The sequence below is a fragment of the Grampus griseus genome (genome assembly GCF_964374135.1).
Source record: "Grampus griseus genome assembly, chromosome: 17".
Taxonomy (NCBI): Eukaryota; Metazoa; Chordata; class Mammalia; order Artiodactyla; family Delphinidae; genus Grampus; species Grampus griseus.
The window spans coordinates 77583776-77727954 of NC_139011.1; the positions used below are offsets into that span (position 1 = coordinate 77583776).

At 41.8% G+C, this 144179-nt stretch overlaps 1 pseudogene across 1 annotated transcript; it reads right to left on the reverse strand.

Moving 5' to 3' along the window:
* Positions 1 to 19421: 19421 nt before the first annotated feature.
* On the reverse strand, positions 19422 to 113080 carry LOC309835284 (lipoxygenase homology domain-containing protein 1-like; annotated as a pseudogene). The gene is made up of 10 exons: positions 113041 to 113080; positions 102636 to 102792; positions 99329 to 99482; positions 89553 to 89611; positions 89190 to 89234; positions 76496 to 76659; positions 39922 to 40139; positions 27758 to 27913; positions 24162 to 24241; positions 19422 to 19591 (listed from the first exon to the last, which is right to left on the reverse strand). The product of its transcript is annotated as a lipoxygenase homology domain-containing protein 1-like (transcript).
* Positions 113081 to 144179: the final 31099 nt, after the last annotated feature.

Below are 144179 nucleotides of genomic sequence, written 5' to 3' on the forward strand. Positions count from 1 at the left end.
TAATAGCAGTTTTATTAATAATAGTCTCAAACTGAAAACAAATCAATCTTGCAAAATAAAGACTGTTGCCCACCATCCAGTTCCACAAGAATCAAGCCATTAGCCACTGCAGTCGGTGACCCTCAACACACCCTGCAAGGAATTCAGGGTGAGGCACCTTGTGCTCTGGGAAAACAGACAGACCAGGTCCTTAGATAGTTAGAAATATTTCAGGAGAAATTTTTTATGAACCTAGATTCTTGCATCTTCCCATACTTAGAAAAGCACTAAAACCATTAAGTAAGCTATCTGTTCCCTCTGACTAGCAGCAACCTTCTACTCAGAGGCATGTATACTTTGACCAAAATCATATACATACTGACCTCGCCCACGCTCCCACCTTTTCGGAGCAGATCCTCAGAGCTATCTAAGAGGGTATCTCCCGGGCTGCAGTCCTCAGTAAATCCCCAAATAAAACGGAAACTTACAGCTCCCATGCTGTGCGGTTTTTTTTTCTGTAGACCCTCCAGTAAAAGACTAGGCAGTTGGGTCTGTGTCCCACGGGATGCCACGTGCCTCTGGGCAGTGGAGTGGTCAAGAGCTCGGGCTCTGGAGGCAAAGGCCTGGCTTTGAGACTCAGGTTTGTGACTGCCCGAGGTAGTACCTCCTCCCTCCGCCTCAGTGCCCAGGTCTTTCCTGTAGGCATCAGTACATGTCTCTCGGATTACGTACTAACTGAGACAATTCAGGGAATACAGGGCCTGGTGAACAATAACTTAAATGCCAAGAAGTGACTGAGTCCACCCCAATTTATAAAGAACAAGTGACCACTTCCACATCTGCTATTTGAGTCTATGATTAATAAAAAGTTCAGGCTGACGGAGCCTGTGTCACTTCTGGTTGAGAATCCTGCATCTCTACAAAGGGCTTCTCAACCCCAAGCCCTGTAGTCAGAGCTCTGCCTGCCTGGGTGTCGCCTCCTGAGAGCTCAGCGCCTGACACAGGTGGAACTTTTTCTGTCTCTTTGAACAGCCAGGCTTCAAAGAATTTAGAGCAAAAGCTATTTTAGGCACTTTGGTTAAATCGACAGGGCTGCTCCTTTCCTTAAACTACCTGTGACATGTTACATAGATTCCTGCTTAGGTTCCACAACTCTGCTATTTCCTGAACTTTGTAACGTTGGGAAGACTGGTTCTTCACAACTATTCTGCATTCAGGAAATTTGGCAGGGTGTTTAAAGCCAAAAGGAACCCAGTCCACCCAACATGGCCCGCCTTAAAGGTCCCCACTGCCTGCGTAGTGAAAAAGATACAACAGTGGTAAATCAGAAATTCCCCAGGCTGCACAATTTCCAAACCTCAGAAACACAAATGTAAATGTGGATACGTTGTCAAAGGCAAGATTTATGAAGAGGATAAATGATGGGACAGCCTCAGTCTCACCACCATGAAGCAGTGGGATTCCTAATTCAACAGCTGCCCAGGGGATTCCCGAGTGGTCCAGTGGTTAGGATTTGGTGCTCTCACTGCCCAGGGCCCAGGTTCAATGCCTGATATGGGAACTGAGATCCCGTGAGCTGCACGTCATGGCCAAAAGAAGTTGCCAAATGCCAACACAAGGACCAGCAACCACCAGATGGCGTGAGAGTCACTCTGGGCGCCTCTTGTACTCAAACAAGTGAACCAACAAAAAATGCTCTGGACCCCACCCTCCCGAAAGTCCGGTGCACGAAGTCCGCGGGGGGCCCAGGGGTCTGCATTTTAAATAATGTCCCCAGCTTGTTCTGATGTACACTGACATTTGGGAATAATACCCTGAACAGAGTCAGACGGAAGAAAACTCTTACTTTGGGCTTCCTTGCAGACTTTTAAAAAATGTATTCAGAGACAGAAGATGTGATTGCAAATGCATTTTAAAATCTCTTCACAAGCAGGCCCTGACCACCTGCACTTAGAAACTACAAAGAGAAACTAAAAGATGATCTTCATGTATTAAATGTATTAAATCAAAACAAAAAAATACCCTGTGGTTAGAAACCAGAACTTCTGGGTTTCAAGAGGTGGCGTCGGGCAGAGAATTTTATTCCTTAGCATTTCCTTTTCCTTGCATTGGAATGGAAATAAAAGCAAAGAGAATGTGTCCGAAATCTAAATAAAACCTACACCACAAACTCAAGCGCTAATTGAGAGACTGAATAAGCAGACCGCAGGCAGACTGACAATGACGTAAAACTCACACGTCTGCTGCCACCAGCCCAGTCAGTAGCAATGGCCCCAGATGGCCAGCACTTGATCAATAACTGCTAGCTTCCCTGGCTTCTGTCCCTTCTCACAACTTAGGATCCACCAGCAAAAGCCAAATATACACCCCAAGCACTGCCAGGGAATGCGGCTTCCACCCAGGCCCTCCAGCAGCCTCCAGTCGGGGCCACCTGAAACCTTCCCTTCCTTCCACTCTCAAGCTTTCCACTTCTCATCAGGCCCTTGAGTCTCTGCCCAGGGCAAGTGAGCGGGGTGGAGCTTCTTGCTACAGCAAGCTCTGAGCAAACAGCCTTTGCGCTTCTCATTAGGATGGTCTCTGTTTATGTGCGCATCATCATCAAAGTAACATAAAATAACAAGCAAAACCCATTACTCCCACTGTTCAAGAGCTCCGTTCCACAGGGATATCTCTGCCAGCGGCTACTCACTACAGCCTGAAGTTAAAGAAGTAGGGGCTGGGGTGGGAGTGGCAGAGCAATTGTCCTGCTGTGAGAGAGGGCTGGAAGCAGGAAAGATCTCCAGGCAGACAGGACAGGAAGGGCGGATGAAAGCTGCCTGAGGAAAGAACTTGAACTTGCTAGAACACTTGGGCTGCAGACGAGATGGACTGACACTGATGACTTCAGTGGTTATGGGAGTGTATTTGAAGGACCGGCTCTGATACCGAGCAGGACCTTGGGGGGCTCCTGGACACAAAAGCCTTTCTGTGTCCCCTGTTTCTCGATTACAGGAAATAGGCTTCATTCAGCCTCCATGATCTTCCCTGAGGTCCAAGGAGGAGGTTCAAATAGATGCTAATCAGGGAAGAGAGGGGACGCGGAGACAAGGGAGGAGCAGTCAGGAAACAATGGTGCAGCCTGGGAGCAGGGTCCCGGGCCCCCCTCGAGGGATACACACAGTACCTTTGAGCCGTTTTGCAGATACTGAAACCCACACCAGGTGGGAGAAGTTAACGGTTAACAGTATGCTGCCCACAAGCGCGTAGACCCCGGACTCTCTGGAACCAGAAGCTTGATGATGCCGGCTCCGATTACCTCACCTCCAACCAATCAGAAGAACGTCCACGAGCTGACCACGCCCTCTTTGACCCATGCCTATAAAACTCCTCACGACCCCCTCCAGGTTGGGAGACACAGTTTTGAGGGCACTAGCCCGCTGTGGCCCTCTTTGCCTGGCAAGACAATAAAGCTATTCTTTTCTACTTCACCCAAAACTCTGTCTCCAAGATTTAATTCAGTGTCAGGGTACAAAGGCCAGATTCAGCTTCAGCTCCTGGGTGGGGAACCAGCCAGGGGGCTGAGGGAGGGACCCAGGCAGCTCCCTGGACCAAGGGCAGAAGTCCCGGGGCCCCTTGCTGGCTCGGGATGAAATGCCAACATTTTTTGGTCTCTGCCATTCACAACTCAAAGTCCGAGTATTAGCTTTGCTTGGGTCACAAGTCCGTCTCTAGCTGAGGAATGGACAGAGGAACAAGGAACACAGTCCTTAGGAAAAGCTGATTTCTCAAAAGGAAAGTGGGGTGTTCTTAGAAATGGAAGATGGGTGCTGGGCGGCCCAAACACAGTAAGTACTAAGGAAGGGCTCCTGGAATTTAACTTAACACGTCTCCCTTCAGTCTGCTAAACTCCAAAAAAGGGGTGGGGGGAGGGACATTTTTACGTGCTGGGCAATCTACTGACAATTTCAGTGTGCCTGAAACCTTCAGGCGACTGTGTCATGCTTCACTTTGACCTCTCCTCAACGACCACCAGCTTTATTGTTAAAATTTAAAAAGCCAGTAATCACTAAGCAGATTAGCAGTGAAATAAACTAGAGAGTCACGAAAGTTAGGACAATGGGCGGATCGGTGGTAAAATAACTTTGGGGACAGAAAATTTACAAAAATAAACCCTTTTGAGCTCACCTTGAGTCTTTTCTTCTCCACAGGGTATTCGCTGTCATATTACTAACACGAGTGTAATTTCAAGGAGTGGGATTGCATTTTCATGGATTCTATTAGCCGAATGTCTCAGGAAAGATAGCACATTAAGCTTCATCACCAATTTTAAAGCATTTCCGAACATTCTGAGGAAATCATCGCGCACTCTGACCCACAACTTCTGGGACTGTCACTTCAGGATACATTTTTAGTTGCACTAACTGACAATGACATGTGGCAAAACAAGAGACTTCTCAGATCTATTTTTCTAAGAGTATCTTACTGGGCGAAAACAGAATCACAATAACTGTTGGGGAAAAAAAACAAGATGAATTTCTTAAATTATTTCCATTTTCTCAGCCTCCCAACTATCCCCATTATTCCTTAAGTATATATTTAATTTCCATTAGGGAAACATAACAGTTTTTTGTGCCTGCACTGATCCAGGGGGAGGATACAAGATAAATAAGATGAAAATTCCTGCTCTCCAGGAATTCACTGTCCAGTGGGGGCAGTGGACTGCTGTGTTCAAAGTGGTCTTCTCTCCTTTACTCTTCTCCCTTCCCTCTCCCAAGCAGGAGTCAGGGAAGGCAAATCTCTGACCCTAGAATCCTGGGGAGAAAGGCTGGGGCTCCTCCAGGAATGTATCCCTTACATATGCAGGTAACTAAGATAGCCCCCATTTACTTTCAATCATTCATTCAATTATTCATCTATTCTTAATTTTTTCAACAGACTACAAATTCAGCGATTCAAATCAAGTGGCATGACAAGACTCATTCCCACCTCCATCTTCCACATTCCTCAACCCCATCTCTGCCCTGCCACTGGTAACCTCTTTTTAAAACTTTTAACTAATCTCTTGGATGTCTGGAAGAAGCAAATTCATAGAGACTGAAAACAGGGTAGAGATTACCAGGAGCTCGGGGGAGAGGGAGATGGGGAGATAATTATTTAATGGGTACAGAGTTTCTGTTTGGAATGATGAAGCAGTTCTGGAAATGGATAGTGGTGATGGTTGGACAACATTGTGAATGTTCTTAATGCCACGGAATTGTACACCTAAAAATGGTATCACCTCACACCAGTTAGAATGGGCATCATCAGAAAATCTACAAGCAACAAATGTTGGAGAGGGTGTGGAGAAAAGGGAACCCCCTTGCACTCTTGGTGGGAATGGAAATTGATACAGCCACTATGGAGAACAGTATGGAGGTTCCTTAAAAAACTAAAAATAGAATTACCATATGATTCAGCAGTCCCACCACTGGGCATATACCCAGAGAAAACCATAATTCAAAAAGACGCATGCACCCCAGTGTTCATTGCAGCACTATTTACAATAGCCAGGTCATGGAAGCAACCTAAGTGTCCATCGACAGCTGAATGGATAAAGAAGATGTGGCTCATATATACAATGGAATATTACTCAGCCATAAAAAGGAATGAAATTGGGTCATTTGTAGAGACGTGGATAGATCTAGAGACTGTCATACAGAGTGAAGTAAGTCAGAAAGAGAAAAACAAGTATCGTATATTAACGCATATATGTGGAACCTAGAAAAATGGTACAGATGAACTGGCTTGCAGGGCAGAAATAGAGACACAGATGTAGAGAACAAATATATGGACACCAAGGGGGGAAAGTCGGGGTGGGGGTGGTGGGGGTGGTGGTGGTGGGATGAATTGGGAGATTGGGATTGACATGTATACACTGATGTGTATAAAATGGATGACTAATAAAGACCTTCTGTATAAGAAAATAAATAAAATTAAATTTAAAAAAAACCAAAACAGTTCAACCCATATATAGGATTAAACATTATATACAAAATGTTTTACCTGCTTTTGGAATTTATATAGCGTTATATTCGTATATTTGTATTTCTTTCTTATTTTGCCCAACATCGTGTTTATGAAATTCATCTGTGTCATCGACGTGTCTGTAGTTCATTCACTTTTGTTGCTGCTTTATGGCCCAACCCATGCTCCATATTTGTGATGGTCCATGGATATCTGAAGAAAGTTGCATTTGGCATGTGTCGGATGCAGTGTTTTATATTTGTCTATTAGGTCCTTTGTTAATCATGTTATTTAAATCTTCAATGTCTTTTTTTTCTTTTTGCTATTTATTCTCTCAATTACCAAGAGAATAAGTATGTGTTAAAATCTCCCAATGTTATTATATATCCATCTACTCTTATTTGTGCTTATGTTTACTTCTGCTATATTATTAGTGACATATTAATTTAAAATTATAATCTCTTCCTGGTATATTAAACCTTTTAATCTCACAAACACACGTTTGCAAATTTTATCCTGTTTTTTTCCTTTCGGTGGTTACACTAGAAATTCAAACATACGTATTTAATCTAATACCTTTATCCTCCTAGATAAAGCAAGGGCTTTGAAAAGAGTGCTTTACTTCCCCCTCCCAACTTATAGACTTACATGGTATTTCTTGTTTCCTATTTTAATTCTATCTCATTTTATTTTAACCCAGTACTATCACATGCCTGCAGTCTATGTTATTTTAGGTCTTCCTACTTATTTGCCACTTTCTCTGATCATCATTTCTCTGAAGTCTCAGTCTTTCCATCTGCAATCACTTTCCTTCTACCTGAAGCACCTGTTTTAGAATTTCCCTTAGTGAAGGTCTAGTGGCAAACTCTTAGAATTTTTGTGCGTGTATCTTTTGTGCTAGAGAATATCTTCATTTTGGCCTCACTCCCCCTGGCTGGAGAATTCTAGGTCCTCCTCACAACTTTTCAGAATTCCCAAGCTGTCCCTCCATTCTCTGGCCACTTTGTTGCTCCTGAAACACCGTCTGCGACTCTACGTCCTGTTTCTTTGAAAGTAAAGTAACTTTCCTCTCAGGCTGCTTGTTCATTGTTCTGCACGGTTTGGGTATCAGGCAGTATATACCGCGTTGGCGCTAAGATGTGGGTTTCCTTTCACATATCCTGTTTAAGATTCATTGGGCTGTTGGAAATGGTATCTTTCAACTTTTCTGGAAACTTCCCCACCATTATCTCTTCAAATATTGTCCTCTAACATTCTTTGTGTTTTCTCTAGGAATTTGATTAGATGTAATAGAACTTACCATTTTATTCTCAAAGCCTCTTCACCTCTCATTCACACATATCTTCTCTTTAGTCTTTCTCTGCTACATTCTCGAAAATTCTTGTTAACTTCCGTTAACAAATTCTCTTTTTAACTGAGCTTCATTTGCTGTTAAACCCACACACCTAGATTTAAATTGTAATCATTCCATTTTAAAATTTCTACAAACACTATTTAGTTGGTTTTTTCAGTATGCTAGATTAATTTTACAGTTTTCCACTTAAACAGATATTTTCACACCAGTTGCTTTTTTTTTTTCAAATGTACTATAGATGTTTTTATACTCTGTGGACAACTCTAATATCCGAAGCCTTTGCGGTTCTATGTCTCCTAATACTCGTCAGTGCTTCTTTCTTGTAATTCAGAGCTGAGCTTTGATTTTACCGGGCACCGTCCATTTTCCTTAGCAAATTATTTGTGGGGATTCCTTGAGGCTTAATGAGAGGAGCATTCCCTACCCAATCTTCCTCCGCACAGCTTCTGCCTGATCTCAGCCCTCCCCTTCCCCACTAGGCTCCACACAGATGCCTGCTCCAGCTGTTAGGAATACAAAATGCAGCTTCTTTACTTCCCGGGAGGGTATGTACCCTTCAGAAGTGGGCTTACGTTCGCACTTTCTAGGATCTGCCACTGCTTGGTCCCTCAAGTGTCTGTTTCAGCTGTTTTTGACAGACCATGTCATGTATCTGGGAGCCTGCAGATTCCCACTGCCTCACACAGTCACTGAAATTGAGATTGTACATTTCAGTCCCTTTGTTAATTTGAGTAAGAACAGAGGGGAAAGATTCTTTTCTCTGCCATCATCATGTTCATATTGGGAACAAAGTCCTGTCTGTCATCCGTGAAAGCCAAAATGTATAAGGGTTTGTGCTGATGGAGGAGAAGGGAGAGGGTTTTTAGAAGCAACAGGGTAAGGAGAAGAGATTTTTCTCTACCAGGAGGAAACAGGTCCGCAGTCCCCAGAGCGGTGGGATCCCTACTGGATTTGTCATCTTCGTGTAAGGAGAGATCCCGAGGGGGGGCAAACTTCCCAGGAGAGGCTGCATAGCAGCCTGGAAAGGAGGGGCCCAAGGCACTCAGGGTACCAGCCTTGCCAAAACTCCTGGCATTTTGAAAGTGGCCCGGAAGCAGAGCGAACCTGCTTCAGCAGAGACAATGAGAGACGGGGGAGGAGGACCGTTTTCCTTCCTTTCCAAACAGAGCATCAGCCTGTCAGATTCTCCTTGGGAAAGAGGACGTGCCACGACTATGCTTAAGAAGAAATTGTCTACCAGGCTGCGGGATGGAGACGTAGAGCCAGACATTAAGTCGGAGTATAGAAGATAAAAAGTGTAATATCTGCCACAGTTTTGAGTATATAAACTAAGATCCACGCCCACTATGGAAATGACAGCTGCCACTAGAGAGGAAGCACAGTGATATGGAAACACAGAGGATGGGGTGACATAACTCTGACTGGAGCTGAGCACTTCAAGCTTGGTCTCAGAACGTGAAAGCCCATTTTCCAGGCAACGAGGGGAGGACCTTCCACGCACACAAAACCACACGGGGACAGAGCTAGAGAACGGTGTGTTTGCAACATTCCAAGCCACTGGCATGCCTGAGCGTGCAAAGACTAATGTTGACCTCATGATCACGACTTTGCATATTTATACACTTCGTAATCAGTTTAATTGGCTCTCTCTCCAGTTGCTGTCACCGAGGCGTGGAAACAGCCCAGGGAAGCTGCTGTTACCTTCCCAGAGCTTCAGACCCCCTGTGGTAGAGAATGAAGGTTAATTTCTGAACTTGAGAGCCTTTGTTTCCTATATTCCATTCCACTGCCTGAAGGAACTGAAATGAACCTCCATTTTCCAAAACATCAGCATGAGGAGGGTCTACTTTGCAGAGGTTCTTTGCCTCTAAAAGTAATTGGAAATGTGAACTATTCAGAAGTATTACAGGCCCTCATAACTGTAGGATAAGCCTAACTCTGGTGGGCTTTCTAGAAAGCCCCTCCTCCCTATTAAAGAGCGATCAGCTTAGCTCTCCAAGGCACTGCACTGCCTAAAGCCACAGAGAAGTTGTATCATCCTTTGGTACAACAAATGCATCACTGGTATTTACCCACGCCTGCTTGCGCAGTGCATGTATGAGAACCCTGCAGAACCAGCAGGACACCAGCAACATCATTGCGCCATGACTGTAGCTTGCTGGTGAAGATAGAGGATTCAGCTCCTCAGATGAAAGTCTCTTCACACCCTCTTGACTTTGCCCCAGACGCAAGCCAACAGGAGAAGCCGCCAGGGCTGTGCTAGGCAATCATGGCGCTCCGTGAAACAAGCCACATTGTGTTTTTAGCCCTTGTTTTTGCACTTGTCTCCCAGCCCCAGCGTTTCCCAGGGACACACATGGCAGTTTCTGGATTAGGAGTTAACATGATTCTCTCCACAAGAAAAGGACACTTCTTTCCACTTGACCTTATACAGCAGAAACTAACACAACAATGGAAAGTAATTATAGTCCAATAAAGATGTTTACAAAAATAAAAATAAAGTATATGGGAGGATGTGGGTAGGTTATATGCAAATACAACGTCATTCTGTGTAAGGAACTTGAGCACCCATGGATTTTTAGTTTCTGCAGGGGGTCCTGGATCCCATCCCCTGTGGATACTGGGAGACAACTGTAATGATATGCATCTCTTCCCAACAGTGAGATTGAAATCAACCACAGTGGGAGTAGTTCCACCACAGAAATTGGCAAATGCAAATCAGGTCTTGATTTATTGTTTTGTTGATTGTCTAGACATAAAGTGATATAGAAAATGTTAATAATGGTGACCAAACTTAAAAGTGTACTGTGTCTATAGCCATTACAATGGGAATAGCACCAGAACTTGAGGAAATATTTTTTCTGGATTCAAAAATTATCTTATTTAACTTTTCTTGCATAATTGGTGAATGAGTGAAGTCCCAATATATGTCTTCATTGTTTCATTTTTGTTTTATTAATTAAAATGAAAATATTCATCTTAAAAAAACAAGAATCTATTTGCCTTCTGGGCTTCCCTGGTGGCACAGTGGTTAAGAATCCACCTTCCAGTTCAGGGGACAAGGGTTCGAGCCCTGGTCCAGGAAGATCCCACATGCCACGGAGCAACTCTGTGCACCACAACTACTGAGCCCAGGAGCCACAACTACTGAAGCCCACATGCCTAGAGTCCGTGCTCCACAACAGGAGAAGCCACCGCAATGAGAAGCTCACGCACCGCAACGAAAAGTAGCCCCTGCTCGCCGCAGCTAGAGAAAGCCTGCGCGCAGCAATGAAGACGAACACAACCAAAACTAAATAAATAAAATAAATTTATATAAAAAAAGTATCTATTTGCCTTCTTTGTACCACATTCTCTGTTCATTTTTGCCTTCTCAGCAAACCCAGAAATAAATATGGCTTCTCTGCACTTTATCCAGTTTTCAGGGTACAGTCGATATATATGGGGGTTAGACTGAGACAGATGGTGCCAGAATCTGCTACAATAAACAAATAAAGAAGAATCAACACTAAATGGGTGAGATCAGTGTTTACACCACCTCCTCCCCCAGGAGAGGACGGTGACTCTGCCGCCGGATAGAAGTGGGAAGCGTCCGGCTCCCGTCTGTGTGGTGGGAGTAAAGGGGCGGGACTACATTCACAGTTGAAATATATCGTTGCAGGAAAGTTTGTAAACGCAGAGGAGTTGAGTGTGATTGTTTGTGAGTACGAATTCCATAAATACACGAGCTGAACCAGGTATAATTTAATACTCTAATCTCTTAAAAGGTGCGCTCAATCGCAGGGCAGGGACGATTCGTGCATTTAATAGACTCAGAGTTCTTACCATGAGTCAGGCCGCGTGCCAGGACAAGACACGCAGAGGAGTATAGAAGGGTCCCGACTCCAAAGGGCTCAGGATCCAGCAGGAGGGGTGCCACCTGTGTGCAGCCACGCTTTACTCACTGGGTCCCCCACTAGCACAGAAGTCCCCCGGCGGGCGGGGAGAACCACTGAGCTGTTTGCCATTTACCCCGGTGCCTGACTCTGTGTCTGGGACACAGGAGACACTTAACAAACTTCTGCTTAATACACGGGTGTGTTTCCTCAGTACCCGCCTTGTGCGAGGCACCATGCAGCAGCAACAGCAGAGGCTAGAGGCGGTCCACCAGGGTCTCCTACAGCCAGCGTGAGACATACTGGCTGTGCTAACCCTTAACACGGTCTGCTTGCCACTTTAGGGAAAAAACCGTTTTAAACTTCAAATCACTGACGCTCTACTATCGATGTGTGTTCAAACTCAGATGTGAAATGTACCATTTCTAAGGACTAGGTTAGTCCTTAGTCATGGAGCAGTGAAAGGTAAACCGTGATAACAACAGCTTCTATCTGTTGAAACATTATCTGTGGATCACTGTATGTCAGACCCACCGGTTGTTTATAATTGTAGGTAGCATATATCTAAACTACGATTTTTTTTTTTTTTTTCCTGTACTTAGGCCTCTCACTGTTGTGGCCTCTCCTGTTGCGGAGCACAGGCTCCAGAAGCGCAGGCTCAGCGGCCACGGCTCACGGACCCAGCCGCTCCGCGGCATGTGAGATCCTCCCGGACCGGGGCACGAACCCGCGTCCCCCGCATCGGCAGGCAGACCCTCAACCACTGCGCCACCAGGGAAGCCCTAAACTACGATTTCTGTTAGACATAGATTCATTTAATATGTTTTAGGGAAAGAATGTAATGACATCAGTGATTGCATGGATATTATGAATGTGGTTTAAAATGAGGCAAAGCTCCCTCCACCCTCAAATAACCTAATTTAAAGACAGCTTAAAGAAAAAAAATGTTGAGTATAAATGGTCCAGGTGGTACCTGCATGTGACAAGGACAGGAAGGTCACGTGCAGGATCAGCTGGGTGATCTCCTGGGACACCTGAACACACACGGAGCGATGCGGGCTCTGGAGCGGAACCGCCGGGTGCAGGTTCTGCTCTCCTATTTATTTCACCCGATGAGCGTGGGCAAGCCTCTCCCAGTCTCTGCTTCCTCACCGGCCGAATGTGGAGGATGAGAGCATCCACCTCGCGGTGGCAGCATCGAGATTCCAACCCAGGTCTCTGACGTCAAAGCCATGGCGCTCCTCGCTGAGCCACTGAACGGGTTGGAAGAAGCACCGAGCTGACAAGATGCGAGGCTCGCTGAGAAAACTGACCGGCGGATGGAAGACGTGTGCCCTGCAGGAAGCCCAGCTGCTCACCGCTGCAGCCGCAGCGACCAGCTCCCAAGAGACCGAGTGGACGAGGGTGGGTGTGAAGTGCAGAGGGAATGGTAACCAATCAACTGTTTTCTTTTCACATTGTACTCTGTACATCACCACCAACACTAAGAGAGACAAACTGCTCTCCAAGAATACGACTTCCACTTTAAAGTTAACATAGGTTGTATAAAAGCCTCTTACTGCCATCAAGCATTATGTACCCCTTCAGTGACTTTCCACTAAGGCCACCTAAACATTCCAGCAAACCCAGCAGGTGTCAGGTTTTCTGGAAGAGGAAGTGGGAAGAAGAGGAAACAATTTGTGCCCCGCACAAGGCAGGTACTGAGGAAACACACCCGTGTATTAAGCAGAAGTTTGTTAAGTGTCTCCTGTGTCCCAGACACAGAGTCAGGCACCGGGGTAAATGGCAAACAGCTCAGTGGTTCTCCCCGCCCGCCGAGGGACTTCTGCGGGCTGATCTCCGTCCATCACTGGCTGGTACTTCTCCCAAAAGCAATGAATGCGTCCGACACAAGCGACGCTGCCGGGGATTCGCCCCAGCACGAGGAAAGGGCGGACACACTGTGACCATCAGGTAAATAGCCTGTTGAAGGCACAGCGGAACACCCAGGTGGGCCCTCTCAGGAGGCCGGGATCCAGTCCCTCCTGCCCCGCAGCTGCCTTCCGCGAGCAGCTCCCACTCAGCCCTGCCATCATCCTGGTACGGGTACAACCACTTGCCAGGGGAGGGGGAAGGTAAGTAACATGAGGGAGGATGTAAAGAAGGCACATGGCTTAGAACGGAAAATAAAATACAGAAGCGGTTTAAGGAGGCCTTCAGGGAGAAGCTCAGAAATTTTTAAAAGCATTTAAGATTTCAAGCCACACCAAACGTTCTCTAGGAGGACAACTGCAGTGAAACTGTCCTGCACTCAAGCTGAAGGTTACATTGAGTCATCCTTTCATGTTAGTTTTCAGAAACATCCTATGGTAACATTACAAATATTCTAATATATCTTAAAGTCAGTAAAACTTTCCCATTTGCAGTTTCCACAGTGGAAGCCTTTGTACCTCTCCTTTCACGTGATTGGTAGGTGTATACAGTGGCTAAACCCTCAGACTCTAGAACAGGACTCTTCAAGAGAAATATAACAAGAGTCATGTATGTAATAAAAGGAAAAAGGTGAAATTAATTTTAATATTTTCATTTTAATAAATTCAGAAGATGATCATTTCAACATGTAATCAATATAAAAATTACTAAGATATATTATTGTGATGGTCTGAATATTTTTGTCTCCCCCCAATTTTTATGTTGTTATCCTTTGGGAGGTGTTTAAATTCTGGAGGGTGGAGCCCTTTTGGATGGGATTAGTGCCTTTGAGCAAGGCTCCAGAGAGCTCCCTTCTCCTTCCTCTGGGAGGACACAGCAAGAAGTTGGCAGTTTGCAGCACAGCTTGGAAGAGGGCCTTCATCAGAACCTGACAATGCTGGCACCCTGATCTTGGACTTCCAGCCTCCAGAAGTGTTAGAAATAAATTTCCGTTGTTTATAAGCCACTAGACTATAGTTTTTGTTACAGCAGCCTGAATGGCTTTATACAATTACATTCTTATTTATTCCACATCTTTGACAGCTGGTATGGACCTTACACCTACATCACACCTTGATTTGGAATAGGCATAGCTCAAGAGGTCAACAGACACCTAGCTCCCGTGTGGGGCAGTGCAATTCTAGATTTACATGTATCTTGACCGGAACCCTGACTCTACCAATCATATTTAAGTAAGAAACTTGACCTCTGTGTCTCAGCTTCCTCATCTGTGGAATACAGTTATCACAGAGCCCGTGCAGAAGTCGTCTGTGAGGATCAGATGAGATTGTGTGTAGTCTTGCTTCACCGGGGAGCCTATTCCAGGGTCAGAGAGCAGTAAGCGCCAGCTGGGGACACGCCTCTGATTTTCTCCCAGCCACACAGAAGGAGAGGCGTAAACAAATCTTAGTGGGTCCAACAGCAGAGTAGACTCCCTCTTATTTTAACTCTACAATAAAGTTCTAAATAACTTCTTTCTCAGGTACTTTTTCTTTTCTTATTAGTAGAAGGGGACTTGAGTTTAAATGGCTAAGTTATGCTGAGGAAACTAGTGAAACCTGTCTTCTATTTTTTTTTGGCTGTGCCGCGTGGCTTGCGGGATCTTAGTTCCCGGACCAGGGATTGAACCGGGGGCTCTGGCAGTGAAAGCTCTGAATCCTAACCACTGGACCACCAGGGAATTCCCAAAACCTGTCTTCTAAACTCTCTACAACCTCAGTAAATTTTCTGACAAATCAGTAATCAAATTACTGAACTCAGTCATTTTTGCAGGGATCTTCCTTAGTGGATAATTCAAAAAATCATGGTGATAAAATGCAAACAGTAGGTTTGATAGACACTAACTTAAAATTCCACAGAGTGTCCAAGGGACCAGGAGGCCCTGCACTGACTGGCTTGTCTGTGATTTGCGCAGGGCATTTAATCTCCTTAGGCGTCAGTTTTCCCATCTGTCAAGCAAGGCAGGAGACTAAATGTTAAATACGGTTCTTCCACCTCTAATGGGGTAGCAAGAAAATTCCCCTTTTATTACTTATGTAACCCTGGGCCTTCAAGGAGAATGAGCTAGGCAAACTCTGCCAATACTGCTAGAGTTCAGTTAATGATAACAGTGCAATGATATGCCGTGTGTAGTATTTCATATGATCTAGTATAACACAGTAAAACATGTGACTACTTTCATTTGTATCATTCCGTTCTTTACAAATACAGTTTCCTTGTTTGTAGTTATTCCAAAATGTTGACAGACCCTGGAGAAATAAGTGACTTCCGTCTTGACTTCTACTCGTCTGCATTTGCCAATAACATTGATTTTAGCTCTGAAGAGAATATGACTATTAGCACCTGCTCTGCATGACTCTTGATCTTTTAAATGTGACACATTTATAAGAGCAATAAGCTTTTATTTACTCTTTAGGTTATTCCATGTTTACCATTGTATTAAAAGCAATAAAAATATGCTGGATAATATTAAGCATAGCTTCATATGATACCAAATATCTAGATGTGATATAGAACCAAATGTGGTGTATAAGCTGCCCAATATAGTAGCTACTAACCATCTGCAGCTATCGAGCCCTAGAACTGTATCTTGTTCTACCCAGGAACTGAATTTTTATTTGATTTGATTTTCATTAATTTACATGTATTAGTCACATGTAGCAATTGCTACTGTATCGGACTGTACAGATCTAGATTTTTAAAAATGAAAGTTAACTATTTGGAGAGTTCTGAATACTTGACATATAATTTAGAAATAAAAGTTTCTACCTCCTTTGCATGTATGGCATTGTATCTAAAGATTTATTTAATCTAAAATTGCTTCTATTGCAATAACATTTGTCATTGTGGAGCTTCTAATCACTGCAAGACACTTTTTCAGGTAATTTATGTATATTGTGTGAAATCCTCAAACAACTTTGCAAAATAGGTGTCATTATTGCTATTTTACATAAGAATAAACAGAGGCTCCCAGAGCTAGTCTGTGAAAGAGCTGTAATTCAAAGCCAGTTCTGAAAAACTTCAATTTTTCCCCATTAAGAAATAAAGAGTTCTTGCAAAAACTAAAACTATAAGGTCTCTTCCTACAACTTGAAGGTTATAAAATGGCAGTAACTCCTATGAGGCACATACATTTCAAATGGATGTGTAGTAAGAAAACAAGCAGAAGACCAGAGGAGTGTTATACATCTTGTTCATACAAGTAAGAATGCAACTCCATATAAAGTTTCAAAAGTATGGATATTTCCCAGAATCGGAACTATTGTAAGGTAAAACCCACTCAGTCAACCGAAGTGCTTCCCCACGTGTCCGAAAGAGTGTCCTCTTCAGGAGTCAGCGATGACCAAACACCTGCTGAACTCAGAGCATGCATCCCTCCTCCCCTACCTCATCAACAAGTGGAAGCTCCTTGAAGACAGGGGCGCTTCATTTTTTATCCCTAGATATCCAGGACTTGGCATGGTGCCTGACACCTAGGAGGCATGCAGTTTGTGCTTGAGTCAACGGATGAATAAATGAATAAACACAATGCAATGCATGTGTTCTCTAGATTCAGGGAACATGTAATCACCTAGACATCCACCTTGGCACTTGGGCTCTCACACATGTCTCTATCATGGCCCTTAGGTCATGAACGTTTGTTTTCACGTGGGCGTCTACTGAGTCCTTGCAGTCAGGGACCATATTACTTTATCCCTGAATCTCCTTAGCTACTCCACTTCTTACCATGGTTCATGGTAAATTACTATTTGTACCATGACTGAATGAATGAACCAACATATTCTACAGATTAATAACAACAGGAAATTCGTTATATGATTTCTATTTATAGCGCACTTTGTTTCAAGATGTTGTTCATAACAACCCTATAAAGTAGGTAGGTCTAAGTTAATCATTCTTAGCATAAAGAGTCTGAAACTGAGGACCAGAGAGTTTAAGTGATACTCCTATGAATGGTCAATGAATTCCAGAGCTGCCCTTGCAACTGAATTCTCTTAACCTATATTATATCTACACCATATTAGAATAATGCTTTAGAGTTCACAGTTCATACATACACCGTCATTTGATTTTAAATGCTTCAGATGAACCAGGAGGAACAGGTATTATTCCCACTTTAAATACGAGGAAATTGAACCTCAGAGACATTGACAGCAATACCCACGTTTGCAGATCTAGCGGGAAACAGAGCACCTGTTTGAGAAACAGAATCAAAAACCTGTTTTCTAAGACCTAATTCAGCGTCCTTTCCATTTCAGCATGCTTATTCCAGAAAAGAAAAATACTAAATGTTACAACATTTAGTAATTACTAGTGTGGATAAAGAACGGCTTCCTGGAGAGAGAAGGCCTTCAGCTCGGGTTTTAAAGGAGGGGAGGAGGTGGCCAGACGGATGGAGGGGGCAGGCTGGTGACACAGCTGGAAGAAATGGGCAGTGACACCACACCTGTTGCACGGGAACAGCACTTCTTGATTGCCATCTTCCTTTTCAGATTTAACAATAATCCTCTCAAGAAACCAACTGTTTACCTGTGTAAGCTGACAAAGGAGATCGCTTTGACTCTTAGCACAAAATATACTAGTACTGTGATTTTATTCATAGAATTTCCTAATTTCCTGTTAAAATACACTTGTCAGGCAATTTGCATACAAAACTATGCACATCCAAGTTATAGCAGCAGAGAGATGCAAGCCTCAGTGAGCTACCTGATTACTCAGAGCAGGGGAAGCAGAAGAAGAGAGAGGGTTCTCTGCCAGGGGCACAAACTCTCTGTTACATTCTTTACAAAGTATTTAAAAGCCAAACACAGCAAATTAACTCACCTAAATGCATTTCAGTACGTTATTTAGAGAAGACTGATATGTTTAAATAAGAATGTAAAATCACAATCATCATTCTTAATGGTAAAAACTTAGAAGTTATCACTGATTATTGCATTTGTCAATGCAATTAAATGAAGGGAAAAAAAGAAAAAAGGAAGGAAAGAAGGAAGAAAGGAGAATGAAAAGTAATTTGTTGGAAAAGAAGAAACAGAACAGTCGTTATTCATGGATAATGTGACTTTCTAAATTTAAAACCCCACGAAGTTACAGAAAATAGTGGAATCAATAGAGATGAGGAAAATGGTTAGATATACAATAAATATATAAAAACCCATGACATTTCTATTGACCAGAAAGGAACAGGCAAGAAGCGTAATAAAAACTTAAGAACGTAGGGTAGGGCTTCCCTGCTGGCGCAGTGGTTGAGAGTCCACCTGCCGATGCAGGGGACACGGGTTCGTGCCCCGGTCCGGGAAGATCCCACATGCTGCGGAGTGGCTGGGCCCGTGAGCCATGGCCGCTGAGCCTGCGCGTCCGGAGCCTGTGCTCCGCAACGGGAGAGGCCACAGCAGTGAGAGGCCCGCGTACCGCAAAGAAAACAGAATGTAGGGTAAATCTAAAGACAGATGTAGTATAGTTTGTAGAAAGATTACCTAAATTTCAGGAGTGACAGTAAAGAAGACATAAACAAATAGAGATATATATATTCATGAGTATAAAGAAATTAGAGATGTCACGTCCAAAACGTCAATGTAATTACATCAAATTCACCATAGGGTTTTACAAGAAAGTTGACAAGTGCATGGTAAGATGTACGTGGATGAGCACAGCCCAAGACTGTCTCAGGCACTCCGGGACTACAGTAAGGTAGGAGAGTCATCCTACCAGGTATCAAAATGTATTATAAATCTATACTAAGTAAGACAACACAGAATTGGTGCTGGCATAGATAAACTGACTGATGGAATAGAAAAAAGGACTTGGAATTGACCTACACGTTTACACAAGCTGCTCTGAGCAACAGGGCAGAACCATGAAAAGACCACATGCTGAGACCATGCGTGATATCAGAAGACATCAAAGGCTCTTACTGTTAGTTATAAATGTATAAGATGAAAAAACTCAGCACCATATTTAGAACACTGTAATTTAATACAGTGTAGTTTAACACATTAGAAACATTGAGAATTAAAAGGTGTACGTCTTTGTTTAAACAAACAAACCTTATCAAGAGGAATTTGGTGCTTGCCTTCTCAGCATACAGCTCACCGTAAAGAGTAGGCATCAGTTTTCTGCTTTAGCAAATTGGCCACCTGCTTTCTGAGGTTCCCTCAGCTTCATTTTATCCTCTGTGATTTCATCCCATAAAATATCGCCAAGAGTTCCTTTAATGTGACGTTTTTTACCAACATCACCTTCTCTGGGACGTGTTCATCCTTCTGTCACAACCACTTTCCTCATTTACGGTCACAAGTTCCTTTCACTAAATTCTGCTGGCTATTATCTAAAGTCTCACAAATAGTGACAGCGTCAACATTCCCACAGTCGGATGTTGCTTCTGTAACTCCATTTATGTCTGATTTGAGCTTCACTTCCAGCATTATCCCTTTCTTTGATGTGCTTTCGTCTTTGAATTACACATTTTTGTGAAGTGTCAGTTGAGTCTGTCACTGGGAGACAAGGAGTCAATACAGCTACAACTACAACTACGTGCTTCGCTGTCTGTGCATGAACCGTGTGACAGACGGGCAGTGACGCGTCACTGTCAGACCCTGAGAGAAACGCAGTGATTGGTCGCTGCTCAGGACGTGCATCTGGGACTTAGGTGGTGATTCGTGGGCTGAAGAGCTAGCAGTAAAATTTGGACTTTATGCAGTTACCATGATCAAACCGTGGTAACTGAAGTTTGAAGCATGTTGTCGGGGGATTTCCATTATTTAACTAAATCATTGTAACTGGAATTAGTGCAGACAGAAGCCGTGCAAAGTAAAGACTGCCTGTATGTGATGGAGGTGGGCAGACTTTGTCGAGCCCTCAGGAAAAGATGGAACCTGTGATAAGCAGTGGGTACCAGTGGCTATACACACGGAAAAGAGGGAAAGTGGATTCTAGCCTCCTGTCAGACACGGAAATCAACTACAGTTGGAGTAGATATCTAAATCTTAGAGAGACGAGGCTTTATATATATATATATATATATATATATATATATATATATATATAAATGTACGTATGAACATACATACTTATATGAATATCTATCTACCCATATCTACATCCATCTATCTATCTATGTATCTATCTATATGGAATATCTTAGGGGTAGAGAAAGGACTTCCTTAAGATATGAAATGTGCTGATCATTAGAAAAAATACCATATTGTTAAATTCAACCCCATTAAAATTAAGAATTTCAGTTCATCCAAATATACCACCAACCAGACAAGACACTGCAGGGGTAACTGCTCGCTGTGCCGCCACTCCTTCTTCAACCCCTGCAAGGCTCCAGCCCACATTTCCCAGGAGTCTCTGCAGTTATCGATAACAGGATGACTAGTTTCTCAGTAATGACATGTGACCAGGAGTAGTGTGGGCAGTTGCCACTTCACTTGCCTAAAAGACACTGTTGCCGGGGACTTGCGCTCTTTCCCACGTGCCGTGACCAGCTCTGACCACTCAGAGGAGACTGACGCGGAGCTGGTGGTACACTAACAAGCTGAGGGGACCCTGGCCCCTGAGGCCTGGCAGGGAAGCAGAGTCCTCACAACTGCTCACGCTGGGACTGTTACCTGAGTGTGAAATAAACTTCTATCTTTTTAAAACCACTTTTTGAGTACTTTTTCTCAGAGGACCTTTGCCTTTACCCTAAATCTTATAGACAAGAACATGCATTTCCACCGAAGACGACATTCAACAGACAAAAAAAAACGAAAGAATGCTCACTCTTCTTAGAAATCAGGGCAATGCGAAGGGAGACCACGACGCGATACCATCTTAGACCATCTAATAAAGGCGGAAATTAAGTGTACTAGGTGTTTATGAGAATACGATGTCATACAAATCCATACACACGCTAGGTAACAGTAAAACAGTACAATCCCTCTTGAAAATGCCAGGTTATCCTATAAAGCTGAACAGGGTCCTACGCTTTGATCCTGCGGTTGGCGTCTATGGATTTACCCTAGAGCAGGGCTTCTCAGCCTCAGCACCACTGACATTTGGGGCCTGATAATTCTTGGCTGTGGGACCGTCCTGTGCACTGTAGGATGTCTAGCAGCTTCCCAGGCCTCTGCCCACCAGATGCTGATAGCACTCCGTCCCCAGTGTGACAACAAAAAACAACCTTCAGACATTGCCAAGTGTCCCTGGGGGATGCCACATCACCCCCGTTTGGGAACCTCCTCCCTAGGGAACTCTGGCTTCTATGCAGTTGGGGACACATATGAGAATATTCACTCCAGTGTGTATGTAACAGTTCAACTGGAGACAGCACAATTATCCATTAACAAGAGATGGATACATTAATTATGTACAAGAATTTCTCACAATTCACAATTTTTACAAAGCACAAAAACTATCAAAATTATTTTTAGGGATACCTACATAATTAGTAAAGACTTTTTTTTTTAAGCAACGATTAAAAAAATCAAGAAATGATAAAAGAAAATTTAGGATGACGGCTTTGGGGGACAGAACAGGAGAGGTGAGTACAGGTACAGCAATGTTCTAGGCTCAGATTGGGTGATGGTTTATCTCAGACTTTATATATAATACAGATTTTGAAAAGGAAAAGAAAGAAGCACATAGCCTAGATATTCTATCATGGTAATTTTTTTTCTTTTAGTGAAAAGAGTGTGCAGAATGTAGGAAGGAAAGTTTAGTCAAAGAATTTTAAAATCATGTTATAGTAATTGCTTTCAGCTTTCCTCACCTGACCCCATCAGTCAGAAGAGCCCATAAAAATCCTCAAGTGTCTCACCAAAGCCAGCCCTCACTCCTGGCCTACCTGTCATTTTTCATCTTTTCCCGGGAATCTTTGCGTTCTTCTGGACAAGGCAGGTCCCCTGGCCACTCTAAGGGTCACTTTCAGACGAGGTGCTATACTTTACCTGCTTATTTCTTATGTGTCTGCCCCGACCCAGCCCGGACGGTGAGGGCAGAGACCACCTGCACCCTGTCCATATTTGAATGCCCAGCCTCTGACAAGTTCCGGCAACAAAGTAGGAGCTCAGCAAAGAACTCTTACATCAGAAAGCAGAGCTTTTTGAACCAATGGTCTGAGACCGTGTGACTCAGAATCCCCTAAGATGCTTGCAAAAAGAAAAAAAAAAAGCTTATTTCTGATGACTCAGTCCCTACTAAATCAGAATCTCTGCGGTGGGCCCAGGAGTCTAGTTTGTTTGTTGTAAGGTACCCAAATAATTCCTATTCTGACGGTTTACAAAGTATACTGTAAACATAGGGCTCTTTACTGAAGTTTTCTATTTATTCTATTTGAGGTGAGATACCCACAGATACAACTGTATCCGAGCTAAAAGAATAACGTTGTTAGCAGCTTCTCCTTTTAAAATGGGAAGTTAAAAAAGGGTCCTGAGAGTTTAGCTGAAGTCTTTCCATACCTGCACAGGTTTTTAATCAGTGTTCCACTGGAAAGAAAATCAATATTTAGAAGTTTGTTGGTTCCTCCATCTAAAGCTTTTTTCTATATGAGTAATTTAGCTTCTTAAATATATTTCAAATCACAATGTTCCTTTAATTTTCCCTTGGCCATTTTTATTCTTTGTATCAACCAACCGTGGTAATAACACCTGACCCTTCAAAACCCCGCCCCTTCGTGTAACTTTCCTCTTCTTCCTCTCATCCAGAAAAGGTCCTGTTCTCACAGCAACTCCACGGTACCTCCTGCAGTCTTTGGGGTTAGATCTTCCAACACTGTTGGCTTCCCTCATCACCAAGAGGAGTCTCAAAATAATTTTTTAAACCTAGAGCCTGGTTAAGCCAGGGATTTCTGCTAACGGCCCTGTTCCGACCCATCTACAGCTGCTCTGCAAATCCAGACCTTGTTTGTCGGGGGACTTAGGATAAAAACAGGAAATGGTGCAAGTTTCCATCCCTCGTGGAGATCAGGCAGAGGCCACGCCTCTCTGCGGGGATGCCATGTATGGGGGGCGGCAAAGCGTGTCTTTCTTCCCTCTATTCAATTCCTTATTTCTGCTTCTTTCTAATAATTTCCTTCATGTGATCTTCATCTCCTTTATCACGTGTCTGTTTTCTTTCTATACACTTGACCTTCCCTTTTCTTCTTCCTTTCTCCTCGGTTTGGCCCAAAATACACACACTTCTTTCTTGCAAAAGTCATTTTAAGCTCTCCTCATTCCTTTTGAAGAGCTTTACTCAAAATCATTTCACTGATTTAAATCCATTCATTCAATACATTGTCATTCATTAAATTTCTACACTATTAAGCACTAAATTAGGCACTGGGAGAACAGAGATGAATACCATATAATACCAGACCTCAAAACATTCAAAATCTAGTAGAAGGAGAAAAGGCGTCTGGAAATAAATGTAATAAACGGTTTAGGTACCATGATATGAGTTAAAATATGTAGTTGCATTTTAGCAATAAATAATGCAGATTCCAGAGTCAAATAAATTTAAGTTTGAATTCAATAGCTCTAAGGGAGATAAAGACGATATTAATAAAGATAAAGAAGATATTAATGAGGTAGAGTTGACAAGACCTAGCTAACAGTTGTGGAACAGGTAGAAGACAGGGAGAGAATGGGATAATCAAGGATGATTCCTAAGTTTCTAGTTTGTTGCAGGGCGTGAAGGACAGGAGCCAGGGGAAACGCACCTGCAGGGAAACATGATAGATGCAATTTTGAAAACTGCCTAGTGGGTCTGGAGATTTTAAACACACACACACACACACACAGACACACACACACACACACACACACACACAATAAAGCTTCTGTATTCCTAGGAAATGTCTTCATAATAACATAGCAGTGAGCTTTTAAAGTCATGTAATAAGTCTAATCCAACAAAACTTCATCTAGCCATAATTTCTTAAAATTATTTTCTCATCTCAATTTTCCATGAGTTATACATTCATCTTTCCTTTCATCCACCTTTTATGTTACTTTTAATTAATCTGAAGAACAAACTTCTTACTAAGAAAATCTTACCTGGACCTGTCACATCATGACTAATCAGAACTTTCTTCAATTTTCCAAGAGACACTGCCTCGATATTAAAAAATATCAACGTGTATGATAAAAAATGAACTCAGTGACCATTAGGACATTTCTTTCTCTAGAAAAAAATAGCATTGCTATTAGTATTATATTAGTACATTACTATATTGCTATATATTACTACTATATTATTACTATTACCATAAAAATTACCCACTTACTATTTTACGTTCAACGTCCTATCCTATGCCTTGTGGGACATGCACAAGCATGTAACATGTAATTCTTGCCTTCCTCAATCATATGGTATGCCAGAAAAAGATTTATAAATTTTAATCATAGCGTTTATTTTGTCTACTACTGCTAGTGGTAATAATGGTTCTTACAGCCCTTACAAGGTACAAACCCTTCTAAGGGTTTTTTATATAGTAATTCATTTAATTCTTAGAATAAGCCATGAGGTAAGCACTACTTATTTTCTCATTTTACAGTTGAAGGGAGTGAGACACACAGAATTAAATTCCTCACCCAAGGACACCATCTAGTAGCTGACCGAACCAGGACTCAGACCCCAGCGGTCTGCTTTTCCACCACTGCTGTTTGCCTCTCGGTGGCTTTCAGTTCCAAATGAACTATGTACTGAAATATGTGTATGTATGTACACATATAAAGTTTTTAAACAGACAATTTGTTAACTAGATATAAAGTGCACACATTCTAAGTGCACAACACACTCAACGCACACACGTCCACGCAGATAATAAAGCGTCAGCCTCACCCAGGACTCACCCCCACGATGGCCCATCCAGTCATTAGCTCCCCAAGTGGAACCAGCAACCTGACTTTTTATGCTTCTAATCAGTTTTGCGAGGTCTGGGACCACAAGCAGAAGCACACAGTGTGTTCACTTTCTGCTCGGCTTGTCTCACTCAACCTTTGGGAAATTCATCCATATTGTTTTGTTTAACGGCATTTTGTTCATTTTCATTGCTGAAGATGATTCCAAATTATTTATCTATATTACTTGTGGACAATAGTTTCTAGGTTTAGGGTATTACAAATAACCCCCTGCTCAGAAGGCTCTTGTACATGTCTTTTCACGCGCACGTGCGTACGTTTCTGTTGGGGAACTGCTGGGTTACAGAGCTTTGGTAGATGGTCTCAGTTTTCCAAAATGCTGATGCTGACGCATGCTCTGTGGGCTCCGTGTCTCTGTGAGAGGCCTAGGTGCTCCAGAGGCTCGTCAATACTTGATGCTGTGATTCTTCCTAAGTTTAAGCTGTCTGATAGTGCACAGACACTTCATTGTGGTTTCCAGTGTATTTCCATGGTTACTAACAAAGTTGGATATATTTTTCACATTTGCTGGCTAGTTGGACAACCCCTTTTACAAAGGACATATTCAAGTGTCATGCTTATCTTTTAAACTGGGTTCTCTTTTTCTTGTTGATTTGAGGGCATTCTATATATGGTCTGGAAACAAGTCCTTAGCCTGTATTTATTTTACAATACCTTGTCACACTTTCTGACTTGTCTTAATGGCGTCTTGAGGAACAAAAGTCTTGAATATTAAAATGGTGTAATTTACATTTCCCCCTTTATTTGTAGTGCTTTCTCTGTTTTGTCTTTAAAGGTCTGGGGTTAGGGAACAGAGAGAGAACGGGCATCATTACTTAATGGCTCCAGAGTTTCAGTTTTGCAAGAGGAAGGAGTTCTGGAGATGGATGGTGGTGACGGTTGCACAACAGTGTGAATGTACTTAATGTCACTAAATTGTACAGTTAATTATGGTTAAAATGGTAAAATTCATGTTATGTATACTTTAGCCCAATTTTTAAAAATTTAAATCCTAATCTATTCGCAGGGTCATGAAGATTTTCTCCTATGTTCTAGATATTTTATTGTTTTATCTTTCACACTTAGACCTAAATTTGTGTGGAATTGGTTTTTAGGTTTAATATAAAATAGGGCTCATGATTTTTTTTTTCTATAATGATACCCAGTTTACTCTCTGAATTCATTAAAAGACTATTGTTTCCTTGATGCTGGACATAAGGATACGTAGCTATTCTTCTGGCTTTTGCCTGTTTCTCTGCTCTATTTGTCTTGTACCAATTAATGCTGTTTTAATTGCATTAACTTTAAATCTTGATATGTGACAGTGTGAGTTCTCCGGTTTTGTTTTTCTCAAGATTAATCATCTTCAAGATTATCTGGGGTGTGTTTGACTCTTTGCATTTCCACATATATTTTAGAATGACAGTGTCAATTTCCATTAAAAAATACTTCTGGAATTTTGATTGATATTGCATGGAAACTGCAGATCAATTAGGAGAGAAGTGAGAATTTTATAATATTGAGTCCTCCAATCCAGGAACATAGTATATCTTTTTTTTTTTTTTAGTTGCAGTGCCTGGGCTTCTCTAGTGGTGGCGCATGGGCTCCAGAGCATGTGAGCTCAGTAGCTGCGGCGCGTGGGCTTCATTGCCCCGCGGCATGTGGGATCTTAGCTCCCCGACCAGGGATCAAACCTGCGTCCCATGCATTGGATTCTTAACCACCGGACCGCCAGGGAAGTCCCTATATCTCTATTAATTTGTGTCTTTTTCCATTTTTCCAATAACATTCTGTAGTTTTCCACATAGAGCCTTGCTGTGGCCCCGAAGTTCCTGTGTGAAATGGGCTCATGGGTGGAGCGAGCGTGGTGGCAGGGGTAGAGTTGTCCGCGTGGCCCGAGGACCTGAGCTCCCTCCCCTAACGCTGCTTTGGCACCAGGGCTGTGGGTTCCCAGGCTGCCAGCTGAGGTCACAGGGACCCAGTGCCTGCTGCCTACAGCAGTGACCTCTGGGATACATATTCAGATCGGCTCTGCCTCTCTCTTTCTCTCTTCCACCTTCCTTCACGGCTGCTTCCTGGGGTCACTTCCCCCTTTAATGACCTGCAGGACCCGCCCCGGGGAGAACCCACACAAAGGTCCCTTTTTCCGGTGGGGCTTCATGAGGGTCTGTCTTCACTGCTGGGCTGCATCCCTGCCCCAGGAGCCTCCTAAGTCTCTGCACAGCATCTCAGGCTCTCTGACGCCACTTTCTGATCTAAGCTTCCACTTAACGAACAACGGAACAGAAAGCTCTGCTGAGTATCAGGTTCTCCTCTGAACTTCCTTCCTATCGAAGATCGTGGACCCTCAAGCCCTAACTGCCTTGGCAGCTCTCCAGTGCCTTCAAAGCCAATTAAAAAAGACACACGTTTCTAGTTGTCAGCAGGATGGTCATTTTGTTACAAGCTATACTGTTCGTCCTATCTGGAGGTAGAATCTTGGGTTTTTTTTCTTTTTTTGGTGGGGGGTGAGGGTACTTGTTTTTAACAGAAGAGGAAACTGGGACTTACTCATGGTGGCATTGTTCTTGGCTAAGTCCCACTTCAACTCAACTTGAGGACAAGATGCATACCAAGAAATGACCACACCTACTGTACTTCCTAGCTGGTATCATATGAGCATCTCAGGAATTTTCTGTTGGAGTGTCTTTTTGGTTAGAGAAATTAGAGGAAAACTTGTGGGCACGAATTTAGAAGGATCTTTTTATTACCTGTCCAAGCCAAAACTTGACTTTGTTATTTTTTGGATTGATGAAGGCTTCGATTCCCTGAATCTCCTCTGGTGCCGATGAGGTTGATAAACATGTTAGACTCTGACTCGGCACCTGGCCTCCTGCCAGTGTACACGTAGATATCATAAACCACCACTGAAATGTCAGAAATCTGGTATTATCTTTCTCATATTTATTTTCTCTTTGAATGTAGTTAGATACCCTGGAAGGGAATCAGACCATTCTTTAACCTAGTTGATGTGAGTTTTTCCATGGTACTTGGCCTTGGCCCTTTTTCTTATGTGCACCCCTATTCAAACACACTCTTGACTATTTCATGTTTAACCCATTCATACAGACTCTCAGCTATTCCCAGAACTACTGTTTCAAAATAATTATTGTTAGCAATTACGCACTTTCATTAACCACTACACTTTCACAGTTATTATGAGAAATTGTATTTAAAAAAAAAACTCTTCTCTCTCTTAATTAGATAAAAGTGGCAATTTCTTCCCCTGAAGTTTGGCTGTTCTAATCACAGCTGGTCACTCATGCTGCTACTTCATGGAGATCACTATTCCAATAACGGAGATTTTTAATAGCCTTGAGAGGGAAAAAATACAAAGATCCTAGAGAGATGCAAATTTAAATATGGTTTTTAAAAAAGAGCTCAGTGAGGTACCAGCAAATTATGATCCACTATATTTGACCTTAGAATTAAAGCAACTTCTGAGACACTGGTAGAAGTCACTAATTTAGGAAAGAGATTTCTCTTGCTGATACTACTAATATGGATAATATCTTGGATACAATGAGTACCTTTTATTCCAGGATCCTAGAACTCTTTCTAAATCATCCTCAGTGCAATTGAACAGCTGCATTTATAGAAATTCACATTAACATTTTCCAAAGAACTCAGACATGAAAATCCAACAAGTAAGAAAACAAAGTAAGCGAGAAACATTGTCTGTTTCCATCACACCTGACCTTTAAAAAGACAAACGTGGTATACTGGGAAATGGTGTAAGCAGAGAAGATAAATCAGTTTCTTTGTGCTGTCTTACATATTCTAAAATGCCCCAGAGTGAAACCCAGCTGAGCTTAAACAGAAAATTAGAACACTGATGAATTTAGGACAATCACAGAAACCTTAAAAAACTACCTATTAAGATGATCTGGTCTTACAACCTGTGTAGCTGCATGAACTGAATAAAGCTAAAACTCATGGTAGAATTCTTCATAAGACAAGTGTGTGGACGAGCATGAACAGAAGTCTTTCTAGAGAAACACTGTTTCTGTTTACCCAGAATATTTTCATTTAAGGCAAAGAGTGAACTTGTTTACAACTTAAAAAAAATAAAGATATTATATATAAAATAGATAACTAATGAAGACCTACTGTATAGCACAGGGAACTCAGTACTCTGTAATAAACTATATGGGAAAAGAATCTTAAAAAGAGTGGATATACATATATGTATAACTGATTCACTTTGCTGTACACCTGAAACTAACACAACATTGTAAATCAACTATACCTCAGTAAAAATTTTTAAAAATAATAAAGACCTTTAAAAAATTAAAATACATATGACAAAAATGAATAGTTAAAGGTTTAAAACATGCATATCAAAAATTATTTAGAACTGAGACATATATTTGCAGCACAAACAACACAGCCGTCCCTCAATCATTGTACAGGGCAATGACCACATCCTGTACCTTGACTGCTACCTGCACACACCTTCAATACTTCTCAACTCTGTGCTTCCAGAAGCTGCTATAAATTAAATTTAATATACACGCACCGAAAAAAAACAAAACTTATCGTCTAAATTCAAAGGAAGAGAAATAAATGTACTAGAAATTTTAGAACAAAGTGATTATCATAGATGAGCACTAAATTTTATTCTCAAATTACATCAAGAAGAGTCACATAGTTTATATTGTTAAGTTGAAAGAAAACATATGATCCCGCTACGAGAAACACATGTTTTGCTGGAATCTGTAACAGTAATTCTCCTTTACCAGTATTAGATAACACGATTCACGAAGCATTTGCTTCTGCAATGAAAGCATGTAGATTCTTTTTAAAAATGCTAAATGCATCACAATAGATTCTAAAAACTCCAGACTTTTTCATGATCCGTAAGGCAATATAAAATTCTTCCTTATCCAACAATGCAAAGGGAACTTTTAAAGTTACCACGTTGCTTAGACACACCTTAAAATACCATGTGCTAAAACAGCAAGTAAAGGTCAGGAATCCTTTGTTCAGTGTCTGTCCTTGGGCATGAAAGTCAGGGCTCGATGTTGTTGGTTTAATGGCAGGGTTGTACGTTCTAGCTTAACGACACGCATTCTGTTGTAAAAATGTAGAGGTTGGCAAATTATCTTTAGGAGAGGGACACCCCACACACAAGGGTGAACTCCTGAGGGATCCCAGTGATAAGGCCAAAATGTGAGTTAGAAGAGAACCTGCAATTAGCTCGAATACTTGAAAACTATAAGGATGGGTCTCCAGGTGTCAATGTTATACAGAATGGAAGAGACCATTTTACCTGAACATATTCAAAGGCAGGTATTTCTGACTACAAATACCATTCTTGAAGCACTGGATTTTAAGTAGTTATTTTAAGTAGTTGTATCTATCACCCCCTTAGCTAAAAGTATTTGAAAAAGTTAACTTGCTGATTTAGGTTATCCGTATATGTTGGGCGTTTCTGCCAATATTTTTTAAAAGTTCTTTTCACCGTAGCTGATGTTGACTTTTTCTTTCCGACAATTAGTCAGTAGATTCATCTGTTCGGAAAGCCTTTCCCATCCGCCATCAGCACAGAAGAAAATTCTTGTCTTCTATTCGCCCCAATTGTCATCCACTTCCTTTAATAGCTGTTTGTTTTCACTGTTTGGGGGGCATTCTTTCACTTGTGTTTGTGATGTCACCATCTTGAACACTCTCGTCCTTATATTTACCGTATTTATCGTCATTTCGACAATGTCCCCATCTCTCAAGGAATGCACAGTATATGTATCATTGCAAAGCTCAGCATTCTTTGGGCTTTATAAACCTTTGGCCTACATAATAAGATTTAACACCATCTCATGAGGGACACAAAAATCTTTCAAATTTCCCCCCCAGTTTTTTTTTTTTTTCCAAACATCATTTGAGGGCAGAGTCTGTGCCAAGCGTTTTGGTTTTTTTTGTTTTTAACATCTTTATTGGGGTATAATTGCATTACAATGGTGTGTTAGTTTCTGCTTTATAACAAAGTGAATCAGTTATACATATACATATGTTCCCATATCCCCTCCCTCTTGCGTCTCCCTCTCTCCCACCCTCCCTATCCCACCCCTCCAGGCGGTCACAAAGCACCGAGCTGATCTCCCTGTGCTATGTGGCTGCTTCCCACTAGCTATCTACCTTACGTTTGTTAGTGTATATATGTCCATGCCTCTCTCTCGCCCTGTCACAGCTCACCCTGATGACTTAACAGCCTCAACTCCAAGCCTTAATATCGCCATAAATAGTATCCTCATGATTTTCCTTACAAGGAATCTTGGATTCTTCTGCTTCTGCTTACTGCATACAAAGAGTAAAAAATCCATCTATCTATCTATATTTATATTTACATTATATATATTTGCTCTTCATGGGGCCATATATAATTCTTCAGTCACAAGGATATATTAAAAATGTCACATGGCTGGGGAGAAAGCTATAATATGATTCTTCACTGGATGTTTACAAGTGGGAAACCAAAGGCACGATGGGACACGTTCCCTTCAGCACAAGTTAAGAGGGAGGAAGCATGACCCAAAGAGAAGTAGAAAGAGACACCTCAGGGATGGCCAAGAACACAGGGTGGTGCTCACACAGGGGTCCTCGCCACATCTGAGGGTGAGTTCCAGGAACTGACATGTCCACTTGGAGTAAGAGAGGGAGCAGAAAGAGAAGAATCCTAAACTGACCAGTTTTCACCCAAGAGAAACTAAGCTCTATGTTGGAATTTACTGTTTATTTTGAATTAAAAGGATTAAGATTGCCATCATCCATGGAAAGAGGGGCTTGGAATATTTGTAAGTCAAGAAATATTATTCACATGTAGTAAAATTCACTCTTTTAAGGTATATGGTTTGATGAGTTTTGACAACTATGCACAAGTCCTTTAATTGTCACCATAATCAAGACAGAGAACATTTCCATCACCTTAAAAAGTTTCCTCATGAGGGGTGTGATTTCAATCAGTTATAGAGAACAAAAAAGATTATGCTTTTGCAGTCCTCAAAGTTATGATTGTGAAGACTCAAACCCATCACATGATGGTAAAAACAATGCAGATATAGTAATAGCCAGGATGATATCTAGAAATACTGTCTCAGACGTGATATCTGCCTGATTTTTGAATGAGCATATAAAGACATTGAATCCAATTAACTGTTTATTAAATATATTATTTTTATATATAATATATAAATATATTATATATTACATATAATATATTATATATATAAATATATTTATACTATATTTTATATATATATATAAAATATAATATATTTGGTGATGTTTTGTGATTTTAATCTCAATTCCATTTGAAGGAGCACCTCTTAATATCCTATCACGCCAAGAAGTTTTTCATTCCCTTGGTGGTGATCCCTTGATCACCCAAGGTATCAGCTATGTGGTGATGAGGGGCAGCCTCTTCACAAATCTATCTGGAATGGAGAGTTTTAAACATCTAGACACCAGGAGTTTATTTGTGGAACTGAATTGAGTCCTTTGCCATCAGGCTCATTCAGGATCATTAAGGGCCATTGTATGTTTCAGGAGGAAAGGACCACCTCTAACCCATCCAAGATGTCAAGATTGAGCAACTCTAAAGAAGTACCGATGGCCAAATAAAGTCAGCCCCAGAAGTAAATACGGAAAGAAGCAGGCGGCTGCCTTACTCCACGATCTGCCATTTACGGTATCAGAGTGTCATAAAAAATTAGTTGAACCAGGAAATACTCCTCCAGATCTAGGCAGCTATTTCAAGAGAAATGCCCTAAAGAGAAGCGAGCTTCTCACTTTAGGATGATTTTGAATAAATAATGAAAGAATATCTAGTAATTCTGTTATGAAAATCACCTGAAATTATTGATGAGATGTCAAACAGTGGATGCGTTCATAGACTGTCTATCAGCCAAAACACTGTCCACCTCACGTGGGCCATCCTCCTGCACAAGTGAGTTATCCGTGTCCAGGGCCTCTTGAACTCCCTCCCCTAAACCATATGTGTCATAAGTGCAGGGCTCACGTCTTCCTTAGTTTTGAACCCCTCGCTCCCGGCACATGTAAATACTGAATACTACTGAATAAATGAACGCCTAGTAATCCATCCATCCACCCATTCATCCATCCATCCACCTATCCATCCATCCATCCATCCACCCATTCATCCATCCATCCACCCATCCATCCATCCACCCATCCATCCATCCATCCATCCATCCATCCACCCATCCATCCACCCATCCATCCACCCATCCATCCATCCACCCATCCATCCATCCACCCATCCATCAGTAAGTGTTGTGCCCTGCTCCTGCTGGTTGCCCAAAGCACTGCTCAAGTGTGAATCATCTAGAAAGTGCTGTGGCTGCTCTTCACGCAGATCTGTGCCTTAAACAGAGCCTACTTTCCCAGGCTCCTTTTGCACCCAACTTTGCTCTTATTCCCAGTTTATTTCAGGGTCCACCTGGCTTTGGGCTCTTTGGCTTTGCCTCCTAATCTTACATCTATATGTGCCAGTAGGAGTGGACAACAGGGTTTGGTTTCCCAGACTCTGACCCTCTCCAAGGAGCACCCGCACCCCCCAGTGACTGAGGAACAAAGGGGGGCAGAGAACTAGCATTGTCAAACCCCCCACGCTACTGCCAAGCGAGCGCATGGCAAAGGCCTCCTCATCTTCTTTATGCAGATGGCCCATTGGTGTAATTCATTCCCTGTTGGTCTAAAACTCCAAGAGTTCTCAATCTGCTGCAACAAAATTCTCCGTTTATCAAATAAATGATAGAGTCACATAAATGTATCATTCTTCCTGCTGTGTCCTTAAGGTTGCAGATTTCCCTTCTCCACTGGGGGTATACTGTTCAAATTTTCATTGGGAAATGACCTATGGGACCTCCCCTAGAGAGACGTGCCTCTGTGCAAATGTCTGTGGGCAGACACACACACACACACACACACACACACGCCCTGAGTTGGGGGCAAACTCAGTGATACTCCAATGAAACTCATGGGACCTTAAATCCTAAGTAGGGCCCTAACTGAAAGATTCTCCACCCAGGCCCTTCTAAATACTTAGCTCCCCAATTTAGAGATGGGGTACCAAAGAATCTCTGGGCCAGCCCGTCTCCTAAATCTCTCCAGCCGGCAGGTGACCTGGGGACATGACCTCTCAGTGCCCTTTCCTCCATCCTGGGAGACAAACTCTTGACACATTTCAGGCCCTACCAACCTTGGCTGACATAAACAAGAAATCCCAGAGCCTAAGGAAAAGGCTAAAGAGCCATGAACCTTACAGGTGAGTCCTCATCTTCCTGTCAAAGTGCACACAATGTGTTTAGCAAATGTCAGCTTTGGGGGTTTTTGTCTGAACACGTTCTCAATCCGGAAAAAGAGATGTAGTTGTTTATGTTTGGGGAACTTCCCCAGTACCGTCTTTTCAGCCACAATGCTCAAATATTCCCAGGTAACACTGCGTAACATTGCCCTTGCAGGATCTTGTGGGGCCCGCCCCTCTGCACAGGGGCAGGGGGAGGGGTGCGGGGGGAGGGCCCGGTGAGCCCTGAGCCTGCTGGCACCGCCTGGGGAGTGTAACCCCCGGCACCAGGAAGCCTACGCAGGCAGCACAACTCAGCGTCACTAAGAGGAAGCCCTCGGCTGAATCTCTAATTGGATATAACTAATGGACTGTTGCAGGGCTTTCTTGCAGGTCACCAAGAATTAAGCTTTCTCAGCACTCATCATGGCGTGATCGTGTTGATACAAACTGCCCAAAAGAATCAGAGCTCAGACACAGATGGTAAATGAGATTCAGCATCAAGCACGTGCAGACACCTCCATCTGCCCTGAAGGTTTGTGGTCCGAGACCATATATGTTGGCGGTTCGGGGCTGAATCCCCATGGTTGAAATTTTTTATCTTACTGCTGAAAAAAGAAAAGAAATGCCAGGGTAAGGGAGGGATGGATTTTCTAACTGAGAAGGCCCCTGGACCAAAGACCTGATGGAGGGTGAAGGAACTGTCCGTGCAGAGGCCGGGGAGGCAGGGGACAGCGGATGTAGCAGAAGGGCTGAGGCCTGGCGACATCGGGAAGCGCTGAGGCTGGATCTGGGGGAGCCAGGGAAGGACTGGTATGAGGTGGTGATGACTTGGGCTTTTACTCTTAGCAAGTTGGGAAACCTTTGGGACGTAGTAAGCAAAAGAGTGCCAGAATCTGATTGACATTCTCCGAGGGCCCCTCTGGCTGTGGGGCTGAGAAGGGCCTGCCCTCTACCCGAGCTGTTCTTTGTGTTTGTCCTCCCATCATGACACCAGCCAAGCAGTAGGAAGGAAGCAGGACAGAGAGACAAGTCTCAGGCAGAGGACCAAGGGATCAATTTAGTGCTGAGTGCCACCCAGGTGACAGCACTGCGGTCACACTCTCTCACTCCTCCTGAGGGAAGCCCCACGCAGTGACCACTCCCCGGTTTGTCTGCAATGGTCCCAACTGACATCTGTTGTCTGGGCGCAATGATTAACGGAGCCCTTCTTCTCTCGCAAATGTGCCCTGGGTGGGATGGCCAATGTCACAGAGATCACTCTAGTATAGGTATCAGCCCCACTTCACAGACAAAGTAACTGACACTCAGAAAACCTGTGTCATCTGCCCCAGATTGAGACCAGGATTTGAGGCCACACTCTGCTTCTCTGAGCTGCAGCTGTCTCCCTAATGAAAGGATCTGTCTCTCTCTGAAGCCCACATTTCCCCCTTGAATACGGGTATTGGGATAAAGGCTAAAGCATTAAGGAAAGCTTGCTTATTTTTTAAACTTATCTTAGCTCAGCCGTTCTCATCTAAAACTGGCTCTAGGTTGTCAGTAAGCATTTTGGAAAGACACTTTCTCACTACTTAAAGTCTGATAAACACAAATATTTTGAAGCAGACACATTATTACGGTGGTACTTTCTTACATTCTCTCACAGTTATTTCTTGATTTGAAGGAAACCACTAAGCACACCTCGTGTGCACTTGCCAAAACCTAGCATCAACCATTTCTTCGGCCCCAGATGTGGCCCCAAAGCTCATCTGCCGTTACCATCCATCTCGTGTGGAGAAAACCCGGAGCCAGAACGTGAGCAGGCTGCTGAGAGCTGAGCCGGCAACCTTATCAGCTCCGGGCATCCCTGCCAGGCCACTGACCACAGATCCTGCAGGACAGCCAACTGAGGGCCAACAGCAGCTCCCAGGGCCTTTCCCCACGAACCACAGACGGGAACACCTAGCAGGAAGGTGTGGAAGCCGCATGTGTGAAGGAGTTCCACTCGCCAGGGCTCATGTCCAGGAGGAGATCACTGATCCCATCAGCAACCTAGCTCAGGCCCCCAAAGGGTGATGATTTAGAGTCTAATCGTCTCAGAATCCTTTTCTTTTTGAAAACATTCCAGCAATCTTTTGAAAAGATGAGGCAAAGTCACAATATTAATTGGCTCGGAGTGTAAGGGCCAAATGCAAGGGAAAGCACTATTTTGTGCTACCAAATTAAAAATATGTATATTAACCTCCAGTGGGTCCCTAGGACTCTATGCAGCCTAGCAACCCGACGTGTTAATAGCTTAATTAAAACAAAAATTCCTCCACATCCCCCTTTGTGTTCTTCCCGAAGCCAGCTTCAAAATGTTTTGACAGACGAACAATTTTAAAATATTGAAGGTCAACCCCTCCTTACTCCTCCTTCCAAATCCAAACCGGAGAAACAGCGATTCAGTGGTTTGGATCTGCTGTGGCTTCCCGTGATGTCACAGGAAGAGCAAATGAACCTCTCCGTGGCACCAACATGATTTTCCAAAGGGGAGACAGCACCCCAGACTGCTCCGTGCTCACCAGGACATTTTGATCCCTACTTAATGCCTCAACATTGAGGTGTCATTATTTTCTCACTTTCTTATTTTAATGATTTTCTCCTAAATGAACAAATACTCAGTCTGGGAAAGGGGAACCTGGACTGTTTGTCAGAACCGGAGAAAAATGAGAAGTCTGGCTGAGATTAGAGCGAGGTATCATGTATTACCTTGTATTATTTTGTAGGAGAAAATGTCTTAAGAAATGGTTGGTGTGTTTCAGCTAAGAAATGACCGCTGTAAATGGGAAATACTAATGGAGAAGTTTCGTTAACTAGTCTGGGGAAAGGATGAACAGAAAGATGCAGGGGAGGCCTGCCGAGCCTTTATTGCTGCTCAAGTTAAATGAACCCCAAATCAATAGTTCATGTAAAGCACAATGACGTTTCTTTTGTATCCTGGATTTTTTAAAAACCCATACAACTGCCTTCCACATTTTTCTACATGTAAAAATTGTGCAAATATGTCAACTAGGACGCAACTGGAAAAAATTCAAAATGGTTGCCTAATAGAGTTTAAATAAAGTTCATTTTAAAATAATGCAGCCTTTTAAAGCACTGCAGATTGAGAAATAACAAATAAAACAAACCAATAAGATTTCTTCTCCTTCTTATTGGTACTATGGATTTCAAAATTCTTCTATACATCGCTTTTAAAGAGCAGAATGGATTCTTGACGAATGTTAGCAACTGGGTGAATAGTTTAGATAGGTCCTAGGATGATGAAGGGTGAACACCAGGAGTCTACATTTCTTAGGAGCCTTCTGTCATTTCCACTTCAGACTTCTGGACATCCCTGGACACCAATGCTATCCTCACATGACTGCGAACAACTAAAGCCATTAGGATCTGGAGCTGTATGTATTGAATGAGATTTTATATGAAAAAGCACTTTTGCAAACTGTCAAAATATACACAAAAAGAATTACTATTGGGCTTCCCTGGTGGCACAGTGGTTGAGAGTCCGCCTGCCGATGCAGGGGACACGAGTTCGTGCCCCGGTCTGGGAAGATCCCACATGCCGCGGAGCGGCTGGGCCCGTGAGCCATGACCGCTGAGCCTGCGCGTCCAGAGCCTGTGCTCTGCAACGGGAGAGGCCACAACAGTGAGAGGCCCGCGTACCGCAAAAAAAAAAAAAGAAAAAAAGAATTACTATTATAAAACATTTCTCCATTCATTAACCTGGCCTTACCCTAAATCTTTCTCACCATATCTGAATTAACCAAGTATTTCTATGGCACACGGCCCATGCGTCATGCTAACACGTAGAGGTCCTGCGGGAGATGCAGCTACTTCACAGGAAGCCCATGGGGAGGGTAGACTCCCCACATACATGTAGAGGAAACAGGTTGAGGCGGAGGGGAAAGTGATGGCTTCCAAGCACCCGTGATCCTCGGAGCCAAGCCTTCCGAGGGAAGCAGAAAACAAGCAACTGATGGGAGGGGAGAGGAGGGGGGTCGTTAGACTGAAGATGCTAACGAGAGCCGTGAAAACTGAGCAAATGTGGGATCAGGAGCCCTGTCTGCACGGTGCTCACTACTCCTGGCACACACTAGGCACCTAATAACTGTTGGTACGTGGGCTTACCTTTGCGTGTGGAATGGTTGAATGAACAGACCATGAGTGGGTATTAAAAATGACGAGACACTGAGTCACTTAATGGGATGCTGGGGCTCTGGGTAGGAGAGAGGACAGAGCTGAGGGTGGAAGTTGGCTCTCCTCTATGCAGAGTGAACCCCTCAGAAGCTGGGGAGAGGCTCAGCAGGCACGGAGGAACACAGCAGCTCAATCTGCGTGTTCAAGGGACAAGGACCAGGTGGGGCCGGTGATAAAAACAGAAAAAGATCAGAGGAAACAGAGCTAGGGTGGTATCACATGATGGAAGTCAGGGCTGGAGAGAGATTTAATGGTAGTGACGGTAATAGCGAGTGTTTATCGCGTTGATTACGATGTGCCAGGAGCTAAGTACCCGAAGTACATTATCCTAAAGACTAAGTGCATTAGCTCAGACTCAAAGCAAGCCTATGACACAGACACTATCTTTATCCCCGTTTTATAGATAAGGCAATGTTGGCCAAGGGAGGCTAAGAAGGTTGCCCAGGGTGACGACGCTATAAACACATGGCCACGCCCAGACTCACCCAGTGCGTCTGCTTCCAGAGGCTCCAGAAATCTCTGCCTCTTCACACGAGGGGTCTGGGACACAGAGGAAACGTGTGCATGCACGCAAACACGTACACACAGGGGCATTTAAACAAAGAGGCCATCGGTATCCATTGAGAGAACAATTTTACTACAGTGGTGGCAGCAGTAACAGGGTGGTTATCAGAGACACAGGAAATGCATAGAGAGAAAAGTAAGGCCATGTATGAGTTCACTTTTGGGCAAAAATAAAAACAAAAACTTAGTAAATGAATTCAGGTGCTTCTAAGTTCATGATTGCTAACATTTGGTAACATGCTATAGCCAAAAAGAAAGTCACATTTAAATGGCTAGCAAAAGAGTTCACAGAAAGATGAGCTGACGACATGCATACCTCTTTCTGTGGACATTTTCCCTTCTGAGCAGCCAGACAAGTGTCAATCCCAAAGCCCTAATGCTCTAAGTCAGGCAGAAGCAAACTACGGCCTCTGGGCCAAATCTGCCAGCACCTGTGTCCACATAATCCAGGAGCTAAAAGTGCTTGTTACTGTTCCTTAATGGTCAAAAAAACAATAAAACAAAAAAATCAAAAGCAAAATACTATTCCTTGACAAATAGTATTATATAAAATTCCAAATTCAGTGTCCACAAATAAAGTTTTATTGGAACACAGCCATTCCATTAGTTTATGTATTATCTATAGCAGTGTCTCACTAACTGGCAAAGTTGAATAGTTTTGAGAGACTTCATGGCCCCCAAAGCATAATATTTAGTGTTTGGCCAGCTACAGAAGAAGATTGCTGACCTGTGTCCCAACTAATCTCAATTATTTAAATTTTTAATACACATCACAAAGGAAATGAAATTCTATACCTGGCAAGGGTGCTTTGTTAGTTCTCACAATGGGCATTTCCTTCCATGTATTGCACCATTTTCATTCTCAGCTATCCAGGAATCAACAGGTAGACACAACAGCTCACATGTGTCTATATTTTCAAGCCTAATTTCTTCCAGATACTACCTGGGACCCTTTCCGCTGTTGTCATTCCAATACGTGTTTTATACATTTCACCAATATCTTTAAGATTAAACTGCAGCACAAAAGAAAAAAAGTAAATAAAACTTCCTACATCTCCAATTTGATTTTTCAAATTGCAAGTTCATATCCAATTTCGAACTCAGTGGCTACTTCTGCCCCACATACTCCTTACTGATTTCCATGAGAACTAGTAACTTGTGACACCATGAAATACTGTTTCATATGGTGAAACAAGAATCCATTGACCACAAACAAACCAACAGATTAAATCCAACTAGCTTTCATTATATCATTTTTTAGCAACTACTATTTTGCAAAGTAAGTGTTTTTTTGAAATTATTGATATATACTAGTTATTTCAGTAGTTAGATCTGAAGAATAAAATAATCTAATAAAAGAATAAGATAGTCCCAGATAAAAATAAAACGGTTTTCGGGACTGAGATACGGGGTCAGAGAGAGAAAGGCAGAAGAGAAGTGCACATATAGTCCATTCCCATCGCTCTAATGTCACATTTTGAAAATTGCAATAATATCAGTGAACTCCCACTACATAGCCAGAACATGAAGATTTTTAAAAATTGCTGTCTGAGAATGTCTGATTTGGGTACTTGGAATTATTAACCAAAAAAAGGATGCCAAATGTAAAATAGATAGCTAGTGGGAAGCAGCCGCATAGCACAGGGAGATCAGCTCGGCGCTTTGTGACCACCTAGAGGGGTGGGATAGGGAGGGTGGGAGGGAGACGCAAGAGGGAGGGGATATGGGGATATATGTATACGTATAGCTCATTCACTTTGTTATAAAGCAGAAACTAACACACCATTGTAAAGCAATTACACTCCAATAAAGATGTTAAAGAAAAAAAGGGGGTTAAGTATACACTGAATTTAAGGACAAAAGTAAAGCACTCTGTATACCCACATTTGTTGATAATTCTGTTTATTATATACACTACTCCAAGAACATTTTAAATGTGCACCAAGTAGATTAAACCATGTAAACATTTAAGAAGTTCTTATTACATACTAACACTGCCCTAAGCAAGTATATACACATGAAAAAAACCAGGGCTCTCACAACCCACGTACGAAGACAGAGATGTGAGACACTAATTCACTGCATTCAAAGAGACGCAAGCAAAGCAGAGGCCCAAGAAGAGTGTGATGGGGTGAGTCAGTGCACGGGGGACAGGCAGGGAGGGCCCTGGACTTTGAGGAATAAGCAAGCCCATGAAGGAGGGCAGGAGACAGGAAACGGCACAAGCAAAACCAAGCAGGGTAGAAATGGTCACTGTTCCTGAAATTTTTAAATTCTAAGTTGTATTCTATTTGAACAGAATCTAGTATGCTTTCAGATACGAACAGGTACTTCACAAAGGTAGATGCTGCTGCTGAGAAATGAACCTGGAGCAGGCATGGTGGCCTCTACTTGGGGGAGGGGGCGGGGGGCCGAGGCAGCGTCTAGCATGAGACCTGAGGGCACCGGCTTTGGATCAGACGCACCGTGTGCAAAGCAGGCAGTACGACCTTCTGACACTGGGATTTGGGGGCAAGCTACGTCTTCTCTCTAAACTTCAGTTTCCTCATCTACAAAATGGGGTATTAAGAATCACTTTGCTGGGAGGTTATGAGAGTAAGTGACAGATTAATTAGCAAAAACTGGACAAATTAACACATATTATATCCTCAATGAACACTGGTGGTCTAAGGAAAATAATAATTATTATTAGTAGTAAAGGGGGATTAGAAGGAATTCAGTGACGAATACAATGGGGAGAAGAAAACTAAACACCATTTGCTTTAATTCTACAAGCAGTTTTTCCAGTGCCTTTGACCCTCCAGCCCTGCGCTGGGCATTCAGATGGGAGGAGGAGATAAACCAAAGGAGATCAGTCCTGTCTATCTGGTGTGCTTGCCAGCCAGCAGCATCACCAGGGGCTCCAAGGAGGGTTGTCTCTGCCGTGTAGGATCAGAGTCCAGTTCTGGGAAGCAGAGCCCGAGAGGAGAAGCATGGAGCTTGTCAGGGGAAAACAGGCTGGAGGCTGAGTCTTCTCATGCCACCAACAACCCTGACCATCAAGTTCCTATTTGTAAAAAGGACCAAAATAGATAATCTTGTGAAAATGCTTTGTAATTCGTAGAGTGTCAACCCATACAGGTCTAGGGACAGACAGCAGGGTAGAGAGGTTTGAAGAGGTCTCTAAAGAATAAGCAGGAGGGTTTGAACTGACATCTTGGGTTCGGACCACCATGATCCTATTCTTAGAGCTCATGGGATTGAAAAAGCTGGGAAAATTAGGCAATAATTTGAGGGCTACTCAAGAAAGAATCTCAGGATTATCACAAGAAAGGATGTTTTCATTTGTGAACAAAAATGGAAATGTCCATGCAAAAAATAGCAGAAAAGATTCTCAAAGTTGAAAAATCAACTTGAATAAAATACACTCCTTTTTCAACTTCCATAATACAATGCATATCTTACATTTTCAAAGAGGAGGCCTTTTACACTAAAAGTTGCATAGCATATGAGAGAATGGTCAGATACAGAATTATGAAGGAATAGCCTATATTTTCAAGGAAAACAACATGCCTAGTGGATCCAGGAAGAGTCACACAAAAAGTTTATGGAAAAAATATTCCCTCTTCAGGTATCAACTTTCAGATGTAGCTCTTAATCCAGCCATTTTTGCACATGTAATGCTCACTTGGATTTTTCTAATTTGGAGACACTAAATCTCTTCATGAAGAACTTCAGTATTTTCTCAATAAACAGTAAATAAGTTATTTTTTTAAACTTAAAATCTATTCTAGAAGCCAATTTCATGTTGTGCAAAGCCCGTATTCTTGTTTAAGAAGGCGTTCACGTTTTGGAAAAACATAATGGAACATAAATTAACTTTGTGATCACTAAAATCCCATCTGGGGTGTTTCATCTTAACTCAATTTCTCAATTCATAGAGGATGGCTCATTTTACGTATTTATTGCCCTTCAAATGAATATTATGGCTTGAAAGCTCAGGACAGGAATGTGGATGTGTAGACTGGAAACTTGAGTTCTAATACGTTAGAAACACTGAAAAGTATTAGGGTGAATTTTTTAGAGGAAGCAACACCTCCGAAAAAGCCCTCACAAAATCCACAGAGCAACTATAAACATAGACACTTTGTTACGTCATACAACATGAAAATGAAAACAAGATGCTGTTCTCCTACACACATCCTGGGTAAACATTCTTGATATAAATCAGCTCCAGGGTACCCTTCAAAGGACAGGAAGCAGGATACTCCTTCCTCATTTTTCATAGGCTGCCATTGGTATGCACTTTCCTAGGGGTCCTGCCCCCCGGCCTTTTCAATCCACCAACCATGTCATTCCTCTTCAAAGAAGTGTAAAAGAAACTTTTCCCAGCTTAATAAGTGATATTTAGATTTTAAAGGGGAAACATTTGGGTCCTAGAATGTTCAGACCTCCTTCTGAAACTAGACAGGAGTCTCTGAATTGAAGAATGCCTTATGTATTATTCTAAGTTAAGTTCAAAAGCTCTTCTCTCACCAATCTTAAAAGCTTAAGGAACCTAGTGATCTCAGATTCTACTAGGTTTTCCCCCATTCCCAGTCCCCAGTCCCTGGGTCTGATCTTAACTTTCAGAGAGAACAGCTTCTCACACACCTGATTACCCAGTGATGTCTCTAAAGATTTGGGAGCCACTAGCCCTAAACTAATTCTGGGTACATTACACACTGTACTCTCAATTTCTTCATAAACCTTGACAAACTTCAATCTTTGGTCTCTTCTGGTTGTTGACTTACTTTGCTATCTCCCCCACTGGACTCTGAACTCTTTGAGGACCTGAGTTCTGTCTTCTTTTCTGTATCCTTAGTATTTACACAGCATTTGGCATGGAATGGGTGGTTATAAACATTTTCTGAATAAATAATTTAATTATTTTTTATTTTCATGTGTTTCCTTCATATTCTTTGATTTCTATAAATATTTTGGTGGATGAAAAAATCTGATGATAATATGGAAAGTTATAATGACTTGTTATGACATACTTGTGGTAGGTATCTGAGCCCCAGTAACCAGGAAAAAGTCTTAGTCATACTTTGACATGTTTGTTGCTTTTTATTAAACTCAGTAATAATTTGTAATCCAATTAATGCTGTCCAAATGAATGAAAACATGGCTTTTACCATATTATGTCATCTAAATTTTTGATAGTGAACGCACTGGGAAACAAAACCTGATATCTTTATAAGGAGTGGTATGATAAAGGATAAAACCAATGTCCCATAGTATGAATCTTTGATTTATTCTAACATAGCAGAGGTATTTTTTCCAGATATTCTCATAAATCTTGATATATCTTGGACAAATATAAACAGATTGTGATCAATTCCAATTCCAGTTTAATTAATGACAGAGTAGCTTGTATTGACCTAGTCCTCTAGCAATAACCATGACAAACTCTGGATAAAATAACTGTCTAAAAGCCCTGGGAAACAACCAAAGTAGCCAGAAAAAGAGGGGATTTGACCTTGAAATCATGGCAAAAAAAAAGACCTTACCCTTGAAAGTGGGCAAAATCTAGATTAGCATGGCTTTTCCCCTGAAGTCATTTCCAAGTCTATAAGGCATAAAGAGGGTAGAACTCAAGGAGAAAGCCATAGAATAATCTGTTGAAGAGTGAGCAGATTGAATTTGGGACTGCCAGTGTAGCTGGAAATTGGGAGGGGAAGTCCTAGTAGGGTGGAAACAAAAAGGTGATTCCCAAATATGCATACAAATTCCAATCCAATTCTAGACCAAGCGCTGCACTATGCATGGCAGCTAAGACTCCAAGGAGCTTGGAGAGAAAACAACAGTCAGAAGCTGAAAGAAGAGTGGCAGTTGCAGCTGCTGCTGGCCACAGGGAGAGACTTTAGAGTCTGAGTCCCAGCAAGTGATAAGAGCGTGGTGAACACCTAGGGCTTTCCAGTGAATCCCTGAAAGTGCCACGCATTAGAAGTGAAGACGACATCTCTTTACTAGAGAGATTCTCCCGAGGCTAAGGATAAAACTGAGATATACCTGCCCAAACAAGGCACAAAAACAAACCTCTACAAGCTCAAGGTGATCCACCAGTAATTTAACAAAACTCACCATTCTTCAGGGGTATGTAACACAATCCAGAGTCTCTACACTATTATCCTCAAGTTCTAGTATGCAATCAAAACTCAACAGACATGAAGAAACTGTAAAATGTGAGCCTAGTCAACGGAAAAATCAGTTAATAAAAACAGACCCACAAACAACCCAGAGGTTGAAATTAGGAGAAAAGAACTTTAAAACGGCTGTAATAAATGCACCAAAGAAACTACAGGAAAATGTAAACATACTGGGTAAAGAGATGGAATTTTCAGGAGATAGCTGGAAATACGAAAAGAAAACAAATGGAAATCTCGAGTCTAAAAAATGCAAATGAAATAAAAATTAATTGAATGGGATTAATAACGGTTTAGATACAAAAAAAGAATCAATAAAACTGAAGACAAATTAATAGAATTTATCCACGCTGAAGTACACAATAGGAAAAAACAATAAAAACTTTTAACAAAGCCTCAGTCACCTGTGAGACACTATCAAGTAAAGTAGCATATATGTAAGTGGAGTTCTGGAAGGAAAGGAGAGAGAATGGGGCAGGGAAAATATTTAAAGAAATATTTATTAAAAATTTTCCAAATTTGATCAAAATCCCATAGATTCAGAAATCATAGTGCACCTCAAGCAAGATATACATAAAGAAGCAAATCATAGTCCAACTGATGAAAAGGAAAGAAAAATTCTTAAAAGCAGTTTAAAAAAAAGACTACATATAGGGCAAAAAAATAAGGGTGATGGCTAACTTCTCTTTAGAAATACAAAATACAATGGAACAATGTATTTAAATGTGTATAAATGGCTAAGTAAAATTAAAAGCTGTCAACCTAGAATTTTATATCTAGCAAAAATGAAGACATATGAATATATTTTCATTCAGACAAAAGCTAGTAAGATTCATAGCCAGCCAATCTGTACTATAAGAAATGCAAAGGGAAATTCTCTGGGCTTAAGAGGAATGACATTAGATGAACATGTAAATTTACAGTAAGAAAGGAATAGCATGGAATTTGTAAATATGCAAAAAATATAAAAGATAATTTTTTCTATCTTATTAAATTTTATACAAATAAGTTGACTGTTTAAAGCAAATGTAACAATGTTTTGGGGGGTTTATAACATATATAGAAATAAGATATATGACAATAATTGTACAAAGAATGGAAGGGGCATAAATGAAATGGTACTTTTTTTTCTTCTTTTCTTTTCTTCTTTTTTTTGGCTGCACCACATGGCTTGTGAGACCTTAGTTCCCTGACCAGGGATTGAACCTGTGCACTCGGCATGAAAGTGTGGAGTCCTAACCACTGGACCAGGAATCCCCTGGAATGGTACTTTTTAAAGCTTAGTATATGACATGTATATGTTAAGAACATATAATGCATACACAAACCATCAAAAAATAAAAAGAGGCAAGAGGCATAAGTAAAACACCAAAAGAGAAGATGAACTGAATAGTTAAAAATTTTGTTTAACTCCCAAAGAAGGTAGGAAAGAGGAATAAAGTAATACTTGCAAATCGTATATCTGACAAGATTGCAGTATCCAGAATATATTTTAAAATTGTTAAAATAACAATGAGGTGCAGCCACTGTGGAAAATTTGGCAGTTCCTCATGAATTTAAACAAACCATTACCATATGACTCAACACTCACTCATGATAAAAACTCTCAGAAAAATAGGAAGAGCATTTACAAAACAAAGAAACAAATCCTGCAGCTAATGCTATACTCAGTGGTAAAGACTGAACGCTTTTCCCCCAAGAAGGGAACACAGCAAGTGTTTTCTATGTTCTTCTACTATGTAGTGCCGAAAGTTCTAACCAGTGCAATAACTCAAGAAAAGGAAATAAAATGCATACAGATCCAAGCTCTTAGACGTGACTCAAACAATACAACCCATAAAAGAAAAAATGATAAGTTGGATTTCCTCAAAATTAAACATTTTGGCTCTGCAAAAACCCTTTTAAAAGATGAAATGGCAAGCTACAAACTGATGGAAAATATTTGCAAACCGCATATCTGACAGAGGACTCGTACCCATACACAATATTTAATGTTCAACCTTCAATACCCAGGACCTTAATGTCTTACAGAGTTGCCAATATCTATAAAGGATGACTGCAATAAGGAAATAAATGAGGACCTATAGATATAAACACATATATATATAAAACAAACTTCTCAAAACACATTAAAAAAACAAACACTTCAATTAGAAATGGGCAAATGATATGAAGAAACATTTTACCAAAGAGGATACATTAATGGCAAATAAGCACGTGAAAATATGTTTTGTATTAAGGAAATACAAATTAAGGACACAGTGAGATACCACTATACACTTACTAGGACAGCTAAAATAAAAATTAATGACAATACCAAATGCTTGCAAGGATGCAGAAAAACTGGATCTCATACATTTCATACGTTGCTGGTGGGAGTGTAAAATGGTAGTCAATCTAGAAAACAGTTTGGTACTTTCTTTAAAAAGCTAAACATACTGCCATACCACCTAGCGACTGCACCCCTGGCATTCACCCAGATGCATGAAAACTTATGTCCACACAAAGACCTGTACAAAATGGTCTAACATCTTTATTTATCAGAGTTCCAAACTGGTAACAACCAAAATGTCCCTCAATGAGTGAATATGGTATGTCCATACCACGGACCACAACTCAGCCATAAAAAGGAATAAACTATTACTACATGAAACCATTTGGATCGATCTCAGGGGCTTATAATAAATGAAAAAAAAAGCTAATCTCAAAATTCACATGCTGTATAATTCCAATTATGTAACATTCTCAAAACAACAAAATTATAGAGATTTAAAACAGAATAGTGTTGGCCGGGGATGGTGGTGGTGCGTGAGTGGGCGTGGGGCTGTGACCCTGAATGGATAGCTCAAGGGCGATCTTTGGGGGGTGAAATAGCTCTGTATCTTGTTTGTGGTGGTGGTTACATGAATCTATGCCCCTGATAGAATGACATGTAATGATACCTACCAATGTCAAAGTCTTGATTTGATACTGAACTGTAACTATGTAAGATGAACCCATTGGAGGAAACTGGGTAGAGAGTATATCGGATCTCTACTATCTTTGCAACTTCCTGTGAATCTATAATTATTTAAAAATAAAAGTTTTTTTTTTTTTTTTAAACATGGACTTACCAGCATTTCGTTATGATCAGTAAGGCCATTGAGAGGTCTCATCTCCAAGGAGATGAGAGATTTTTGTTTGCATAGTTAGCTCTCATCTGGGCATCTAGCTAATTCACCATTTTAGAGCAGATTGTGACCCCCCCTTAAGTCGACTGTTAGGGGTGTCCAGGGCCAAGGCCATCCTTCTTTGCCTTGGTATAGCCTTGGTGTAATACCTACTTTTTCGTGGATTACTTAAATAACTCACAATTCTCTGTGTTTTTTTCTTTCCTTCCCACACACATAGAAATGACACCAGCCAAGCAGTAGGAAGGAAGCAGGACAGAGAGACAAGTCTCAGGCAGAGGACCAAGGGATCAATTTAGTGCTGGGTGCCACCCAGGTGACAGCACTGCGGTCACACTCTCTCACTCCTCCTGATGGAAGCCCCACGCAGTGACCACTCCCCGGTTTGTCTGCAATGGTCCCAACTGACATCTGTTGTCTGGGCGTAATGATTAACGGAGCCCTTCTTCTCTCGCAAATGTGCCCTGGGTGGGATGGCCAATGTCACAGAGATCACTCTAGTATAGGTATCAGCCCCACTTCACAGACAAAGTAACTGACACTCAGAAAACCTCTGTCATCTGCCCCAGATTGAGACCAGGATTTGAGGCCAGACTCTGCTTCTCTGAGCTGCAGCTGTCTCCCTAATGAAAGGATCTGTCTCTCTCTGAAGCCCACATTTTCCCCTTGAATACGGGTATTGGGATAAAGGCTAAAGCATTAAGGAAAGCTTGCTTATTTTTTAAACTTATCTTAGCTCAGCCGTTCTCATCTAAAACTGGCTACAGGTTGTCAGTAAGTATTTTGGAAAGACACTTTCTCACTAAAGCCTGATAAGCACAAATATTTTGAAGCAGACACATTGTTACGATGGTACTTTCAAGATATTTGAATACATAATTAAAATAAGAAACAAAATACTCATATATTCAAGCTATCCATAAAGTAGATGTGTAGTTTTTAATTTTAATACATTTTCATCTATGGAGGATATAAACAATTTGCAAAATGTAGGAGAGATGGAAATTACTCATCATTTAAATTAAATTGCTAATGATTCATTTTTTCTAATTTCTTTCTTTTATATTCCAGGTAATAAAAACTATGCTATGCTGAAAGACATCAAAATTATCCAAAATCACGGTGGATAGGTTGAAAGATAAGATTTACACCATCGAATATTCTACTCTGTGGGTAATTTTTCCATTGCATTTTGCAGACTGTTTACATCTTTTATAGAAGTGAATTTACTAAAATTTCTAATGCACAGGGCTTTACAGGAATTCCATTTATTAACACTCCTTTATTTATTAAAATCAATAAATAATTAAACATATACTATTATATATACCCTTCTTTGTATTACAACTACATTTTGTACATTTCATATTCACTTTTCTCTTTTGAATGCAATTACCAATGCATGGCTTTTCACAGTCTCCACTTATTTCAATTAACTATTACGATTATCATCATTATTACGAAGATAACACTTCCAGCTTAGCAAATGCAAACCCCTTTGAATTTCTCCTTCTGTGCTTCAGCACTGCCCTTGACATTTTTGAAGCTATTACTGATTCCGGACAACAACATGATATTCCAGACCAATTCTGTTTTTCCCACTGGGAGACATGGAATCAATTTCCCACCCAGGTATCCTGATTCTTTTTCGTGGTCTGCAACACTACGTACAAAACATGGGCACTAGGGACACATGAGAGGGGGGGTGAAAGTGCTGCTGCTGTTGGGACAATTACTGGTGACAGATTGAAGAAATCTGCACCTTTTTAAGGTCATGAGTTTACACTAATTTTTCCAGTTTATCACATTAAGTTGCTTTCTCTACTTTTCGTAGTATATGAGAAGCCACCTATACTGATAGTCTGATGTTCACAACCAATATAAGGGATTATATTTGTACCTCTTTCTACAGATCAGAAGGCAGAGTTTTAGAAAGTACTGAATTGGCCATCATTGCCCAGAAAAGCAGAACATGGACTCAAACCCGTAAGTATGATAATTTCTTTCAGACAATATAAGCCCATTGAAATTGGTGTAAATGTGTTAATGTGAATTATTCATATGGTTTAGCAGGATCTTTTTTTTGTTTTTAACAAACACCTATTGGATTATCCTTAGCACTCCCAACAGCTGCCACTGTGTATCTGGACATGGGCCCCTTTCCACCAGCTGTGTGTAGAACTTGATGGGCCCTTTCGTTGATATGTGATAGTCTTTCTATAACTCTAGAAGTTGTGTTCCGCTCTATTTTTTATGGCTATCATTATAAATTTTTGTTTCTTTTTCCAAAACACCTTGATTTACTTTTTGTTCCCCACCCATGCCTTACTTTCTTTCTCTCTCTCTTTCTGTCCCGGGAGATCGTTTCTGGCATGTCCTACATCGCTAATTCAATCTTGGCTCTGCTACTTCTCACTCCCAGACATAAGCATGAATTTCCATTCTGCTGTTGCCTTTTTGTTTCTGAGCCACTTCCAGCTTTACCCCTCAGCTTGCTACTTGTCTCAGGACACTCTCTCCTTATGGGTCCCCTTTTCGGGGTCCTGGGGACCAAGGCTTCTTGCTCTCTGGTTAGGACACCGCTGTCCTAAGCTTGTCTGGGCCCCGCGGTGGTCTCACCTCTCCCCATCCTCACGCCCCCGCCCTGCCCCCTCTCTGTGATACACTGTAATAATACTGCTCCCCGAGTCCCTTCTGCCCCATCTCCAGGGCTTCGCTCCTGAAGACGCCACTTTACAAGTACACCCTGTCACCACCAGTTTCCTCCCACTTTGGGGTCCCTGGTATCTGAGATTTGAAGTATCTGCCTTGTTCTGAGATCCTGGCAGGAAGGGTCCTCCTGCTTGAAGAAAAAGCAGAGCAAATAGTAACCCGCCTCTCACAGTAGTTCCATGGGAAAAGGACAGGTGGCCGGCTTCTCCAGCAGGCGTAGGCCCGGAGGAGCTCAGAGGACCAGGCGGGGATGGTCCCAGCACACATCTCACCACCTTTCTTGAGGCAGGTGCCCTCCTTACATAAAGCTGAGCCCCACTTCCTGCCTCAGTGCCACTTAGATGTCCTTCTGCATCAAGACGGCTGTGGTTAGCCTTAGTTTTCCACGTTGAGATTTTCACCGTTACTCCATCTGCATGTGTTCATTGGGGGATCAATGCTGTTCTGAACAAAAAGTCTCAAGCTAAGCAAATCTGATGGATTTTTACAAAATAGCATTTCTTAGGGCTGGTGGAAGTTAGAGGACAGGAAATCTGTCAGGACAGGCCATCATTAGCATAAGGCTGATTTCAGCCACAGTTTGCATCCTTGCAAATACACTGTTCATTGAATCCATCTCACAGTTGAGAAAAATGAGCTGAAGTAGCTAGTCCAAGGTTATATAGGAAGCACACAAACTCACAACACAGGCCTCCAGCACATTTGGTTCAAAACTGTCAGTCAAGTTTATTCTTAACCAAGGCAGCTGAAGACGACCTTGGTGTGAGCTCAGTGGTGTTAACATAGCCCATCTTTGCAGTGTTAAAAAGGATTGAGAGGTTTTTTTGTATGTTTTGGGGTTTTTCTTATTTTATAGACAAACTCTGGTTGTGAGCATTTAAGTTGGTCAAGTTTTTTTTGTTGTTTTTTGTTTTTTGGGTTTTTTTGCGGTACGCGGGCCTCTCACTGTTGTGGCCTCTCCCGTTGCGGAGCACAGGCTACGGAGGCGCAGGCTCAGCGGCCATGGCTCACGGGCCCAGCCGCTCCGCGGCACGTGGGATCTTCCCGGACCGGGGCACGAACCCGTGTCCCCTGCATCGGCAGGCGGACTCTCAACCACTGCGCCACCAGGGAAGCCCGGGTCAAGTTTTATAATAGGAAAAATAAGCTCTATTAGGAAATGTCACATTTCCCAATTATGAAATGGCTTACATAGCTCTTTTCTGAAAATAAAATGAAATAGGCCATATATTAATTATGACTTTCTCTGTAAGTGGGATTTTGTAAAGCTACGAGCCAAGTCTAATAAATTAAAATGAAGAGCGCATATTATTTTTAAAGAAAAATGTTTTACTTTATGTCTGTGTGAACATCAGTAGAATTAACAGATAGAGTAATGAGGTGTTCTAGAGTCATTTAACAAAAATTATTTTGTGTATAAGTGAAGAAATTGTTTAGAAAATTAATTGTGACATAATTTCCTGTGTATTAAACATAGTTTTATTTTGCACACATAAAAACACACATTCTAGTCTCCACCAAGTCACCAAGCTGCTCTGTAGTTTTCAAATACCCCTGCCTTTACTCAGATCCCACTCTGTTCAGTCTCATTCTCTGCCATTCCCGCCACGCAAGCTCCTCACCAGCTCCCGAGGGCTGTGGGCCTTCCCCATTAATATCTTCCCTCCTACTAATCTCCCCACCCACAGTGTGTGCCCAGGCCTTTCCTCCACCTTTCCAGGCCCCAGACGAAGTTCCAGCCCAATTCCACCTCTTCCAAAACCATCCCCAAGACACCAACCCTAACCTGCATTGATGACCTTGGTCTTTGAATTCCCTCAGTTCTTAATTATTCATGCATTCTGTCACTCATGCAAAAACTTTTATTGAGAGCCATTAGATACCAGGCACCGTTCTAGGCACTGGGGAGAGATAGCAAGGAATCAGATAGACAGGGTACTTACTCTCCTGGCACATCCCTCCTAATGGGGTGAGAGAGAGAATAAACGAACATGGGAGAAAAGCAATGACGTGCTCAGTTCTCTACAGAGACTGAATGGGCTGTCATTCTACATGGGATGTCCAGGGAGGGCCTCTTGGAGGAGGTGATGTTTAGGCCGAGATCTGAATGACAAAAAGCTATTCAGCTGCTGGATATTAACGGAGAGAGCACTGCCAGCAGAGGGAACAGCTACCATAATCTTTGAAAAGCCCAAACATGGGAATGAGTTTGGTTGGTTCAAGTGTGCAGCAAAAAGAAGTTCCCTGGGCTGTTCGGCCAGGAGAAGCCAGAATGGGTGGAGGACAGCGAGGTGGACATGTAGCGTCCGTCAGGGATGGGACTGTAAGCAGGAGATAGCGTGACCTGGTTTATGTTTTTAAAAGATTCCCCTGACTGCTCTGCAAAAGAAGGATTGCAGGGCGGTAAAGTGAAAGCCGGGTGGGGGGACTAAAGAAGAGACTAGGGTGTGAATCCGCGTGAGAGAACCTGGTGACCTTGACTAGGATGTTGGAAATGGACGCAGAGGGAAGAAGAAGGATTCCGCAGGTATTTGGAAGTACATCTATGCCACGTATTTTATCTGACTACACCCTCAATTTCTTGGGCTGAAATTCCACCTAATTTGCCTTATATTTCCAGGTTAGAAATTTTCCTCACTGAAGTCCTGTCAGAGTTCAGTAGTTCTACTTTTTCCCTGGCTTTCGTTCACATTCACCATGTCACATCCCTCATCCCTTCTTATTCGCTGTAAAGGACCACTGGCCTTTTCCATGTCTCCAGGTGCACAAAGCTTTACCTTACAGAGATCTTTTATGAAAGTTCCTGCTGTTTGTTTTTAATGTGTTCTTAATTTTGTCCCTATATGCATTTTAGAACATAGCTTTCAAAATTTTAGTTCATCAAAGAAATCTCTGTGTAATCACTTTATTATATAATTTCCCCCTTTCTCTCACTGGGATTGTTTATAATTAGAGAGTAAGGTTTTTAATTTTAAGAATCTACCTTTCCTTATAAGCCAAATCTCCCAAAGATTCACATTTCCATCTGTGAAAGACAGAGTTGAGACCCAGTAGTCATGACAGAGCTGGTAGACAAGAGCTCTGTAACGCCCAGATAGTGTTATGGTCACATTGGGATATATGAGTATGCTACAGGTTTATATTCAAGTTGTATTAAAATTCCTGAAGAAATAACATCACTAGAAGCAAAGGCAAAATGTTCACATCTAGACATAAGTTAATCCCCATTTTAAAAATTAGCTATAACTGAACCAAATATGAACTATCTTTCTGAAAATTATTAACATTTGCAAACAGAACTTCAAGGCAGGCATCTATTTCTAAAATTTACAATATTAGACCTGGTCTTCTTCATTCTCTCTCTCTCTCTCTCTCTCTCTCTCTCTCTCACACACACACACACACACACACACACACACACATAATTTTGTTGTCATAAAAGTGCTCCAAGAATTAAAGGGCTGAAAAGCAGTTTACAATGCTGTATAACCCATCTGTCTGAGCTACAAATGAACCACCCCAGACCATGAAGAAAATCCTAGACTTCCTCGGTAATCTACCTCAATATTCACATCGCATGTTAGGAATATTATTATCAAACTACATTGTCTGGAATATAAAAAATCAGTATTGGCTGTACTCATAGGCTAGAATATTAAAACTGCACCTTTTCTTTGAGTTAGGGCAAATATTAAGTAATGGTCACTATGTTATTACTTTATTTCATTTAATAAAAGTTCAAGAAGAGAGTTTCAAATTAATTTATTTTTAACAGCTTTAGTGAGATATAATTGACATGCAAAACTGTACATATTTAAGATACACAATCTGATGAGCTACATATGCACATACCCATGAAACCACCACCAAAATCAAGGTAATAAACCTGTCACCTCCAAAATTTTCCTCACTCCCCTTTGAAGAAGAGAGGACTTTTAAAAATTTCTTTTATCGAATTATAGTTGGTTTACAATGTTGTGTTAGTTTCTGGTGTACAGCAAAGTGATTCAGTTTTATATATATATGTGTATATATATATATATATATACACACACACATATATATTCTTTTTCATATTCTTTTCCATTTTGGTTTATTACAGGATATTGAATATAGTCCCCTGTGCTATACAGTAGGACCTTGTTGTTTATCCATTATATATAATAGTTTGCATCTGCTAATCCCAAAATCCTAATTTATCCCTCCCCCACCTCCTTTCCCCTTTAGTAACCATACATTTGTTTTTCTATGTCTGTAGGTCTATTTCTGTTTTGTAAATAAGTTCATTTGTATCATATTTTTTAGATTCCACATATAAGTGATATCATATGATATTTGTCTTTCTCTGTCTGGCTTACTTAACTTAGTATGATAATCTCTAGGTCCATCCATGTTGCTGCAAATGGCACTACTTTGTTCTTTTTTATGGCTGAGTAATATTCCATTGTATACAATATACCACATCTTGAAGAAAGAGTTTTAAAGCTTGGTTTTAACTGGAGAATAGGACAAGCATTCTAAGCCTTAAGAGTCATTCAACAAACATGTCACAAAATATTTTGAAAGTAGTTCTTCCATAAACCACCTGCCTGACTTTTAAAAGAATAATTCAGTCACAAAGGATAGAAATCTGTGGTGGTGGAGCCAGAGGAGAGGAGAGCTGTGTGTGTCAGTCCGATCACCCAAACTGTGAAAGAAATGCTAGACCATATGCTGAGGCTCTTTTTAAGGCAGAATTTCTACTGTTTTCCATGGGCCCATGGGTGCTATCATTTTATGATCAATGGCCAACTTCTCCAAAGAGAGAGAAAGAAAAAAATAGCTGAAGGACTTTTAGCAGGATCAAAAGTCAGCTTAACAAAGTCAAAATTCTACCAAACAAAAGAGTACTGAGTAACCAGCACACCTGAGAGAGAGCTCTGAAGACACAATAACCAGGGCCCTTGCTTCACGGGGCAAATTGGGAAACTAAACTCCATGTCTAGTGCCCTCCCACCGATATGCAGAGGCCCATTACAGGGCCTATCCATTGCAGAATTTGCTGCGTGAACTCTGAGAAAGTACACCAGGCTTTGTATGTTCTCATGATCACCGGTCACGCGCCTTGTTCTCGACGGTCAGAGAAACTACATCCACCCCGTCCGACCCAGTGCCTCACCTGAAACACCTCCAGGGACACAGAGGTGACTCTGAGAGACTTTGAGTTTTGTTTGTTTGGGTTCTGTTTAGTTTTCACTCTTGAGTCCTTCATGGGCTCACTCCTTCCAGGCTGATGTCACTTTAAGGTTCTCTCCCTTCTTGTGCTCCGTGAGCATCTTGGAGGCTTTCATAAATCCATTCATTTTCAGAATTACAATAAGAATTTGGGGTTTTTCAGTCAGAACGAACCCAATCTCACAACAAAAACCAAGTCAAGATCCTAGATGTTTTTCTGGTGTCGTAACAACAGTGACGAGGCCAAGGCCTGAGGTTTGCTGAGAGAAGGAGGGTCGTGGCCAAACGCTTTCACGTGACTTCAAATCCTTGCAGCGACCCTGAGAGACATGTAATTCTCTCCATTTTGCAAAAGAGGAAAGAGAGTTTCAGAGAGGTTGTGTCATGTGCCCAAAGCCCCCTGGGCCCTAAGTTTCTGAGCAAGGACTTTAATTCAACATGACTGGATCCCATAGTGCAAGGCCTTTCCACCCCAGGGCACACAGAAACAGTCGTAAGATTTAACCCAGGAGGTGAACCCGGTCCGGTCCATGGAGGAAAACAAAACAAAACTGTAACGACAATCACAAATCGGTGTTTCACGCGTAAATCAAATAGTTTCTCCCTTCCCACCCCTTCCCGTCTACACAATCACCCTTGTGTAGACACAGCTGTGCTATCAAATGAATGTCATGTGTGAGTGTGTAGGTGTGACTGTACTGCGAGGACCAGCTCCCCAGTTTTGACAATATTCTCTAGGGAATTATGTAATATTTCGTTTGCAAGAGCAAACGCTTAAACAATATTAAGGCCGATTCAGTTAAAATGTCCTCTGCATCTGCTGAGTGGGGAAGGTTTCCGTTTTGCTCTAAGTGTAAGCGGGCTGACAGCATCCGTCCACCATTCCCGGGCTCTGCGTGCAGAGGCCTGGCTTACGGGGCACCTCATTTCTATTCCCATTCGGGGCAAAGGTTAACCATTTCTGCAAATGCTGACACTACACTGAGGCACATTTAAATAGTAAAGCACAGGCATGGCGTCACACAGAACTGACTGAATTAGGGCAGCAGAAGCCTCCTGTCGGCTTGCTGGGGTGTTGAAGGCAGAGAAGGCTGCAGAGAAAAGGGTGCAGGGTACCACTGGGCGGATGCACCCCGGCGTGTCCGGGAGGGCTGTTCACGAAACTCAGACCCTCAGTGAGACAGCCCTCGGGTCTGGAGGTTGCTGTCCGTGAACTCAGTCTCTGAGTCTGGCTAAAGGAGAATGAAAAATATTTCACGGGAACCACACAGATATTTGTTTGATGCCTCCTGTTAGTAGACTCGGGGCACTGCTAGAGACAACTTAGGAGTAACTAGAGTTCAGTGCCTAAGGCTTCGCTCTCATGCTTGAAACGTGACTCACTTTCCTGGCCCGCAAGCCATCAAGTTGGACTGGGTTTCCCCTTAACACCCCCTCACCATTACCCACAAAATGATTCTCACAGAAAACAAGAGCTAAAACTACATTTTCACTGTGGCACAGAAGTGTTGACACCAGTGAAATCTGGTGGCCAGATGGATTAGTAAGAATGAGTTACCACAGGCATTTAAGAGACTGAAATAACTATAGCTTGACTCTTTGGAGGATTATCGAGAATATCATCCCTACATCCCTTACTTTCTAATTCAATAGAAAAATGCTAGATGGATGGATAGATAGATAGGTAGATATAAAAAAGAGAGGGAGGGAGGAAGAGAGAGAGAATTGGACTCATGTAAAAGAGTCTACAATCTACGTTTATGCTTGAGACAAAAATTAACACGTATTTATGAGACAAAGGAAAACACATGGAAGTGAAGACCTAATAACCTTATAGATGTTTCTAAGGTTGATTATTGAGAAGCCAGTCCCGAGGATGAGACTTTTTTTGTTTGCTTGTTTGTTTTCTAAATTTATTTATTTATTTATTTTTGGCTACGTTGGGTTTTCATTGCTGTGCGTGGGCTTCCTCTAGTTGTGGCGAGCGGGGGCTGCTCTTCATTGCAGTGCGCAGGCTTCTCATTGCGGTGGCTTCTCTTGTTGCGGAGCTCAGGCTCTAGGCAAGTGGGCTTCAGTAGTTGCGGCACATGGGCTCAGTAGTTGTGGCACACGGGCTCAGTAGTTGTGGCACACGGGCTTAGCTGCTCCGAGGCCTGTGGGATCTTCCCAGACCAGGGCTCTAATCTGTGTCACCTGCATTGGCAGGCGGATTCTTAACCACTGCGCCACTAGGGAAGTCCTGATGAGATGTTTTGAACATTAATCTGTGTATTATCATATGATTGGAGCCAATATGTGCATTTTATAAGGGAACAAAAATCTTATAAATGTCCATATTTCTTGTGGTGTTGATGACTTCTGTAAGTTCCTCTCTTGGTCTCACTATCACACAGCTGTGCCACTCTGTAATATACAGACCAGTTTTAGAGAACAGCATACAGACTGTTCCTAAAACTGACTCCACAAGTACTTTTTTCCATAAAATGCTTTGATTCGATTATGACTGAGCTCTGTCCCCAACCTCACTGGGTACCAGAAAGAGAGGAAGCACGTTGTCAGTGGGCAACCCATTTGGACTTACCTGTACAATCCTGGATTCCATGAAAACCATCAAGATCAAGCCCTAAACTGGAATCAGTTAAAACCTGGAAACTTTAGGGTTCCCTACCACAACCTTTTGAATCTGTGGGTTCCACCCATAAGGAAATCTAAATTTTGAAATATGTGTTTAAACTCACTAGCAGTCTCAGGTTTACCCACTTCACAGAGATTTGAGGGCCTGTGTGTGGCAGGAGGTGATGCTGCAGGAAGGGCTGTGGAGAAACACAAAATGTTGACTTAAGTGCATCTAGGGTTCAAGGAATGTCATGTTTTATTATCAAAATTGCAAATAGCGCTGATGAGAATACGGTGAAGGGGGGTTTGGGGGTGATCCTGGCAGGGGCCCCATAGTAAGGACAAGTCTGGCTTAGGTGGAAGCAGCAACAATTACAAGGAAAGCTGCACAATGCATGTCACACACAGCAAAATGGATGGACCCTCACACAACGTGCTTGTCAAAATGAGGGGCTTCTCCTGCTCTAAGCCTGGACTTACTTTGGCTCTTTCAAAATAAGCAAGGAGGAGGGCATCTCATGGTAGCAAGCAACCTAGAGACCATTCTGCAGGGTTTATTCTGCTATCTCTTCACCCTCTACACAAAACTACTTTTCACAGCATTCAAAGATGACCACTGTATGTCCCCTTAAATTCACATGTTGAAAACCTACCCCTCCAGTGTGATGGCACTGTGGGGACAGTGGGAAGTCATAAGGTCATGCGGGTGGAGGCCTCAGGAGTGGGATTAGTGCCCTTATAGGAGAGTCCCCAGAGAGTTCTCTTGTCCTCTTTGGGCCACGTGAAGATACAGTGGGAAGCTGGAAGCCAGCAACCTGGAAGAGGGCTCTCTCCAGAGCCCGGCCATGCTGGCACCCTTGTCTCAGGCTTCCAGGCTTCAGAACCATGAGAAGTTAATTTCTGTGGTTTATAAGCCACCCAGTCTGCGGAGCTTTGCTATAACAGCCCGAACGGACAAAGAGAACCACCCTGGATTTGGCTCTCCACATGTGTTCTGCATCCTTTTTTCCAATGCATTTGCACAGATTTGAACCTCTTATCATTGAGAGTGGCAGAAATAAAGATCTGGCCAGATAACAGGTCCTGCTTTAAAGCTGGGGAGGGGGTTGGTGCCACCTTCCACGCCCTTCTCTGTGGTGACACGCAGTGTGAATCTTCTACGTCATGTTGGGCAGGCCCTTCTTTCCTCTCCAGAAGCAACATAAAACAGTAACCAGGACAGCGTTTGAACAGGGATTCTCCACAGGAACTGTGCAAGCATTACATGTGTCATATGTTGCAATAATGTGAAGTTTATCTCTCTGAGAAAGGAACACAGGGATCTTGGTGGGACTTACTTGGGAACAATAGTTAACAGTCAACTTATTTCCAACTGTTTTCCAATAGAAGGGAAAAAATAATTCAATATATGGTTAGTTTTAAGAGGCTCCATGCCTTTGAAGGGGATTTGAATATTCTCCGGGAACAACACTTGGACAATCAGATGTAATAATAATAATAATAAATAATGGCCAAAGGCAAAAGATAGAATCGCAGAGCTTTTAAAAATGTATTTAAAAAGTGATCAGCGACTAGCTGTAAGGGAACAATTGCCCCCAAACAGGACTAAGTATTTCAAATGTTCAGAAAACACCAAAAATCTTTATGCTGAGATCTAAATAATCACCTTAGTTTCCATCTCCTCTCACTGATTGCTTTATGGGAAGCAGAGCTCTCCAGCACGCAAGTGATTTTAAAATATTGCTTAGTATTTTTTATCCCAAGATAATTACCAGTTCATGCTGATGCCAAATATAAATTATGTTTATTTCTCTCCAAAAACCATGGCAGGGATTTTCATGGCATTCGCTAGAGCACGTGATCAGACGTGTGCATTACTTTGAAAGGTTACTCATATATGAGCTCCAAACTCGCATGTACACTTTGTTGAGGATGGTGACAGTGTTCGCTGGTCTGAGCTTACATCAGTTTATTTCACTTTCAGATGAGCTCTTACATCGAACTCTCGGCAGTACTGACTTATTAAAATGCTAGCGTTTGCCAACTAGAACACTGTCAAGCGTGTTTCAGCACCCCCGTTCACGCTGCCATTCAGGGGAAAATGCTCTCACTCTCACACTGCATCACAAGTGACGGTCTTAATCCCACCTGAAGTAATAGAGCTGAAGTTGCTACTTAATTTCCAGCATCCCCCTAACGATGGCAAGTGTCCCTGCAAACGTCAGGCGTGCAGTTCTCAGTATCAAAGTAGATTTTGCACAGTTTGCTCTAGGAGAGAGTGCTGTTGTTTCTTCCCTTAGCAAAGTCACCAAACAAGATAGATTTTTATTTCTTTTACAGTACAATGGCTGTAAAAGAAACAGTCATCTTTATATACAGCCTGTCTTCCTGGCCTAAGGTTGAAATAAATACAGAGAATATGTTTGAATTTAAGGCTTTTCTGAACAACACAGTCACCAACTACTTACATACTGCATGAATCTGTCTTTTACATCTTTCAAATGCCAGCTGCAGACTGCATCTCTTCCCCTGAATCCCCGTTGCTAATACTATCTGAGCAGGCTATTTTGATGTCCTGTGAGAATTAGGCTTCTTTTGGAAGCAGAAACATAACTCCCACTGGTCCTGATGCAAGTTCTGCATATTGCAGAATGAAGACAGACAAGGTATGAGAAAACTGAGCTGCTTACTTACGACCGCATAAGGTGTTAACCAGCTGTCCGTACTTCTAAACTTTAGAACTATCTCCAAGTTAATAAGAGCACATTCGATCTTGTATAGACCCACATTCTTTCCTGGGAAAGGCAGTGAAGGAAGCAAATGTCATTGCCCAGAGTTTAGAAATAAACACAGGAAGATGTGGGTAATGTCTTAAGTAACAAAGGTTGAAGGGCAGAGCGAAATCACTTGGATAAATTAAAAGCTATTCAAATATTTGCTAGAACTCAAGCTTTTAGCTTCCTGGAGAGCTCATATTCTTCATTAGCATTATAAAATGAGATTTATTCATTATTTATGCAATGGGACGGATCATATTGGCACAGAAAGAACTTGAAGCTTTGCTGGACTCTGTGAAGTTGATCTAGGTTGAATGGAGCGTGGCCATCAAGGGTCTCCTGGTAACACAACGACCAACTTTTCAGAGAGCTCAACAGATGTACGTCAACAACTGTGCACCAGACCCTTGTAAGAGTTTTAAGAAAGAAATGGTAAAAGAATGAATACAAATGAAAACTAAAGAATAGGAAAGAGAGCCTTGCTCACATCTCCTCGATTCATTAAGAAGATTTATGAAAGCTGCAGGCATGATCTATAGTGACCAATCAGGTGTCTTAATCCGTGATATAATCAAGTGATCTCAGAAGATCAGGACTGTGACCCTCCCACAAGTTACGAACCTCAGTATTAAATGAAAGCCATCCAAAGCTTAGGCTGATGGCAAATCTGTGCAGGATGTGAGGGGATGCAGACATGTCCACCTTCACACTACTGACAGCCGAGGGACACTGGACAAGACCTAGAAGCAAGGCCATCTCTGACCACTCACACCAGGCATCCTAAGACCACCTTGTGGACAGCTGTGCGGGGAGGGCAGCCTAGTTAATGGGATGGCGTAAACCTCCATGCACTTACTGAGGGATCGCCAAGTGGCAAACATTTCACTCCTCCTGATTCTGGGACAAGAGAGAGCTTTATTGTACCTCAGTGAACTCTGCATCCCATAACCTCCTCTTCATTTGGTTGATGAGGAAATTTCATGGCTACGATGGTTATAACTGTTTTTAATTGAGGTATAACTGACATATAACATTATATGAGTTTCAGGTGCACAACATAATGATTTGATATTTATATATACTGCAAAATGATCAACACAATAAGTCTAGTTATTTGTCACCATACATAATTACAGATTTTTTCTTGTGTTGGAAAATTTTAAGATTTATTCCCTTAGCAACTTTGAAATATACAATACAGTATTATTAAGTATAGTCTCCCTGCTGTACATCACATCCCCATGATTTAAAACATATCCAATACGTCATAATTTATACCCGTGCAGTCAAAGGAGTGAATGGATTAGTGATATGATGGCCTAGGTTGTGGCACATTTTAGAGAGGGAAGTCTCTAACCAGTAACTACTATGATTACTTCCGACTAAGAAGAGGAAAATATTATTCCCAGTTTAGAAGAGTTTTCTCTTTGAAGGATGAGTGATACCCCCTGCCCTGTTCTAATCTGTTAGAGTACCTCAGTCTCTAAACGTATGGACAACGTGATATAATGAAAGGCTGATATAGTTTGCATACCTAGACTCACAAAAGTCTGTGCCCGTTGCTCTTTTCAAGTGACCTGTTATTTTGTAGCCTGCATCCTAGCAGGTGGAGGACATTTAATTAAATGTCGCATGTAGAATACTCCACACAAACCTGGCCCTTTGCAGGTCGTCCATAAATATTAATTTTGATACTCTATCAGGCAAACAAGAATGAGGCATCTCTGCCATTGAGAACCTGCTTGTGTGGATTAGTTTTCTCTCAAAAGCCTAATTTTGTGGCAAATCAGACTTTAAAGACAAAGGTAACAAATTGATGTGTCCCAGTTTATTTTGGGTTCCACACAGCATTCGGTAACCTTAACAACAGTGTTGTCTGAGCACGAGAACTACTATCCATCTCCCCTTGAGATACTAAATGGTCTTCCTCATCCATTACTGGCAACAATTTTTTAAAAACAAGGAATGTTTTTAGTAGAAATACAGAAAAGGAAATGGAGGGGGAATACATGAGCCCTTCCTTAAGTATCTATGATGGCTCGTATTCCAACTACACCTTCAAAACTATTACCAAATGAAATGTAAGCCTGATTACATAAGTTATGAGCTCTTAGAGCACATATATTCACATACAGCAAGATGTAGAACTTTAGGAATTTTGTTCAGGAAACAAACATAGGGGTTAAAAAATGAGAACTGCGTTTGAAATTTTAAGCCTAAAAGCCAGAGCCGTACTGCTTGCCAAAGAGCAGTTATACTTCTTGGCTGGTACGTAACCAAGGAGATCTTGTAAAGAGAGATGGTTTTTAGTATTTTTTAATCAGCCAAACCTAAGGTAAATGTCTATGATTTTACATTGAGAAGATGTCCATCTTTAAGCTCCCCAGTTGATGCTATGTTAAGAAAAAAGAAACAAAACAAAGACAGTACATTCACTACCTTCTTCAACTTCTGTAGTAGATACAACCATTCTATACTAGAGCAGGGTGGTCTCCACTCAAAAGAATTAGTGTTTGCCTTTTAGCACTTAGCATATATCCTGGAGGCTGCCGGGAAACACGAGGTACCACAGGATCCATCATTCACAGTTTCAGGTACCCTATGTAATGGCTGGATTCTCTAACAGCCTAGAAATCATTGACCATGTTCATTTGCCTTCTGTGGCACCTGAAGACATGGAAAAAAATCTAGGAAAATGAAAAACATTTCCACTACATGAGCATGCACCTGGTGTCATTGCCAGAGAGGTCATAACTAATGTACTGACACAACACTGAGGGTCTGACCGGGTTTGACTGTATTTTCCAGTTGTATAAACTCAGCGGCTTTTTAAAACAAGTTCAATTAACTTGACACAGCTTCACAGGGTATAACATACAATAGGTAAAGCCACTCAGCATAAGATGACTCAAGTCATGGGTATGAAAGAGGTCACTGGGGTTTTTTTTCTTGGTTTTCCTTTTTTCTTTGGACTTCATTTTTTCAGAGCAGTTTGAGGTTCACAGAAAATTGAGGGGGTGTACAGAGATTTTCCATATACCTGCTGCACCCACAAATGCAGAGCTTCCCCCATGATCAATACCTGCCACCAGATGGTACATTTATTGCAAATGGTGAACCTACGTTGGCTCATCACAATCACCCGAAGTCCACCCTTTACATTACGGCTCACGCTTCACGCTGCATATGCTGTGGGTCTGGACAAATGTATAACATGTATCCACCATTATGGTATCACACAGAGGATTTTCACCGCCCTAAAATCCTTTGCCTATACAACCCTCCTCACCACCCAACCTCTGGCAACCACTGATTTCTTTTTTATTGTCTCCATAGTTTTGCCTTTTCTAGAATGTCATATAGGTGGAATGAAACAGAATCTGTAGGCTTTTCATATTTGCTTCTTTCACTCAGTGATATGCATTTAAGACTCCTCCATGTCTTTTCATGGCTTGAGAGCTCATTTCTTTTTAGTGCTGAATGATATTCCATTGTCTAGATGGACTGCCGTTTATTTATTCATTCACCTACTGAAGGGCATTTAGGTTGCTTCCAAGTTCTAGAAATTATGAATAGAGTTGCTATAAACATTTTTGTGCAAGTTTTTGTATAAATATAAGTTTTCAACTCCTTTGGGTAAGTACCAAATAGTGAAAATTCTGGAGTGTGAGGTAAGAGTACGTTTCATTTTGTAAGAGACTGCCGGACCGTCTTCTAAAGTGGCTGCACCATTTCGTCTTCTCACCAGCAGTGAATAATTCCTGTTGCTCCACATCTTCACCAGCATTTGGTGTTGTCAGTGTTTCAAATTTGGGCCATTTTAGGGGCTTCCCTGGTGGCGCAGCGGTTGAGAGCCCGCCTGCCGAGGCAGGGGACGCGGGTTCGTGCCCCGGTCCGGGAAGATCCCACATGCCGCGGAGCGGCTGGGCCCGTGAGCCATGGCCGCTGAGCCTGCGCGTCCGGAGCCTGTGCTCCGCAACGGGAGAGGCCACAGCAGTGAGAGGCCCGCGTACCGCAAAAAAAAAAAAAAAAAAAATTTGGGCCATTTTAATAGGTGTGTAGTGGGATTTCATTATTTTAATTTGCATTTCTTTGAGGACACATGATGTGGAGCATCTTTTCATATGCTTCTTTGTCATCTGTATGTCTTCTTTGGTGAAGTATCTGTGAAGGCCTTCTGCCTATTTTTAACCAGGTTGTTTGTTTTCCTATTTTTGAGTTTTAAGAGTTCTTTACATATTTTGAAGACGAGTCCTCTATCAGACATGTTTCCTTTTGAAATATTTTCTCCCAGTCTTTGTCTTGTCTTCTCATTCTCTTGACAGTTTTCCACACAGCACATGTTTTAAATTTTAATGAAGTCTAGTTGACCAATTATTTCTTTCACAGATTATGCCTCTGGTGTTGCATCTAAAAAATCATCACCATACCCAAAGTCATCTAGGTTTTCTCCTATGTCATCTTCTAGGAGTTGTATATTTTTGTGTTTTACATTCAGAGCTATGATCTTTTTTTGAGTTCATTTTTGTGAAGGGTGTAAGGTGTGTGTCTGGATTCAATTTTTTGCACGTTGGATGTCAGCTGTTCCAGCACTATTTATTTAAAGTCTCTCTTTGCTCCACTGTATTTCCTTTGTCCAGGATCAGTTGACTGTACATTGTTCTATTTCTAGGCTTTCTATTCTGTTCCATTTGTCTATTTATCTACTCTTCCACCATAGACACACCACATTGTCTTAATTACCATAGCTTTATAGTAAGTCTTGAAATCTGGTAGTGTTAGTTCTACAACTTTGTTCTTCTTCTTCGATATTGTGTTGGCTATTCTGGGTTTTTTCCCCTCCCTATAAACTTTAGAATCAGTTTGTCAATACCTACAAAATAACTTTCTGGGATTTTTATTGGGATTGCACTGAACCTACAGATCGAGCTGGGAAGAACTGACATCTTGAAAATATTGAGTCTTTCTGTCCATGAACATGGAACATCTCTCCATTTATTTAGTTCTTTGATTTCATTCATCATTTTTGTAGTTTTCCTCTATAGTTCTTATACCTATTTTGTTAAATTTATATTTAAGTATTTCATTTGGGGGGTGCTAGTATAAATGGTATTGTGTCAATTGACTTTGTATATTAAACTTGTTTCCTGTAACTTTGCTTTATCACTCATACATTAGTTCCAGGAGGTCTTTTTTTTTTTTTTTTTTTTTTTTGCTGATTATTACAAATTTTCTATATAAGCGATCATGTCATCTGTGAACAAAGACAGTTTTATTTCATCCTTTCCAATCAATATATCTTTTTTTCTTCTTGTTCTTGTTTTAATGCATTAGCTAGGACTTCTAGTATAATTTTGTAAAGCAGTGATGACAGGGGACATCCTTGTCTTGTACCTGATCTTAGTGGGAAAGTTTCAAGTTTCTCATCATTAAGTATGATGTCAGCTGTAGTTTTTGTAGCTATTCTTTATCAAGTTGAGGAGGTTCCCCTCTATTCCTAGTTCACTGAGAATTTTTATCATGAACACATGTTACATTTTGTGTGATGCTCTTTCTGGATCTGTTGGTTTGGTCAAGTGATTTTTCCTTTTTAGTTTCTTGATGTGATGGGTCACATTCATTGGTTTTTGAATGTTGAACCAGCCTTGCATACCTGGGATAAATCTCACGTGGTTGTGGTGAATAATGATTTTATAGATTGTTAAATTCAATTGGCTAATATTTTGTTGAGGATTTTTTCATCTTTGTTCATCAGAGGTATTGATCTATAGTTTTCTTTTCTTGTGAAGTCCTTGTCTGGTTTTAGTATTAGGGTAATGCTAGGAAATATTCCCTCTACTTCTATTCTTGAAAGAGATTGTGGAGAACTGGTATAATTTTTTCCTTAAATGGTAGAATTCATCAGTGAACCTATCTGCACCTGGTGCTTTCTGTTTTGAAAAGGTATTAATTATTGATTAAATTTCTATAATAGATATAAGCAATTCAGATTGTCTATTTCTTTTTTGTGTTTGCGAGTTTTGGCAAATTGTGTCTTTCATTGAATTGGTCCATTTCATCTAGGTCCATCATTTAAAAAAAACTTTTGGGGCTTCCCTGGTGGCGCAGTGGTTGAGAGTCCACCTGCCGATGCAGGGGACACGGGTTTGTGCCCCGGGCCGGGAAGATCCCACATGCCACGGAGCGGCTGGGCCCGTGAGCCATGGCCGCTGAGCCTGTGCGTCGGAAGCCTGTGCTCTGCAACGGGAGAGGCCACAACAGTGAGAGGCCCGCGTACCGCAAAAAAAAAAAAAGGATAGATACCTAATCAAAGTGGTAGTCAGTTTCATACATGTTAATGGTTAAGAACTATGTAAGGACTACAATAGATGTTGCACTTTACCTTGAAAAAACATGAAATTTACTCGGGGAAGGTGTGTGGAAAGAAATGCAGCTTGTGAGTTATAGTCAAGCGGTGGAAGGAGTGTTATCAGAAATTGGAAGGAAATTTTTAACACCAGATATGGACAGATGTGACAGGCAGTGAACTGAGATAGAGGTAGATGCCTGAGATGCGGGTGTGTGTGTGTGTGCGTGTAGTTTCTAGACTCCTTTGTGACCTGGTTCAGTTGGGTGGAGTTTTCTGTGTTTCTTGTGGATATCTTACGCATAATTAGCACATGTGAAACTCTAGCTATGCTCAAATTGTTCCTTAGTATATCAATCATGTTGGAACAAATTCACATTTTCAAAACAAGTGTTATAGCCTAACTAATTACACTTTATTTCCATCTTAACATTTGTCATTACATCTACTTCTTATCCTAATTTCTAGTCTCAATGCTTCTAACGCGGTGCCCTCCCCGTTTAGGAAACCTATTCTTCCAGCCGTGCTTTCGGTGGCAGTTCAATCAGTGGGTCGCTCTGTCCTTCAAGGGGTCTATAGCTCTAAGACTTGCAGCAGCTCTCTTCAGCAATTCGACGTAAAAAAATATCTCTCCCCTGACACCTTGTCTTCCCACTGAAAAGCGGACAACCTCCTTTTTCTGTCAAAGTCCTACTCTGTACCCTGTCATGCCTCTGCCTAATCTCCTGATTCTCTTCAACTAATAAGCGTAAGGGGAAAGGCTCCACATCTTTAGCCACCATCTCTCTTCACACCATGACAGACTCTTTACTTCCCTATCAGCTCTCTCGGTAATAGCCTCCTTGCTGGCAAATTCATCCTTTTTCTTTCCATTTTCATGCCCCATTCCTGTAAAGCACCTGGTTGCTGGTCACTGTTTTATTTTCCTGGGGCTGCCATAGCAAAGCACCACAGGCTGGGTGGCTAAAACAATAGAAACGTGTTCTCTCACCGTCGTGGAGGCTGGAAGTCTGAATCCAGTTGTCGGCAAGGCCGTGCTCCGTCTGAGACTCTGGACGGAGTCCTTCCTGCCTCTTTCTAGCTGCTGGTCGTGGCCATCACCCTTGGCTCACGGCAGCCTTCTTCCAATCTCTGTCTCTGTCCTCACAGGCGTCTCCCTATGTGTCACTCTTCTCTCTTATTAGGGCACCAGTTGTATTGGATCAAGGGCCTGCCTTATTTCCAGTATGACCTCTTGTTAATTTACATCTTAATCACATCTGCAAAGACCCTATTTCCAAATAAGGTCACATTCACAGATACCAAGTGTTAAGATGTCAACATCTTTTGGGGGGATACGCCCATAACAGTCACCTCTTCTTTCCTGAAACTCTCTCGTTCATTTGCTTTCCAAATGCAATAAAAATATTTTTAAATTTCTGAATGTTTACTCTGTGCCCCCGTCTGTGCTAAACATTTTACATCGGTTTTATATATTCCGCACAATCCTCACAACTCTTAGATAGGTGCAATTATTTTTGCCCATTTTACAGAGGATAACATTTTAAATAGCTGCTCACAAATACACAGCCGGTCAAGTGGCTCAAATGCGAATCTAGGAGATCTGATCCTGACACCCACACCTATCACAATCCTTTGACTAGCAACCCAGGATCACAACTACTGGGAAAATTAGTACTTCACTGCTGATCTTAGAAAACATGGCTGAACTAGAATGATGGGAGAAAATCCCAAACCGCAAAGATTTAGGAGAGAATGGGAAGAGAAAGAGACAAAGCAAGAAGGGTAGATTAGTATTTCAAAAGGTTTTGCAAAGAAGGGAAGGAGAACGGTCGGTCGTTTCAGAGCAGAACAAGGGTCATTTTGAGAACAGGGGAGCATAGCATGTTGGTAGAATGAAAGCAGAGGTTAACTAGAAGCATCCTGAAAAGGCAAGAAGAATAAGGTCGGCTGATGGAACACCATCCTGAAAGGCAGACGAGGATGTGATGAAGACCAGACATCGAGGTGCTGGTCATTGAAAAGGCACCATTTCACCAGGTCACCAGGGAGGGTTTAGAGAAAGACGTTTTTTTCTCTCGTGTCTCAGCTTTACCAAACATCTAACATCTATCTCAGAGCAGACTTCATTACACGCCCTTTTTCTCTTCTCCCCACAAAGGTTTTTGGCCTAATTAAGGAGAGGGTCGAGCCATTCTTTTTTGGCATTCCTCCAATAAATAAAACCTGATTACTATCTGCGGCCCATAAACTTTTTGTTTAATATGTAGCCATTAAATGAGAAAATGTATTCCCTCTGAAAAGTGGTTACCTTCTTTTTGTAATTTATTCTGTGTTGGGATTTCGGTTTCTGAAGTTTTTTCTGCATTTAAGCAGAGCAACTCTACCAGCTTTTCTCGGTAACAGTTCACACGTGAAAATTTGGTGGTCGAGATGTAGATGTCGTTCAAAAATACTTCAACTTCTGTGACTGAGGGAAAAACTCAAGGTAAATTGTCCCTAGGAGCTGACATCCACAGGAGAGTCAGTCGTGTCAGCGGGGCATTGCTTAGTGCTGCAATTCCTACGTGCCCGATGCAGTCAGTGCGAAATGTCACCAAATTCCAAGTTTCAGGTCCACCAAAAGATAAATAAACAAACACATAAATAAATAGAAGGAGAAGAAGAAGACGAAGACGGAGGGGAAGAGGAAAGAACAGAAAAGAGAAATATACAGAAGAAAGCCACACGGAGCTTCGCCAAAATCAGAATGACATGCTGGCCCCCATTTAGCTAATGGCTAAGAATCTGTAGATCCTCATAGACATCTAACCTGTAGACAATGAAGAGGCCCAAGAGAAACGCTCCTGCTCTTAACGTGCACACTCACTGCCTTTCTCCAGGCCACCAGCCTAGTCTGGGCTCCCTCTGCGCTTCCTCCTGCCTGTAGCCTCCACTCGTGTTTCTGCACAGACCCCCATCCCAGCAGTAGCCACCCACCAGCCACCTGCCAAGCTGCCTTCCTGCCCTCATTCATCTGAAAAATGATCTTAAATCCCACCCCATCAGGAAGACTACCCCAGTCTGTGGGCAGGATTTTAAGAATCAGCCTCAGGAATATAAAGACAAGAATGTTTTATGCTTTATATAAAGTGCTTTAATTGTGAGCTCTTTCAATCTGTCCAGTAGCATTGTAAGGTATTATTGTACCCATTTTACAAGGGAGGAAATTAAAGCTTAGAAACATTAAGTGGTTTGTCCACATTTCCTAGACAGTAGAGGTCACAGCTGGAACTCAAACAGAGGTCTTGTAATTCCTGCTGGTATAGATTGTTCTTAAAAGGGCAAAAATGTATGATGCACTCTATTCTAGGAACATAAGCGATATCCAAATGGTTGTGCAAGTGCCCTGTGAGCGCTTAATAAATATTGAACCTATTCATCTATGAAACTAATTGCCTTCATACAGTAGTAAACGAGAAGCAGGAAACTGCCTTCTAGGAGTGAAGGGCTTAGCCACTAACTTTGCCCAAGCAACAGAGAGAGAGTACTATTTAGTGTTTCAATTTGCAAAAATGCAATGAGAAGCTCAGCTGAATCTCTGGGCAGGTTTATAAGCAAATAATAACCATATAAGATACATGGGATTCCTTTATGATGCCCTCAAAGTGAGAAGGATCACAAGGGAGATTTAACAACGAGCGCCCCAAGAGCAATGAGCAAATATTCAACAGACTTCAGCCAAGTCACTGTCATTAAACTTTCATGCTTTCAGCGTGAATATGCAGGAGTGGCTCGTCTATGTCAGTCAACGGATAAGATTCAGGAGTTAGCAGCTGAGCCAGGCCCAGGCCCTACAGTCTAGGAGCTCTTCTCTGCCTGCTCTCTTTGAACTTTCTGCTCTAATGGACTCTTGCTCTGATTTTGTCTTGGTCATTTTTCTAAAGATGTCTCATTTTTTTCCAGCCTGTCTCTCAGTGACATTTCAGGTGCTCCTCTAGGGTTGACTCTGTAGTCTACGGAGGGTAGCTGTCAAAACTGCTGCAAAGCCTGACATTATTTCGCAAGCCTTTTTTTGAAGGAAGAATCTTTCTCCACTCTCTATACCATCCTACAATCAAGGCTCCCTTCAAGACCTATGATTGCATCAGGAGAACATTACAGTTGTCCCACTGCCACATACAACATGAACCAGTTATACAAAAGGCAAATTTTCACTGTTCTGACAGTACTGAGATAGTCAGTGTTTCAACACTACTTGGCTGGTAGCTCTTAAATTTCATGGATTTGGTCACATGACATATTATAGGCGCAAAAGTCACATTTACATCGGGTCGGTCCTTATTCGTCTGCAGCGGATTACAGAAATCACAGCCGTAAACAGAAGATTTCATAGAGGAATAGAAGTTTAATAGAACAAAATATGATAAAGGGGAGAGCATGACTTCTGGAATGACATATTGAGTCCCTCCATGTATCCACTCCGCCAAAAATGCGATAGCAAAAATGATTGAAATCGAAATTTCAAGAACTCTGGAAGTTAACCAACGGCTCGCAATGATCTGAGGAGTACTTATTCAATGAAAACTCTAAACCCTGGTAAGAACAGAAGGGTTTGTGCACTGTAACTTGATCTACTTCCATTTTTCTCTCACCAGTTCCACAATATCCTTAAACTTCAGCCACCTTGCAACCACAGTAGCTGTGAAAAACAACAGGAAGCCTGTGTACTTCCAGACACAACACAGACTACTGAAAACCAAAAATAAGGGGAGAACACCGGAAGCAGTAAGAGAAAACAACTCATCACATACAAGGGATCCTCAATAAAATTAACAGCTGACTTAGAAAACATCAGAGAGCAGTAGGATGACATCTTCAAACGACAAAAGAAAAACTGTCAACCAGGAATTCTACATGCTAATTAAGACATTCCGAGAATTCATCACTAGCGGAACAGCCTTACAATAGAAACTAAAGGGAATCCTTTAGGTTGAATTGAAAGGACACCAGAAGTAATTCAAACCCATACCATTGAGAAAGTTAAAAGACAACTCACAAAATGGGAAAAAACATTTATAAGTCACATATGTGATAAGAGACTCATATCCAGAATATATAAAGAACTCAAATTCTTTAGTAAAAAGATAAATAATCCAATTAAAAATGAGCAAAGAATTTGAATAGACATTTCTCCAGTGAAGATATACAAATGTCCAACCAGCGCATGAAAAGATGCTCAGCATTACTAGCCATTAGGGAAACGCATCTCAAAACCACAATGAGACATCATGTCACACCTACCAGGACGACTAGGATCAAAGAACAGACAATCATACATTTCCGTGAGAAGGCAGAGAAATAACAGTCCGCAGACGTTGCTGGTGAGAATGTAAAAATGTTTCAGCCACTTCGGAAAACAATTTGGCAGCTCCTCAAAATGTTAAACACAGAGTTACTACGTGATACAGTAATGCTACTGCTAGGTGTCTACCCAAGAGAAACGATGACACACACAAGCATGGATGTTCATAGCAGCATTATACCTAATGATTATGTCTATTCATAGCTGGAAAATAGAAACAACTCAAATGCCTATCAACTGATAAACGGCTGAATAAAATGTGGTCTATCCATACAATTAAATATTAACCATAAAATATGAAATACTCATACTTGTTACAACATGGATTAACCTTAAAGCATTATGCTATATTTTAGAAAGCTATACACAAAAGACTCCATGTTGTATGATTCCATTTATGTGAACTATCTAGAACAGGCCAATCTGTGGAGATAGAAAGTAAATTACTGATTTCCAAAGGCTGGAGAACAGGGGGTTGGAGAGTTACTGCTACTGCATATGGATTTTGGGGGGAGGGTTATGAAAATGTTCTCAAATTAGAGCGTGGTGATGGTTGTACAACTTTGAGAATATATTAAACACCAAAAATTGTACACTTTAAACAAGTGAATGTTATGGTACGTGAACTCATCTTCACAAAGCTATTTTAACAAAATGGTAAGAAGTGAAGATAACTTACATAGATCCACAGTCACATACGGTAGCTTGCAACAAGGTGCTGAGAAATTTTAATTAAAAGATTCACAGACTTAGGAAATGAACTTATGGTTATAGGGAGGAAGGGTGGGGGAGGGAGGGATAGTTAGGGAGTTTGGGATTGACATGTACACACGGCTATATTTAAAATGGATAACCAACAAGGACATACTGTATAGCACAGGGAACTCTGCTCAATATTATGTAACAACCTAAATGGGAAAAGAATTTGAAAAAGAATAGATACATGTATACGTATAACTGAATCACTTTTCTGTACAACTGAAACTAACACAACATTGTAAATCAACTATAATCCAATATAAAATAAAAAGTTAAAAAGATTTTTTTAATATATCATCAGTTTTACTGCAGGGCAAAAAAAAAAAGAAAGATACTAAACACTACATATGGCAGAAATAAACACCATGATTTGGGGTGTGTAGTGATGATTTAATAACAATTAAAATTTACCAATTACTATGTCTTGCTGGGCACTGTGCTATAAATTAGACACTTTTACAAAGTCCTTTGTCAGAATGGATCAAGAGAATCCCATTTCTCAGGAAGTGTCATAAGGAAATAAGACAGCTTTGGTAAGTAAAAAGAAGAAACTAAGGTAAAACTGTCTTTGTCCAGCATTATTTATAATAGCTACAACCTAGAAGCCATTTATAATAGCTACAACCTAGAAGCCATTTATAATAGCTACAACCTAGAAGCCATTTATAATAGCTACAACCTAGAAGCCATTTCTAATAGCTACAACCTAGAAGCCATTTCTAATAGCTACAACCTAGAAGCCATTTCTAATAGCTACAACCTAGAAGCCATTTCTAATAGCTACAACCTAGAAGCCATTTATAATAGCTACAACCTAGAAGCCATTTCTAATAGCTACAACCTAGAAGCCATTTATAATAGCTACAACCTAGAAGCCATTTCTAATAGCTACAACCTAGAAGCCATTTATAATAGCTACAACCTAGAAGCCATTTATAATAGCTACAACCTAGAAGCCATTTATAATAGCTACAACCTAGAAGCCATTTATAATAGCTACAACCTAGAAGCCATTTATAATAGCTACAACCTAGAAGCCATTTATAATAGCTACAACCTAGAAGCCATTTATAATAGCTACAACCTAGAAGCCATTCATTTATAATAGCTACAACCTAGAAGCCATTTATAATAGCTACAACCTAGAAGCCATTTATAATAGCTACAACCTAGAAGCCATTTATAATAGCTACAACCTAGAAGCCATTTATAATAGCTACAACCTAGAAGCCATTTATAATAGCTACAACCTAGAAGCCATTTATAATAGCTACAACCTAGAAGCCATTTATAATAGCTACAACCTAGAAGCCATTTCTAATAGCTACAACCTAGAAGCCATTTCTAATAGCTACAACCTAGAAGCCATTTCTAATAGCTACAACCTAGAAGCCATTTCTAATAGCTACAACCTAGAAGCCATTTCTAATAGCTACAACCTAGAAGCCATTTCTAATAGCTACAACCTAGAAGCCATTTCTAATAGCTACAACCTAGAAGCCATTTCTAATAGCTACAACCTAGAAGCCATTTAAATGCCCAACAACAGTGAAGTGTTCCTCTACCTTTGGTAAATTTCATATACATAATATTTAATCAATAAAAATTATAACTGGGAAGACTAGCTCCTTGTTTAAATAAAGGGCTACAAATTTGCTTATGTGCTACAATATTAACAGCAAACATGTATTGAGCACTTCAGCTACTGCTCTAAACACTTTCCATGGATTAATTCATTTAATCCTCATGGTAACCCTTCGAGGTAAGTGATATTCAGGCACATAGCAGTTAAGTAACTTGCAGAGGTCAGCATGCTAGTAGGAGGTAGGGTCAGCATTTGAATCTTGGCCATCTGACCCCTCAGACCGTGTTTTAGCCTGGACCACCTTTGGTGGAGGCTGGACCACCTTTCCAGCATAGCGTCGTACTCCATGGATACAGACAAGGACCAAAAAAGATACTCCAAATGGAAACATCTGACTTGATGGAAAGATGAGGAGTAAATGTTTTCACTCTAATTCTTTAACCTTCTAAAGTTCACATACTTTTTGGCTTTATACAAATAGAAAGCGAGGGAGAAACAAAAGTCTTATACTCCCATCATTATTCTTGTTTCCCAGCTCCCTCAGGATAAAAGATTTCATGTTTACTGAGAAAATGTAATGCAAACGCAATACCAAAGCAAACAAACAAAACTTTTCTCTATTCCATCTTGAGAATGTGTATTGTAATATGTCTTAGTAAGAAAGTTATATCAATTTTACCTTGAATATATCTGCATGGTTGGGGTTAAACAGCTGGTGTCTCCCAGATCCCAAAATAATAGGACCTGAACATCTCGTTTCTCCATAGACATAAAGGGATACTGTTGCCGTGGTGCCGGCATTCTCAAGATCCCCAGTGACAATAGTCACCTTCCAATCTCCTTCTGCAAAGGAGAAAGGAAATCAATATGAAATTGTGGAGGAAAACCACATTGATATTAGGAAATGAGGAATTCTGCGTAATCTACTTAGTTATGAAATGAATAATTTGTGAACTTACGAAGTATGAAAATCATTGCTAATCATGGACTCCCTTTTGGAAGGTAGCATGTAGAAAAGTTTTGGCAATCTTATACATTTTAATTACGAAGCAAATAAGCAGTGGGCTTTTCACGACAACAGATACTTGGGGGAATTTAGCACTAGGTGTTTGGCTGGCGGATTTAGGAGTCTATTTAGGCATCGCTGGCAGATGTGTGGGTGGGAATGGGTGACAGACGTGCTGACAGCCTAACATGAAGGCATTATCTGCACTAGGAGTCACCCTTTCAAGCCGGGGCTGGTGACACACTTTAGAGATCCGAGCAGAATCATGGAGACGATGCAGAAGACCTAAAAACAAAGCAAAAGGAGCTAAAAATTTTTTCAAGGAAAAATACTGGAGTCCCCTAAGGGTTGGAATGTTGTATGTAGGACCCAGCAAAGGAAGTTGGGTTTGGGAGACGGAGGATGAAGAAAAGAGGGATTTGAAATAAAGAAAGACAACATATCATGTAAGCAGAATGGATGGCTGAGCTCCCTGCCCTGGTGGTGCTGGGAACACAGGAAGGCTGAGCGAGCAGAGAATGACAGAAAACCTCTTTTTAAAAGATCTGCAGCTTGTTCTACGATTGTTTAGCTGGAAAGACGAACTGAGATGGTATTTATTTGATCATTTGGTGCACTTTGGAAAACTGTACCATCAACCCCGCAGCAGTAAACCCTCTGACGCTGAGGGCGCACCAGGCAGTCAGGCAACAGAGGATGAGGTCCTGCGGCTGGAAATCTATGCAGGGCACACGGTCCACTCATCATGGGTCATCCCTGGATTGCAGGGACAATTTAAAGACGTCTTTATAGTTATTTCCAAAGGCTCCATGAACACACACCACCTTGTGAGTATTTTTTACATTTTCAAAATGTGATTAAGACCCACCACCAACCCGGACACCTGAGTTCTCAGCAACGTCTCCAAGACGTTATCTTCCTTTCAATACATAATGCTATTCTCCCCTCCCCAATGTGTCCACAAAGATCATTCATATATCTGATTGCTTTAACACAACTTGTGTCAAGTAAATTTTGCATAATGTTAGAGTTGATAGTGAAGGCGGAGCTTAAGGCTTGGTGCCAAGATGGCCCAGGAGTACAGACCTGAGAAAGGACCCCTCCGCCCCTTCTACCCTGTGGCAAGTATGCTTTGAAGAACTGTTATTCACATAGGAAAACAGGAAACATGCAAATTTCAAACTATAATTCCACTGAGAATCCTATCACGATATCGATTCTTACAGAAAGCTTTCCACCTGGGCTTTGATGAATAATTCAAGAAGTTAAAGAATCTCTTTCCTTTTTCTAGATCTTTCCCATCTCATCCTCATCTCCTTCCCTGCCACCTGAGCCTGCCCTGGGACCTGGCATCATGCTTTCATGGGGAGAAGGTCAGGAATGAGTTTGCACATCAGCTTGGATGTCTTGTTTACTAAAACAGAGGCAAGCAACAATGATCCATGGATTTATATGATACTCTTGTGTTCTTCCCTTCTGGAATTAGCATGTCACCAGGACGTGAGCTTTAAAGATGGAGTTACTAATGAAATATCTAACGTGATGATTTTTGTTGATTTTCAAGTTTTCCTGGGCATAATTTTCTTTTCTCACTGGAGGAAAGTAAGTATTTTCCAATATTTCCATAGTATACTTTTAAAATATGATCGCTTAACTTCTCTAAGAATGTCTCAATATCTAAAATACAAAATAGGAACATTTGTAGAAAATAACATAGAGGAACACTCTGAGTCTATATTTAAAAGTTCTACTGTCCTGAGAAACAGTTGATTTTTATCAGAGTTAAAAATATGTTCATAATTTTTGTATTGCTTATAATATGTGTCACAGTTACAAGTTTTTTTCTGTAATTTGTGAAACTTTTTCACCAAAAAAATCAAAAGAACATGAGTTCAGATATTCTGTCTATACAAGTTTTTCTTTCTTTTTTTCTTCCCTTGTAGCTGCTATCTATTCAACCAAGGAATCATACCCCAAAATACGGTCATCTGTTAACCCCTTTAGAAATCATTTCTATTAACTCAAAACTCCCAAAGGAAGAAACAGAATTTCATGTAATTGAAGTATTTCTTATGTTTACCAGGGTTTTGAAAGGCTTAAAAAATGCCATTGTTGATAATCTACCTCAGACGGTCCCATTTTATTCTCTTTTTGTTGGCTTTTGACCTTAAATTGGGGAAGACACTAAATCCTGCTACAGAAAAAAGAAAAAATTTCTCGGACACTTCGTCCTAGTAGGCTTATTTTTCTTTTGTGTCAACAATACTTTTAAAGAAGTCTAGATATACTCTATGATCTCTAAATAGCCCGTAGTAAGTTTGGATTTCTTGTCATAAGGAAGTAAGGTTTAACGGGAACTTCCACTTTAACAATGAAAAGTATAGGCTCTGTCGTTTGACATTCCTATGCACCTAAGGGCAATAAGTATATATACAATTGAACTAGAAAATCCTGAACTTCAGGATACAAAGCTATGCCAACAATGGGAATTCCATAATACTTGCTAACCAGCTGGTTTACAGATATTAAGTGTCCATATTACGTACAAGCCTTGTGATGGACATTCAAGAGGCTCTAAGGGACCACGTGAGTCAAATCAGGAAATCGGACTCAACAGAGTTTATAGATCTCACCTAATACCAAGCTTCCTGGTGATTCACTAGCAAACCACAAGCTAAGCGTTCTTCCTTTGGAAAGATCATAGACCAGGGTTGGCAAATTATGGCTCACTGGCCAAATCCAACCTGCCGCCTGTTTTTGTGATTAAAGTGTCACTGGAACCAGCACCCTCGTTTGTTTATGGATTGTCCGTGGGAGCTCTTGTGCTACCTGACAGGGTTGAGTAGCTGCCACAGAGACCACACGGCTTGCAAAGCCTAAGATGCATATTAATCAGCTCTTTATCATAAAAGTTCGCTAACGCCTGCCCTAGATGACCAATACAACTCAAAAAGGTCCTCTCCAGCCTGCAACAGAACATGTGCTGGTTCAGACTGAACATGTGGGATATAAACAAGGCAATGCAGAGCCATCACGCCCCATCGATTTCCCAGCTCACGTAACAGTTTCCAAGCATGCCCCAATCCACAAACACCAGGTTTATTTACAGCAGGCAGCCTGGACAAACCAGGCGTAACCTGCTGTGTCATGCTGCATGATTTAGAGAACTCCTCGCTGATAACTCCCAACCCACTTGCTCTTCTGCAATGTGACCACCCTACTGCTCTGTAAAGAGGTGGAGTCTATTTCCCTCCCCGTGAGTCTGGGCTGCCCTTGGCCAATACAACACAGCAAAAGTGACATTCTGGGACTTGCGAGTCTAAGTCAGCCTGGGTCTGTCAGAACACTCTCTCGTGGCCCCCGGAGGCACACAGCGAGGCTTCAGGCAGGTAGATAACTCCAGGTGAGCACCCGCGGCGGCAGAACCATCGGGCTGAAATCACAGGAGATTCACCTAGGCAAACCCACTTAGCTGAGCCACAATCTACTGAAAGATAACATAAATCACTGTTTCGAGCCACTAAGTTTTGGGGTGGTTTCTTGTGCAGGAAAAACTGGAGCAGCTGTTCAGACCAATTCACAGGCAGGAGCTCTCAATTATCTCCTTACTTACAGATACCGTTTGTGTTTTTTCCAGGAGGGCTGACTGTTAGCATGTAGGCAAGGAATTTGACTGAGGCACCCCTTTCATTTCCCAGGTAAAGGGGAAAAAACAAAACAGACTGCAGGCCTGCTGGTAACTTTTTCCTCTCCAAGTTTTCTTACTAATTGGAGGTTTATCTTCAGGAAGGCATGAGCGAGTTACTTGGGTGAACAAAGTCCCTGTAGCTGGTGGAGTTCAAAGCCCTTTCTTAGATCTGAGCACTTCATCTTCACCTTACTCTGTGCATTGTGTTACAGGGGTGCATGGACTTGACTTGGTGGCTCAGAAAATTGTCCCTGTGGTTGAATATAGACACTTCTGTGTCTAGAAGCGGTTTCAGTTACTTGGCAACTCTCCACTGAATGAATACTCAAAGAAACATAGGGAGGATGCCTGGAAATTACTTGCTTGTTCACATACTGAGGGAAAGTCTTCAAGCTGCCTGCGGTTACACAAAGCACAGTAAACACTGTGGGACTGGCACACTTTGCTTGATGACACACACACAGCAGCGCATGCCCCTGACACGTACCCAAGCATCACAGGGAGATGCAGCGAAGGTAACAAAACCCAGTGCGCCTGTGCAGATGCACCTCCGCGGGCCTGGTTACGGGAAGGGAAGGTGGAGCCAGCCTATGAAGACAGGTACCACGCCGCCGCAGAGACGCTTGCGCAGCGCCTGCCAGGTGGAGGGGAGCCTCGGCGCAGGGGAGATGGAAGAGAAAGAGAACTGCAGGCCCTGAAGTTAAACAGATCCGCCTCCACCCCGAAGCCCCCAGGGGAGGGTCCCCCAGACGCCACGTGGTGAATCCAAGAATCCCTTCCACCCACCGTCCCTTGGCTCCTTGAGAGGGGCCTTTTCCCATCTTTACTTCCACGGCGGTATTTTAACCTTACTTACAGATCGGCAAGCCTGTGAAATGCTTAACTCAACTCTGCTGGTGATACTGACACCCGCCGAGCCACAGCACCCCCAAAAGCAGCCTCCGACCCCTGTGGCCCCCTCACAGGACAGCTTTGCTTTGCTCCACCCTCCAGCCATCCAGAGGGCCCCTTCCCACCTCCAGGCTCAGCCAGGATGTCCCTCACCTACCTCTTCTCCTCCCCCCCACCCCCCCCACCCCCGTGAACTCCTTTGACCCCGGGCTCAGCTCAAGGTCACCCCCTCTAAGGAGCGTTTCCAGACGCCCTTCCCACTCACGAGAATGAAGCCTGTCCCTGCTCTCCTGGACCCGGGCACACTTCAGCCCTTAGATAAGTAAATTAACGCCACCTCTCCATGCCTCCCACCCCCTGCAGGGCACGTTTCTATCTTAAATGTCCCTGTATCCCCAACGCCTAGCACAACACCAGCACACGGTAGCCTCTCAGACAAAGAATGAGTGGAAGATGCATACAACATTTGGGATCTGTTAAGAAGTATTTTGAAAAGTAAAGACCTCATGGGTGAGGAAGGGCATTCAAGGTATTATTAGGAATGTTTCAGCACAATATAAAAATATTTCTCAATTAACAAAGAACAAGTCTTTCTGATGATATGTCATTAGTGTTATTTTTTGTACAAAGGACAAGGACATTGTTATTTCCCTCATAATTGGTCTTGTTATTAGCACAAAGGTAAGAGAAACAATATTGACCTCGTATGACCCAAACTTTGAAGGGTGAGTAAATACATTTCAATAAGATTGGCAAAGACATTGTAAATAAGACAAATTATTACTCTATTCTAATTTTGATAATTTTATCTCCAAACAATTCTATGTATATAAACTCACAAGTCCTTCAAAATACAACCTCATAAGAGGATCATGAGATTTTTTTGAAATTTTTAAGTACTTTACAAATATTTTTATTCTTCCAAGAGACAAATATTATTAATCCTATTATACACGTAAAGCAATAGAGAAATTACATGCTGACTACCACACGAGTTGGGAAACATTTGATTCTGAATTAGAAACAGTTATGCTTCCTAGAATAAAATGCTTTCAAACAATGCTTAATATTCTCCACTTTAAGTCCGGAAAACAACCATAGAACCCTATCAGCAATGAATCTATTATATATTTCATATTGATGTTGGATTGGGGGAATCTCTTGTCGTCTCTCAGGTTCTGTTCAGTGTGTATTGCTGTGTGAAGGACACCCCAGTTCTAAGTGGGGAAGCAGTGCCAGAGACCGTGGACGGCGGTGCAGCCTGCTCCCCTCTCCAGCCCAGATGCTGGTCCAGCGGGGCTGCTGTCAGATGCTCAAGACCCATGACACATCTCATCACCAGGGAAAGGAGATTAAAAATGAGCATCTACTGCGCACATGCGACGCACCAGGGTCTGTGTAAGCGCTTTACAGATATAATTTTACCTAACCTTCACAGCAGCCTGATCGTTTCTATTATTGTCTTCGTTTTAAAAGAAGGAACTGAGACACGGGGAAATACAGTGATTTACCCAAGCCATGCAGGGAGTAAGTGGTACCATCAAGATTTAGAATCCACACTATTAACCAAGATGCTCAGTAGCCTCTCTGCACGCTGGAACCCGTTACATGTCACTACTCAGGTAGAATGACTGTTCTCTAGGGCAGTTTACCACGAATCCCCTGCCCCTCTGGGGGATATATTCAGCTCCACTTCAAACCTTGACTTGGCAGGGAAGACGGCATCACAGTTAAACGGCAAGTTCCTGTCAGGTGCCCAGGTTCCCTGTGACCAGCCTCAGCCTGGATTCCAGCTTCTCATCAGAGGCGCCCTAGCACAAAATCCCCCTCAGACTCGCACTCGCTGCTAATTCTCCCCGTGCAGCTCCACCTCTGCTCACCACCGCCTCACTCTGGCTGACCTAGAGGCCTCCCTGTGGGTATCTGCTAACAGTTCTCAAGTACTTTGTGTTCTGATCGCCGAGCAGTGTACTAGGTCCCAACCTACCTTCGGAAGCACATCGCTGTACACCAGTCACTAGAACAGCAACCCATGACCTTCATTTTACGTAGACGTCAAGTCTTGACTGAGGTATGCACGTCTCCGTGAGCTACCCTCTACCAGTTCTGCTGCTGTGGTCATCGACTGCCGTGCAGCAAACCACCCTAAGCTTGATGCCGTAAGACAGCAACAATTGCTACTCTTGCCAATGTGTCTGCAGTTTGGGGCAGGCTCGGCAGCGAAGGCTCTTCCCTGCTCCACACGGTGTCAGCTGGGGTGACTCCATTGAGGGCGGGGGGATCTGCTTCCAGGATGGCTCTTACATGACTGGAAGCTCCGCCAGGGCTCAGGGCAACAGCCTCTGTGTCTCCGCAAGCAGACCTCTCCATGTGGTCTAGGCCTCCCCGTAGCATGGGGGCTGGGTTCTAAACATCCCCAGAGAGAGAGGCAGGGCCAGGCAGAAGCGACATCGCCTCTCAGGACCTGCAGTGCACAGCAGAAATGTCACATAGCGTAACTTCTGCCCCACACGCTTAGCTGAGGGAGTCTTATAAGTTTGCCCAGGTGACTCCACCCTCTGATGAGGAATTGGCAAGGTTCTGGAAGAGTATATGGGACAGGAAATGCTATAACTGCAAACATTTGTAGCAGATGCAGTCTGCCCCCTTCCGACACCCCTCAGCCCCCTTTTCCAACAGAATCACGATTCTCTAGTTCAGTGGATCCCCACAGGGGGCTGATTTTGCTTCCAGGGGACATCTGGTGATGCCTGGAGACATTTTTTATGGTCACAACTGGGGTTGAACGTTATTAGCATGGAGTGGGTAGAGGCCACGGATGCTGCTAAACATCCTATATTTGACAGTCTCCACAGCAAAGAATTATCCAGCCCCAAATGTCAGCAGTCTCAACGCTGAGAAACCTTGCCTCAGATTAAGTAAGAACCACTTGATTAATTTATTTCACCCCAAACCGTACTCTGCTATCTGTGAATTATCTCTAAACACAAACTGGTTGAAAGTAGGCTCTTTGTGGCAATGTGTCTGCGTAGCTCTTGGATGTTCCGAAGATGCTGAGATCACAGTATTTCTGTGCTAATGTCAAATCCACTCCATTCAATTACTCTGTTGAATTACGGGTTTTTTGTCTCAGTCAGGGAAAGGCGTGGACCAATATTCTAGAATCAATGGCACACGAATGACTAGCCAAACACTGGCTATTTAACGGCAGGAGAAAATGAGGCGAAAGCCAAGCAGGGGCCTGGGAAGCCCTGTGTCCTCTTCCTGGCTGCTCACTTAGCTCTTCCTTAGACCCACGCCGAAGGTTCCGGGCACCGAACAGCAAGTCCCAGCAAACATCGGCCTCTGCTGCAGAGAGCGCGCGAGGCTCACCTTCCTCTTCGGGTTCCACACCTCTTCACACACGGCCCCTCCTGTCCATTAGTCCCTGGAGTCTGATGACCCGGTTGCAGGCTGTGTGTCAGGGCCGGTGAGGCAAAGCCCAGAGGCGGCTTCGCTGGCACGTGCGCTGCACACACCGCGGGCACTTCTCTGCGACGCTGGCCCCTAACCGCCCCCCACCCCGTTCCCAGGCACCCCCGCTGTGTCCTCCTCTCCAGGAAGCCAGACTGACACGGGCAGAAGGTTCTGACGCAGGAGTTCATTACTGTCCACACAGCCACTGAAAACTGTGCCATAAGTGATGGGAGCAGGGGGCAATCCCAAGCCATCGACATTAAATTCGGGATGCAGGAGGATTTCATAGGGTAGTTTATGTTCTTAATTATGTTTAGCTGAGGCTAATAATTAAATTTCAGTTTCTTCCCCAGAGCAGATGCCATGTGGGTTGTGAGGCCAGTGAGCATATATGGAAAATAGAATCACGAAGACAGGAAATATTTTAATCTATTTACCACAGATAATCCACCAAGTTGCTAATAATCAGGCTACAAAGAGCTGGCATTGCCTGTAAACAAATGAGCAAGTGCTCCAAGAATGTTACAGTCCCTCCAGTCAGAAACCCTCGAGGGCGTGTAGGAAGCAGAGCCATTTCGAGCGCAGCAGTTTTGTGTAATGGTGAAGCACTGAGTTCTTCCTTTCACTAACTGCTTGACTTAAAACCAGTTTCTGATACTTCTGAGCCAGTTTCCTGGGATGAGATTTTTACCACCACCACCATCCCCTCACCCCCACCCCCCACCCTGCACTATAACACCATTAGATTCCAAATAAATGGCAAAAACAAACACACAAAAAAACTCAAAGCCCCAAACTTTTTAGTTCATTATTTCATTCCCAAGGAAGTTAAGAAAAAATCCCCAGTGCCAAATAACAATAACGATAAAAGGGGCCATCGGCAGAAACCAAGGGGTGAGCACAGTTGAAATCAAGACGGCTAGGGACTTCCCTGGTGGCGCAGTGGGTAAGACTCCACGCTCCCAGTGCAGGGGGCCCGGGTTCAATCCCTGGTCAGGGAACTAGATCCCACAGGCATGCCGCAACTAAGAGTTCGCATGCCACTGCTAAGGAGGCTGCCGGCCGCAACTAAGGAGCCCACACGCCGCAACTAAGGAGCCAGCGCAACCAAATAAATAATAAAATAAATAAAATTTAAAAAAAGAAAGCCCGGCTGACCTGTTGTGGAGGTGCTGAGGCCCCGGGCTGGGCTCCCAAGCGGGTGGGAGCAGGCCGGCCTGGCAACTTTGGAAGTGAGCCCAAAGGGGCTGCAGCCTTGGTGAGAGGTGGGCCAGCAAATAAGTGTCAGCAAAGGGGGTTTAGCAGAAACACAATTTGTCTCCACAAAGGTTCCAGGTGGAAAAGAGATTAATAAGGATAATAACAATAACGATGATAATCTCCCCTGACAGTTAAAAACATACTTTCACTTGGGCCCGGAATGAGGTTGAAAGCTAAAAATCCAAAGATATGGCCTAATAAGTTAGAAAAATAACACAACAAAGTAAATCCAAAGATATAGATGATATATACACACACATAAACACACGCATTCTTGATGTCCGTGGGAAGTTAGAAGGCGCTCCTTTAAAGCAAGAACAGTACAGGCTATGGAGTCAAAACCATCTGGATTCAGATTCTAAATCTGCTATTTGCCACCTGTGTGACTTCAGGCAAGCTAAAAACAATCAAACAAACAAAAAGCTTCTCTGTCCTTTAGTTTCATCACCTGTAAAATGGAGCAGTGATACTATCTACCTCATGGGTTATTGTGAGGATTACATAAATGAGTATATCTAAAACACTCAGCACCGACACAGCAAATCCTACGTGTTCACTACTAATGCTCCCATTACTGCTTCTCCACATTGTACCAGGGACCTAGATAGCATCTTAGGACGAGAAAAGGGGCATGATCATTCACATGTGATACGGCTGTTTTTCCAGATCATTCAGAAGTATCTTGTGAAAATGTATTAGAATTAGAATTCATTCAAATGTACTTATTATTATAGGATTAATATAAACGTATTGGTTTAATAAGAGGGTTTAGTATAGTGGCTAGCTATAAGAGCGTTACACAGAAGGCACTGACAAGTTAGAAAATTCAATCCAGCAATGTACATTAAGAATATTATCTCATGACCAAGTCCAGTCTAACTCAGAAATGCAGTTTTACTAGGGCAATGATTTTACCTGTAGAATTATACTTATGTTTATAAGGTGTCAAGCTTTGGAAAATATGCCTTAGATAATTGTGGGAGTTCATTAAACATGGCACAGAGTTAGTGATGGTACCTAATTGTACCATCACCCCAAAATGAAATTAGCTCAGCTGATTCCTTCCTTTTCCTTTCCTTCTACCATTACACTGAAATAGCACATTTTATGCAGCAACATAAAAAGGGATGAATTGTGTAAATGTGCTTCATACACTTTCAAAATCTAAGACTCATGGTTGCTCCTCAGGACTGAACCACAAGGGAACCCCGCCTCATCAGGTTAGACTTCCTAACTTCTCAAGGTTCTTGCCACACCATCAATTAGCTTATTCACCTAACTATAAGACTATCAATGTATTTCTAGAATCATATTGAAACGGAGCAGGGACCCCGCTTTTGGTAACAATATTGCAAGACATATTAAAGATCATATTCTTCAGAATTTAAAAATGAAATAAAATAAAAGAGGATCATTCACAGACAAATGATAGTGTCTCACGAACTAAGGTCTGTGATTAATCCACATTAGTACTGTAAAAACAAAGACAGACCTAGAGTCTGTCATACAGAGTGAAGTAAGTCAGAAAGAGAAAAACAAATACCGTATGCTAACACATATATACGGAATCTGAAAAAAAAAAAAAAAAGGTTCTGAAGAACCTAGGGGCAGGACAGGAATAAAGACGTAGATAGAGAGTGGACTTGGGGACACGGGGAGGGGGAAGGGTAAGCTGGGACGAAGTGAGAGAGTGGCATGGACATATATACACTACCAAACGTAAAATAGATAGCTAGTGGGAAGCAGCCGCGTAGCACAGGGAGATCAGCTCGGTGCTTTGTGACCGCCTGGAGGGGTGGGATAGGGAGGGTGGGAGGGAGACGCAAGAGGGAGGGGATATGGGGATGTATGTATACGTATAGCTGATTCACTTTGTTATACAGCAGCAACTAACACACCATTGTAAAGCAATTACACTCCTATAAAGATGTTAAGAAAAGAAGACATTTTAGTGAGGCCATAAGAAAAAACTAAAACCACAGAAATCATAACCAGAAAAACCACCTTATACTAGTTTATTTTAACCAAAATTACGCTGATAAACTATACCTACCAGACTCCTAGGTGAGCGCCTCCGCTGCATAGCGCAACTGCACTATGTTCGGGAACACCTACGTTGATTACACGGCTAATACTATTAACAAAGGAATTTCAACACTTCCATCCTTAATTAGAATCTTCAGTTTAAAACTATTAGCCTCTATTATTCATATATGCCCTGCCAAGTTCTGGAATTAATGGATAATTTTCCACTTAGAATGTCATTTCAAGCTCTATTACTTAAGGGCTTATTGTAAGACACAGACCTTTGGAGACCCCTTGAAGTTACTTACTAAGTGATTCCAGAACATTAATAAAATTCTGTCCATATTAACACATGCACAGCCTTTTCTCTGTAAATAACTAAAAAACATGAAGTAAAATCTAAGCCGAAATGCAATTTCTACCATCAATAAATGCAAATGCTAATCATCAGCCTGGACAGGGTGCTTGCATCTCAGCAACCATCCTAGTCGGTACGGGACTTTATGAATATAATAACGTTAGCATTAAACCTAGCCTGGTTTCAAATTCCCACACACAGTACAAACATTGTTGAAAACATAGACGTTTGTTGACTTGACATGCATATTAGGAATCCGTACTTACCTCACTCAGATCAGCTTTAAAGTGTAAACATATTAATAACACAGTTGCAAGTTGATTTTAAGAGGATCTAATAGCAAAAGCTGATCTCAAAGGACTTAAAAATAAAACTGAGAAACCAATATGCAAAGTTAGTGGCTAACAAAAAGTATATTAATAGAAATTAATCCTTTGAAAAATAATTATTTCCCCTATACATTTAAGTTATTGAAGGGAAAAAGCTTTTGTGGCTAAAGTTACTTATGCTCGTTTCTTTATAAATCAAGCTATAATTTAATACCTGTTTCTAGATTCATTTTAAGTATATTTAATCAATAGTTTAAACTCAATACAAATATATTAAAATTTGTACAAGGCAAGTAATCTTAAAACAGAAATAAATTATTTCAGATAATTAAAAAGACAAAGGGTGGCAATAACACTTACCATTTGCTTCCTCTTGTATTTTAGCTTGATGATTTATTTGCATTTCTGAAAAAATAAAAGCAAAGTGCAGTTAATGATAGATCTGTCTGATGACATTATAAGTGGGAGAAAAAAAAAGTGTGACTTTAACTCTTAAATGGGAGCAAATCCTTGGGTTGCTTTTTAACTTACAGGAGGGCATTTGCATTGCCAAGACACACTTTACACATGCTTCTATTTTCACCATGAGGAATAGCTGGAAATCTGATGTGAAGGGTAAGCTACCTAAGGGGACATCCTGGGGGCACCTGGGTATGTCCTGGCTGTCAGTTGTACCAAAATCATGTTGTACTTTCTTCTATTCAAGCTGTCATTAATCCTCACCTTGTAGATAAAGTTTGATTTCTGAATGAATTATGCCCTGAGACATAAAGGGAAGCCGTCTGAGGAAAAGAAAAAAAAAGAGAGAGAGAAGAAAACAGGAGAGAAAATCAATTTTTGTTTTTCTCTATTTTTACAATAAGTTTGATTCTGCATTAATTTTGAAAGTTAAAAGGTAATTATAGGAGTATCTTTTTAGAAAGTCAAACACAATCCAATCTACTGTGTACTCATCACTGTGGGAAAATGATACCGTAACTGTGGCTTGAAGAATGAAACGTCTGAACTGCTAGACCTGCGGACCGACCATCTGCCTCTCAGTCCTCACGCACTAACACTGATAAATGCAGCCGGGCCCCCAGCGGGTCGCTGTTCATGACGGGGCTGTGACGAGACCAAGGGCGGGCCTGAGACTCTGAGCCTGACCCCGGGCTCGGGCGGAGAGTGGCCACCCCTTGGTCTCAAGGAATCTGGCACAGAAAGGTAGGCGACACCATTTTAGTACATCCTGAGTGGCGACTCTATCTTGCTCTCACATAGCTTCCTTTAGTAGCTTTTCCTTGGCATCTCCAAAAAGAATCACATTACCTTAAAATTCAGGGCAAATATTCCCACTTTGGGAAATGTGCTTTCGGGGAGTAACAGCACATCCTGGCAGCTTCCCTCTAAACAAACCAACTTCCACGTTAGAAGCAACTTGTGCAGAAGAAGGCTGAGCTCAGAAAACCCAGCTTCAGTACTTCCTGGCCTTGTAATGTTACCCTCTGGAAGCTCAGTCTCCTTGACTAGATTACCTGCCTCAGAGCTGTGATGAAGCTGAAAGGCACAGCCTTGTAGAAACACTGCCTGTCCTACTAAGTGGTACCTGAATGTTACCATTATCCCACGGTAACCACAGTTACGGTTATCCCACACGCCTTCCATCCATCCACCCAGGCAACAGACGTTCAGGAAGAGCCTTGTGTGTGCCAGGCCCTCTGCTAAGTGCTGAAGATGCAAGAACAAGAGACAAGCTCAGTATAAGAGGAGAGATGAACGTGCAAAGGTGTGGCTGTGCAGATCGTCGTACGTGATGTAAGAAATGCTTCCAGGTGTTATAGGAGCAGGAAAGGGGACTGACCACCTCCGAATGCCCAGAGTGGGGAAGAACAGGCACATTTCAACGAAGAGGTGCCGATGCAGCTGGAATCTGGACGGTGAACAGGTGCTTGACAGGAAGCCAGAAGTCAGGAGGGCACGGCAGGGAGGGAGAGCACAGGTGAAGGCACGGAGAGCAGATGCTGCAGGGCCGAGGCACAGGAGGTTGCTGGCAAGACAAGGTGGGGGTGCAGTGGGGCAGTCGGGGGGCCACGGGGGTCACTGGAGGGGGGCGAGAACGCCAAGGAGTTCAGAGGCCGAGCTGTGGCACTAATTCAACCACACCGGCCTGGAAATCACTGGAGGATGCTAACAGGTGGGGTTGACAGGAGACCTGTGAGCTCACACATTCCACTCAGCTGTCAGGACCGCTCTTCCCTGTACCCTTCAAAGGCAAAGAGAGACCTCATTTCCTCTGACCGCTCAGCTCACAGTGTCCTTTCTCTCCCCCCTCTAGAATCTAATAACATAGCATTATTTTATGCATTGACTTAGCCCCTAATTATGCCATCTTGCTTTGTTTGGGTTTATGCACCCATCTTTGCAGCTAGACGACTGGCTGCATAGCTTCCTTCACAGGCCAGGACAAAGGAGGTCACCTTTTTGTGTGTAAGAACATAGGCTCGGGAATGGTGTGGAGTCAGACTGCCCGGCCCATGTTCTCAACCTCTCTAAGCCTCAAGTTTCCTCATTTGTAAAGTACAGGTAATAATCATACCTACAGCATAAGGATGCAGGATTAAACATACATATTTAAATTTCTCATCTGACACCTGCTATCTGACATGTGATAAATGGTCAAGAAATATCATTACTATTATATTCTCTCATTGCCAAACACAGTACCTTGTACATAGTTGGTGTCACAGCAAATGTAATTCAGGCGACAGTCATCCCCCATCCCCCATCCCCTTTTTAGATGTTCCAGAAAGAAGTAAGCCTTGGAGAGCAAGGTTTGTACCAGAGGACCTGCCTTCCATCCTAGCCGACTGGAGATTAGTTAATCAGATGTTCTCTCTTAATATTTTGACCTAAAAGATACAGCAACTGTGATCCGAGAATGCTGCCCAAGGAGGCTTCACGGTACTGGTACTGGTAAGGCCAGCTGGTACTCCGGAACCCGAGCCTGCTGCAAGCCAAAGAGATGGGTGAGAAGAACCTTCCAGAAGAAGCTGATCTCCAGAGAGAAGAATGGAGATTTTCAACGAAGAGACACTTTGAAAATTCAGAGAGTGACGGGCTGACTGGTGACTGTCTAGTTTACAAAGTTGAGCTTTATTTCTTTTAATTTATTTAGTTATTTTTGGCTGTGTTGGGTCTTCGTTGCTGTGCATGGGCTTTCTCTAGTTGAGGCGAGCGGGGGCTACTCTTCACTGAGGTGCACGGGCTTCTCATTGCAGTGGCTTCTCTTGTTGCAGAGCACGGGCTCTAGAGCGCAGGCTCAGTAGTTGTGGTGCGCGGGCTTAGCTGCTCCACAGCATATGGGATCTTCCTGGGCGAGGGATTCAACCTGTGTCCCCTGCATTGGCAGGCAGGTTCTTAACCACTGTGCCACCAGGGAAACCCTGAGCTTTATTTCTTAAAGCTGGATTCCATGACAGTCACGTTCAAAATTGCCATTTCTAAAATTAGCTTTCATGAATTTCTCATCCTTGCAACCAAACCAGGGTTTATTGACTGACGAATTAACATTTAAAAAATCATACTCTAGTCTTGTCTTTTGTTCAGTCTACCTATGGAATGTCTCTTCTCTGATTTCTCTTCTTTCAGAAACTACTGGACTAAAGCAATGCTCTGGCCCTGAAAGCCACAGAGACCTCTGAGCACTAGATATCTACTAAAAATAACTCCCTCTAGGTGGCTCCAGGATTAGATTCTTATACACTTGAAATCATCAAAACTGTTAACTCTTAATTCCCTTCAGTGGCCATCATTTCTATGGGATTTTTTAAAAAATTAGTTTTACATTGCCATCAGATGTTTCCTCATGGACCATTTCTAATAGAACAGGATAGATTTTAGCTACTTTCGATGAGAGTCATTTGTAGGGCACGCGTAGTTTCTTCTGCATGTGCCTCTATCTACCTGCCTATGCACGTGTCTGCGCCCATCCTTCAATTTCTACCCCATCATGTGCTGCAAAAGAAGCTGAGTGACCTAGCCAAGGCCAGTGGTCGAGGGCTGTGAACCACATTTTACATCAGGATGTGAACATCCCCCCAAAGCCAGTGAACAGGTGGGAGTATGAGAGCAGTGAGCCTGGAGGGAGGCGTGGTGATATTAAAGGAATGGAATCAAAACGCCAACAGCAGGAGCTCGCGTGCCCGAGAACGCCGTACACATTATGCAGCCACAGCAAAAGCTCACCTCAATACCCCCAGGTCACCAGGGAGTTCCCTTTCACTGGGGCAGCTGGGAAACACAAATACAGAAACGAACAAAACTTCTCTAGTCTTTCATGATTAAAGTAGACAGCCATGGAATGTGTTTGTGTGATGTGGCCCTAAGACACGTGGGTTGTTTTCGGTGGAGAGGGAGTATAAGAAGGTGGTAGGGATTAGATTTTGTCTGAGATACGTTTCAGATATGGCAACCACTCACTCACCCTGCAAACAGCAGGAGAAACCTAAATGCTTGTAAGAAGGCTCTGTGTCTCCACCCCCATCCCAAAAATGAGCAAGACGCAGCCCTGCACCTCATTCTGTCAGCTTCCACCACCACCACTTGTCACTTTTGTACCAAGGAATGGCTCAAACTGACGAAGAAGAGCACAGACGCCTGCAGCAGCACAAATAACATGCCCAGAATAGCAAGAAATGATTAAAGTGGCCTCTGTCAGGAGAAAAAATCAGTGAAGTTACATGACTGCTCGCTGTCTCATGATAATTTTTATTATTCTCTCTTCCCTATAAACATAGTATTTTATATTTCTGTACTTTATCAAAATTTCAACATCCTTTCTTATCTATGTAATTTATCATTTCCCCCTCTTTCCCAGAAAGGGAAAATAAAACCATTTGTACATGGGCTGAACTATTTTGAAAGTAAGCAAATATATAAACTTCAGTTTTTCCAGACTGAGATATCTTGAAGTAGCTCTAACAACGTGTGTTTTGCCTAAATATCTCCACCAGTGGCACAACAGACTTCTTAACTCCTGTGCTAATTCCAAGAGTCACTCTTTGGTGCTGTATTAATACTTACAAATGAATATTCAGTGATAATTTTGTCTACACCTCTTAGTGAGATTAAGACGTATTTAAACCTTTTAGATTCCATGTTCTAATTTCCAATCCCTTCTTTCATGTGATTTCCCTTAGGGTTTAAGGTGTCTTCAAGAACACACGCCCTTCGGTTCCGTTGAACATGCAACTTTAACTTGTTCTATTCCAGGGAACGTGGTGGGGCTGTAAGTAAAAACGGGGAGCAACGGACCTGATCTTGAGGAAAGTCTTCCGCGAGTTGGAAGAGGCAGGCTAGACAGAAACACAGAAACAGGAATAGGAAGCACCGGGTTAGGGTTATGTGCTTTGGGAAAAGCTTACGGGGAAGCGGCACTTGGCCCAACCCGAGGCTGCAGGGAAGGCTCCAGGCAGAAGGGACATCCCTTTTGGTAATTCACAGTAAATTCACCGTAAGGGCGCGCTAGGCTCCGGGCACCGGGGCCGAGCAGCAGCGGGGCGAGCGCAGGTTGGGAGAAGGGCACTGGGACTGCCCGGGAGCACAGAGGAACCGAGTCTGCGGCCTCTTGGCCTGGTAGCGACCCCAGGGTGTGGCCGAGGCCGCCTCCAGGACAGAGAGGGATCCCGAGGGGGCCGGGAGGAGGCCGTCCTACCCGCCTCTGCTCGAACGCTTGCCTCGCCGGCCTGCGGGGAGGTGAGTCCTCTTATATGGCTAATGGCGCAACAGACCCTCTTTCCAACATTAGTAAGAAGGCACTGAGGGGGCGTGGCCTGGAGCGGGGGCGGGGGGGTGGCATTCACCTTCGGAAAGCATCCAAGACTTGCTGGTGGTCTATGCCGTCCATAGAGGACACCTTCTTAAGTCTTCTTTCCTTCCATTTTTACAAAAAGGAAATGATCTCAACCTTCCTCAAGAAAAAAAAAAAAAAAGCCTCCTGACTAGCAGTGCTTTACAAGTGTTGGCTGCAACCTCAGCCCTGGGGACAACTGTGCAGCTGCCCGTCCTCCCTCCTTAGGGCAAAACGCCTTGGGGTCACCCCACGTATCTGACCATGAATCTGACCATGATTTGGTTTTGTGAAGACAAAGCTGGTCGTTCTGCTGTGCCCTGACAAGTCCAGCCAGGCAGCTGTTTTAGGTATCATTTATCTGTATTTAACTTTTCAGTTCCTTCATCCATAAGTCTCCTCCCATTTAGAGCTGCCCACAGTAGGCCCTTTATTTCAGATAACCTGCTCGCACCCACTCACGTCAATGCCACTTCCCAGACCAGTCGGGAGGAATGGAAGGAGACGCTGGGAAGCTGCCTCGTCCTGAAGCTGAAGAACTTTGCTACTGTGTGTGACTCTAGACTCTTCTAGGTCAAGTGGGTTAATGAATATATTCATAAATGAGACTGTTGCTATTTAAAGGTAGATACCAACTTCTTTTAAATGATTTCATTAAAGGTCTACACACACACACATACATACACAGGCACGAGTACACAATACCACAAGTTTGATGACAAACAGAAAAGTCTAGAGATACCTAATTCAATGCTAATGAACTTGCAGTGGGTAATACACTGGGGGGTCCACTCAAACAGTGCCCCCCCAGATTCACGTGCGCTCAGAACGCGGCCACATGTGGAAACGGCTCTTTGTAGATGTAACTGATTCAGATGAGATCAGACTGGAGCAGGGTCAGCCCCCAGCTCTGGGTCCTCCTCAGAATAGGAGGAGAGGCTGTGGCGACAGAGGCAGAGGCTGGAGCGAGGCAGCTGCAAGCCCAGGAGCACCAAGGACTGTGGGCCGCACCCAACCAGCAGCGGCGCTAGAAGGGAGCACCCCAGAGACTTCAGGGCCCGGCCTACCTGGATTTCAGCCTCCTGGCCTCCAGAACTGTCAGAGGACACAGTTCTGCTTTAAGCCGACAAGTGTATAGTGTTTTGTCACAGCATTCATAGGCGACTAATACGAAGAGTAAATAAGATTTACTTCAGTTCATAGTCAGTTGAATGTCCGCCCCATGCAAATGCAAATTTTGCTTGCTCCAAACCTCAAATAGCTAAATCTTATGTGTAAATGGTAGAAATTCACTGCCGTATACTCTATTTTTGCAGAAAAATAAAATCTTCAGGTACAGAAATAAAGCCATAGGACGTGGGTGTTCAGTTGAAGAGGAGATGCGAATCCTCGCAGGAGGCGTCTGCGGTGCACAAGAGTCCTCGCCCGGTCGCCGGGCCTTGTATTTCAGCCAAGCCTCTTACCCCTTCAGTTAGGAAAAGGAACGAAACGTTGGTGGGCTTTCTCTCTGCCTCAGTTCAGCTGTGCTGTACATTCTTGTCCGTGCGGAAGCTTCCGGGAGCACGACTGAGATTGCCTTTCCTTTCCCCCCGCTGATGTGCGCCTCTGCTGCCAGCGCCCCAGATCTCATTCCCACAACGAGCGCACCCCGCAGCCCAGCTTGGCCCCTCTGCCCCCCACCGCCCAAGGTGTGACAGGAGGCAGGTGGTCCAGGTCCCCCCCCAGCGCCCGTCTCCTCAGCTGTCGGCGCAGCCTTCTAGGCTGGCACCTGCCTCCGGGGTAGCTGTCCTGGACCTTTCACGCGCAGAGAGAAGGCTCTGGGGGCACAGAGGCAACCGCGAGCGGGTCCGGGCAGTCCGCTGCTGTTGTAGAAGGGGTCGGCTCAGCCTGAGAGCTATCCCTGGTGCCGCTGCTCTTCTGCTTCTCTAAGCAAGTGGGACCTGCCTTGTCTCCGCGTCTGCAGGTGGGAGGGAAGGGGGGCTGCAGCTCACTCTCTTCATCAGGTGCTGTGTGAGTGGGCACCGGCTGCCGTTTCTTCGGGACCTACCGCGACGGGCAGAACATCAGAGCAGCATTTGTTACGCCAGGACAGTGCGTACCTGTTATATGACATTTGGTCACTTAACGTATTTTATAATTAAAATTGTTTCAGCTACAACCCATTGAAACTAAGTTAAGCTAGTACTTCGGTGTCCTCCTTCTAGTCGAGGCCATGCTGGCACAGTACAGACACGCGCTGAGCGGATGCAGGAGGTGATGGGAGCGGGAGGGGCTGGCGGTGGTGCAGGCACGGCAGTGTGATGAACGGATCCAAACTATCTCCGGGAGATTTCACGTTGGAAAGAAATCAGCTGTAACGTGGATGGACCTAGGGATTATCACGCAAAGTGAAGTAAACCAGAGAAAGACAAATAGCACATGATATTGCTCACGTGTGGAATCTAAAAAAGTGATACAGATGAACTTACACACAAAAGAGAAACAGACTCACAGACATAGAAAACAAACTCATAGTTACCAAAGGGGAGAGGGGGGAGGAGGGATAAATTAGGAGTCTGGAATTAAATTATACACACTGCTATATATAAAATAGATAACCAATAAGGACCTACTGTATAGCACAGGGAACTCTACTCAATAAATTGTAATAACCTATAATGGAAGAGAATGTTAAAAAAGAATATATATATTTATATGTATGTATAACTGAATCACTTTCTGTAAGCCTGAAACTAACACAACATTGTAAATCAACTGTATTTCAATAAAAAATAAAAACAAACATAAAACTAAATAAATCAGCTGAGTTAATGTGATAACGTTTGTCAGAACCTAGGAACCTGAAAAGAAAACCCTAGATGAATCACTCCCTAGCTCCTCTGCCGTGGGGAATAAATGCAGCTGCCCCCAGCCCCCAGGAGGCCCGGTGCTGGGGTGGGAGTGGGCGGGGCTGTGATGCTGAAGCCTCTTCCGCGCACTTGCCACTCAGCAGCCGGGGGCGTCTGCGCTGAGCTCTGAGTAAGCACGGGAGGAGAGAGACACTGTTGCTAATCGGGCCAATTCGCTCATGCGAGCGGGCGGACTCTGAGTGGGAACTAAAGGGTGGGCGGGGTCAGGACACTCAGAGCAGAGCAAGGAAGGGCGACCTGGGCGAAGAATAGCGCGCTCCGCGGGACGGAAGCAAAGAGGTGAAGTCAGGTGGTCTGACTTCACTGAGATCCTGCAAGAGGACAATTACAGCAACAGACTGGAGGGGAAAGCAATGGAGTCAGTTGGTATAAAGCCTTGAATGGAAAGATCATGAGGTTTGGGTTTGGTTTTGGTAGGCAATGGGGATTAATACAGATTTTTGAACAGGAGGATGATGTAATTAAAACACTGCGTTAGGAACAGGATCTCCCCCCCACGCTTTTTCTTGAAAAAATTTAGGGCAAAACTATACAATATAATGCTAGAGAATGAAAGTCATAATAGAGCAAAGGAAGAATGAAAGAGGAAAAGACAAGCTTGAGTCCGAATGAAGATCAGTACGATAAGCACAGTCGGCATGGAGGCCGTGAGCGGGGTCGAGGGGCGCAGGAAGAGCCAGGACGATCAGAGGATGGCTCCGACCCAGGCTGAGACACAAGGACGCTGATTAGGGTGGAGGAAGTGGCAACGGAGGAAGCGGGATGAATTCAGCGGGAACTCTGAGAAAGCGACCGACTGCAATTAACGCCGGCCAGGCGAGGAACAGGCGGGCGAGCCTGCCGTGGTTCCCACTGCGCCATTCGCTGCTCCATTCACTGCAGCCCCGCCAATCACCTCTGCGTTTGTAGTTCTTGGTGGTATATGGTGAGTATTTTTAGTTGAACTGACTCATTGTTTTTTACCCGCTTTTTGCTTAGTAATTAAAGTTGTAGTGGCTTTGGCATCTCCAAATCTGCCCCCTTGAATTTTCCAGTGCCCCGTCTGTGCCTCATTTCCTGGTTGATTATCTATTTGGAAAGATAATCTGTCTTTATCTGGAAAGATAAGGCTGTCCCCAACACTGAGGGTCCACAATCTCAGAACAGAGCTCCAGGATTCTCACTCCATGTCCACAGTAGATTGGGTTTTCATGGAGAAACCTGTCCTGTCTTGGGTCTGGGTCCCCTCCTGGCCCTGGCCAGCTGAAGCTGGGTTTTCTTGAGAAAGGAAGGGATCTAGAGAGCAAAGCTTAACCTCAAGGCTGTAGGGTCAGATCAGAAATGGAGGGAGGTGCTTGCGGTCTGTTCCTTATGAGGCCTGCGGGAAAGCCCGAGTTATCTAGGTTTCCATCTTTGTCTTTCTCATGTTCTGAGAGTTCCCTCTAAAAGTCTCCTTGCTTAATTCGATATGAAATTGTTAGAACGCTACCATTTTAGTAACGTAAAGGGATCAAGATTTAAACAAATATTCTCACGTTGTAGGCAGTAATTTCCAGTGTGAAACTTTTGGTCCTTTTGTGACTTAGAGCGAGTCGAAATAATAAGAAATTACAAGATAAGATTTCCTTACGATGCTTAGCAATAGATTATTTACTGAAACACTCGATGAGTGATGCGTGATGTGGAATACTGAGGAAACGACACAAATCCATGCACCTAAACACACAAACGCACTCACACACACTGCAGTTCCATCTTCTGAGGCGGCACGGGGACAGCACTACGTTTCACAGGAGAAGGTGGACGCGGACGCAGCCCTGGCTCCCTGGCCACCACCAACTTGCAGCACCAGCCCTGAGACTTGTCACTGGCCTCACAGCGCCACAGCGCCTTCTGCAGTTTTCCAGGCGACACTGCTTCCACTTGAAATGTATCCACCCGGTGCAGGAGGCAGAGAAAACCCCACAGAGATAGCGTGAGTCCAGCACAAGACGAATGGGGGCAATAATAACAGCCCGAGGGGTGCCGAGAGCAGCACAATACTTCGGCAGAGATGCTACTACAGCTAGCATCCAACGGGGTAGTAAGGGAAGAAAAATAAGCAAACTACTTTTTTATCTATTAAAGATGTATTTCTAGCTATGCTTTTTTCTCTCCTGGAGTTTTATCTCCTCCACTGTGGTCGTGTCCAGTGTAACCAAGAAACAAACCCTAACACAAAGGCCTCCAGTTTGGCGCTCTTCTCTTGCTTAGATTCCTGCCCCCGGGACGCAGTTTGCTAGATGATCAGGCTGGCGACCGTGGGGGCCTGATAGCACACTTACTTTCCATGAATGCTGATTCTCCTTGAAGCACAGAGGAACAAATTCCTTTCTCTCCCTCCCTCCTCTCTTTCCTTCCTTCCTTCCTTCTCTCCCTCCTTTCTCTCCCCAATAAACCTTCTCGAACACCTTCTTCTGTAGATAATGTGAAGCACATCGTCGGGTTTGTTGTGAAAGAGCATCTCGGAACCTTCATTTTATCATGGCAAAAACTCACTGAGGTTTCCAGAGACGCAGGACCTAACGTAGGTGCTACGCTGGTTGGAAGAGAAAGAACTCACAGACTCCTGCTGAGAACAGACCACCTGAAGATCATCTGAGGAAAGGGTCAGGAATTTAATTAAGTCTGCGACGTTCCCAGAAGTGACAGCTGAATATTAACTACGGTTTCACTACTTTGCGGTAAAAGTGCAAATCCAGTACCACTTGTATTTTCTTGTGGCACAGGCTGTCTAAGCAGCTGCCTGCACGGGCACTAGAGTACGTTTCAATTTCATATTTGAAGACACACTACCTCGCATCAACTGTTGTTCCGTGTTGTTGATGGAAATCTTCTCCTGTTTAGGCCAAACCCAAACCATCACTAGTCCTGTGATACTCTGGTCACCAAATTGTGACTGTGTGTGTTCCTGGTGTCCCTGCACAGTCCCGCTGTCACTCTCCTGCACCCCCAGTGTGCTTCAAAAGGGACATTTCCTGATACACGTCACCTGTGGTGGTAGATACGACTGGGCCCCAGCCTTGTCCTTGGGGCCATTTGTGGGTCCATAGTGCAGGCGTGCTGACAGCTCTCCATCTCACACCCTACAGCTCACGGCTTCTTCTCCTGAGGGTTTCGCCGGTGGGGCAGTGTTGAGGGGTGTCCACAGGGTTTCTCTGAAATTCTCTAACAAGGAGTCCCAGTAGCCACAGCTCAGTACTGTCTCTTCTCGGGCTTTTCTCCATTCTCTTCAGGTCACACTGGGATCCCCTCCCAGATCAACTACCCTGGTCTTCACGTTCTGCTTCGAAGCAAATCTGAATGAGGATACCTCAAGGTCAAGAAAGATTGCCTGAACCAGCTCTCCTGTTTCCTCTTTTTTCTTCAAGTATCTTTAGTTTTGAAGACAGAACTAAACTAGGTCTATTATGTGTGTGGCTGCCTGTTGACTACACAGCTGTACACTTTGCAGAGAAAACGACAACAACCAGCCCAAGGCCCTAAGGACATGGACGGAAAGGGCTACAGGGTCACCTCTGAGGGGCAAATAGGGAGGACATGAGCAGAAGAGATAAACCCATGGAGAGAGACATTAGGACAGTGCTGGCCCTTCGGTTTAGAAAAATGAATAGCCTTTTCCTTATGTGTTCCTGCCTGACGTCACAAATGATCAAAATGGGAAGGATGTGGCTAAGGATGTGAGCTGTGGTTCGTGTGGAATCATCCTGGCAATTAACTACAAGATCGTTGCCACAGTTTCTTGCAGCAGAACTCTTGAAACCATTTGGCATTTCCATTACATTCCATCCATTGAAGAAGATAATAGAGAACTCTAAAATGAACTAGGGAAGAAAAGCAGTTACATCTCTGACTCTAAACTATAGAACATGCCACTAAACCTACACTGTTTACTCTTTTTATACACTGGATTGTTTTCAATCTATAATACACCCTTCCCACTCTCTGGGAGGTGCTGTACACGATGATGAACTGAAGACGATTCACCATGCAGACGTTTCACTTGCAAAACCTTAGTTGGTAATCCCACACCATGCCGCGCGGGCCGAGCCACCAGCAGGCGGCCAGGAGAGACGGCGCCTTCACCAACCACCACCAAGTGGGAGGGTCAAAGCGCCTGGGAATGAAAGCCAGGATAGCTTCACTGATCACTTGGTGTAATATTAATAATAATATCATGGCATCTAAAACTTTGTTTCTGCTCAAAATTAATAATTCACTTGTAACAGCAAAAATGAGGCATAATTTTGTTGTTTTCCCTCACTGTGATGAAAGCTGTGTTACCTGCAGTGACAAATAAAAGCTTTAGGTGAGCTTTAAGAGCTCTGATGTTTCAAAATATTTCATAAACTACAAGTACAAAACAGTCTGAAAAACAGCACTCTCAAACTGGTTCGGGAGTCTTCTTGCTTAAAAATGTACTCATGCTGTAGATAATCCCTATTCTTAATCTCAGACCCCAAATTGTACTTTTTTTTTCTATACACAACAAAATAACATTAAAAATTAACTGGGTTGATTATATACATCACTGCAACTCCTCAAACATCAACTATATAGAAAGACTCATATGTGTATATAAAGGACAAAAGGGAATATGAAGGGCTTTAAGGTGTGAGAATAATGTATTTGGCTCCGTTCAAGATGTCTTAAAGAAAGGGTGCTGCGTTATTCTGAGAAATATCCTATAATGGCCCTTCTATGACTTGACCTTTTAGAATAAGGCTTTGTACTTCCCAGTCCTGACAGGGTATGTTCACATATATTTTTCCCTGATATAATCTCATTTTTTTCTTTTACTTACACCCTCACTAATTTTTAATGTCTTTTTCTTTGTTCTATTATTCATTGCTAGTATAGTGTGTCCCATTTTTCTTTCAAGAAAAACTTCTAAAACAAAGCACATTAGGAAGTCGGGTCAGGAAAACTTGTGCTGAAGATGTTCTAAAACAAAAACTTGAAGGGTGTCAAGCCCTTGTCAACTTTCAATCACGTATGGCCACCTTTGGAGAGATTGCTAAGAACATGGGAAGGTTATCTGTGCAGACACACCTGTCCTCTTTGAAGTTTCACTGGCATGCTGGATTTGTACAGCAGTCATAGACCAGAGTCTTACCTCTGAGACACAGTGTCCCACAGAGACACAGGGATACTTCGGCCTCCGTTTCTGCTTCCTTCAGTTGCCCAGTTACGGATGTCAGCAAGGTATCTCACTACTGACAAAGCAAAGGGGAGAGAAACAAGGAAATTAATCACCTGGGAGTTCATACAGACGGAACCCAGATCCATGGGCCACGCTACAATAAAAATCATTGTATGAGAATTCCTCTAATCTGGACTTGCTGTATCTATGGAGAGATTTTTGATCTTTCAATCATTCATTTTAATTATAAATGGGCATTTTTACACTATGAGCAAATGCTCCAAAAAAGCAAATAGCTTTTTCAAAAAGACAAATGAAAGCTTTAAAAAAAAAAAAAAAAAAAAAGCTGTTCTTTTATGTATGACATAGGAGGATATTTCATGATCAGTATTTTATTGGCAAGGGTGACGTTATTACTGTAGGTGATGCTTAAAGTTTAAAATGATGTAAAGGCCTCCTCCCTGGCCCAGGCTCACATCTTCATTTCCTGCCTGTGAGGACTCAGACTAAATGCAGTTACTAACCAACAACAATTACCACCACCTATATTTCTATTCTACTTTGTTTTATGAAACACTCTTCACGTGTATTATTTAATCCTAAATTCAATCTTATATTTTCTTGGAAGAGAAACGATATATAGTCAAAGTCAACAAACACATTCTTGAGGCTAGTTGTCTGCGGGACACTGGATATAAAATACAGAATGTATTAGGATGAGAAAAGCTGAGGAAAATACTTTGAGGAATCCTAGTCTGAAATATCACACACCTTTGTTGTAAATATAAAACAAAAAAATACTTCTACTTCTATTATGTATTCAATTTGTCCGATGATTCTTAAAAAACATGAATAATAAAGGCAACTAGTCACCAACACATTTGTTGGGCACTTAAAGTGCTTATGGTGTTCTACAAGATCTGGTAATAGGGACGGAGGTGCAAGTACTAATGCCAGTGTTGGTGCTTTCTTTCTGCAGTTGGAAAAATGAAAAGAGAGTAAGGCTTAAACATGTTCTCAGAGAACACTCCAAGCATTGTTGCAAATCAGATACGAAGTCAAAGCCTGCTTCTAAGTCTCCTTATTTCTGGTCTGTTCCTTATGATAATACTCTATTTGTTACAAGGACTATACAAAGAGGATCAAGTATGGTAATTGCAACTGACTGAGGAACTATTAAATGCATGAATTTATCTTTGGTTCAAATGAACTGGCACAACTTTTAGAACGTTTCTATGAACTTCTGGAGTCTTTCGAGATTAAACACTTGACTGGAGATGTTGTGAGAAGAGGAAGCTGGTGCTGCCTGCTATTCACTGAACTAGAAAATCCTCAGAAACAAATCTTTTTCTTACTGCATTTCAGAATTTGCTCTTTCTCTTTTGTGGTTCTTTCTAGAATCCTGAAGTGAAGAAGTAACTGAAAATGAAAAGGACCTGGAAATATTTACAAGATGCCTTAAAACTTCAAAAAATAAAGAAAGAAAGCAATCTCTTACCTAGTTTAGCTAATCTCAAGGCTGCCTAGAGCTCACATCAAGTAGTACTAATTTTAAAATAATAACAAATACACGAAAACCTACATCTCATTTCAATTCAAAGGCTCAGAAGAATCAAGAAGTTTCCAGAGAGTTCCTATTCCAAGTGAGCCAATTTATCCAGGTCACATGTAGCACACGCTACAGAGACAGCCCAGACACTTGGAGAGAGTACCGGGCCAAGGGTCAGGAGGAGGGGCTCTGGCCTCGAAAGCTACTAACTCTGCGTGACTCAGCCAAGCCTCCAAAGCTCTCCAGGCTTTGTCTCTTTCTCAGATTTCTTGCTTCATACGATTGTGGGTGGAAAAAAATGCTTGACATGATTTCATTCTTAAATTTACTGAGACTTGTTTTGTGGACTAACGTGTGATCTACCCTAGAGAATGTCCCATGTGCACTTGAGAGGAATGTGTATGCTGCTGATTTGGGGTAGAATGTTCTGTACACATTTATAAAGTCTATCTGAACTAATGTGTCACTTAAGGCCGACTTTTCCTTCTTGATTTTCTGCCTGGATGATTTACCCGTTGATGTACATGGAGTGTTAAAGTCCCCTACTATTACTGCACTGCTGTCAGTTTCTCCCTTCAGGTCTTAATATTTGCTTTATATATTTTGGTGCTCCTATTTTGGGTAGACATATATTTACAAGCGTTATATCTTCTCGGTGAATTGAACACTTTATCATTATATAATGCACTTCCTTGTCTTTTCTTACAATCTTCGCTTTAAAGTCTGTTTTGTCTGTTATGAATACAGGTACCTCAGCTTTCTTTTCATTTCTTTTGCGTGGACTATCTTTTTCCATCCCTTCACTTTCAGTCTGTGTGTGTCCTAATATCTGAAATGAATCTCTTGTATGCAGCATATAAATGAGTCTTGGTTTTTTACCTTTTCAGCCACTCTATGTCTTCTGATTAGAGAATTTAGTCCATTTACATTTAAAGTAATTATTGATAGGTATGTACTTATTGCCATTTTGTTAATTTTTTTCTGGCTATTTTTGTAGTTCCTCTTTGTTCCTTTCTTCTCTTTTTTGTCTTTCCTTATGGTTGGATGACTTTCTTTAGTATTATATTTAGATTCCTTTCTCATTTTCTTTTGTGTTTCTCCTATAGGTTTTTGCTTTGTGGTTACTGTGATGTTCACATATAACATCCTATGTATATAAGAGTCTATTTTAAGCTAGTTCGCAACTGAAATTTGAACTCACTTCAAAACTCTGCATTTTTACTCCCCCACTCGACATTTTATGTGACATTTTAATGTCACATTTTAATTTTATATACCCCTTAATTGTAGTTTTCGTTAATTTTACAACTTATGTCTTTCAACATTCATACTAGCTTTATCAGTGATTAACCCACTGTCTTTATTATATATTTACCTTTACCAGTGAGATTTTACTTTCATATGTTTTCTTGTTATTAACTAGTGTCATTTGTTTTCAGCTTAAAGATATCCCTTTAACATTTCTTATAAAGCCAGTTTAGTGGTGATGAACTCCTTTAGTTTTTGTGTCTGGAAAACTCTCTCTCTCTTTCTATTCTGAATAACTTTGCCAGATAGAGTATTCTTGGTTGGAAGTTTTTTTTCCTTTCAGCACTTTGAATATATCATGTCACTCCCTTCTGGCCCAAAAAATTTCTGCTGAAATATCTGCTGATAGCCTTATGGGATTTCCCTTGTGCATAACAAGTTGTTTTTCTCTCATTGCTTTTAAGATTTTCTCACTATCTTTAACTTTTGACATTTTAATTATAGTGTATCTTGGTGTGGATCTCTTTGGGTTCATCTTATTTGGAACTCTCGGTCTTCCCGGACCTGAATGTCTGTTTCCTTCCCCAGGTTAGAGTAGTTTTCAACCACTATTTCTTCAAATAAGTATTCTGTCCCTTTTTCCCTCTTCTTCTGGGACCCCTATAGTGTTAATGCTATCCTGCTTGATGTTGTCCCATACATCCAGCTATCTTCACTTCTTAAAATTTTTTTCTTTTTGCCTCTCTGTTTGAGTGAGTTTCATTGCTTTGTCTGCCAACTCACTGATTCATTTTTTTACCTCATCCAACCTGCTGTTGAACCCCTTTAATGCATTTTTTTAGTTCAATTATTGTATCCTTAAGCGCTGTGACTTCTGTTCGATACTTTATGTTTTCTGTTTCTTTATTGAAGTTCTCACCATGTTCATCAATTCTTTTTCCAAGGTCAGTGAGCATGTTTTTGACAATTACTTTGAATTTTTTATTAGGTAGGTTACTGATCTCCATTTCATTAAGGTCTTCTTCTGAGTTTTTATCTTGTTCTTTCATTTAGAACATATTTGTTTCCTCATTTTGCCTGATTCTCTGTGTTTTTGTCTATGTATTAGGTGAAAGAGCCACCTTTCCAGTCTTGAAGGAGTGGCCTTGTGTAGGTGATGGACCTTATTGTTCGAGCTTGCACTAGCTCTTGGTTGTCTCTCAAACCTGTGTGATTGTCTAAGTAGCCTGGTTTATTCATGGTCCCTGTTGTTGAGGGTATGCCAAGACGTGTCAGTGTTCCAGGTGGAGTGATCTCATTTAGCACCTAGTTTTAGGTGATTGGAAGCCAAACCCTGAGGCAGCAGCTTTTAAAGTATGCAAATATATTTAGTCCTATTGGGTCACAATCATAACTCCTGCTGGCCTCCAGACCAGGAGAGCATGAAGTATCCCGTGGCTGAGTGTACAAGCTCCTTTCTGGGAGGTTTTGTCACAGTGTAGTGAGGCCTAAGGACTTAGCAAGGATGGTGTCTCCCTGCTTATGCTCCCTGAGAGCACGTCTGCAGCCTCTGGATGTGCACAGACCTGAAGCCTGTCCCTCAGGCTGAAGCTCCTGAACCAGTAAACAGGCCTCTTTCACAGGAAGAGTTGGGGGGCTGTTTCAGTCTGCTGTCTGGGCAGTGCCCTGGGAGTGGAGCCTCCCAAGAACCGTCTTTCCAGTTGTTACAATCCTGTGGAGTGCAGGAATGCAACACCCTTGGCCGCCAGGGCCAGGTAATCAAGGGCTGTCCTCCATGTGGAATGCATGTACCTGCCAGCCCCAGCAAGGCAGCTGGAGAGCACGGGGGGAGGGATACACTCCCGGCTTCAGCAAGGCAGCAGGAAAATACCTAGTCTGTGGGTGCCCATCCACTTTAGCAAAGAATCAGGAGGATGCTGTGATGTGTGTGTGTGTGTGTGTGTGTTCACCAGCCCCAACCGCGAGTGGTAAGAGTGTCTGCCTGCTTCTTCGTGGCAGCAGGACAGTGCCATGGCCACTTGCCCCTGCAGGCCTCAGCAGGGCTCAGGAAGGTGCCATGTCTGCACTCTCCCGCCTATGCCAGCAGGGTAGAGGGAGAGTTCAAAAACCGTGTCCATCAGCACCATTGTCCCTGGAGAGTCCCAGTCGTCCCCTGCCCCTCCAGTAGATGCTTTAAGATTAGCAAATGAATCCCCCTCACATATAGCCTAGGTGCTTTTCAAACTGCTGCTTTTGTGCTGGGTCCTGGGCAAAAGAGATCACATGTAAGCCCTTTGAAAGGAGAACCAGCCCCGTTTGTTTCCTAAGCCAGATGTCTTGGGGGCTCATCTCTCCCGTGCAGGTCTAGGAGAAGGTCCTCTGGGAGAAGCTCCGGACTTGTGAGTCCATCCCTATCGAGGGATGCCACGCTGGGCGTAGGGTTGTTGGCTACCTGCATCTCTGCCTCTCCTATCCGGCCTGATGTGCCCTTTTATCCTTTGTTGTGGAGGAGCAGTTCAGCTAGTTTTCAGGGTTTTTTCAGAGGGGATTGTTCCTCTGAAATGCAGCTGGAGATGTGGTGTGTCTGTGAGAGAAGATGAGTTTAGGATCCTCCTGTGCCACCATCTTGGACTGCCCCTCTCCTTTGTTCAATATTCAAAGTTAATTACTATATGACAGTGTTCAGTTAGAGCCATTTTATTTGGGCTCCAAGCTATCGGTTACCTGGAATCAATTCAGTGACTTGGATTAATAATTTATATCAGTATTTTGGAAGCTAGCTAGCACAACTGTATTAATGTGTTATTACTGTGACTGAAATAGCAAGTCAGACCTCCAAAGAGGTACCTAAATTATGATCAAGGAAAACTCTCAAACTTTGAATGACATAAAAATCTACCACTAGACCCCACACTGCCAGAGCGTCACGAAATGGGGCAGGTATTCCCTCCTGAAAATCTAAATGCTAAGCAAAAGAGCATGTTTTCACCCATTTCAACTTGGGATACTAGGAATAATTCCAACAAACACGTGTTAGAAGCACTGGTTCCCCCAAACAGTAATGTCCGGTAAGTGTTCTCGTTGCTCATCACAAGAAACTGTTGGCTGTAAACAGTTCATCGTTATCAATGGGGGAAAAACCCTCACAGCACATATCCTAATAATGGCAGACTTTATAGATTTTCTGAGTCCACAAAAGGTAGCCTTTGATCTATATAGAACCCACCGTTCTGTTTTTGGAAACAGTATTTCCTTTTGGCTCTCAGACCACAGCATCCTCAGTACACTTCTCTACTGAAAAAACCAGAAGCCCTGACTGTTGCTTTAGCTCTGAGACAAAGTTGCCAGATGTGAGCATTACAAAAAGTCAGTATGGCTGAGAAAAAAAATACAGAGATATTAAGGTTCAAAGCCATCTTCTGTTGGGATGGGTGTGAGGAATAAAAGGGTGAGTTTCCAAAAGTATTTTTTCATGGAAACATACATTCATTTCCCCTTTAAGACAAACAACTAAATAAAATGCTTAAGGAAGAGCAGTGTCTTTATAATATGAAGTCTTCAGCATTTGTTTTAATTTTCTGAATGAATAGAGAGAATTTTAGGAGTGGCTTCAGTAGAAACTAAAGTTCATCTGCTGAGCTCCCCCTGCTGATTTACAGCAGCAAAAATTAGTCGTTTTACAAGAAAATATTACCATGAAAACTCACTCCTGCTTTCTCAGAAACCTAAAATTCCTGGATTACTTTAAGAAATTTCAACCGAGTACATACATGTCCCAAAAACAGCTCACTGGAACAGCCACAAAGTACTACTTACAAGGCCTGAATTAACACATCAGAATTCAACACTGAGGTTATAACACCTCAGTCAGGTTACCCACCATTTCTGCTCAGAACTTGAGAGAATGGCAGAAATCAATTAGCTCCTTCAATAAATCTTCTGGAAGAAAGATGTAGTGAGATAGGCATTGCCTTGGATATATGACTATTAAAATTAAAACTCTGAGGAGAACTAAACCACAACCTGGTTTATAGTCGGATTAACTGTGGAATGAACTCATCGAAGACAAGAGCTGCGTCTTAGTCATGCTGGCACGCTTGAACTCCTGGCAGAACCCCTTCTACATCATGGGGGCTCCAGCACAACCTGTTGGAGTACCTGGAGTGTGAGTGCAATTATACACGCCTTTATGCGGCTGCGTTACTATTAACTTGAGCAACGAAGTCCAGAACAGAGAGATCTGTTGCTCTCTTCCTCCCACCCAGGCATATTGAAATATAAAAGGGAAATTATCTTGGTCCTGCTCTGTCCTAAAATGTAGAGCTAATTTAAGTAGGACTATGCTAGTCCTAGTTAAAAAAAAAAAAAAAGCCGCGGTGGGGGGGTGGTGTCCTGGAAGAAAAGGGAAATATTGATTAAGAAAAATATGTAGAAGATGTAAACATCACTGCATTGCTCCTCTGGGCAAGGCATAGAGATGACTAAAGCTTGTTATTGCACAGACATGAACTTCCCGTGCAGTTGTGAAATACTGAGAAAGGATATAATGGCTGGAGGGTAATTATCAACAGAAGATGTTGGTCACAGACAGATTCCTTTCTAGGAATGCAAGACGTGGTGATGGAAGGTCCTTAAGTCAATGCATTTATCCACTGACTCTACCTAAACAAGCTCAAGCAAATTGTGTCTGACAAACTCTAGGCTATTAAAGCACCGTTCAAACATGAGGAAACTACTTCAGCTTCACTTTCCCTCGTGGGGGGACAAGTCATTTTACGCTTGTAATTGTGTAATATTTCATGATAACGCATGTGCAGCACTGATAACTGAAGCAGGCCATCTCCGAGCAGCCTTCCTCTCCCCACGTCTCCCTGCTCTGCCCTTGTTCACACCTCCTTGTCCACAAACCTTCCCAGTTCCTCCAGGGTACACGGGTACCTCTTACTGGAAACCTACTGCGACTAGGGCCTGAACATACAATTCAGCATTTAACTGCCCCTACTCTGTGCATGCTTGCTACTGGATCTTCTTTCTCCATGCAGACTGAAAGCAGAAACCATGGTTGAATCTAATTTTGTATCACTGCAATGGCTAAGCCAGACATGTGGTGAGTCCATCATTTTCTCTTGGATATACCATCGCAACCCAATAATTCACCGCGCTGTTTCCAGGTTAAAGATGGTCCCTTAGGATCATTTTGATCACCTCTCCTAGAGCTCTCCACAGGCCTGGAGAGCTCAAAAGAGTGGATTAGACATTAGCTAGTCATTTTCCAAATCATATAAATTATAAACCCCTACATATTATTAACTATGATTGGATTCATATAAACTTGTCACATTTCCCAGTGTGGAATTGTTATATAAATGAGTCAAAGGTAACCGCTGTATACTGGCCCATAGGTTGATTATTTCTTCACTGCAGACAGAGACCCATTAGCTCAAAAACCCACTGGCAGCAAACTCAACTTTCATAACTTTAAAACAGCCCAAATGATTTTCTCCACAATAAAAAAAAAAAAAAAAATAGCTCCAACAAGCAAATCTGTAGCAATTTACAGTCTGCCTGCTTTGCATACCCCACAAAAACCTCACCCAACAGCTCCTACCTTGAGAAAATAGGGCCTTGCAGTTATAAGGCCCCTATCTGCTGTCCTTTGGAGCTCGGGGACACAGAGACGCCCCACTGTGCTGCTGAAAGACGTCATCTAGACGTATAAACCCCCCTCCCCAGATCTTCCTCTCCCCGGGAGCTCCTGTGCCCTCTGCCCTTTCTGAGGAGGAACAGACTCCTGCTATGAGGGACACACCCATGTGCAAACCTGGCGAGGCCTCACACAAGAAGCTCGGGTGTGCTACTGCTGCTGTTCTTCTGGTCATGTGTTTTTCCTCGATTGGCCCCCAAATACCTCAAACCTCTATAGTAATGCATGATACTCTATATTCATTTCAAGGGATATTAATAGATTCTACCTGCAAAATATGGTCTGATGGTGCATTTAGTTTGGAAATGCTGTGAGATTTTTTTTACTCCAGGGCATCTCAGAGCCTTAGCCATATCAACATGCATTGCAGATCTCCAAGAGAGGAATGAAAACTCAGTGTTTCACCACGGAACTATTTACTGGGAGCCTCTTGTGCGTGCAGAGGCCTGGCCAGGGTTGGAGTCCTGCCTCCCCTCAGCGCCCCTGCCCCCTGCCCAGGGATGCTTTCCCCTCCAGCTGGAGGATCACTGCACAGTGATGTTGCTGTAACCCTGAACACCCTTCTCATTCCAGGGCCCCAGAGAAAGCACAAGTCATGCTAGCAACTACAGGCCAACTTGACAAACGGGCAGGTCTTTTCTGAGATGTTCTGACTTGTCTTTCCCAGTAATTCACAAGTACAGAATTGGTAATTTTGCTAAATTTTGCAGGTTCTATGGGTTTCGCATCTTCTTCTTAAAAGGTCACTTTTTGTCTCTGCTTTGAAACCATGCAAAGCTTCTGACTAGAAAAACGTTAAAGCCTCCATATGGTTTTCTCCCGTTCTCACCAGCACTTAGCACAACGCAAGTCATATATTAGGTGCTCGGAAAATACTTCTTGCCTAACTCACTGGAACATATTTACCTGCTCCTATATGGTAAGAATGCCAGTTTTCATTATAGTATTAGTTATGTGCTAAGAAATGCTACAATAAACATTTCAGCAAATTTAACATTTTCTCATTTACTTTCATTATATGACCAAACACACAAGGTTAAAAATCACAGATAAGGCCAAGAAACTTTTAAATGGAAAAATGATAAATTTTCTAGATTCTGTCAGTGGTTTTCAAAGTTTTAAACCTTAAAAAATTTTAAATAACATATAACATTCCTGTAAAGGAATCAGTGACAGACTCGGCATTTAAAGCTAGAAAGCAGAGATGTTCTATGATTCAAACCATGTTATCTGACCCTACAATAATTACTGCTTCCATACAGAAATCTCATGGCTTCTCAGAATTTAACTGCTCTCTATTTCTGAAAACAAACTTGAGGCCCGTGATGGTGCTTAAGAGCTCAGTCCCCAGAGCCCAAAATACAGTAAAACCATTTTTAAGTGACTTTGGTTCAAATTACTTTATTTCAAATTATTTAACTTTATTGAGCCTCAGTTTTCTTATCTATAAAATAGGAATATCAATGGCACCTAAATCAAAGAGTAGCTGTTAGGCAACAGAAATATGATAGTATTTGTAAGGCAGCTGGTATATGCTAAGCACTCAGCAAACACTTATGATTATCGGTATTGCTATTACTGTTACTGTTGAGGTAGGATTCCAAAGTGCACACATAGCATGATTCCATTTCATAAAAGGGCAAGATATGTGTAAGTGTACATAGACAATATATGTTCTTCCATACATATAACATTTACATGTTTGGGGTGTGTGTGTGTGTGTGTGTGTGTGTGTTTAGGGAGACAGAGTTCGTGAGAGAGACTCATAGAAAAAGGATTTGAAGAAAAAGAACCACTCCAGTGGTCACCTGATGATCAATGAATAACTACTTACTTTCATTCTTATACTTCACTGTATTCTTCAGATCTCCCATGAACGCACACTGCCTTTGCAAATACAATTAAAATGCTACTTTTAAAAAACTCTCGAAGATGAACCATATGTACCTGAAGTGTAATATCTACAAAATTTTGTTCACATTTTGCACAACTAGAGTAATATGTTATCTTTCTCATTGCTTTAATAATCCTGCTTATTTCTTTTCATGATGGAATAACTATGAAGCACAAAAGAAAAAACATTACCCTCTGTAAGCTCCACTCGGTCCCATCATGTCTATCCTTATATATCTTACCAACGCTTCTTATTTCAACCTGAATGAAATGCAAAGAAAAAATGAGAAGACTGTTTTAAGTTAAGCACGTTAAAAAATTCTTTCTCTTCTTAACGAAATGCATTCTTTGCTCCTCGTAGCTGAATAGCTCTCAGGGACCCTTGCAGAGTCTACAGATTAAGCCCTCCCGAGAAGCTATCAGTGGGCACCACAGACACAGAATATGAGACAGAAATATCATGAGGCTTGACAAAAAAAATATGCAGAAGGAGTCAGCTGAAAGAACAGGATAAGAGCATGCATATGCTCAGTCCTCTGACTACCGCAGTCTCACTGGAAGCCAACGTCTTCTGAGCTCAGTTCCAATGACAGAAAGATGGGCTCTTATTTTAAGAAGAAAAAAAACCCAATTTTCATCAAAGTTAAATATAGCTATTTCTACAAGCTTAAGAAAAAGTACCAGTGAGTCTAGAACTTCCTTCTACTCTGAAAATCCTCTCAGTTAGACTCATAGGCTAAGACATAGATGTTTAAAGCTCAAGGAAGAGAAACAAACTTGCATACACAGCATGTGCACCTGCTTAGTGTCTGACATGATCCAAGACTATCTGTTATCCAGGTGGCATTGTGGAGAACTGGCTTTGGAATCACTTTGGGCTCCGTTGGTATCTTGGACGCTGTGATCTGGGTAAAATAGGTTGTTTTACATCTCTGGTCCTCAGTTTCTTTATGGGTTGAATGGACATAATGTCTGTTGCATACAATTTTCAGTTCAACTAAATTAATGTTTATTTAACATATAATGTAGGAAATGTGCAAGGCCACAGGTATACAACGATGAAGGTGATGGCATAGTTCCTAACTCAGAGAAATTTCTAGTCTAGTGAGGGGGGTAGATTTATAAGCAGACATTTTCACTATAGTAAGATATGTCTAGGCCATTGGACTGTGAGGATTCAAAAGGGCAATACACCACCTTATTATTTAATAACTTAAATAAGTGAAATAAGTCATACAGAGAAAGACAAATACCATACAACACCACTTATATGTGGAATCTAAAACATAATACAAATGAATATATATGCAAGACAGGAGCAGACTCACAGACAGAAAACAAAGCAGTGGTTACCAAAGGGAGAGGGAAGGAGGAGGGACAGATTAGTGGTAAGGGATTAACAGATACACACTACCATATAGAAAGTACATAATCAACAAGGATATGTTGCATAGAACAGGGAATTATACCCATCATCTTATAATGACCTATGATGGAGTATAATCTGCAAAAATACTGAATTACTATGCTGTACACCTGAAACTAACACAATATTGTAAATCAACTATACTTCAATAAAAAATATTAAAAGAAAGTAAGGGATGCAGAAAACCATTAGTGTCTACACAGATTACCTGGGGATCCTGTTAAAATGCAGATTTTGATTCAGTCTGTCTGGTGTGGGACCCAAGAGCCTGGATGTCTCACAAGCTCCCAGGTGATGCCCATGCTGTTGGCCGAGGGTCCACAAGGCCCTAAACTCCTGGGGACTTTTGTACCCATCCCTAACCTCTGCAGTTGAGGTAGTAGCTTAGAGCTGGGTAAGTCCTGCTCTCACTTCACAGCCAATAGGAACATATGCTGGTGCCACTGGCCAGGAGAGAGTCCTCGGCAACTGTAATCGATACCCACCTCCCAGGGGCACTGCCCATCACACACATTCCCAGACAGTCTCCAAACCTCACGAGCCTTTTAAATAAGTAGAATTATTACCCACCTCCCCCTCTTTACTAGGAAGGAAATCCAAGACTAGTGAGAATAAGCAGTCTGCTCAGGGTCACACAGAACTAATGAGTGTCCCATCTGGGTTCGAAACTGGTCTCCATACCTCCAAGACCTCTGTTCTTAACCAACTGACTACAGTCCCTATATGTCCATAGGATTTTTTTAATGTATATACATTGTCTCTTTTTGTCATCAGACTACCTTGGAATTTAGGGAAAAAACAGATATCATTTCCTCCATTCTATATGTAAATATAATCCTGGCCTGGAGAAAATAAGGGACACATTCAAGGTCACACAGTGAATACACAGAAAGCTAGGGCTCTGATCCAGCTCACCTGATCTGCAGTCAAATGCTGCAACTGGGATTCTCGACCTTGGCTGCACTTTACAATCATTTGGGAAGCTTCTAAACACCTCAGCGCCCAGGCTGCACCCTAGAATTGGAATATCTGGAGGTAAAACAAGGAGGCTCTGGTGGTTTTTAAAGCTCCCCAGATGATTCCAATGTGTAATCAAGACTGAGAATCCACGCCATCCGCTCCAAGACAGGACCCTGGGTGAACCTTCCCAGGAAAACCTTGACAGGATTTACCGGCACATTAAATACATACACCACAAAGTACACTCTCGGTAACAGACTTTTGTGGGGTTGCCCAGGGATCTAGCCGTAACACATGCATATTGAATTCTAAACAATCATCTTCAAATAATCTTTTGAAATGCACGTGTTGTATAAGGTACGACTGCCTGTGAACTGGTCCAAAGTGCTCCTTCATGACTGCAGTCTTGACTGAAAACCCAATGGTTGCAAAAGAAGAATGCCAGGTTCAGGTCTGAAAATCTATAAACTACGTAAGTATTAGTGATGGCCATGTACTACAGCCTAAGCAGCCTTGGCTTCCTGGTGACTTCAGTTGACCCCAATCATTCCCTATCCTCTGTCTAGTCTTAGGACACAAAGGAACATTCCCCAGGGAGAAAAACTGCCCTTGACCAATGCACCACAGACCTGTTTAGCTTTCACCCCGTGGGAGTGCGGTGAATCAGCGAAGTGGAATGTACTTGTCCAAAGCCCTGAGGAACTGGGGGAAGCAACCAGCGATTCTCAAAATTCTCAAAACAATGCAGCTCAGTGTTCTCTGATGCTAAGGAGAGAGATATTCAAATGAGCATTGGCAGAACCTCAAAAAATAGCCTCTGAAGATGTCAAGAAAATGATTTCACACCCACACAGGTCAGCAGAGCAACATCTAAGAGTATATGCAAGCATATAAAAGAAGGGTTTTCATCATCAGAACAATCTCTAAATGGCTAATAATCTGGCTAAAATTTGAGTTGAGGTTGATAGTTTATGGGGAGAGTTTCAAACTAATGGCTTAACATGAGCTGTTTTTAAAGAAAGCAATTTTCTTCTACAACTTGGCTAATATAAGATACGTAGGGGAAAAAATGCTTCCTTTGATAATTACAATAGGCATTAGCATCATTCACGGGGATTCTAATGGACCGGAGATTTACTTTATATAGGACACACACACAATCACACCCTCTGTGTTACAGAAATTCCTTTGAAATGTTCATAAAACCAACAGGATGGTCAATGCTGCCCACCTGAAACGTATCTTCCTGTCTGGGAAGGAACAGCTGCTCTGGGCTGTCCTTGCTGAGAGGGATTGGTCCAGCGACACCCCGGTCTCCATACACCCAGAGAGGGACGCTGGCTCGAGTCCCTGTGTTTCCCGTCACACTAACACCTTCCATTCATCTTCCGACAGGGGAGTCTCACGGCTTTGGGAAGGTCTGATTTCTGCTATGGGGAAAAAGTAGCACATCAGATGCAACATCAGGCTGACAGTATCTTTTGTCACCTGGAGCCCAAGGACATCAACCCTGAGCGGGGAGGGCTGGGGTGGGACAGGGAGGCTCCAAGCTGCTACAACTCCCGGGCATTGATTTGTGCTTGTCTCCTCACAGCAGGGCTCTGGTCAGCTGAAGCTCAACTGCTTGAAGTAAATTAAATTAGAGCGTTAACCATCTGACGTGCCTAGCAATCTTTCACTTGTCCTCAACACAACACGGGTACGTGCTGGAATTTGCAGTTTTTTCATGAATCTGCCCACCTGGCTTACAGAGTTTTAGACAGAACGACTACAATATAAATTAACAAAAGAAAAGTGCAATTAAAACACATTTTCAAATGAGATGTAAGAATGACAAATGAAAGAGACAGAAAAGTTTTTGAACTGTTTCTGGAAAAAAAAGTACCCTATCAGAGAGAACAGTGAAAGGTTTTGGAGCCGAAGGTAGGATTGTCACAAATGCAAATGGTTTCCGAGGTGCTTTGAGCAGGCCAGGCTGCAGTGGCGGGAGGAACAGGTCCTGTCCGGTAGCGGCCTCAGCCGCCGGCAGTCACCAAACAGCCACTCCTCATCCACACGAGATGCTTAGGAAGCGAGGCCCCGGTTACACCTGGGTTACAACTGCTGCCCTCTTTGCACTCGCTTTAGCCTGTACGCGCATCTAAGGAGATCCTGGGTACCAAGCTACACTGCACTGGTGTCTGCATTGACCCAAGAAACTCACGTCAGCTCTTCACTGATACTTTCAGGTAGAAATATTGCAGACTTAGGAAATGAGACAGATTTCCTCAGGTCAAATGGCTAAAAGGAAGCCAAGACTCTTCCTTGAAACTACAGGCAACCCTAGGTAGCACCTAGGGTCTCACCAGTATAGCACCAACAAGGATGACAACAAACCCAGCAAATAACTAGCTATTTCCTGCTCTGATGAAGAAATGTTAAAATAAAAACTACACACACACAAAAACTGTAAGCCCTAAGAAAGAACTGGCATTCATTTTTAATAGTTGCTCCTCCTTTACTATACTGGGTAATTTCTGTCATTGTAACAGCCGGCATTTTTTTCCCTTCAATTATAATCATCACCATTTATCAAGCTCCTACTATATAGGAGGGTCTGTGATGAATACTTCATATTCATTTCTCACCCCATGAAGTCAGTCAAATTCTGATGTCCATTTTAAGACGAGAAAAAGAGGCAGAGGTTAACTAACATGCCCAAGTCATGCAATAAGGAAACGATGGGATGTCACACTCCGAAGCCTCAGTGCTTAAACAAGCCAGATGGGGCTGCTCCACTAGACATGGGTTCCCCGGGACACGAGACCTTTCACCCTGTGCCGAGCACTGTCCTACACACTGAACGTGCAGCGTCACGTCAACCTTGCTCATCCCTCACACTATCCTAAGAGGCACGGAGCCCTATTAAACAGGTGGACAGGTCAGAACTCAGAGGTTGAATCGTCTGCCCAGAGCTACACAGGCAGTAACAAAGAACTCAGCGTGAACCCTAGGCAGACAAGCGTGAGCCCCATGCCATCCTGGATGAAGTATCAAAGGTAGCTGCCCTGGGAAAGATCACAAAAAATAGGTCCAACGAAACTTGCTGACACAGTCTAACCCTCAACACCCAAATGCTGGCTGACTCTTCTCGCTATTTCTAGTCAAGCACCATCAGGAACCTTGCAAACCCACTTGGAACTTCTCCAGACCCAAGACAAGAGCGCGGTCAGATCTCTAGTGAGGAAAACTCCACAGCACGTTCGTGAGTGCCAGGGAGCAACCAGTGATCCAGGTCAGTAAGAGTTGCTGTAGGAGGCTAATCATTTAATCAGCATCTTAGTCATCTAAAAGGATTATTTTTACTGCATTCAAGAAAACTTTATGTAGTTCCTATTATTTTGCTGGGCACTGTGTGTGGTTCATGGCTCTCTAAATACTGACGACAGAGATTAAAATTTTGAAAAATAATGAAAATCTCAACCTGGAGATACACACTGCCTAGTGGGAAAGGCAGATGTACAGGTATTTGATTTCCAACAAGCAGACGCACTCATAGAAAACAAAAGAAATGCTATGAAGCTGAGATGTAGCAGAGAGCAGGGAGTGACTGACTGTGGAGGGGCGGGCAGGAGGGGCATCCCTGAGGGAATCACGTGCTGGATGTATGACGATGAATCAGAATTTTGCAGAAAGAAGGGAAGGGCATTCCAGGTGGAGGGACCAGCAGGCCCACACACACAAAGGCTTGAAGCAGCGGGCACGATGGGAGAACCACATGTGGTGACATGTGTTGACCATGACATCACACAGATGTCACGTGAGAAGAGGAGAGACAGTGAGGCGGCAGACGGCGCGGGCAGGTGGGGAGGGAGTCGGGACACAGTTGTGCGGGCACCATCTGCTAAAGTCTGGTGGTGAGGTGATTAGAGTATTAGAAACATCGGCCTGAAACGGGTAAGCTGTATGGAGCAGGGAGAGACCCGGGCAGGAAGGCCAGCGAACGAACGATGAACCGGGAACCGCAAACAGATGAACGAACGCTGGGGTGGGGTCCACAGACCGTGGTTACTTGGGTTTAGCTTTCCAGGTGTGCACACACAAGTGTGTGTGTCTGCATGTGTGTGTGTGCGTGTGTCTGAGCTCAGCTTGTTTGTGTGATTTAACCTGCAAACAACTTGCTTGTCTCCAAAGCCTCTTCTTCCCGTTCTAGCATTTTCACAAACATAAAGCATTTGCATGAACATAGCGCATCTTCAGAGTGCACTCACCTTACAAAAATTGACGACTGAACGTGGTGTAGCCTGTAATACAGAACAATGTATCAAAGTCTGTGCTGTTGTCAATTAAATATGAATTCACTTCAATGCCCTGATCTTCTGGAAATGAACCAAAGTCCACTAGTCTCAGACCATAAATTTACCCGTTTGAGAAACATAAAAGCACTTGATTTTGTCGACTGGAGATTTACAATATTCTAAGCTGGAAGAACATTTGATGGGGACTCTGGATTAACTGACAGACCCCTTCAGGGTGTTTCTGAATAAAATCTATAGTTCTAAACAAACAAGATTAGGCAGATATTGGTAATTTTTGAAACTGAGCAATGGATACCTGAGGATTCATTATTCCATTCTCTCTACTTTTATTTATGTTTGAAATTTTCCGTAATTAAAAATTTCTTTTAAAAAACAAGATTTCTTCCTTGAGCTCTACTTTCCCTAACAGAACCAGCAACATAATCCAACCTATAGCCCTCAGGAGAGCACTGCAAATTCAAGCACTGCACCTCTATTTACCGCTATAAAAGCACCGTTTACTGTATATGCGGTACTATAAGTTCTAAATCTTTGTCTCCCTTTGATGTAGATGAGAACAGTCCCATTTTTATTTCTTACTAAATGAGCATTTTGAATACAGAGGACAGGTTTATTTTATCTACAATACCTAATTCCCTGAACAGTGAATGAACATCTTGCCCTACCTTGAAAGTACACTGACAAACATAATCTCATTCTGCAGGAGGTGACAGCTGTCTCTGATGTCTTTGAAAGTATGAAATACGTCTTCTGAAGTATTTTTCAACTAACATGATTTTAATATGAATGGCTAATGTAACCCAAATCTATCTAGCACAACAGCTAAATTGCAAACGCAAGAGGAAGGTATTCTTTTGAGAAACAAATTTTAACTATGGTTTGGTAGAGGTAGAAAGAAGACAACTGAAGAGAGTCATGATCTAATTAATCAGCAATGAATGAGAGTCTTCTAGGTAATGTCCATATGGGAAGAGGTGTTTTCTCCACTTAAGTCATGGATGCTTATAAAAATCATTTCTACTTCAACCAGAGAAGGCAAAGTTTAAACAAGTCATGGGCATTTCGTAGATGGCATTTGTATTAGGAGAGCTTTATCATCTGGATTTTCAGGATTTCATGTCCAAATCCAAAGTCTGTGCCATGTCAGCATTTAGAATAGCTTCATAGGGGCTTCCCTGGTGGTGCAGTGGTTAAGAATCTGCCTGCCAATGCAGAGGACGCCAGTTAGAGCCCTGGTCCAGGAAGAGCTCACAAGCCTAGGAGCAACTAAGCCCATGCACCACAACTACTGAGCCTGCGCTCTAGAGCCCGTGAACCACAACTACTGAGCCCGCGTGCCACAACTACTGAAGCCCGCATGCCTAGAGCCTGTGCTCCGCTACAAGAGAAGCCCCCGCAATGAGAAGCCTGCACACCGCAACGAAGAGTAGCCCCTGCTCGCTGCAACTAGAGAAAGCCCACGCGCAGCAACTGAGACCCAACTCAGCCAAAAAAAAAAAAAAAAAAAGCTTCATAAATTACGCTCACTCTTCATTTCTACTGTATTGCCATCAACTATAATACAGAACTTATGTCTTTGCACAATGAATTAATGACAAATTTTATTTTGTGTCTAGCTTGCCTTAGATATTTTTCTTCATCTCATTTATCTATTTTTAACTGTGTATTTCTGTGTAAAGGTTCAATGCTTATCTGGATCACTAGACTGAACTTCTAGAGGTCAGATGTTGTACCCATCACTATACTGCCTTATATCTGACATTTAGTAGGCATGCAACACATATTTGATGATTTATTAAATGAAAGAATGATTTGTACAGGTCTGTATTTATCATGAAGCCTAATTTTATCATTTTTGAAAATGATTTGGTCTGCCTTGCCTCAGTATAAAACTTACACTTTCCAATACTTGCAAATTTAATAATGGCATCACATAAGGGATTATTATCCAAAATATATAAAGAACAACTCAATAACAAAAAACAAATAATTCAATTTTTAAAAGGACAGGAACTAAAGTGACATTTTCCAAAGAAGACAACCAAAAGGCCCACAGGCACTTGAAAAGATGCTCAGCATCACTAATCAGCAGCAGACTGCAAAACAAAACCACAATGAGATGTCACCTCACACCTGTCAGAACGGCTGTTATCAAAAAGACAAGAGATAACAAGTGTTGGTGAGGATGTAGCGAAAAGGGAACACTTGAGGAGGGACCTTCAAGATGGCAGAGGAGTAAGACGTAGAGATCACCTTCCTCCCCACAAATACAACAGAGATACACCTACCTGTGGAACAACCCCTACAGAACACCTACTGAACACTGGCAGAAGACCTCACACCTCCCAAAAGGCAAGAACCTCCTTGCGTACCTGGGAAGGGCAAAAGAAAAAAGAAAAAACAGAGACAAAAATAGGGATGGGACCTGCCCCTCGGGAAAGGAGCTGTGAAGGGGGAAAGGTTTCCACACATTAGGAAGCCCCTTCACTGGCGGAGGTGGGGGTTGGGTGGGGGGAAGCTTCGGAGCCATGAAGGAGAGCACAGCCACAGGGGTGCGGAGGGCAAAGCGGGGAGATTCCCACACAGAGGATCAGTGCCGACCGGCACTCATCAGCCCGAGAAGCTTGTCTGCTCACCTGCCACGACAGGTGGGGGCTGGGAGCTGAGGCTCAGGCTTCGGAGGTCAGAACCCAGGGAGAGGACTGGGGTTGGCTGTGTGACCACAGCCTGAAGGGGGCTAGTGCGCCACAGCTAGCCAGGAGGGAGTCCGGGAAAAGGTCTGGAGCTGCCGAAGAGGCAAGAGACCATTGTTTTGGGGTGCGTGAGGAGAGGAGATTCAGAGCACTGCATAAACGAGTTCCACAGACAGGCGCGAGCCACAGCTGTCAGCGCAGATGACAGACACGGGCATGAAATGCTAAGGCTGCTGCTGCAGCCACCAAGAAGCCTGTGTGTAAGCACAGGTCACTGTCCACACCTCCCCTCCCAGGAGCCTGTGCAGCCCGCCACTGCCAGGGTCCTGTGATCCAGGGACAACTTCCCTGGGAGAATACAGGGTGCGCCTCAGGCTGGTGAAACGTCACGCTGGCCTCTGCCGCTGCAGGCTCACCCCACATTCCGTACCCCTCCCTCCCCCTGGCCTGAGTGAGCCAGAGCCCCTGAATCAGCTGCTCCTTTAACCCCGTCCTGTCTGAGTGAAGAACAGATGCCCTCAGCAACCTACAGGCAGCAGCGGGGCCAAACCCAAAGCTGAACCCCAGGAGCTGTGCAAACAAAGAAGAGAAAGGGAAATCTCTCCCAGCAGCCTCAGGAGCAGCGGATTAAATCTCCACAGTCAACTTGATGTACCTGCATCTGTGGAATACCTGAATAGACAACGAAGCACCCCAAACTGAGGCAGTGGACTTTGGGGGCAACTGTAGACTTGGGGTTTGCTTTCTGCATCTAATGTGTTTCTGGTTTTATGTTTACCTTAGTTTAGTATTTACAGCTTCTTATCATTGGTAGATATGTGTACTGATTTGGTTGCTCTCTTCCTTTTTTTTCACATATACATTCTTTTACTTTTTCTATTTTTGTCAGTGTGTATGTGTATGTTTCTTTGTGTGATTTCGTCTGTATAGCTTTGCTTTTACCATTTGTCCTAGGGTTCTGTCTGTCCGTTTTGGGGTTTTTTTTTTTTTTTTTAGTATAATTTTTAGCGATTGTTATCATTGGTGGATTTGTTTTCTGGTTTGGTCACTCTCATGTTTCTTTCTTTTTTTTATTACTTTTTTATTTTAATAACTTTATTTATTTTATTTATTTATTTTTTGGTCTTTCTTTCTTTCATTTTTTTTCTCCCCTTTCTTCTGAGCCATGTGGCTGACACGGTCTCAGTGCTCCAGCTGGGCGTCAGGCCTGAGCCTCTGAGGTGGGAGAGCCGAGTTTACGACATTGGTCCATCAGAGACCTCCCAGCTCCACGTAATATCAAACAGTGAAATCTCTCCCAGAGATCTCCATCTCAATGCTAAGACCCAGCTCCACTCAACGACCAACAAGCTACAGTGCTGGACACCCTATGCCAGACAACTAGCAAGACAGGAACACAACCCCAGCCATTAGCAGAGGGGCTGCCTAAAATCATAATAAGATCACAGACACCCCAAAACACATCACCGAATGGGGTCCAGCCCACCAGAAAAACAAGATCCAGGCTCATCCACCAGAACACAGGCACCAGTCGCCTCCATCAGGAAGCCTACAAAACCCACTGAACCAATCTTAGCCACTGGGGGTAGACACCAAAAAGAACAGGAACTACGAACCCGCAGCCTGCAAAAAGGAGACCCCAAACACAGTAAGTTAAGCAAAATGAGAAGACAGAGAAATATGCAGCAGATGAAGGAGCAAGGTAAAAACCCACCAGACCAAACAAATGAAGAGGAAATGGGCAGGCTACCTGAAAAAGAATTCAGAGTAATGACAGTAAAGATGATCCAAAATCTTGGAAAAAGAATGGAGAAAATATAAGAAAAGTTTAACAAGGACCTAGAAGAACTAAAGAGCAAACAAACAATGAGGAACAACACAATAAGTGAAATTAAAAATTCTCTAGAAGGAATTAATAGCAGAATAACTGAGGCCGAAGAACAGATAAGTGACCTGGAAGATAGATAAAATAGTGGAAATAACTACCACAGAGCAGAATAAAGAAAAAAGAATGAAAAGAGTTGAGGACAGTCTCAGAGACCTCTGGGACAACACTAAATGCACCAACATTCGAATTATAGAGGTCCTAGAAGAAGAAGAGAAAAAATAAGGGACTGAGAAAATATTTGAAGAGATTATAGTTGAAAACTTCCCTAATATGGGAAAGGAAATAGTCAATCAAGTCGAGGAAGGACAGAGAGTCCTATACAGGATCAATCCAAGGAGAAACACACCAAGACACATAATAAATAAAATATAAAAAAATAAATACAAAGAAAAATATTAAAAGCAGCAAGGCAAAAGCAACAAATAACATACAAGGGAATCCCCATAAGGTTAACAGCTGATCATGCAGCAGAAACTCTGCAAGCCAGAAGGGAGCGGCAGGACATATGTAAAATGATGAAAGGGGAAAACCTACAACCAAGATTACTCTACCCAGTAAGATTCAATGGAGAAATTAAAACCTTTACAGACAAGCAAAAGCTAAGAGAATTCAGCACCACCAAAGCAGCTTTACAACAAATGCTAAAGGAACTTCTCTAGGCAGGAAACACAAGAGAATGAAAAGACTTCCAATAACAAACCCAAAACAATTAAGAAAATGGTAATAGGAACATACATATCAATAACTACCTTAAATGTAAATGGATTAAATGTTCCAACCAAAAGACACAGACTGGCTGAATGGATACAAAAACAAGACACGTATATATGCTGTGTACAAGAGACCCACTTCAGACCTAGGGACACATACAGACTGAAAGTGAGGGGATGGAAAAAGATACTCCATGTAAATGGAAATCAAAAGAAAGGCTGAGTAGCAATTCTCATATCAAACAAAACAGACTTTAAAATAAAGACATTACAAGAGACAAAGAAGGACACTACATAATGATCAACGGATCTATCCAAGAAGAAGATATAACAATTGTAAATATTTATGCATCAACACAGGAGCACCTCAATACATAAGGCAAATGCTAACAGCCATAAAAGGGGAATACAACAGTAACACAATAATAGAAGGGAACTTTAACATCCTACTTTCACCAATGGACAGCTCATCCAAAATGAAAATAAATAAGGAAACACAAACTTTAAAGCATACATTAAACAAATGGACTTAATTGATATTTATAGGACATTCCATCCAAAAACAACAGAATATACTTTCTTCTCAAGTGCTCATGGAACATTCTCCAGGATAGATCATATGCTGGGTCACCAATCAAGCCTTGGTAAATTTAAGAAAATTGAAATCGTATCAAGTATCTTTTCTGACCACAATGCTACGAGACTAGATATCAATTACAGGAAAAAAATCTGTAAAAAATACAGACACAGGGAGGCTAAACAATACACTGCCAAATAACCAAGAGATCACTGAAGAAATCAAAAAGGAAATCAAAAAATACCTAGAAACAAATGATAATGAAAACACAACGACCCAAAACCTATGGGATGCAACAAAAGCAGTTCTAAGAGGGAAGTTTATAGCAATACAATCCTACCTCAAGAAACAAGAAACATTACAAATAAACAACCTAACCTTACACCTAAAGCAAATAGAGAAAGAAGAACAAAACATACCCCAAAGTAAGCAGAAGGAAAGAAATCATAAAGATCAGATCAGAAGTAAATGAAAAAGAAATGAAGGAAACAACAGCCAAGATCAATAAAACTAAAAGCTGGTTCTTTGAGAAAATAAACAAAATTGATAAACCATTAGCCAGACTCATCAAGAAAAAAAGGGAGAAGACTCAAATCAATAAATTTAGAAATGAAAAAGACATAACAACTAACACTGCAGAAATACAAAGGATCATGAGAGATTGCTACCAGCAACTGTATGCCACTAAAATGGACAACCTGGAAGAAATGGACAAATTCTTAGAAAAGTGCAACCTTCTGAGACTGAACCAGGAAGAAACAGAAAATATAAACAGACCAATTAGAAGCACTGAAATTGAAGCTGTGATTAAAAACCTTCCAACAGGGCTTGGCTGGTGGCGCAGTGGTTGAGAGTCCGCCTGCCGATGCAGGGGACACGGGTTTGTGCCCCGGTCCGGGAAGATCCCACATGCCACAGAGCGGCAAGGCCCGTGAGCCATGGCCGCTGAGCCTGTGCTTCCAGAGCCTGTGCTCCACAACGGGAGAGGCCACAACAGTGAGAGGCCCACGTGCCGAAAAAAAAAAAAAAAAAACCTTCCAACAAACAAAAGCCCAGGACCAGATGGTTTCACAGGTGAATTCAAGCATTTAGAGAAGAGCTAACACCTATCCTTCTCAAACTCTTCCAAAATACAGCAGAGGGGGAACACTCCCAACTCATTTCATAAGGCCACCATCACCCTGATACCAAAACCAGACACAGATGTCACTGAAAAAGAAAACTACCGGACAATATCACTGATGAGCATAGATGCAAAAATTCTCAACAAAATACTAGCACACAGAATCCAACAGCATATTAAAAGGATCATACACCATGATCAAGTGGGGTTTATCCCAGGAATGCAAGGATTTTTCAATATACGCAAATCAATCAATATTAATTAATTAATACACCATATTAACCAATTGAAGGAGAAAAAACATATGATCATCTCAATAGATGCAGAGAAAGCTTTTGACAAAATTCAACACACTTTTATGATAAAAAACCCTCTAGAAAGTGGGCATAGAGTGAACCTACCTCAACATAATAAAGGCCATATATGACAAATCCACAGCCACATCATTCTCAATGGTGAAAAACTGAAACCATTTCCACTAAGATCAGGAACAAGACAAGGTTGCCCAGTCTCACCACTATTATTCAACATAGTTTTGGAAGTTTTAGTCACAGCAATCAGAGAAGAAAAAGAAATAAAAGGAATTCTAATCGGAAAAGAAGAAGTAAAACTGTCACCGTTTACAGGTGACATGATACTATACATGATTCTGCCAGAAAACTACTAGAGCTAATCAATGAATTTGGAAAAGTAGAAGGATACAAAGTTAATGCACAGAAACCTCTTGCATTCCTATACACTAATGATGAAAAATCTGAAAGAGAAATTAAGGAAACACTCCCATTTACCACTGCAACAAAAAGAATAAAATACTTACCTAAGGAATAAACCTACCTAAGGAGACAAAAGACCTGTATGCAGAAAACTATAAGACTCTGATGAAATAAATTAAAGATAATACAAACAGATGGAGAGATATACCATGTTCTTGGATTGGAAGAATCAACATTGTGAAAATGACTAGACTACCCAAAGGAATCTACAGATTCAATGCAATCCCTATCAAACTACCAATGGCATTTTTCACCGAACTAGAACAAAAAATTGCACAATTTGTGTGGAAACACAAAAGACCCCAAATAGCTAAAGCAATCTTGAGAAAGAAAAACGGAGCTGGAGGAATCAGGCTCCCGGACTTCAGATTATACTTCAAAGCTACAGTCATCAAGACAGTACAGTACTGGCACAAAAACAGAAATATAGATCAATGAAACAGGATAGAAAGCCCAGAGGTAAATCCATGCACATATGGTCACCTTATCTTTGATAAAGGAGGCAAGAATATACAATGGAGAAAAAACAGCCTCTTCAATAAGTGGTGCTGGGAAAACTGGACAGCTACATGTAAAAGAATGAAATTAGAATACGCCTTAACACCATACACAAAAATAAACTCAAAATTGATTAAAGACCTAAATGTAAGGCCAGACACTATAAAACTCTTAGAGAAAAACATAGGCAGAACAGTCTATGACATAAACACAGCAAGATCCTTTTTGACCCACCTCCTAGAGAAATGGAAATAAAAACAAAAATAAACAAATGGGATCTAATGAAACTTAAAAGCTTTTGCACAGCAAAGGAAACCATAAACAAGACCAAAAGACAACCCTCAGAAGGGGAGAACATATTTGCAAATGAAGCAACTGACAGAGGATTAATCTCCACAATATACAAGCAGCTCATGCAGCTCAATATCAAAAAAACAAACTACCCAATCCAAAAATGGGCAGATGACCTAAATAGACATTTCTCCAAAGAAGATACACAGATTGCCAACAAACACATGAAATGATGCTCAACATCACTAATCATTAGAGAAATGCAAATCAAAACTACAATGAGGTATCACCTCACACCAGTCAGAATGGCCATTATCAAAAAATCTACAAACAATAAATGCTGGAGAGGGTGTGGAGAAAAGGAAACCCTCTTGCACTGTTGGTGGGAATGTAAATTGATACAGCCACTGTGGAGAACAGTATGGAGGTTCCTTAAAAAACTAAAAATAGAACTACCATATGACCCAGCAATCCCACTACTGGGCATATACCCTGAGAAAACCATTATTCAAACAGAGTCATGTACCACAATGTTCACTGCAGCTCTATTACAATAACCAGGACATGGAAGCAACCTAAGTGTCCATTGACAGATGAATGGATAAAGAAGATATGGCTCATATATACAATGGAATATTTCTCAGCCATAAAAAGAAACGAAATTGAGTTATTTGTAGTGAGGTGGATGGACCTGGAGTCTGTCATACACAGTGAAGTAAGTCAGAAAGAGCAAAACAAATACTGTATGCTAACACATACATATGGAATCTAAAAAAAAAAAAAAAAGGTTCTGAAGAACCTAGGGGCAGGAAAGGAATAAGATGCATATGTAGAGAATGGACTTGAGGACATGGGGAGGGGGAAGGGTAAGCTGGGACGAAGTGAGAGAGTGGCATGGACGTATATACACTACCAAATGTAAAACAGATAGCTAGTGGGAAGCAGCCGCATAGCACAGGGAGACCAGCTTGGTGCTTTGTGACCACCTAGTGGGGTGGGATAGGGAAGGTGGGAGGGAGACGCAAAAGGGAGGGGATATGGTTATATATGTATATGTATAGCTGATTCACTTTTTTATACAGCAGAAGCTTTACACCATTGTAAAGCAATTATACTCCAATAAAGATGTTAAAAAAAAAAGAAAAGGGAACACTTGTGCACTGTTGGTGGGAATGTAAATTGGTGCAGTAACTATAGAAAACACTATGGAGGTTTCTCAAGAAGTTAAAAATAGAACTGCCATGCAATCCAGCAATTCCCCTTCTGGTTATTTACCCAGTGGAAATGAAAACAGGACGTCACAGAGATATATGTACTCCCATGTTTACTGCAGCATTATTCAAAATACCCAAGATGTGGAAACAATCTAAGTGCCCCTAAACAGATGAACAGAGAGCAAAAACATATACAATACATAAATAATAATGTATATAAAATATTACTCAGCCACGAGCAAAAAGGAAGTCCTGCCATCTGCAGCAGCACGATGGACCTTGAGGACACTGCGCTGAGTGAGGTGAGTCAGACGGAGACACATAGGGTGGCGCTTACATGTGGAAGCTGAAAGAGCCGAGCCCGTGAAATCAGAAAGTAAAATGGTGGCCACCAAGGACAGGGGTTGGGAGGAGGGGGATAATAAGAGGAATATTTAAGGTACAAACTTGCAAATAAGACCTGGAGATCTCGTGTACATTATTGTGATTATAGACAACGATATTTTATTATAAACATCAAATTTACTGAGAGACTAGATCTTAGTTATTCCCATCACAGAGAAGACGTAAATAAACGACACTGTAGAGGTGTTAGGTAATGCTACAATGGCAATCATATTGCAATGTATAAATGTATCAAATCAACATGTTGTACACCTTAAACTTAAAAAAAAAATTTAACAATGGTAACGTTTTTAGATGCTTCTGCCAGAAAAAATCTGCATAAAATATATAAAAGATTTTCTGTTAAGCATTTTGCTACTCATAAAAAAAATATTCCTAGAAATTTCAGTTAGCATGCTATTTTCAACCAAGGAAAATTATACTTAAGGTGGTTTTCCCAGATTTAGTTGCCCTTACTTCCTGACACAAGATTAAATTCTCCTTCTGTGAAAAATTTAACTAAGTACATGTTTCTTATGCAGTGTGATTTGTCACATTGCTCCATGGATTCATGCCACAATATAGAAATATAAAACTGGGCCTTGGGACTTCCCTGGTGGCGCAGTGGTTACGAATCCGCCTGCCAATGCAGGGGACACGGGTTCGAGCCCTGGTCCGGGAAGATCCCACATGCCGCGGAGCAACTAAGCCCACGTGCCACAACTACTGAGCCTGTGCTCTAGAGCCCATGAGCCACAACTACTGAGCCCACGTGCCACAACTACTGAAGCCCGGCACGCCTGGAGCCCGTGCTCCACAACAAGACAAGCCACCACAATGAGAAGCCCACGCACTGCAACAAAGAGTAGGCCCCGCTCACCACAGCTAGAGAAAGCCCTCGTGCAGCTATGAAGACCCAACGCAGCCAAAAATAAATAAGTAAATAAAACTGGGCCTAGTCCAATGCAACAAAAATCAAAAGGCTAACTTCCCTTCCCTCTGGTTGATGTGACCGTAACCCTGGTTGTCAGCAAGAGACATCTATTTTCTGTTACTATCTGAGAGAAAAGAGAGCACACCCAGTAACTAATTTTCAAAAAACACTTTTTTTAAAGATAACATTATATCTGTCTCTCAAGATAGGTTTAAAAAAAAAAATGGTTCAGAGACAGCGGTCACGATTTCATTTTGCCGAAAGATGACTAGACTCTGATGCACAGAACCTGTCAGATAGCATTCATTTTACTTCTCAGTCAGATGGAATTTAATACATTTAAGAGCAAGAAAAATAATCAAACATACTAAGAGACGGACTAAAGATTCAGACCTCTGCGGCCTAGAGTACTTTCTTCATGCCTCAGTTTCTATATCAGGGAAATGGAGGAGGTTATTTTTGTTATTGCTTAGATTTTGGTGAGAATTTGCTGTTATTCATAAAACATATTCATAAAATATTTTTAAGTGATAGTCCCATATGATGTTACAATTTAATACTACCTTCCTTTCAAGTATTGCTCTAGAGTGAACACTGAATTCAAGAGAAAGAAATAAGCACATTTTAAAATATACATATTCTCTGCGATATAAAACCAAAGCATGAAAAAGCAAGGTAACATCTTAAAAGCAAGTTCATGTGGTATAATGTCACCTATATTATTATAAAAATAATTCGGTGTTCTCCCTGAGGTGGCCACAAAAAAAGCAGTGCAGACAGACAGACAAAAAGAAGAAAAACAGCTGTTTCTCACTTGCAGCTGAAGAAAGAAAAGCTCCTCTGGCCTCAGGTTCTGGTGGCATTTCTTGCTGGTTTATCAACTCAAGGATCTTTTCCTCCTCTTGGCCGGGTGTTGCAGACATACCCGCTGGCTTTTCTCTGCCAACTGAAATTAAGATTTTCAAAGATTCTACCCTCTCAAAACCACTTGTTTCTTCTCAGAAAACTCACCATACGTTCAGCTCTGCAAGTTTAAGTTTGGCTATTGTTTCCACCTCAATGCATAGTCAAATCTCTTTACTCTGTATTACATAGTGACCAGAAAATGATTTTTTATAGCAGCAGGTTGCACATGAGTGGTATTCCTATTCAATCTATTCACTGCTTTGTAAATCCAAGCAATAATTTAACGCCACAGTATGAATCAGATGACTTATTCAAGATGTTTTTCTTATAGGTTCTAAATTGGAATTCCTTTGATAATGTACATTGCTTTCATCAAAAGGGAAAACTGACAAACACGTCATTCAAACAATACTTCACGTGACTCTACTGAAATGTGAGAATGAAAGAAGTATACATATAAGTGAAGAAAGCATTAGCTATTTTCCTGCCTTTTATTTAGAAGCGAGCTGTTTCGGTGTCTTGTTCAAGAAAAGATGCCTCCAACCTAGCTGAATCATGAGTCCAGTTTCATAGTAGATGCTCACAAGCGCTATGTGTATTTAGGATTTCAAAGTTCAAGCTGTCTGTGTTTCATTTTTAATGATCAGACATAGTACAGTCATTATTTAATGGTAGTAATTCATACTATGATTGTCAGATTTTAGAGGCCTCATCAGTGACAAAAAACTATATAGATGTCTGATTGTACGTAATAACAATAGCAGCCACTTCTTAATACCACAATGCAGTCAATAATTTAAGATGAGTCATAAAATATATGTTGGCGTGAAAAGGCATAACAGCCTCATAGGTATGGCTAATGGGAATTAGCAGCACTTAACCATGTAGAACGCTGGCAGAGACCATACAATACTAGTGTCTGAAGGACTGTGCATGACCACATTGTCATTTATATCCTGCAAGTATTATATCACTTCAGACAATAATAAGCTTTTAAACATCAAACCCTATAAGACAGAAGTTTTTCCATGTGGTTTATTTATAATGCAAGACATAGACACTGGAGATTAATGCTAATAAAGGAACTTTAAAATATTACAAGGAAGATCAGAAATAACTAGAAATATGTCCACTTAGGGTAAACAAACACTTGGAGAGGAAAACAATCAAAAGAGATTCTAAATATAATTTAGGGTCCATTTTATTATTGTCCAATTAAGGAACCCATAATTAAGTGTCTATGTTATTTATAAATAATGTAGAAACCCAGGATTTACAAAGACAAGATAAACTCTTGCAGTCACTGCCGTAAGCATAGGAATAAATCAACGCATAAGACATGGCTTTGACATTGATGGGGCTGCAGCCCGGAAGGAGAATACGTAAACAATGACCTCTGGTATATACTGATGAGTGCTGTAATAGACACATGCACAGAGTCCCTAGGGAGGACAGAGAAGAAAACAATTAACGTGACCATCTAGGAATTAGAGGCAGGCACAGAAAGGGTTGCACAACAGGGTCAACCTAAGCAGACTGTGATATGGGATAAGCAGCTTTCCTCTCTCTACCACCCCCCACCACTGGCTGCTCAAGATTCTGCCTCACCCTCAAAAACAATGTCAATATTTTATTATAAACACGATAGTTGCTTTAATAGAAGGAAATTCAGGGCTTGGAAGATCTTTTCTGGAAAGGTCTTTCAGGAGGTTCCTGTCCTCTGCAGAAGGCTGTATGCTCTGCCTTGGGGCCAGGTAGGTTACAGATGGAGGTCCAAAACCCAAGTACCAAATGGCCCTCCAGCGGATTCACAACCAACTCTGAACTGGAGTAACTCTTACCGCTATGCTCTTTGTCTCACTTTCACAGTTGATAAAGGAATGTGAAAATATATCCACTATAACATAAAATAAAACCTGTGATGAAGGTCAAAAAACCAGATTTGTCTAGCTGGAAGTACTATCAAAATGTATGTACAGTATTACACATATAGCTGGAATTAAATGATTCATTTATCCACTTCTGCTAGTGTCTCATTATATGCAAAAGCTTAATAGTATCAAGATCCACCAGACAAAACGGCTGCAATTCTACAACGTGAACCAGTAAAAAAAACACAAACTTTTATTTAATACCAGCTATTTAAAAATTAAAACAGCTAAAACTTACAAAACAGCAATGGGTCATGTTATTATGGCATATGTATTTTCAATCCAGGAAGTCTATTTTATTATCCAAAACATATTTTTCCATATTTTCCAAAATAAGAACATAATATACATACTCAAGATCTGATGAATCAAGTATATAACAGTATTTCATCTAGATTTTGAAATCATGAGTGATCTTAGAAGACTAGCATGAAGCAAAAATGAATTTTCCAAACATATTTCAATAAAAACTTCCGTAAGTCTTGAACCTGAAATTCCTCTTAGTGCAATAAAAAATGTAACATCTGAACCATATCTTTGGTGCTGCATTTTTTCATGTTACTAATACCCAGAGCCTCACAATTTGTATACAGAGGATGCCTAATACCGTAAAACTGGGCTGGAATTGGAGCAAAAGGATTATTATGCATAATTACTGTGCATAATTTAAGGCTCTGTTATGATACCTATAAAACTCAGATATGTTCACTATTACCTAGATGTTCTAAAAAAGTAACAGGACATTGAAGTTAAGGAAAAGTCACAAGTTACGTCGATTAAACATTCTTTAAATGATACCTGGCACAGTGTGGTCTTATATGGAATTATAAGGATGGGCTTATTATCTGGAACAGTAAGAATGAACAGAACTTTCAAATCATCCATATACCCAGATAATCCATTGAGAACCGTCTCCATGGGTGCAATAGTAAGCACATGAAGTCAGATCTCTTCACACTTTCTCCTATACATAAGGTTCACAGTACTGTAAATGTAAATTTATGAAAGAGCAAATGAAGAAGTTTTGCTGCACCAGCTAAATAGTAGTGGAATAAATGGCTTTTATTATAAAGTCTCAATACACAATTAATTAATTAAACCAAATCCTAACCAAATTGGAGAGGAAGAAACCAAGTCACAGAGAAGTTAAGTAATTTGTCGAAAAAAGATTAAAAGAGGGAATGAGAGGTATCTCTTGTCTTCCGAGAACCTATAAAGTCTATTTAAGTTGTAAAAGACACACCATAATGAAGTAGAGCAGAAACCAATGGAGACAGAACAGAAAGTCAATAGAGAAAATCAATGAAACCAAAAGCCGGCTCTTTGAAAAGATGAATAAAATCGATAAGCCTCTAGTCAGGCTAACTAAGAAAAAAGTGAAAAAACACAAATTGCTAACATCAGAAATGAAAGAGGGGGCATCACTATATATCCTATGGACATTAAAAGGATAATAAAGGAATACAATGAACAACTCTATACCCATAGATTTGATAACCTAGATGAAATGGAGCAATTCCTTGAAAAACACAATTCGTTGAAGTCCACACAAGAAGTAGACAATTTGAAGAGGCCTGTATCCGTTAAAGAAACTGAACCAATACTTGATAATCTTCTAAATCAGAAAGCATCAGGCCCAGATGGTTCGCTGAAGAATGCTATCAAACATTTAAGGAAGAAATTATACCAATTCCAATTATCCAAAATTTCTTTCAGAGGATGAAAGCAGAGGGAATACTTCATACCCATCCTATGAGGCCAGCATTACCCTAATAACAAAACCAGACAAAGACATCACAAGAAAATAAAACTATAGACAAATACCTCTGATGAACACCAATGTAGAAATCCTCAACAAGACATTAGCAAATTGAATCCAACAATCTATAAAAATATTAATATACCAGTATCAAGTGGGATTTATCCCAGGTATGCAAGGCTGTTTCTATATTCAAAAATCAATTAATGTGGGGATTCTTAGGTCAGTGAAAATATTCTGTAGATACCATAATGATTGATGCATGTCATTATACATTTGTCCAAACCCACAGAATGTACAACACCAAGAATGAACCGTAATGTTAACTATGGACTTTGAGTGATTATGATATGTCAATGTAGGTTCATCAGTTTGTAACAGATGTACCGTCTGATGGGGGATGTTGATGGGAAAGGCTATGCATTTGTGGGGCAGGAGGTATAAGGGAAATCTCTGTACCTTCCCCTCGATTTTGCTGAGAACCCAAAACTGTTCTAAAAAAATACAGGCATACTTCATTTTATTGCACTTTGCTTTACTGCACTTTGAAGATACTGCATTTTTTACAAATTGAAGGTTTGTGGCAACCCTGCATTGAGCAAGTCTATTGGTGGCATTTTTCCAAGAGCATTTGCTCACTTCATGTCTCTGTGAGACATTTTGGTAATTCTCACAATATTTTAAACGTTATCATTATCATTATATTTGTTATGGTGATCTGTGATCATTGATCTTTTTTTAATTTTAAATGAGCTTTATTGGGATAGAATTTACATATAATAATTTCAATGAGTTTTGTCAAATAGTACCATCATGTATTTGCATCTAATCTAAGGATAACCTGTAAGATCTAAGCATGATACCTAATAGTCCAAACTCAGCACAAGAGGAAGCTCTCTGTACAGCCAAGACAAACAAGAACCTTTAGGCAATTCGCCACAGGACTGACAACTAGTGCCAAAGCCCCACTTCTCATTGCTGACACTGCTAGTATCGCTATGGGACATTCAGATTTAAAAGGTCTATTGTATCTAAATTGAGCAAACAATTCCTCTTCTGGTAACTTACGCTAAGAAAAAATTTCAGTCTACTACAAAAATATGTACGTACGTCAATGATCTTCCCAATATTGTTTATAATAACAAAAAATTAAACAATAAAATATCCAACATCAGGGGATTGGTTAAATAATTTGTAATAAATGCATCAATGAAACTCATTTGAAAATATGGTATAAATCTATGTGTATTGATGAAAATCATTTTTAAAATAAAAAGGCAGATAAAATTGTTTTACATATACAAGACTGTAGCCCAATTTTATATTTAAAAATATAAATACTGGGCTTCCCTTTATATATTTATATAAATATAAATATAAATATTTATATTTAAAAATATAAATACAGTGGCGCAGTGGTTGAGCGTCTGCCTGCCAATGCAGGGGACACGGGATCGTGCCCCTGTCCGGGAAGATCCCACATGCTGCGGAGCAGCTGGGCCCGTGAGCCATGGCCGCTGAGCCTGCGCATCTGGAGCCTGTGCTCCACAACGGGAGGGACCACAACAGTGAGAGGCCCGCGTACCGCAAAAAAAAAAAAAATATATATATATATATATATATATATATATGAAGACTTTGAGTATATTTATAGAAAAAAGTTGATAACTTCATAGAAAAAAAAATCATGAAAAGATATACCTCAAAATGTAAATAGTTTTTATCTCTGGATAGATTTTTACATGAGCAAACTTTCAAAACTTTCCACAATTACATGTATTATTTGTATAATAAAAATAATATGGGGAGAAAATCAATTATATAAACAGATTACAGATGTCTATCAACACAGCATCAAAAGAATCAGTCCCAGCTCTATCGGCTATAAGCTTTTAAAGTTAATTCACATCACTGAGATATTCAATTATTTTTTCAAAAACATTATCAAATAATAAGAGTGCAGTTTCAAAACACAATAAAAATAGTATACCTACTTTTCAAAGTGACATAAAAGGAGATAACCCATGCTTTGCAGCGTCTGCATTAAAATAACTGCCCACAAATGTTAGCTATTATTACCGAAACAAGAACTTTCATATACAGTTACATATACACCAGCTCTCCAGGGGAGAGAGGGAAGTTACTGCTGCTATCTGGGTTACACAGACACAGAAACCAAAGCTCTCCCATGTTATCTGGCTTCACCAAGACAATACACCTGGTCTACAGAGAAGAAAACTCAAATCATCCATGCTCTAGTGAAAGAATTAAATTGTAGCGCCTATAAAAAAGAATGACTTTGTTTCTATTTGTTCTGTTTGTACTGATACCCTAAATCGGCAAACACGGCCTTTTATGATCTCTCTCCTTTATTGACACCAATTATTTTTCTTCTACTCTTCTCCTTTTCTGAATTATTGCTGTCTCTTCTTCCTCATCTTGTCCCCACTGCCCCTTCCTCTGGGTCACTCCTCCTTCCCCCCGTGCTCTTCCAGCACGGTTGCTGTCCCCTGCTAGCTATTTCTCCCTGCTTTCTCGACTACTCCACCCTGGGTCTTTCTGCTGTCTCTCAAGAGCTCCAGAGACAGATGGCAAACCCATTTCGTTGAGTAGGAGTGCCACTCTGTGCCAGCCTGTGGGAAACGGAGAGTGGAGGGAGTGGGTGTGGGTGGCAGTCAGTTAAGGTGTACTAGCCCAACAATTTGCAAAATTTTAAATATGGCAACTAAAGGCTGAGAAGGAATTGATGCCGATAACAGAAAGAACAGGGCCAGATACACCATCATGTTAAATCAAGCTCATTATGTTCTTATTTTAAACTATCTTCTATAGGATATTGTATATATAAATATATACAATAATATATAAATAAAGATATAGGTATATTACCCTAAAGATACGTATTATATTTATATATCACCCATCTGATAGGATATATATTTTTAAAACTTACAGAATTTTATATGTCTCCCTATAAACTATAGGTAGACCTTGCTAAGAAAAGAAAAGTTAAATAAGAGTCAGACTGACTAAGAAAATCATCTAGATTTTGATTAAGCCAAAATCCATGGAACTAAATGAGGTAAAAATTAGATAGTAAACTGAGATTTGAGGTAATTTAAGAACACAACAGAGTTACCTCATTAAGCTTTGTTCACGCAAATACATTCTAAGCTTAAACTGTTTAATTCCTCAAATCCTTACTTCAATTTGCTAGATAATCTGAACTTAAATATGAGAGAAACCAGTTTCAAAATATTCACATTTCTGTCCTATCCTTGGACTTTTGTCCCAAATCCTATTTTTAATTCAAATCCCATTAGTGTTGATCTTTTTATCTCCTTTTACCCAATGAATATTAAAAATTAATAGCAATGAAGTTGAGAATGTCTCCAACAGCCCCATCTCCTCTCAGTGTATATGGAGACATCCTTAAATAACAAAATACAAGTGCACACGCACACACACACCCAATTTAAAAAAATGCACACACCCAATTTCAAAAACTATAAAGGAGCTTAATGTAGCAAAAACTCTATACCTAACATTAACTATCTGAGAATTTGAGGCAAGGGTCTTCATTATGGTGTTTCTAGAATAACACTGCTTCTAGAATAACAAACAGGAAAATATGATGAGATTATCAGACACTGTACACAAACCATCGCAAAGCAAACAAAAATGGAAGTATTTCGGGGTAAACGTGCATTTCATGACTTGTGGATAGAAGAGAACATTCCCATTCTCGGTATACGCAACTGGTTTTGCCTGTCTATCTGCTTGAAGTCCAACAAACAACCCTGGGCTCTTCGCAGATTCCAGGCTTATACATGCATTTTCCAAGTTCTTCTTAATTTTAAAATGACAGTCAGTGTCTCCTGTACCCTACAATCAATAGAACATTATTTCATAGATATAAGCAAACACTGAAGGACAGAATTTAAAACCAGTCATTTCACAAGAATATAATTTTGCTTCATTTTCAAGTCCTCATGAGAAATCTAGAAGATGCTTCACCCTGTTCCATAAGCTCCAGAACAGGGACCATGTGATTAGCTGAGAAAGAGGACAAAGGGCCCTGAATCTCAGAGAAGCTTCATGTAAGCTGAGTGCAGTGTGTGCTGATTCCCTCCAGAGCTGCCCACCTCAGTAAGTGATTAGGGGATGCTGAAATGTGAGATTTCCCTTTTGGAAAACACTCTAAAATATTGATGAAAAAGAGGGCAATTCTTACAAGGCCGTTTACATTTAAACATAAACCAACTTTCACCAGTAAACACAGTTCACACAAATTACTCAAAGACTGTAGAGCAAAGCATTCAAGAATTAGATGATTATAAATTATAGGAGGGATCTATACACCCTTCAGATCACCAAAATCACCTCGCTTTCACGGCACGTATAATCTATATTAGAAAACATTTCACTTTTTTCACCTTTTGTTGCTTTAAGAAGTTTTCTTATAAGATTTAAGAGTTCTAGAAAATAAGTTTTGTGAGAATGAATTAAAATTTCCAATAACATCTATTATTTTATTTGTAAAAGATAATTGCATTCTGATCTCTGCCCTCCAATGTGAGTTTCTTGTAGGTAAGAACCAAATGCTGTTGTCCGTCTCTCTCTTATAATATAAATATAAATTAAGCAACTTCTACCTTTTGTTCTTGTTAAGGATATAATAAAACTCTGGCTTTGATTTGTCCATGGCCAAGTAGAGGCCACAACCCCATATACAAATAATAATATAATATGTAAGGCCAGCATGATAAAGGTGAATTCCTTGGGTTTGGGGAGAGAAAAGGCACTAAACTCAGGAGAATAAGGAAGAAACTCAATAAATGTTTTGTTAGCTCTAAAAAAAGTTCTCTGTTTTGCTAATTTCTAATCTCATAATTTCTTCATGTAATGTCTTTTCCTCTCCTTTTGATAATGAGAAATGGGATTATTCCCTGTAAAATTCACCATTCCAGGTGATCGGGTTTAGGACACGCTACCCAAAAATATGGCACGTTGGTGTATTGAATATTTCAAGCTGGCAGGTGCAGGAAGGGTTTCCTGACCTTCCCACGAAGCAGGTCATAAAACCCTCATGTGAGAGGCGTCCTCCCACAGCGTCCTATCTCCAAAGGCAGAGGGACTTTGATGGACAGATCCTGCTCATTCCCCAGTTCACCACGTTTAGCTCATACCCTTCTTTGTCCTCTCACTTCTCTCCTCCACTCTTTATCACACCCAGCGTAAGAACACTCAGGTTTAACCACTACTTCAGGGCTTCACTCTGTTCTTCTTAACAAGGACTGCCCATAGGCAAAACTAGTTACCCAGAGCCTAATCTTTTTAGGTTTTATCAGAGCCCAACTGAACTAGGGGAAGGGAATTATCCAGCTCCAGCCCCCTCTAGCCATCCCAGAACTAAGAAGCACTTGTGAAGTTCACAGTCCAGAGGTGATGAAATAAAAATTCACATTTTAAGGCAAGACAAGAAAAATTTAAACATAAAACTTTTTCTCTGCCCTTTGGTTTTCTCTCTGCCTTCTAGTGTGTGTTGGGCACCTTCATTATGCATTAACCAGACCTCCCCAATGGCAGAAATACCTGCTCAACCATAAAGATCAATTTTTCTCCTTCTGGAGCTAGCCTTGTAAGTCTTTAGAATATAACATTTCTTTCTCAATCCTATAAGGGGTCACAATGACCCTCCACTCACTTGTACGTGCAGACATCTTTGGTGAACTTTATGTAAAATGCCAATATACCATTTCCCTTCAAGAGAGCAATTAGTGCAGAACTGACCGGTCAGAGGACCTGGGGAGATCCTGGGCTGCACCTAAGTTCTTAGCTTAAATACTTACCTATGACCATATTAATGTTATTAGCTACATTACTTGCCTATTTTACGAGATTATTGGTTCTTGCATTACCAAATGTGTGACTAAGCCTCAGATAAAATTAATGATGACTAGACAACTTGAAACAATCAACCAAATATATAGTTCTATAAGATCAATGATTGTAACCGTGTAACTCTAGCTATGGGAGGAAGCAATGAGAGGAAAGCATTTCCTGGACCATAACATATTAGTAGGACAGGCGGCCGAGAGGCTTTTGGTTACCGTTAACAGGGCCTAATCCAGGAACAGCACTGATTGGCTTATCGACGAAATCCTCACCTGACCTGGGAGTGAGCATTCCTAGCACCATGGGACAAATTGATCACTAAATGCCTTCCAAACCTGGGTCAAAATTAAGACCAAAAGGGAGGGGATTGTAAAATAAAGAATGTTGCCCACCATCCGGTTCTACAAGAATCAAGTCATTGGCCACTGCAGACACTGACCTACAGCACATCCTGAAAGGAGTTCAGGGCGAAGATCAGGATGAGGTGCTCTGTGCTCTGGGAAACTGCAGAACAGACCTTCAGATGGTTAGATACTTGCAGGAGAAATTTTTTACGAACCTGGATTTTTGCATCTTCCCATACTTCCAATAGCACTAAAACCATTAACTAAGATGCCTCTTCCTTGTGACTAGCAGCAAACTTCTGCTGGGATTCATGCTTGACTGCACGGTACCCCTCGTCCAAAATCACACACACACTGACCTCCCCCACTTACCTCTTTGGAACAGTTCTCAGAGCTCTCCGAGAGGCCATCTCCCGGACTACAGTTCTCAGTTTGGCTCGGACTCTATTTTCTATTTCTTTCTTATATTGACTACTGATTAATTTTTTTCATTGACAGAGACATAGACCCACTAAAAACATGATTTATCATTATTTGCATGAAACTAAGTATGTCTTTCACTGAATTGTATACTTTTCAACCCACTGGTCTAGCACTGTGTATCTAGCCCATCTATATGCTTCATAAGCAAATTGGTCAAAATATGAATAGTCTTTAACTTTTTAGTTATTTCCATGTGTAGAAATATATTTTGAGTGAAGAGGCAAAATTAGATAAATCTGAGATGAGAGAATCCTTCCTAGTTTCTACAAACTAGACCCTCGCCCACAAACAAGGATCCTACCAGTATGGGGTGTATATGCGTGTGCACTGTCTTTGATATACTGGTCACTCTTCAGCTTGTCTTTCCTACAAATCCTACACCGTTTTTCCCTTTGTATTCATGTGTAGTGACAAGTTCCACCCATGTTGTTTTGAGGCTTTGCTTCTTTAAATTGACAGCCTTACAGTTGTTGCTAGTGATGGCATGCTGTTTGCATGCATGCTAACTTGAATCCCTACTCCACCCGAGTCTGTTAAAGTGACTTATTCCTACAGCATAACAATTCTATGGCAACAGAAATAGAAACGTTTGTTTGTTATCCGATCAGCATTGCTTGGTTAAACATAAATGTGTTTGCCTATGAGAAATATATAATGGCAGACACATTGGAAACATTAGTGCTTTTATGCAATTCAATTTATACAATCAGCATTTGTTGAGTTGCTACCAGGATGAGGCACTGTTAGGTATTTAAGTTATAGTAACATGGGCTGCATCTTAAATTCCTTTGGAGATAGTAAGCAAGCCTTATCACAGGCTCTATGCAAATGAGGATAATTAAGATATTTGTTACCATTCTATTTTCAAAAGTAAAGTCATTCCAGCCCAGGGATTTCTGGTCAGATACAGTGAAAGTGAACAATAATATGCCTGTTGTTATGCATCTGTACTATATCCTAAGAGCAAAAAAGCACATGAATTTTGACTAAAAAGACCCACTACTGAGACAGGTTGGAACCTGGGACCCTTTGCTGCAGTGCTGAAATGCTTGCACCTGGACACACCTCTCCTCAAGGAACAAAAATACAAAGAAACTATATGGGACTAAAAATAACTGCGTGCATGCACAGTTGGGGCAAATTCTGGACAAAAGATACAAAAAGACCAAAAAAACCCAGCTGCTAAATCTGAGGAGCCAGGAGCAAAAGCAGGGTGTTGGGAGCAAAAGCAGGGTGCTGCGCATGCCCCCTGCACACAGCACCACGTAAGCGGTGGGCAAGACACCTAAGCCACCCCTCCGGCCTGACCCCTGGACACACCCCTCCCCTCACCCCATGTAAGAAACAAGCTTGCCCCCCTTCAGGGAGCGAGCAAGGGAACCTGTTACTTGTTCTCACTCCCTCCTGCGGCTGCAGGGGTCCCAGTAAAGCCTCGCCTGAACCTCTTGTCTGGCCGCTAGTCAATTTCTATTGATTACAGAGGCCAAGAACCCTGGTGCGCACCACTACCAAAATTCCAGGTGCAGAATTTTAGTCAGACAACCTTATCAATGGGTCACTAAACAAGTTATAATATAAAGAAAACAGTACGATGGAAGTGGCAGAAGGAAAATACATATAAGAGCTCCGTGCAGAACCTTCTCCATGAAAGTGCTGTTAAATAACAAAAAATCTACTGAGTAAATCTTAAAAGATCTAATTGGCTTTACTGAATGATTCATGAACCAGGCAGCCTCCCATGTAGCAAGTAGAGGGGAGCCTCAGAGGGCTGCAGAGAGGGAGAGGGTTTTAAAGGCGAGACAAGGGAGTCATAAACAAACAAATAAAAAGATTATTTCGGATTACGTCATCTCCCTTTGGGGACAAAAGGGTCTTATTAGGTGGGTTACCTCATCTTCCTTTGGGGATGGAGAGGGCCCATGTGACAGTTACCTCATTGGAACTGAGGTAATTCCAGAAAATTCCTGACCGACCAGTTAAGACGACATTT